Source organism: Macrotis lagotis, chromosome 1 (assembly GCF_037893015.1).
Source record: "Macrotis lagotis isolate mMagLag1 chromosome 1, bilby.v1.9.chrom.fasta, whole genome shotgun sequence".
Taxonomy (NCBI): Eukaryota; Metazoa; Chordata; class Mammalia; order Peramelemorphia; family Peramelidae; genus Macrotis; species Macrotis lagotis.
Genome location: NC_133658.1, coordinates 156785887 through 156930065, shown reverse-complemented (window position 1 = coordinate 156930065; position 144179 = coordinate 156785887). Strand labels below are relative to the sequence as shown.

The window sequence follows — 144179 nt, the reverse complement described above, 5'->3', positions numbered from 1 at the left end:
CTGAACCGATTCAAAGAGGTGTGTGTTGGGTAGGTGTCTAGGAGTCCCACTTTTGAAACAAAGTTTAGAATGCTTATGCAATACAATTAGGAATTTGATTATTATATTTACAGTTTTATTCATTGCTATGAAATTCAACAAGCATCTGATTTATTCAGAAGCCTTCCCTCATTGAAATCCAATTCACTTGCAAGTCATGGCATCACCTTCCTAATGGCATGGTTCTCTTTGAGATGGAAGGAGAAGTAAAACAATTTAATTCAACAAGCATTTTAAAATACATAAGGTGCTGTGGAATGTTTCCCTTGGAAAACTAATATTCTACTAGACCTGGGGGAGGATATAATATTTATACAGATAAGCAAATACTAGGTCATTTGAGGAAGAAGAAAGCACCAGGGAGGTGAAGAAAGGCTTCGTGTAGGAGCTGGTGCAAGGTTAGTTCACAAAGTAGAGGCAAATGCCAAATTTGGGCAACAGCTAGGAGAACAATTTGACTGTAACAGAGGTCTCATGAAGGGGAATAATTTGAAATCAGTGTAGAAAGGTTGGTTGGAGTCGGATAGTAAAAGGTTTAAATAAATGCCTGCACTGAAGAATTTCCATTTCATCCTAGAGGCACAAGGGAACCACTGAATGTTCTTGAGAAAGGGGAATGATATGGTGAAATCGTTCTTTAGAAAGATTATTTTTGGTAGCTATGTGAAAGACAGTTTGGAAAGGGAAGAAACAAGAAGCAGGGGAAAAGAATTTGGACATTATTGCAACTGTCTTTACTCACTGGATGACCATCTAGCCGAGGAATGGGGTTTCCTGTGTCTTTGGTATGCATGGCAGTGCCTGGATACATAGTGGGTCCTTGTTGATTCTTTTTTTTTTTAAGTCAAACCTCTTTATTTTATAGATTTACATACCGAGGCCTAGATCAATAAGATCTCATGGATGCCAAAGATGAACAACATGCCCAAGACCCAGGATTCCATTATGTGACGATGCTACAGAGTAGTAAGGCAAAATCAACTACAAAATGAACTCTTTCAACAATGACTAAGGCCAAAATCACTGATGAATCCACCAAGAAGAATCACCTAGCCAAGTGTGGAATGATAGAATTATGGCAAATGTTGGAAGGGTTCATGCTTCCATGCTCACAGAGGAAAGGGGGGGTAGGTGGAGGGTTTTTTTTTTAAATCTCTAGACTCAATCCTTACCTCTTCTTTAGGTTCTTTGAAGGAAGAATTTAAAGCACCACCTCTCCTAGAAATTGATGATTTGGTCTCTTCTTGCTGCCCAAAGAGCTCTTCAATAGTCTTTGTGTCAATCTGGTACTTTTGTGGTTGTCTTGCAGCAATTGTCCAGATATTGGTCTTACCACGAACTTGCTCTTCTGGAATAGTTTTCCAAAAAAAATTCCTCATTTTCTTTTTCTTACTATGGTGGCCATGTCCATTCACATAAGAAGGAGGAGGTAGTCCTGGAGGAGGTGGTGGTATAGGAGGACCCCCTGGTAAGGGTGGTGGTGGAGGAACAGGAGGACACCCATTGTCTGGACATGGCAATGGTGGAGGGGGTGGGGGTGGGGTGAGGGTGGTGGAGGTGGGGGTGTTTGCCCAATCATTAATCCAGCTGTAGCAGAAAGATCCCCATTTTCTTTTTCACTGGCCAAGGAGACACAATTCATAACATGCATCCTAATGTAGCCTTTGAGGGAGGTAATTTCTTGGCTCTTGAGGAGCAGCTTGAAACATCCAACAATGGAATTGCCACTCCCGTCATACTCTTCCAAACTCTAATCAACTATCCGTGATAAAAGCACAAGCATTGCCATCATCTTCCAAACCTCGCCGTGGCCCTTCCCGGCCGGAGCTCGGCCTCCTGCTGCCTCCGCGGGGCCCGCGCTGCCCGTGTCACTGCGGCTCCGAGGCCGCCGCGCCAAGGGGCGGGGGCCCTTGTTGATTCTTGATAGTAATTCCTAGATTCTACCTTTCTCTCTGTTCCCACAATCACTGACCTGAAACAAAAATGAACCACTGTCTAAATTGTAGCTTTCTATTTCTTAACATCCAATCCAATCTAAGGCCACCTCATCTTGAACTAGGTATAAGAATAGCCAAGAAGAGGGTAGGTGTTCAAACTACATCAGCGAGATTTATTTTGATTCCTTGCAGAAGTCTAGAGCATATTATTAAATTTACTTAGTTTCCAGCAAAACACTTGACAAAGTTTGTCCTGTTATTGTAGACAAGATAGAAAGATATAGGTGAGACAATAAGACAATTAAGTGTATTTAGAAAGGTTAATGGCAACTCAAAGATTAATGGCGCCAAGTTATTTGGAGGGAGATCACCAATCAAATGCTCTAAGGATTCAAGCCTATCCTTGTGCTGTTTGATATTTTTGGTAAAAAAAAAAATTAAAAAACTGGAATGATGTCATCAATAACATTCTTATCAAATTTGCAGATGATACAATATTGGGAAGGAAAACTAACATATTCCAGGAGAGCATCAGGACCTAAGAAGATCTCAGCAGGATAGAATGATAGGTCAATTTATTAAGATGGCATTTTATAGAGATTAAAAACAAAATAGAACTTCACAAATATAGACAGGGGTATAATGGACTTTTGAGTTAAATATGATCCAACAGCAATTAAGATATTAATCTCCATTAAGAAATACATGGTGTCTTGAACATGGGAAGATAATACTATTGGTTTTATAGTCCCTTTGAATTCTTTCACAATCAGACTATATCTGGAATATAATGTGAAATTCTGAGTACTACAGTTTAAGAAAGACATTGAAAAACCTGTCTATATCCAGAGAAGGACAATCAAGATGGTTCAAGACCTAAAGAACATGCCGTAGAAGGATCATGTGGAGTAACTGGTATATGCTTAACCTAGAAAAGAGAAGATTAAGGAGGCAATGACCACCTTTAATTACTTGAGAGGTTGTACATGGAAGGAGGATTAAGTTTTCTGTGTGGCTCCAGAGGAGAGAACTAGGATCAATAGGTATAAGTTGAAGAGACTATTTTAGACTTGCCAAAAGCATATAGGGCTGCCTCAGAAAGTAGTGAGTTTCTCTGACCACTTATCAAGTATGGATTAACAGGAATTTTTATTGAGGTATGAATTGGACCAAATGTCTTCTAGGATACTTTTAAACTCAAAGATTCTATAATTCCAACAGGTCACAGTTCCCATAGAAATAGTCAAAGTAACGCGTGAATATTAGATTCAGGAGTACTTTATTTAGTCCTTCAGAGAATATTAAAGGCACAAAGGATTCATAGGATCCCATAAACTGAAACTGAAAACATGTAAAACAGTCATATAGTTCTGTGAAGGATCTGGATTTGAGGTTGACAGTAGTGCCACAAAGACATTTATATGAATCCTTTACCATTTCACAAGACACCCCAAAGACATAATGTCACCATAAAGTTGGCCACCTCACTTTCTGGAAGGTGAAGACACTTTGGAACAAGCAACACCTTCCTATCAAAATTTCACTATTCAAATAAATCCCTGTCCAAGACTCTTTGTTCCTATCCTTAACATTTCTGGCAAATTTGTTCCCTTGACATCTCTGATGACAGGGGCCACATGAATAATCCTCTTTCTTTAGCCAAGAGATGTTCTACTTAGGAGTTCCTTTTTTAATCTCTAGATCTGGTCCCCAAGCTTTCAAACTTGGACCTTTAGTCTCAAGACAATTCCGAAGGCTGACAGTGTCCAGGCAACCTCTTTTCTTTATTAGACAATTGGATTCTAGGGTCATGCTGCCTATAAAATCAGTCTCCCAATTCCAAAAGATTCATGATGAAAAATGCTATTCACATCCAGAGAAAGAGCTGATGGAGTCAGAATACAGATCAAAGCTTACTATTTTCTCTCTATTTTTTTGTAGTTTTCCCCCTTTTGTTCTGTTACTTCTTATATAACATGACTAAAATGAAAATGTGTTGTATATGATCACACATATAAATCATATCAAATTGCTTACTATTTTAGGGAGGGGTGGGAAAAGGGGGAGAAAATTTGGAATTCAAAATTTTATTTAAAATCTTAAAAATTGTCTTTACATGTAATTGGAAAAAATAAAATACTATTTAAAAGAAAAGGAAAAAGTCCTCTTCACCTCTAAAAAGGAGGTTGGGTTCAGAAACATCATCCATCATATCTCCTCTGTGACCCCATGGACAAGAAATCAAATTCTTCTCTGCATCATTTTCCTGAGCAAGCATTCATCTGCTCTTATGTGCTTTGTCCAAGATATCCTTCCCACTTACTGTCCTGGTGGCTGCAATCATTTCAAGCTGAGAATATTCACTATCAAGAACAATACTCTTGGGGCAACTAGGTGGGACAGTGGATGGAGCACCGGCTCTGGAATCCAGAGTACCTGAGTTCAAATGTGGCCTCAGACACAATAATTACCTAGCTGTGTGGCCTTGGGCAAGTCACTTAACCCCACTGCCTAGCAAAAACTAAAAACAAAAAATAAAGAACAATACTCTTGGGGTACAAAAGAGTTTAGGGTTTAGAGCTCAAACCCCCTTGTTTTATAGATCAGGAAACAGGCACAGATAGGTTGTGACTTACCCAGGATCACACAGGGAGTGAATATCTGAGACAGGATTCAAACTCAAGTCTTTCTGACTCTAAGTCTAGCTCTCTATCAATTGTACCCCCTCTGTGCTCTAGCATACTCCCATGTGTATTTTTTCCTTTTTGTTAAATTTTGTTTGCTTCTTTTGCCCAAAGCAGCCATTACTGTGAGGAGGAAACCGCATGCACCGTGGTTTTCCACTTACCCCCATTCCTTTTTAAGAATACTTTTTTTTAGGTTTTTGCAAGGCAAATGGGGTTAAGTGGCTTGCCCAAGGCCACACAGCTAGGTAATTATTAAGTGTCTGAGATCGGATTTGAACCCAAGTACTCCTGACTCCAGGACCAGTGCTTTATCCACTGCGCCACCTAGCTGCCCCAAGAATACTTTTCATACTAATGTACTATATCCAACTTCTAAACAAAAAAAGACCAAAAAAGGTGATAGGAAACTTGACTTTGCTCTCTTTTGTAGGTTAATCAAAAAAAGTAGTTCCTCTGACATTAACCTGTCATGTTGGTCTTCTTTGATAATGAAGGACAAGAACCAATCAACCAAACCAACCAGTCTATCTTCCTAAATCCCAGTCAATCAATCAGCTCAGGGTAGCTCTAGTCATTAAAAATCATTTAAGAGATGTGTGTCCTCTCAGCAAGGTGTTAATAGGCATGCCCATATTCTCCTTTGAGAGACAATTTCAATCAACAGTAAAAGGACGGTCTTCTCTCACATTGGACCCTTCTACTAGTTTAAGATGAAATATATTCCTATAAGTCTTGGACCTTCACTCTGAGCAAAGATGCTCCAATAAGTAACTTTCTACATTGTTTCCCAATCTCTCTAGATGACAGCTCATTCACTCTCCTCTTACTCACCTCTTTCTATCTTCATTTCAGTTTTCCTTCACTACTCTATTCCTCCCACTCAACCATCTCAAATTCTACTTTACTTTCATCAGTTTTCCAGGGTGTCATTGTCCAAATATCATGGGCTTGCCCACCCTCTCCAGAAGGAAGTGTATATCAGGTACCTCAGTTTTTCATTGTTCTGTAATATCATTGGAATGATATGGAAACAAACTGATCATGGAATTCCTAATTAACCACTGTCACATCGGAGCTGGTTTGTCATGAGTGAGTGATATGGAAGGTAGACATTTGAGTAATTGGACCCTGGAGCCCTAGATGAAAGGCACATAGAACTTGAGGTGCCTGAGAGGGAAGTGTAGAGCACTAGAATAAAGGGGAAAGGAAGTTGGGAAAAAAATGAAAAAGATGAGAATGAATGAGCTATGTGACATCAAAGGAATGGGTGGGAAGCTACTGCTTAGATTATCTCTACCAAGAATAAAGGTCTGATACTGGTGGAAATAAATTTCAGCCTAAAATGGTAGAAGGGTCCAATGTGAGATTACAATCCTCTTCCTACTGAGGCTGGAAATTATCTTATTATTGTAGAATGTTTAAAATAGTTCTGATTTAAAGTAGTTCTTATTGTAGGAATAGGATTCTGGAAAAATTTCCCTGCCATTGGGTGAAAGAGGTAAAGTGATAACTGGGAGAATCAGAAAAAATTAGAAAGCAAATCAGAATATCTCAGAATAATTGCAAAAAGAAGTTTGACTTGATCATTTTCTGCCTCCCTGGTCATCTAAATGAATGTTTCAAGCTTAGAATGACAGTGTTCTGTAGCTAAGAAGGGGTATGTTAAATGATTTTTGTCACATAGAGATTGTATCCCCAAACTCAGACAAATTTTTTTTGCAAATACATTTCTGTGTGTGTGTGTGTGTGTGTGTGTGTGAGAGAGAGAGAGAGAGAGAGAGAGAGAGAGAGAGAGAGAGAGAGAGAGAGAGAGAAAGGATAGATGGATGGATGGATGGATGGTAAATTCATTCCCACTCCTAGAAAATTAGTTCAAGATACATTAGTCACTCAAGAATTCACACCAACCTTTTCACAGTCAATGTAAGCTATCAAGTAAATATGCATTTTTGGTATATTTTAAGTAATGTAATTAAGTGAATAAATTATAATTCAACATATTTAGTTTTCTGAATTTGCAACTAAATGCACAAATGATTTGTTTTCAATTTATATGCATTTGCAATACAGGGCAAAACAAAATATAAATAGATTGACAGTTATATGGAAAGATAAATGAATAAAAATTTTCAAAATAGATAGACAAGCAAACAGATAGAATACTTCATTTCCCTGGGCCTCAATTTTCTCATCTGGAAGGTTGGACTAGATGGTTTTGAAAGGGTCTCTGAGGTTCCTTCCAGTTCTAGATCTATGATTATATTAAATTTGAAGGGAAGAGGCAGTTTTTGCCCTGACTGTGTTTTCATTGATTTAAGGAACTTCAGATGAAGAAACAATCTCTACCAATGAAGATTAGCCACCTTCTCTACCATTATTTAACCTTAGAGAGTTACCTGTGCACTGATAAGTGACTTACTTTGGGAAACACAGTTTGTCAGGAAGGGGAGTTGAACCCAAGTCTGTCTGACTCTGAGATCTGTTTTCTATTCACTATATCAAGTTTCCTCTTATCCTATGAAATAAATTCTTAAGTAGAGCAAGACTGACTTACTCTCCCAACCCTTACAGGTACTAGCTCATCCACTCCTCATAGTGGAACTGACTATATCCCCTCCTCAGGGTTCTAGGAGTACTCCTCAGGGCCAGTGTGGGCTTTCTCTAATTTTATCAGTTCCAGGCCCAATTCTACTGTGTTTCTTATATATCAATTATCAAGGGGCAGCTAGGTGGCACAGTGGATAGAGCACTGGCCCTGGATTCAGGAGTACCTGAGTTTAAATCTAACCTCAGACACTTAATAATTGCCTAACTGTGTGACCTTGGGCATGTCACTTAACCTCATTGCCTTAAATAAATAAATTTTTTAAAATATCCATTATCTGATTATCATTAATACTAGTAATCAATATTAGTACTAGTATCACTTAGCCAGTTGCTACCTCCTCATTGTCATTGTTAAGAAATTAATATCCTTGAAAAAAAAGTTTATCTGGAAGATATGTCAAGAATAGATATACAAAACATTTTCCTAAACCAAAACACATTTTTCCTGCCACCTTGGGTAGAATAAATTTGGCTCAAACTTAAGGTGATAACTATATTCTTTCCATCACCAGGTATAGCACAGCTGACAGATCTCTCCATTGATGGCAGGTCATAGTGTTTGGCTTTTGCCGGATCACCACTTAGGGTTGACTCCTGTCTGGGTCCAGATACTGTACCTCCAGTAACTCTTTTAAGACCTGTGCTTGGTCAATTCTGTCTTGACACTAGTTCTCCTAAAAACTGGGAAAAACAGGGGGCGACTAGGTGGCACAGTGGATAAAGCACTGGTCCTGGAGTCAGGAGTACCTGGGTTCAAATCCAGTCTCAGACACTTAATAATTACCTAGCTGTGTGGCCTTGGGCAAGCCACTTAACCCCATTTGCCTTGCAAAAAAAACTAAAAAAAAAAGAACTGGAAAAACAGGCAGAAGTAAAGAAACAGGATTGGCACGTTCATGGCCATCTGTTGACCTAGGTAGGGAAAGGAGAGTCTTGGGACTATCTCTCCCCACCTGGAAGCTTACATTGTTTCTTCCCTTAAACATCAATAAGGGAAAGAATTCCTCTGTTGGATCCATTTGTGGACTGTAACTTCAGTTCCAGCTCTGAGACCATTTGAAAGTCATTTCTTCACTCCTCAGTAAGTGGACAGAAGTAGTCAGAGTATACCTACAGATACTCTGAATCAGGGTCAAGACCTTTCCATTGCAAATCATTACTTCTATACTTCCAGGTGTAGGCTTAGCAAATATCTCATAAGGTCAGCAACAGGAGAGGAATCTGACCATATTCTGAGGCCCCCATTTGTCTGCTTCCCCCCAACTCTGATTCTTGCATAAATGAATAAATAAATGAACAGTCTGGTAACATGGGGCAGAAAAGTCAGAAAAAGTCTTTAGGATCAGTGTCAGTCCTTTAGCTCTACACATAAGCATAGAACTAGAGGCAAGAAGCAGGGGAAGCACTCCCTCCCACCAAAAAATCCTATTCAAAACTCTGGAATAGGAAGAGATAATAAGAGATGCAGTGATGCAGTGATGCAGTGATGCAGTGATGCAGTGATGCAGTGATGCGGTGATGCAGTGATGCAGTGATGCAGTGATGCAGAGAGCAGCCTTGGAGGAGGTGAAGTGTTTGACTTCAAGTCAGAAATACCTGGGTTCAAGTCTTGTCTTTGACATTTACTTTGACACAGTGGCATAGTGGAAAGAGTGCCATGCCTGGAGTCAGGAAGACCCATCTTCCTGAAATCCAATTTGGCCTCAGACATTTACTAGCTGTGTGATTCTGAGAAGTCACTTAGCCTTGTTTGCCTCTGTTTTCTTATCTGTAATATGAGCTGGAGAAAAAAAATGACAAGCCACTTGAGTATCTTTGCTCAGAAAACCTCAATTAGGAGTCACAAAGATTAGAAAACAATTGTGGCCCTGGGCAATTAAATTTACCTTTCTGAGCTTCATTTTTCTTACCTTCTCTGACTTCTTTTAGGAAGCTACCTTCTGTGAAAAGTCTTTCCTGACTTGCTTAATGGTCTTTCTTCTGTTGATTTTCTTCAATTTAACCTGGATATATTTTGTATGTGCAAAGTTGTTTGCATGTTGTGGCCCGCCCTCTGCCAGGAGAAGGGATTGTATCAAAAATAGACAGGAATTATTTGCCTTTCTTTATATCTCCAATGCTTGGCACAATAGATGCTTGATAAATGTTTATTGACTTGAATCATACAAAAAATGGGGATAACAATAGTGCCTACCTCTCAGGGTTGCTTGTTGTTGAGGATCACATGGAAGAATCATTGTAAGCCACTTTCCAAATCCTATAGGGCTCTATAAATTAGATTTGAGATATTGAAAATAATGTTGTTGTTGCTGCAGATGGAGGCCCAATATGGCAGCCAGAGGAACTAGATCCAGAGAGTAGCTTAGAATACTAGGTGAAAGATCATAAAATTATAAAATTTTAGAGCTAGAAAAGATCTGAGATATAGCCTAGCTCTCACCTCATTTTGCATATTTGGAAATGAAGTCCCTGCAGGCCTGTATTTGGAGTCAGAGGATGAAATAAATGGAAGAGAATTTGTGGGCTGATATAAATGAAATCACATAGTATGAGAAGACCTAAGTAGTTTGCAATCTATAACCACTCCCTGCCTCAACAATATAGATTAGAAATGCAGCCAATTACCTATTATCTGTCACCAGGTCTACAAGCTAAAACCGAAGTCCAACCTTTCTATTCTGACCCTGGTCCCTGGTCCTAGGAGGATGGCTGACTTATGGATTTCTCCAGCTCTTTTCCCTCAGAAGTTCAGATTTGTTTTCTCAATATCTCACTCTTCATAGAAAGAAACTGAGTCCCAACAAGAAAAAAAGATTTTTCTAAGATCATACCAAGGTAAATGATCTCAGAATCAATGGACAATCTCAGGGAAGGGAAATTCAGTAAACCTCGATTTGTCCTCCAATCCCAGCTGTCTCAGTCAAAGGAGAAAGATTACCTGGAGATAAAAAATTATATTTATGGCTAAGATATAATTGATGAGCCCTGCCAATGAGCAGCAGGTAAAAGCTAACTCATCTGTAATCAGGATCCCAGGATCCCAAAATCTTCTGAGCTTTCCAGAGAATTAAGATTAAGAGTATTGAGGAACATTTTCACTCAACCTTAATTTATTCAATTCCCTGTGATATATATATAAACAAAAGAATACAAGATGTGGGTTCAAATTCTGAAGAGCTCTATCACTACCTGAATGACCTGGACAAGTCATTGACCTCTCCAGGCATCTAAAATGCCTCCAAGGTCTGTTCCAACTCAAAATCTGTAAACCACTCAAAGTCAAACAAATATAAGTATATTGAACCCAAGTCTCTTGATTCCAAGGCCAAGTATATTACAGCTGCTTCCCAGTTGAGCTTCACCTAAGGGGAAAACCAACTTGCTGATGAATAAACATACTCCAGGCAATTCTACCTAAACTGGTAGAAACAAGTCAGAACCAGGAATAAGCCTTCTTCAGATACAAAAACATTAAGATTTGGGGGAAAGAAAAAGGGCATGACTGCAATGTTAGGACCACCTGAAGTCCTTTCCCTGGACTTTGCAATTAGGGACCTGGGTGATCTTCTACTGCAAATCTTTGTTTACAGAGATGTGACTTTCTGAGCTTATACTGGTGGTGATAGTGCAATCAGGTTTTCAAATAGGTCCTTGGTGATTCAAGGCAATACTCTTTCCCCCATGGTTTACTAACTTACGTCCTTTTTGTGGAGTGGAACAGAAAAGTGTTCTCCTCTGACGGGGGGGGGGGGGGGTGTCAGAATAGGAAGTTAAATAGGAAAGAGGTGAGTAATCTTGTAGATACATAGATATAGAAAAATGGATGGATAGATGAATAGTTAAATAGAAAGATAAATGAATGAATGAATAAAGAAGTAAATAAATGGATAGAAGGAATGAATAAACAGATGAATAAATGGATAAACAAGTAGGTAAATAAATAAGACTTTAGTATCCTTAGGGTGAGAAATCTAAGCTTTTCAAACTTATTTCTGTGCTAATTCCTGTTTTGTTTTCTTTTGCACTTGATTTTCTAGTGAAGTCCCCTTTGAAAATGCCAACCTCAGATGAGCTAAGGCAGGAGGAGGAAGAGGTTGAACAGTCCCCCAGAAATGATAGAGTTGTGGCAAAGGGTGTCCCAACCCTTCAGGAGGAAGGGTCAGGTAGGATAGCCAAGTTCAGGATAGGGAAAGCCAACCCAACTGCCTTGCTTTAACAGGCCTTTATTGAGTGCCTACTATTCCAGTCACACTACTGCATACTTGTGAGTTTGCTGGTTTCAGAGGGTTGACTGTGGCTGTAGCTTTGGGGTGAGAGGGTTAAGCTGTAAAGTTGGAGGGAGGAGGGAGAGAGTGAGAGGAGAAGAGACAGAAGAGAAAGAGAGAAGAGACAGAGACAGACAGAGAGAGACAGAGACAGACAGAAAGAGACAGAGACAGAGAAAGAAAAAGAGAGAAAGGAGGTAGAGAGGGAGTTAAAGCTTCTGAGATGCCTTCTGACTTTTGCCAATGACAAGATGGGGAGATTGTGGATCTTATTTTGTTCTGCCTGGAGATGCCAAGAGAGATCTGCCTTCTTGGGACACTAGAGACTCGAGGAAAATTCTGTTTTGATTAGAGGTAGGCCCAGAAAGAAGAGAGAGAATTCTCCATTGTGTCATAGAAGGATCACTGAATCTGGAACTAGTGGACCTGAATTCTAATTCCCTCTGTTATGTGTGACATAGGTTAAAGTCACTTTTCCTCTCCCTGGGCCTCAGTTTTCCCATGTGACAAAATGAAGGGATTGGATCAAATTATTTCTAACGGTCTTTTTGAGCTCTAAATTTTGTGATTCGATTGATCTATCTAAGGCTTCCAAGTTCTCTTGGGGAACTGAATTGATTAACCAGATAAGCAGCATGATACACTTGGATAGAAGTCTGGCTTTAGAGTTCCCCACATCAATGAACTCACAGGTCCAGTTGGGGTGGGAGGGGCAGTAGATTTACCAAAATGTATGCAAGCACAAAGGACCAGGAAGGAGAGCTGGGTTAGGGAGGAGCTCCCCTCTGGGGACGATTTCCAGCATCTCAAACTGAGTGAGCTCTAAGAGAGAAGCTTCCAAAACTTGGCTCTGCAACGACTCTCTTTGTATATTTGCCTGTGTGATCAGGAAAGTGACACCAAAGGCAGCCAGTGTGAGAGCAAGAGTCTGCTGCTATTAGATGCCTTGCCCCTAAGGAGGGGGCCAGGAAAAGAAAAGGGGTTAGGAAAGGCTGTAGTTTCCACAAAGATGGAGATGGGAGGTGACAGCAGCACAGGGGTGAGGGGGATGACGGGCCTGGTGTTTTGTCAAAGGTTGGAAATCCCAGGTCTTGTTTAGCCCTAGGGCTCTGCAACCCACAAGCAGAATGTGGCTCACATCCCAGAGAAAAGAGGGAAGGAGGGAAGGAAATTTAGGGTTTTGGATCCCTCCCCTTGGCCTGGAAGAGGCTTTTGCTGACATGTTTCAGCTGTTAAAAATAAACCTTCATCTCCATCATCTTGACAGCTCTCACTCCTGGGACAGTGTGTTCTGAGCTTCCCCAAGTCCCTCTCCAGGGATTATTGGGATAGAGGAAAAATGCTCCCTTAGAACTAAGAAAGCACAGCTCAGAAACAAAGGCAGAGGAAAGCAAACCATTGGCTGGCTTTGATTCTGTCTCATTCTTGCAGCTACCTATCCCAGACAATTAGTCTCCTATCCCACCAACTGAGGATTGGCTTCATCCCTGGGGGTTGGACTCACGTGTCATTTTGCCTTCAGCGTTCTGGCTGTGATCTGATCACCAACTGGAGACTAACCTGGGACCCATTCTCCTCTAAAAGCCTGATGACCCCATGAACCTCTCCTGAGAGATGCAAGAATTATAGACCATAGGTTCTTTGTCTGATTCCATCCTTAGATGCTGAGCCCCCAGTGCCTTCCCGTTTCCTCTTCCTTCTCTTCTTGTTTACAGAAATCTATCTGACTGGGGCCCCAAGTGGGACTTTGACATCCTGTTCATTTTTGTTTATGATTTTCTTTTAAAAAGTACATGTCCATGATATGGCTCAGAGGAGGTTGAAGGAAGGCAGTGGAGCTCCAACTGAAAAGGGGACCATTCCAGCAAGGTGTAACTGGGGTGTTAAAGTGAAGCCCCAACAAGTCAGAGAATAAGAGGAGGCAGAACTGGAAAGAATTCGATACCGAACCTCAATCATGAATTGTAACAGCATCATCAATCCATGTCTAAATAACACACACCTTTCAACACAGAATGTCAGAAATCAACTAGCCCAAATCCCTTGATTTACAGATGAAGAAACAGACCCAGAGGTCTCAAGTGATCTGCCAAGGGCAGCACAACTAGTCAGTGGCAGGTTTCTGAGGGCAAGTTCAGGTCTTTTTCTACTATACCAGTAATTAGATCAGAATCTAACCTTATAAAGTCATAAATCTGAGTTTTAATGGGGAAATAACAGAGAATAGGTTTGGGAGAAGAAAAGTAGGGGGGGTGGGAATTGAAAGGGAGAGATGGAGACATATAAAGCTGCAGAAAATGAGGAAGCAGGAGGGATGAAAAGAGATTGAGAAGCTGGAGATAAGGCAGCTACAGAATATTAGGCAGCATTTTTCATTGATTGAATGATACTACCCTCCAGTAATAAAGCCATCAGAAGTCTTATGAAGGGTGTTGGGTCTGAGAAGCTCTGGAGAAGTCACCAATATAGAAGGAATTGGTGAGTTTCAACCTCAGTCTGAGAGCTACCAGTGCCTAACTTGGTTTCTCTCCATAAGCCAGGGGAGCAAAAAAGCCAACACTTCCATATCCTATTTCTAGAGCAAAGGAAGATAATAAAGACTTCTACAGGGAAGGAAGGGTGGGAGGGAGGGAATGAAGAAGTGAGGATGGGAGGAAGAAGTGATGAAGGAAGGGAGGAAGAAAAGGAGGGAGGGAGGGAGGAAGGAAGGAAGGAAGGAAGGAAGGAAGGAAGGAAGGAAGGAAGGAAGGAAAGAAGGAAGGAAAGGAGAGAAGGGGAGAAGGGGAGAGAAAGAAAAGAAAGGGAGGAAGGCAAGAAGGGAGGGAAGTAGGGAGGAAGGAAAGGGGAAGGGAGGAAGAGAGGGAGGGAGGGAGAAAGGGAGGAAGAAAGGAAAGGAAGGGAAGAATTAAAAAAGGCAGGAGGGAAGGGAAGGGAGGGAAGGAAGCAAGCATGAAGGAAAGGGGAAAGAGAGGAAGAAAGGGAAGGAAGAGGGAGGAAGGGAAAAAGGAAAGAAAAGAGGAAAGAAGGAAAGAAAGAGAGGAAGGGAGGGAGGGAAGAAGAAAAGGGAGGAACAGATGGAGGAAAGGAAGAAGGGGAGGGAAGAATTGAGGAAGGAAGGGAGGAAGAAGGGGAAGGAAGAAAGAAGTGAGGAAGGAAGGGAGGAAGGAAGTGAAGAAGGGAACAATGGAGGGAGGGAAGAAGGCAGGAAGAAGGAAGGAAGGAATTGATTCTTAATCCTATGATGTTCTGACATTCTGGAAGTGGGAATGACAGGAAGAAGCTGGAAATGAAATTTTTTTCTTATGTCAGGCCTTAAAGATAATGCTTCTAAACTCCCTCTCTCCAGTTTCTTGACCACCTAATTCATTAATTTGGTGAACATTTATTAAATTACAATTGTTTGTAGAATCCTGGTGCTAAACACTGACAAAGTTTAGATAAAGCATGGTCCCTGCCCAAATGACACTGCCTTCTTGCTTCCTTGACTTCCTCAGTATTTCTCTCCTTTCAACAGCCATGCAGACCACTATCCTGGGTCCACCACTATGTGGCTATGTGACTTTGGGGAAGTCTCTTAACTTCTCTGAGCCTCAGTTTCTTCTTGGGGATAATAATTCCTGTGATACCTATTTCTATATTGTTGAGAAACTCAAATGAGATAATGTTTATGAAGCATTTTGCAACTCTTAAAGTGCTATATGAATGTAATTTGCTTTAACTATTGACCATCTCTAACCATTCCAAGAAGATACGCTACCTCTGCAGATCCAACCCTATCTCCAGCTAGGAAGAGTCTTTCTCACAGTCAGAGATCAGAGATCAGAGATCAGTCTTATAAAATCATAAATCTGGGTTTTATCTAGTGAGGAAAGAGCAGAAAATAGGGATGGAGGAGGGAAGGTGGGGGATGAATAGAAAGAAAGAAAGAAAGAAATGGAGACAGAGACAAAGAGAAACTTGGAGTAACAAGGAAAGAAGGGAGCAATGTTGAGATGGGAAGAATGAAGGAGAGAAGAAATAAAAGGAAGAAAGAACTGAAAAGGAAGGAAAAAAGAGGAGCCTATGAAAGAGAGGCACAGGGAGGGGGAGGGGAAACAGAGGCAGAAGACCTAGGATCCTGGCTGAGACTGACTCCCCTGCAAATAGGGCTTTTACCTAAGGTTGGGTAATATGTTGTCATGACAACAGATGTAGCATTTAGGGTAATTACTGGTGAATAACAAAACACCCCTGTGAACAAAAGGAGACTGGGAGGGTAGCAGCCCCCTGTCTCAGAGCTAGAGCCTGCTGTGAAAAAGCTTCATGAACAGGTTCCCAAACTTGTCTAAGGAGCAAATGCTAAGGGTTGTTGGACTGTCCTTGACCTCACCTCGACCCAACCTTCTTTCAGATTGAGATGGGGGATATGGGAGGGGAGCTTAATACTAATGAAAGGAGACTTAGAAATTCCTCTAGTTGCACCCCTCTATTGAAAAATATAAATTTAAGTGATTTATGAAATGTCACATTTGTGCCATTCTCATCTCAAGTCAATATTTTAGACTATATAATCTACAATAAAGTAACTTCTTTTAAGAAATGGACTCAGATGCCACATTTGCGTATCTTGGTCCTATCAATTTACCACAAATACTAACATTTTTCCCCATTCTGTATCTTTAGAAGACTTCTTTCCCTTCAATATTTTCACTCTAGTTGCCTAGGGCTCAGTCTCTTCTCTACACCACTCTTATCCTAGGGCAGATAGGAAGCATCCCTTAAGAATATGATTCTGTCCCTAAGCACCCATGGTGTAGTGTTAAGTCCTAAACAACCTTTCCCTGCTACTCCTGGTCAGTGAAGCCACTTGGGGTCCCCTCTCTGTCTGGCAGTTCATGACTCATCTTTTCTGTACCTAAAGGATTAGCTTAGAACTATCCAGTTGCCTTTCAGTTCTGAAGTCTCATATTTCCAGGTGATTCCCATTCTGGGCAGTCATCCTGAACCTGGGAGAGAGATAGCATCTTTATAAATACCACATGATTCTCCTTTTCATTTCTTCTATTAAGGGAGCCTCAGATAAATTGAACTTGGTACCAGTCACAGGAGCTCCAGCCTCAAGATTCTAAATCTAATGGGCACACTGAAAGATATTTGGGGTACATGCTAATCACTCTCTCTGACTTTTATGGATACAAGTCACAGACCATCAAGTTTGTTATGATATATCAGATATCCTTAGAGTCCATTAGTGACTCATTTTGGAAACATCATTTAGGAAATTATTCAGAATGCTCTGGAAAACTGTTCATATTCTCCTCCTTGTCTTATTGAAAGTTCCCAGATCCTTGCAGGAGCTTTCTTTGGGTATCACCTCACAAACCTGGAAGAAAATTTAATACAACTCAGCCAACCCCAGAACCTCTCACACTGTGAAGTGAATGGAAAAGGTACATGGGGAAGGGGAGAAGAATTCAGAGTAATTCATTATACAGAGTAGGGAGAGCAGGGAGATTTGGGAAGGAGGAAAGAACTTGGTACATTCCTTCCTGGGTGGTAGGAGAAAGAGAAAATCAAGAAAAGGGGCAAAGGGAATCCAGAATATCTCCTTCTGTGGAATGGAGTAGGGGAGAAGAGTTAAGGGGGGAGGGGAGATAAAAGCTAAAAGCAGAGCCTCCAAAGGAGTGGAAGAAGAAATAAAGAGATATAGAAAACATTGAGAGTCCAGGATTCTAGTGACATGATTTATTTCACTAGGTATCTGATGCCCTCCATTTAGCTCCAATAACTCTTGGTCCTATATGTAAGGACTGAATAAGTGAGGGGGCTCACATGTGTGGAAAAACCTATACAGGATGACTTTCCATGTGTGATGTGAAGGAAGACAAAATAGATATCACTCATCTGTTCTCCTCCAACCCCTTCTCCAAGGAAGACTTATATTCTTGCTAGTGAAGGAAGCAGGAGGTGGAGCCTCTGCTTTCCTCAGAGGGAGAAGGGATGTCAAACTAGAATTATTTCTATATTAAATTTTAGTCAACTTTTCATTTGCTTTGTCATTTGGGAGGAAAGGGTGACCCCAAACTCTGTATCCAAGGCTTGACTCTTCTCCCACCTAACACCAGTTCCACAATGAACATACTTATCAAATAGCAAAAAAAGCCCACAGCAGAATAGAAATCCAAGAAGGAAATACATAGGAGAATATATATATGAGACAACATAGAATGAAGGAAACTCTTCTATAAAGAAGAGCAAGATAACTCAGTTAAGAAAGAAGGTGATGACTTTAAACAAAGGGTAAACTTCTCAAAGTCTAGAGTAGCAATCTGGAAATAAGAATATGATAAATACTATCAGCTCTTCTCATATCTTCTCAGTCTTTTTTTTCCTTCTCCAGTCTAAAGTAGGTTTGGCCTTCTCCAAAGGCAAAGTCTCCAAAGAGGAACTGCTAAGAACTGAAGTTCCTTCATCCCTCCTCTCCTCTTTTTCTTTTTCTTTTTCTTTTTCTTATTCCTCCTCTTCCCCCTCCTCCTCCTCCCCCTCCTCCTCCCCCCTCCTCCTCTCTCCCTCTCCCCCCTTTGTCTTTTTCTTTCCCCTTCCCCTTCTTGTCCCTATGGAGGGCAGGACCTTCATCTCCACCAATAAGGAGAGAGTCCCTTAACAAATTGGCTTTAGGACAACAGTTTCATACAATTACCGCAAGATCTATAAAGTATAATAAGATCATTCCTATAAGGAAAGGGAAGTCAGTGGAATGGGCATACATTAAGCCTGGGCCTGCTCAAGGTGAATGACCAAACTGGACTACTTGTTATTTCTTCATCAGCCACTCTTGTACCATTGTACAAGATGTCCTGGAACCAGAACTAGTCAGGGTCACCAGGGCAATGATACTAAATATCATGGGGGGGTGGTACATAATTCCCTCCAGGACATATAAACTATCTGACTTCTACACTGCTATTTATTCCAATACCAGCCTCCAGACCAAACCACTTTCTCTCTAGAGCCCAAGGTTACCATCCCATCTCATAATTTTTAAATCCAAAATACCTTCCCACCTGAGCAGAGTAGAATGTTGTCCTCCTCTATGCAGGTAAATCGACAATCTGACTGCCCTGAGGATTTATCCTGATGACTATTCTGGCTTGGGGACCTCACCCATGTCATCTTGGATACCCAGGATCATTGCAGAGTTTCTTCAGGGAAAATAGCTCCATAGAAACTGCCCCTCTAGCTCTTTCTTCTCTATAGTAAATTTAAGCTCATACTCTCCCAGTTATTATCCTGGGACCTTTCTTTGTGGTGATACAATGGAAAGGAACAGACTAAAGCACCTAAGTTCAAACCCAGCCTCTGTCACTTACTTTCTCTATGACCTTGGGCATTAACTCTGGATTTTAGGTTCTTTGTTTGTAAAATGGGAGGATCAGATTAGAGACCTCCAAGGTCTCTCTCAGCTTCAGTCTGTAGATCCTTGATTTCTCCCTCTCACATTTCTTCTGCCTTCTGTGGCTCAGTGAAACCAAACCTTCTCTTGAAGACATCATGTCTTTCAGAACCCTCTCCAGTCTCTCATGGCTCTGGCACACAGGGACACAAGGACATGTTGGCTCCCTCCTTGTTCTCACTTCCCCTTACAGACCCTTGTAGTATCACTTAACAACTTCCTCTCCACCTTTAAGGTTTACTGTATCTTGTCTTAATCTTTATTGTTGAAAGCTATGGAGCCAGACTCCACCCCTCCTGCCCAGTCATTTCAACATTTTGGTCCCAGTTTTCTCCTCTTCCAAGTCTTACCTTTTTGGTACACTCTGGTCTCCTGGTTTCTTAGCCACAGGTCAGTTTGGTCACTCCCTTTGTCACAATGAATGCCCCTTCCACTGCCTGCCCTGTCCTTCCAGGAGTGGGCTTATTATATCTTAGACATCCTGTGACAATTATCTATTATAATTATCTATACATTATTATTCTATAGTATGCTAAGTAGTATATTATACTGTAAACTATATATTCTAAACTAATAACTATATTCTTTTATAATTATATATCAAGACCCACTGGGTCCCATGTCCTCAAATTTAGTGTCTTAAACATAGAGAAGCTATCATATCTTAGGACTCAAGCCCTTCACTCCTCTGTCCCAAATCCAACTGAATAGGCCTAAGGAGTCAGAAGTTTTAATTATAATAATAGCCACATTTATGTAGCAATTTTAAAGTGCTTTAACTCAATTGGTTGACATAAAAGCAAGGTGGCTCAGTGAAACCAAAAAGCAAGGTGCTATTATTATAGTTATTTTACACATGGGGAAAATTGAAGTTAGAAGAGGTTAAGTGACTTTCCTGGGGTTACACTATAACCAAGTGTATGAGGGAAGATCTGAACTCAGGTCTTCTTGACTCCAAGTCCACCACTATTCGCTGAGTCCTTGATGCTTAGCTATAGCTCAAATAATCTATCTGGAAAGATAAATAGATGACAGACAGACAGACAGCAGAAGATAGATAATAGAAAGAAAAAGATAGATACATACATATACACATATATGCATAAATGATTGACAGGTAGATAGATAGATAGAAAGATAATCTGAGTCTCATAACATCCCTGTGAGACAATTGTTAAGGTCACACAACTGCTTAGTGTCTGAGACTGAATTTTAACTTAGGTTTTCCAGACTCTAGGTCCAACTATCTAAGCCCAATGATCTGTCTAGTCAAAACTCAGTTCTGGCTATATCTCAATTTTGGAATGCTCTCTCTCTCTCTCCTTTACCTCTGTCTCTTCTAAAGTCCACCCATTTAACTCTTAGCTGAAATATTACTTCCTCTCAGAGATTATTCCTGTTTTCATTTGTGCCTAACATATAGTAGTTCTTAATTTAAGAAAAAAATACTTGTGGTTGAAGGGAAAGGAAAACCCAGAAAATTTCATCTTTGGCATTTAGGAATCAGAAGAAGGGAGAGGAGGGGCTAAATTTCTATCCCATGGGATGGGAAAGAAGGAGCAATGTTTCTGAAGCTCCTTGTAGCTCCAAATATATGAACTTAATGATGAACTGAAAAAAGAGGGAGGGAGCAGAGAAAGTAAATGTGGTTTATCTCATCTCTGAGGGAGAGAAAGTTCATACCACAAAGGGCATCAGCAAACTCCCTAGACAGCATGGAGTCAAAACACCCCAGCAACCAGAGCTCTGAGAGTGGGACCTTCTCCTGCAAGCTTTGTCTTTGTGCACCAGAGCATGTTTGTTAGTAAATCTTTGTGCCCTTGGAAAGATTAACATGGCCTTTCACATGCCTTAGGCCTCCAGGGTCCTAGCCCCAGAACACTCACTGGCTTCAATTTGCTGCAGAGAGACAAAGGCTAGTTAGGGGAGAACTCGCTCCCCCTTTTTCCTCCTCCCCTTTCTGCTGCACAAAACATTTCTCAGGCAAGACTGCCAATGTCCATTCAGGCAGGAACATGAGGCTCAATCTCCTCTTTGACCCTGTTCCAAGAAAAAGAGGTAAGGTGGAGGTCAAGAGCAGCAGGGAGAAGAGGGGGTAGATAGACCCTTCCAACTCTGAGCTCCTCTGGAGATAGCGACTATGGAGAGGGGAGGGAGTGGGAATGGGGTTCTTCAAAGAAAAGAGAAAATTCTGTAAGTGGAGGTTGCCTTGCAACTTGAGGACCCTAACTTAAACCATGTAGAGTAGTCCTCGTCAGAAAAAGCTATGAATTAAAAAAAGGAGGAAGGAGGAGAACGAATAAAACAAGAAAAGTCAGAAGCAGGGTCACAAGCTGGATCTTCATAGGTAGCACCCTTATCCAATGGATTCATTTCATTTAGTCAACATTTACTCAGGGCATTCCAATCACATTTCTCTGCAAAGTCCTATTTTTTAATACCTCACTGTAATTTGAAGTTCTCTGCCAACAGAGCACAAGTTTTGGAAGAGTCTATCTTGCTGAAAAGGTTTTGAGAACTATTTTGGCAACAGATTAGTTTTATTTTCCAAAAACTAGACTAATTCATCGCCACTAGCCTAGGCCCTGAATTCTTTGGCTATGGAGATCCATGAAGCAAAGGAAAATATAAAATGGCCTACCTTCCTACATGTTTCTCTTCTACCTTTTTTTAGAGATGGTAGCAGAATGGAGAGAAAGAGAAAATTCCCACCATCACAAAGTTTTTGCCTTGTCTGGAAATACTAACTTAACTTATAATACTCAAAACATGAGATCCTTGTTCAGTGGATATCCTACTCTAAAAATGAAATTGTATCAGTCTTAACATTCTCACTATAAATGGAATCAGAAAATAGAGGAAAGTTACAACTTAATGAAGGATGACTCAGATTTTTTGGAAAAATCAAGTAAGAAGCTGGTGGAATTTATTTTATCATCCAAACAAAGGCAAAAGAAAACATCATTTCATGGGACTTTTGGTTACCATGTATCTAATGCTTACAACAAATATTTGCAAAAAAAAAGACTGCCTTGAAAATTATTACACATCAATGTACCAACATCTCTTGAAGAAGATAAAAAGATAGAGAGATATTCCTCAGTAATCATTTATTAAACCTTTTATATGTTTCAGGCACTATGCTAAGCTTTAGGGATCAAAAGAAGTAAAAACAGTTCCTGCCCTCAGGAAGAATACAGTCTAATTTGACAAACAGATCCATACAAGCTGTGTACAAAGTAGATACAAGGCAAGCTTAGCAGGGAAGGCATTAGCAACTTGAGGAAGGGTAGTGAGACTGGGGCAGAGAAGCAAAAAAGTATTATTTTAGCTAAGTTTTAAAAGAAACCAGAGATTCTAAGAAGAGACAAAGAGAGCATTCTGGTCTTGGGGTACAGCCAATGCAAAAATGTGGGAGATGAAAACGAGAATAAACAAAAATAATGTAAAATATTTGGAAAATCAGGAACAGGGAATTTAAGAGATCAAAGATAAACTCTACTGATACTTGACATCCACCTATCTCAAATACTTAATTCAAGAAAAGAATCAAGAGATTTTGGTCCAAGGAGGTTGCTTGAATAGAAACTCAGCCACCCATATCCCATACCAATGATCAATAAATACAAAGAGAAATAGTGGTAAGTAAATTTAATCCACTTAAAGTCATCTAGAAGCCCACAGGCCATGGAAAAAGGGGCCTGCCAAAATGCAAGCACAGGAAAACAAGATGTAACTGACAGACCAAGGATACCTGCTGCCTGCAAAGCTCTGCAGCCAGAGGCAGCAAGGTTCCCATAAGAGAGCTTCTAGATGTTTGGAAACACACAGTTTGAACCCTGGAAACAACCCAGAGTACAGTAGGGACCAGTTCAAGATGGTAGTGTTTACATGGGACACCCCATGTTCCAGGGTCCTTAGGCTATGGTAAACAGTCCTCAAAAAAGACCCTAAGAACCCAGGGATCCTAGAAGCCTACCAGCACTCTAAGAATTGGAGGCAGAAGTTAGTACAGAAACCCAGGTGACCAAGTAAGGTCAACCATACTATCCCAAAAAGCAGCAGGTGGCTTTAAAACAAAGCCCCTGATTCAGGGACCAAGACTATAGAACTGAATAAATAGAAGAATATACATACCTAGAAAAAAATGAAACAAGAGACAAAAATGAAGTGAAGCTCAGGAGTAGAGGTTCTTAACCTTAAGTCCAGGTACTTTTTTTTAAATAAGATTTTTATAATTATTTGGTCAATATAATTTACTTTTTCTGTAATACTAGATGTTGTATTTTATGCATTTAAAAATACACTGAGAAAGGATCTGTAGGTTTCACCTAATTTCTAAAGAAAAAAAGGTTGAGTCCCTGTTCTAGAAAAGATCCCCATGAACAAAAATCTTTCTAACAGCTCTTTTTGTAGTAGCAAAGAATTGGAAACTAAGGGGATTCCCCATTGATTGGGAATAGCTGTACAAGTTATGGTATATGAATGTGATAGAGTACTATTTCTATAAAAAATCATGAGCAGCTGGACTTTAGAAAAGCCTGGAAAGACTTGCATGAACTTATGCTGAGTGAAATGAGAAGAACCAGGAGAATACTGTACACCTTAATAGTAACGTTGTGAGATGATCAAGATGATGGACCCAGCTCTTCTCAGAAGGAGAATCCTGAGAGACCTATTATAGAAAATGACATCCACATCCAGAGGGAAAAAAACCTACAGAGTCGGAGTACAGAACAAAGCATACTATGTTCACTTTTTAAAACTTATTTTATGTTGTTTCTTTCTCTCTCATGTTTTTCCCCTTAGTTCTAATTCTTCTTTCACAATATGACTAATACGGAAATATGTTAAACACTCTCCTTCACTGTCATGGATGGGGGATGGCTAGGTGGTGCGGTGGATAGAGCACCAGCCCTGGAATCAGGTGTACCAGAGTTCAAATCCGGCCTCAGACACTTAATAATTACCTAGCTGTGTGGTCTTGGGCAAGCCATTTAACTCCATTGCCTTGCAAAAACCTAAAATAAATAAATAAATAGATAGATAAATAAATGAAGTTTGCAAAAGGATGAATGTAGAAAACAACTTTCACATGTGATTGGAAAAAATAAATATTTTTAAGAGAAAGAAAAACATGGAACTCAAGAGCTTGCAAAAGGATGAATATTGAAAACTATCTTTGCATGTAATTGGAAAAAAACAAATTAAAATCTTCCCTGTTGTAGAAGAAAAAAATGAAAGGAGAATAACTTGGGAAGAAAATGATAACTGTTGCCCATATAACTACCTGAAAATTAGAATGGACCAAACAATAATCAGTGACTCCATGAGGCTAACAAAAATATTAAACAAAATAAAAACATTGAAAAAAAAGAAGAAAATTTAAGCTATCTACTAAAAAAAATCTACTGTTCTGGAAAATAAGTAAAAGAGAGAATATTTAAGAATCATCAGACTCCCTAAAAACTATGATTGAAAAAAGAAAACCCTGAGCTCCATGCTTTAAGAAATCATAAATGAAAACTTCCACACCTATTCAAACTAGATGGCAAAGTAAAAATAAAAAGAATCCACCAATTACTTCCTAAAAAAATTCTCAGGATATTATATAACTATATAACTATGAATGTATGCATATCATATTCAATAATTTTTCAGTCAAATCCAACTCTTCATGATCTCATTTGGGATTTTCTTAACAAAGATATTGGAATCATTTGTCATTTCCTTTCCAGCTCATTTTACAGATGAGGAAATGGAAGTAAATAGGGTTCTGTGATTTGCCCAGAGTCACACAGTTGGTAAGTGTCTGAGAATGAATTTGAACTCATGAACGTGAGTCTTCCTGATTCCAAGCCCAGTTCTCTATCCACTATATTCCCTAGCTGTCAATACACACACACACACACACACACACACACACACACACACACGTGCGCGCGCGCGGACACATATGTGTGTGTGTGTGTGTGTTTATTGTAAATAATCAGAAATAAAGAATTCAAGTACCAAAAGACTTGATAGCTTCTGTTATAAATGAGAGAAGATCATGGAATACAAAACAAACAGTTTTAGTTTTATGTAAATTCACATTACTCAATTTCAACTCTCCAGCTGGCAGTGGCAGAATAACAGCTGTTCAGGTAGGGGAAAGAAAGGACTGTCATTAAAGTCACTCTACCCTCAGCAGAGCTAAGGAAGGAGTAAATCCATGCAGAACCCAAAGGAAGTGGAAAGAGGTCTGCAGTGCACTAAAATTAAGGAAGAACTGACTGTATGCTAAGAAGGCAAAAACCGTAGGCACTACAACAAAGAATAACTCACGTTGCCTACCAAGTAGAACCCTGAGGGGTGGGAATGGGGTGGGGGGAGGTAGGAATGACTTTTAAAAGACATGCAAGGATCCCTGATTTAAAAAAAAAAAGACCAGAGTTAGAAGGAACTTTGAAATGAAAACAGAAGTGTCAAAAGAAATTCACTAATTGAAGGTTCTTTATAGGATGATGAAGAGCAATCATTCTATCTAATGGCAAAGAAGAAACAAATATTCCTCCAGAACTTTAATGTTTTCGAAGTGTAACAAGGAAATTAAAAGACAAAGGACCTGGGGGTAAGGGAAAGAAAGAGAGGTGAAAGACATATAATAGTGTCAAAAGAATGGAATGAAACTCACTATTCTTACCACAATTGAAGTGCATATGAGAAGAGTATACAGACATGGAAAAAGAGATGGGGGGGGGATGTGGATGGGGAAGGAGCATCAAATAAATCTTGCTCTTATCTGAACCAGATGAAGTTAAACATCCATTCAAATGGTTTGATGTAGAAATAAATTAAATTCTCCAGGATAACAGACAAGGATATGCAGGATTAAATAATACTGAAAAGGATAGTTACAAGCAAAATACACTTCAATTGTGAAAGACAGATTCTGAACGTGGAATTAAAAGGGAAAAAAGGACTATAAACTGAAGGAGTGCCTGTTGACTGGGAAGTATACAAGCAGATTATAGGTATATGTGCTTTAAGAAATGATGAGAAAGATTTCACATAATCCTAGGAAAATTTATATGAACTGATGCAGTAAAATGAGGAGGGAAATGGTACAATTTATACAACAACAATGGCATTGTAAAGACAAACAACTTCGAAAGACTTAAGACCTCTGATCTGCATTGACCAACCGTGTTTCTTGAGGACCTCTGATGAAGCATGTTAGAGAGGTGGAGGGTTCAAGGTATAGAAAGAGACATGTATTTTCAAATGTGACATTTTGGTAATTTGTTTTGATTATGAAAAACAAAGGATTTTCCTCCTTGTTTCTAAGGTTGCCATAGTGATGATAACTAAGAAACATTTTTTTTAATACATGGATAAGAACAGAAAGAAATTCCAAAGGGTATGTAAGGAGGACAATTTTGAAAATATATTGATTTCAGTATATACTTTTTTATAAAAGCAAGTGGTATGGAATAGAGATCCACAATTATATGAATAATTATCTTTTATGTTCTACTTGTACATGGAAATGCTCATGGGATGGGGAGAGGGAGTGTTTAAATTCAGAATTCTCAAAAAAAGAAAAAAGAATTTAAAAAATAATCAAAAGGCACCAGACATCATATTCCTAGTGTCTCAAAAAGACAATGATTGTATTTTATTGGCTAGGAAGCTACCCATTACTGAAGCAAACCCTGAATCAACTTTCTGTGAAAAGTTAGACCACAGAATTGTTGAAGCAGATATCAAAATCAACAGAAAGCTAGAAGAATTGAAATTTTAAAACATAGTGTACACTTTATTTGTTTTTTTTTTTTTAGGTTTTTGCAAGGCAAACAGGGTTAAGTGGCTTGCCCAAGGCCACACAGCTAGATAATTATTAAGTGTCTGAGATCAGATCTGAACCCAAGTACTCCTGACTCCAGGGCCGGTGCTTTATCCACTGTGCCACCTAGCTACCCCCATAGTGTACACTTTAAAAGAAAATCTTACCTGGCCTTTTAAAAAGAATTTCTGAAACATAAAAATGGGAAATTGATGTAGAAAATTACATAGAACTATAATAACTTCAAACTGAAATTTGACTAATGTAAATTAATTAGCATAATTAGGAGGCCACAAGAATCTAAAAATTGCTTTGGTCAGCAAATACTCGACTTTAGCTATCAAGTGGAAAGATTATGGTGGTTAAGAATAACAGAAGTTTAGAATATGAATTTGCTTATTTAAAATCTCGCAGAGAAAGGTAATAGAAAATTATGAGCAGTATCATTTCAAAAGAGAATAAGTGAAAGGCAAAAAAATTTAAATGCAAATAGTATTTTTGAAAAACTGAAAAGAGGATAACCAACATAAATAGTGAGAAGATCTACAACTCTTTTCACTAGCAATGACAGTGTAACTGCCTCATCTGACTTCTGACATTACCATTACCAGATGTGTATATGAAGAAGGTGGCAGCATCCCTAAAGAAAATAATGATGGAAAAAGAGGCTGAACAGTATAAAATTTACACAAAGGAAATTCATCCTCTTGGCAGCACAATTTCGAGGCTATTAAGCAATCAATTCTTAAAGTTACTGAAGAAAAAAATAGATACCAAAGCTGTGGGAAAAGGTCTCAGGCATATATTACTTGCAAAAATAGGCAACTGAGGGGTGACTTGGTGGCACAGTGAATAGAGCACCGGCCCTAGAGTTGGGACTATCTGAGTTCAAATCTGGCCTCAGACACTTAATAATTACCTAGCTGTGTGGCCTTGGGCAAGCTACTTAACCCCATTTGCCTTGCAAAAACCTAAAAAAAAAAGGCAACTGAGAGAGCATCAATAGTTATCAGTCTATAAGTCTTCCATCCCATTAACATCAATTTTTGCATGTTCATTGAAGGGCATCCTTGATGACAGTATTAGAGGAGAATGGGCAAATTTTTGCAAGCAATAATCCACAATAGACCACATCTTTACAATGTCACAATCGATTAAAAGAGATTAAGAATACAAGATATTATATTTTGTTCATGAAAAACAAGCATTTGATTTCAGAAGACTAGCATAATGCTTTAAAGGATCTCCTCCAACAAGGTGTCTCCCACACATCTGTCAAAATTAGACAAGATTCCTTGAAAGATGTAAGTGAGATAACCTTGTTTGATGATCACTATATCAAGAAAGGAATGAAGCAGTGAGACATATGCTTACCAAAGGTGTTCACTACTTTAATGAAAGAGCTCCAGCAGAGAATCCAGAAGGAAGAGGGAATCCCTATAGATGGTGAGCTCCTTTAAATGTTCCTTTTATTTTTTTCTCTCCAAATGACATTGTACTAATTGCATTCAGGCCTGGAACATTTCAGGGCTTATTGGATAAGATCCACAACCACTCAAAAGAGTCTTATCTAACTATCATCCCTAGAAAAGCCAAGAGGATAAATGAGGTCTACTGCTTGGATAATAATATGGAATTGAATCAGTGTGTGTATGTATAAATGTACTACATATTATATGTAGTATATGTATATAGAAAGTAAAGTAAGTTTGTATAGAAACTTAGTATGTGTTTATGCATATATATATATATTGGATTTTGTATCAATATATATCTGTGGGAACATGTATAAACTACATATACATACATCCCTTAAATAGATGCTACAAATAGGCAGTGAATTAGGCTCAGAAATGAAATAATCTCAAACTACTCCCTTTTTTAAAAAAAGTGCATTTTTTATTGCAGTGCTCCTGATGTTGTATGGCTGCAAGACACAAAACATTCTGTGTTTCTGAAGAACTGAAAAGGGGAGGGGATCACCCAGAGGGCAATAGAAATGCATATGGTAGGTATACTTAGGCTGCCACATATTAACAGGGAATTATGAAGGAATAAAGTTAAGAATGTTATCCAAGACTAGGCTAATCTAATCACATAGCTCCATGAAGCATGACCAATGGACAACTTGTGAGTTCTACTGGTATCTCCTAACGGAGTTAGAAGGTTCCTCCCCACACTAGGATGAAGTCCCGTGGTGAAATTTTGGGAGAACTTGGACAAAAGTCAATCAGAAAGGGAATGCATGAATGGGTAGCAATCTGAATTGTTGGAGAGTATACTTATTCTTATTTGATCACAGATTTATTTGAATACTGAATATTCCACCATTTCATTTAGATTTAGAGAGAAATAAGACACCATCCCTACTCTCATTGAAACTTAGAATCTATGAGGAGAAATAATAGAAGTATATAAATAATCATAATATAAATTAGAATGGTATAGGAAAGCAGTGAGGATTTTTACTTGCCAAAATACAGAATCAAAGTCAGAGGATTCACTGTTGATTGATGTTCATGATAAAGGCAGGAATTGAGTCCAGGTATGTGGAGAAGAGAGAGGGAAGGAAATATGCATTTATATTGTCTGTATTCCAGACACTTTTGGCCTGGGCTTCTCCTGGTTTGACTTAGGTTTTGATATCAACCTCTTAATCTCATTCTTATACAATATAAATTTGGTGACTGGTCCCCAAAAGTGTGTTTTCACAAATATCCTCACTTGATCTGCATAACAAACCTTCCAGCTAGATGTGGCTATTATCCCCATTTTACAGTTGAGGAAAATGAGGCAAACAGAGATTAAGTGACTTTCCCAGGGTCACACAGCTAGTAAGTGTCTGAGAGGAGGGATTTAAACTCATGTCTTCCTGACTCCAGGTGCAATGCTCTATCCACTGTACCACCTAGCTACCTCAGTGACCTCACCACCTTCCCCTAGTTTCTATTTAGACTTCAGTTCATTTGCCTTCCAAGCCAGGTGGACTATAGAGAATCTTTAACCCTAAGTAAGATAGTTGTTAGGGATAAAGGACTGTCATTTTGCTTCAGATACAGTGAAATAAAAAAAATATTTACTCTTGGTTTAAAGGCACCCTACCCTGCCTGGCTTTGTTCCTACCTCTCCTTAACCGTGCATGATGATTCATAGTCTTTACCTATTACTAAAGAATGATTCATCTTCCCTTGTCTGAAAGTCTGACTTTATCTTACAGAGGCTTTTCTAGTCATTGCATCCTAACAGACAAGGAAATGAAATGTCTTTCTGGGTGGCCAAAAGAGAAGAAATTCAGAAGCTGATAACAAAGTGCAATGCCTAGTAGCTAGACATATCCAGTGGAAGGCAGGAAAACTTAAGGAAAAAAAGAGAGAAAGTCAAGGTGTAATAGAGATGATTCCAGGGGCAGCTAGGTGATGCAGTGAATAGAACACCGGCCCTGGAGTCAGGAGGTCCTGAGTTCAAATTCAGTCTCAGACAATTACTAATTACCTAGTTGTGTGACCTTGGGCAAGTTACTTAACCCCATTGCCTTACAAAAATCTAAAAAAAAAAAGTGAGGTGATTTCCAATGGGAGAGCAGAAAAGACATAATGTGATGACTTGCAGCATCAAAGATATGACCTATCCCTCCAAAAGTGTGTATTAGCTATGTGGGTTCCATATTTTCACATTCCTATGAGTGATTTCCAATGCTTATTCTCCCTACTGGTGATCTGTGTATTTGTGAGAGAGGATGTCCCAGGTCTAGGGAGGAAATGCTCTATTATTACTCTTCTATTTCAATAAGCATCTTTTTTTTAGGTTTTTGCAAGGCAATGGGGTTAAGTGACTTGCCCAAGGCCACATAGCTAGGTAATTATTAAGTGTCTGAGGTCAGATTTGAAGTCAGTTACTCTGGACTCCAGAGCTAGTGCTCTATCCACTGTGCCACCTAGTCACCCCCGAACATCTTTTTTTTACTCAATTAGGTCCCCTGACCAACTAATAAAAGTAAACCCAGTAATAGGAATTCATTATCTATGTTTTGATTTATGGAGACCCTTTAAATAGCTTGAACCTAGTGTAATATCTGTGGAAACTTTGAGAGAGAGAACAGTGCCCCAACTACATAGAAAGGATAACATGATTCAGAGATAGAAGAAACACTAAAGGTCATCTAATTCTACCCTCTCTTTTTATTGATGAAGATACTCAGGCCCACAAGAAAAATGGGAATTAAGTTACTTGACGATTCAAAGAAGAAGAGATCAATGGGGGAGTTAAGGAAGCTTTCACGAAGGTGATATTTGTGGTGAACTTTGAAAGAACAAAAGGATTTTTAGGAGAGGAGGGAAAGAAAATAAGTAAGCCTCAATACAATGCCTATTGTGTAATAGGCACTGTGCTAAACATTTTATAAAAATTACCACTTGATTTGATTTGAAGGGTATTTCAAGCTGAAGGAAAGATAAAAAGTTCTGAATGAAGCAAAAATCTCATCAGGGTGAGTTGTTGTTGGTTGTTCAGTCATGTCTGACTCTTTGAGACCTCATTTGGGGTTTTCTTGGCAAATATACTGGAGTGGTTTGCCATCTCCTTCTCTGGCTCATGATACAAATGAGGAAACTGGGCCTTAAGTGACTTGCCCAGGGTCATACAGCTAATTAGTGTCTGAGGGTAGATCTTTACTCAAAAAGATGAGTCTAACTGACCCCAGGCCTGGCAGTGCCCAGGGGAAATTAGTGGAATGATATGATTAATCCATTTTGGCTGAAGCTTAGGATATAGTGAAGGACAAAGTCCTAGGTCATGGGCTTTGCTAACTGTATTAACTTCCCAGGCTTTAGTTCCTCTTCATACTGATCCCAGAGACTTTTACCCTTGGGCTATGTACTTTCCTTCATAATCTAGTCTAAATTTCACTGACTTCTAAACCCCAATAAGGCACCCAGCTCACTATCCTTAAGTGGAGTCTTTAAGTTTGGTTCCCTGGACCAAATAGCTTCCTAATAGCTTCCCCCCATCTCTAGTCACCATATTTTGTAGCCTGGTTTTAGTATCTACTTCATGTTGCCATTTTTCTCCTTGTTCCTTATTCCAGATCACAATAAAATTATAGTTTATTAATAATAGTAATTAATATGTATGTGGTACTCTAAAGCTTACAAAATACTTTTTAACAATGTTGTGAGATGAGAAATGCAAGTGTTACCCAGAAAAAATTGAGCATACTCTTTTCAAAAGAAAAAAAGGATATTCATTGACTTAGGGAACTTTCAAACTTTCCTGATGAAAAGACCAGAGTTGAACAGAAAATTTGATCTTCAAATGCAAGACTCAAGTGAAGTATAAAAAGGTAAACAGGAAGGGAAAATTATAAGTACTTAATAATGTTGAACTGTTCAGATTCCTGCATGAGAAGATAATACTGATAACTCATATGAACTTTCTCATTTATTAGGGCAGTTTGAAGGAGCATTTATAGAGAAGGCACAAGAGGGGGCTGAATATGGAGTTAAGGGGGTGAGTGATGTACTGGGAGAGAGGGAAAGGGGAAGGTAGAATGAGGTAAGTTATTTCACATAAAAGAGGGAGGAAAAAAAGCTTCTGCAGTAGAGTGGAAGAGGGGGGAAATGAGGGAGAATGAATGAGCCTTCCTCTCATCAGAATTGACTCAGAAAAGAAATAATATACACTCTCAATTGGGTATGGAAATCTTTCCTACCCTACAAGAAAGTAGGAAGGGAGGGAAATGGAAGAAAGAAAAGGAATGATAGAAGGAAAGGCAGATTGTAGGAGGGAGTAGTCAGAAGCAAAACACTTTTGAGGAGGGACAGGTTGAAAGGAGAGAGAATAAAATTAATAGAGGGTGGAAGGAATAGGTTGGAGAGAAATACAGTTAGCAATAGTAACTGAGGGAGGAAAATACTGAAGCAAATTTCTCCGATAAAGGCTTCATTTCTTAAATGTAGAGAACTGAGTCAAATTTATAAAAAATAAGAGCTATTCCCCAATTGATAAATGATCAAAAAAATATGAACAGTTTTCAAATGAGGTGATCAATCTATCTATTATGCCCATATTTTAAAATAACTTCTGACTGGAGAAATGCAATTCTGAAGTACTACCTTATACCTACTGGACTAGCTAATAAGATAGAAAAGGCAAATGTCAAATATTGGAGGGAATGTAGGAAAAATGAGACATTACTGAACTGTTAGAGGAATTATTTTTTTTTAGGTTTTTGCAAGGCAAATGGGGTTAAGTGGCTTGCCCAAGGCCATACAGCTAGGTAATTATTAAGTGTCTGACTCCGGATTTGAACTCAGGTACTCCTGACTCCAAGGCCAGTGCTTTATCCACTACGCCACCTAGCCACCCTTGTTAGAGGAATTATGAAATGATTCAACCATTCTGTGGAGCAATTTGGAACTATGCCCAAAGGACTATAAAACCATGTCTACCTGTTGACCTAGCAAAGCTAACTAGATCTGTATTCCAGAAGAGATGAAAAGGATCTATATGTATAAGGTTATTTACAGTAGCTCTTTTCTGGTGATAAGGAATTGTCCAGATGCTCATCAACTGGGTAATGACTGAATAAATTGTAGTATATGATTATAATGGAATGTTATTCTGCTATAAGAAATGATGAATAGGATGCTCTCAGTAAAACCTGGAAAGATTTATATGAGCAGATGCAATGTGAAATGTACTGTATACATAGTAATAGCAATGTTGTAGGATGATGAGATGTGAATGACTTAGCTTTTCTCAACATTGCTGTGACCCAAGACAACTCTGAATGATTTATGATAAAGCATGTGATCCATCCCCAGAGAGACAGATTGAAACATACTTTTTGAATTTTATTTTTCTTAAAGGTTCTGTTTTCTTTCACAACATGACTATTATGGAAATGTTTTGTAGGACTATATCAAATTACTTGCTTTCTTGATGGAATTGAGGGGGGAGGAAGGGAAAGAATTTGAAACTCAAAGTTTTAAAAATGAATGTTAAAACAGGTTTTTACATGTAATTGGGGAAATAAAATAAATAGATTTTTTAAAAAAATGAATGGTGAAAACTATCTTTGCATGGAATTGGAAAAATAAAATAAAAACAAAAGAAGTTTTATCCCCATTTTAAATCCAAAGTAACTGAGGCTTAGAGTGACTATATATGACTTACTCAGGGTTGCATAGATAGTAAATATCTGAATAAATATTTGAATACCAAGTCTCCTGATGCCAAATTCAGTATTTTAATCCAGTCTCTCTGTGTCACTAGAAGAAATGTAGTATACAGAAACATTAAGGATAGGGTTGCCAATCTATTCAGATTCTGGTCAGCATAGACTGCTTGGTATCTAAACTTGCTTAACTAATCTTGAAGTTCCCCAAGCCTTGAGTCACTTAGCCTGGAGACCATCTGACCAGTTTTTGCTACTAATTGGGCTTACCCAAGAATGGCAACTTTCTCATCAGAACACCTCCATGGGATTCACTCACTGATGAACCCAATCACCCCTTCTTTAATCAAAGACTAGCTCTCAGTCCAACAGGAAGTCAGCTTAGTGGGAGCAGGATTTTTGTATTCCATCTACATTCCAGTTTAATTATTGGTTGATCATTTCCGTTCATCAAAAAAAGGGAAGGAAACAAAAAAATTATAAAAGATATTATAATTGTCCCTATCACCCAGAAAAAAAGAATGGTTCAGTTCACCACACAGCATTTATTAACTTCCTATTATAATTGGCATCATAATTTCATTAATTGGACAGCTAGGAAGGACTGAATTCACACCTGCTCTCAGAAACCAGCTGTATGAGCCTGTGCAAGTCACTTAACTTAAGTCTGCCTCAGTTTCCTCATCTATAAAATGGAGGTAATAATAGTAATAATTTGTGAAAATCAAATAAGAAAATTTTGTAAAGTACTTTGCAAATCTTAAAGGGCCATATAAATACTAGCTATTAATATTGTATAATTAGGTGGCACAGTAGATAGAGCATCAGACCTAGAGTCAAAAAGACCTGATTCAAATTTGACCCCAGATACTAATGAGCTGTTTGCACCCAGGCAAGTCACTCAACCCTGTTTGACTCAGTTTCCTCATTTGTAAAATGAGCTAGAAAAGGGAATGGCAAACCACTTTACTATCTTTGCCAAAAAAATTCCAAATAGAGTCACAAAGAGTCAGGCACAACTGAAACAACGGAACAACTATTGAGACTGAGACTTCATAGAATGTGATTTGGGAACAGGAAGTGTATATGTCCAATTCAAAAGGAAAAGATTATAGAGACCAGGAGAGTCACAATCACTTCTCCACAAAAATGCATAAATCTGAGAAATTAATTAAAGTGGAGAATAATGGAGTGAGCATCAAAGGAGAAGTAAGCAAAAGTTATATTATGGTAAAAACATATTCCAGAAACCCTAACCAATGGTAGAACTAGATGATAAATTACAGAAGCAGATCACAAAGCTGACTTAGAGGCAGCTTTAGTTATGATGGTGAATGTTACTTATCCAAACTTCTCCTGAGTGAGAAACATCTCTTTCCTAAAAACAAATCTGTTAATTCATTCCCAACTTGCTTTGCTGTTAAGTTCCTCCTTTAGATGATAAAAGTAATTAGGAAAACTGGTATTTATGGGCCTAGGTTTTGATCGATAAGATAGGACTGGTTTCATATGTGAAGTGATGGCAACCTGGAGAGCAAATAAATAACCATGCTAGATTAGGGTTTGTGATTGACAAGGAGGAGAAGGTCAGTCTGACAAATAATCTAGAGTTTTTAAAAACCTATTTTAGGGAGCTCAAGAAGAGGGTTCTCATAGCTGAAGAGTCCACAGAGTGGTTTAAAGGACAGGAAGCTCTCAAGATGCAGATACAAATGCAGACACTTATTACATGTCATCACAACTCACTAGAAACCTGCTTCCCAGTGGAGGATGCATCAGCCAAACCCACTGATACCTGCTCACCAGCCTCCTGTTAACAACTATATTCCAGACATGGAGGAACACCTGTGCAAAAGTATAGAGGCCAGAGATGAATAACATATCCAGTTTGTCTGGAATTGGGAGTCTAATATAAGAAATAATGAGAAAGATAGACTGAAGATAGATTGTGGAAGTCTAAATAACAAGCTGAGAATTTTATATTTTATCTTAGATGTAAGAGTGAGTTATTGAACATTTTAAATAAGGAAGTGGTCAGATCTATATAGTCAAAGTGTCATTTTGGCAGTCCATGGGGTACATATTAGAAAGGGGAGAGACTGGAAGTAATGAGATCTGTTAGAATTAAATTGCTACAGTACGGACAAGAGGTGGTGAGGACACGAACCAGGACAATGGCTGTGTGGGTGGAAAGAAAAGGGAAAACATGAGAGGTGATGGAGAAGTAGAACTGACAAGAATTTGTCTTGGGGAATATTGGATATGGGGAATAAGAGAGATGGAAGAAAAAATAATTATTGAAAGGTTATGAACCTGGAAGATTAGAAAGATGTTAGTGTCCTTATTAAAAAGGAAAGTTTAGAAGAGAGAGGAATTCAGGGATAAATATAATGGACAAATAGAAATATATTTACATAATATATTCATGTCACAAGAAACATAATATAAATATTTGTTTGGGACATATATAAACACAATGCATTCTATGTTGAATTTAGTTTGCTAGATAGAGGGCCTTAAATCCATGGCAGTTAAGGATCAATTGAAGGAAATGGACTTTGAGAAGGAAAGACTCAGAGAGAATTTGATTGCTGCCTTCAAGTATTTGAAAGGCTGTCATAAGGAGAAAGCATTAGACTTGTTCTATTTGGCCCTGGGGACAGAAATGGGAGCAAGGAGTGGAAACTGCAGAAAGGAAAATTTAGTCAAACTTCCTCTCAGAGGAATAGGACCAATAGTGAAAGACCCCGTCTTAAGAGATTATGATTTTCTCTTCCTGGAAGCCTACTAGCAGAGCTTTGTCATTCACATTATAGTATTATCCTTGTTATCTCTGCTATAGTTCTAGGTGGGGATCAGAGGTAGAAAACAAGCATTTATTGACCTCCTACTGTGTACAAGCACTATTGATTTTCACAACAACCCCTTGAGGTGGGTCCTCTTCTGATTTCCATTTATGGTTGAGGAAACTGAAGCAGACAGAGATTAAGTGATTTGCCCAGGGTCATATAGCTGATCAGTGTCTGAAGTAGGAGCTTAATTCAGGTCTTCCTAACTCCAGGTCCACCTCTCTATCCACTTACTCACTCACTGTGCTATCTAGTTGTGGATCCCTACCCTGTATAGACTCAACTAAGATAACCACTGAGGTTCCTTCCAATTCTTAAATTCTATGATCCTATGACTTGGGCAATGTCCAGTAGGTAGTTGATAATGTGAGACTGGAGTTCAAGAGAGAGATTAGAGATGGATATACAAATTCAAGAGTCATCCACAGAGAAGAGGTCATTGAACACTTGGGACCCAATGAGGTCACCAAGAGAGAAAGGATAGTAGGGGTGATGACAGTAGATTATAGAAATTTGCTTGTTCTCTTTACCAGAGTCTTTGGAATGAGTAAGAAAATGAAAATGATGACTAAATGAATGAAATATCCCCCAAAAGTGGATCAAAATAAACCATATTCTCGTCAATTATTTCACCAGGTCCCTGTCAACTATTGTCCAAATATAATGAAAGAACTGGCATATAGGATTCCTAAAATATTATTGACAGTCTTTGGACAATTGTTAAAAGGAAAGATCCCACCATACTGTAGATAGATAAGTATTGGTATCATCTTAAAAAGGAAAAGAAAGTTGATTCTTCAAACTATAGCCCAAGAAACTTGACTTTGATTCCTGACAGATTTCAAAAGAATGGTTTGCAAGTAGTTGGAAGAAGAATTGTTGACACTACACATACACACACACACACAAACACACACACACACACACACACACACACACAATCATCATTAAGCAAGAAGCATTATAAGACATACTGGGTAGAGAGCCTTCAGAGAGACCTAAATTCAAGATCTGCTTCTGAAATACACTGGTTGCATGACTTATGACCAGTCATTTAATCTCTCTGTGTCCCAGGCAAATCTTGACTAAAATCTGCAGAATTGATGCTTAACTTGCATTGGTGAAGGGAGTCTTCATTCTGAGAGATTCCTTTATTAATGAAACCATATGACTGGTCCATAAAAAATTAAATTATATTATATTAAAATTTATGCCAGGAAATCTCATTACTTTAAAAAATAGCATCAAAATTATAAAACTGGTAGATCAGTTAAATCCAATTTACCAGTTTCTAACTATACAGTATGCCTGGATTTCATGAAGGCATTTTACAAAATATCTCACACTATCCTTACTGGCAAGATGGATAGGTGTCAGCTGGAAGATAGTAGAGTTAAGCGAACTTAGAACAGGTTGACTGACTGGATCCAAAGAGTGCTGATTAATGGATTGATGTAAACCTGGAGAAAGGTCTGTAGCCATCTGCCTCCCTACAACTTCCCCCATGGAGGGCCACATGACTCTGCCCTTAGCCCTGTTTTGTTCAACAATTTTTTTTACCAACTACTCTGCATGCTCATCAAATTTGCAGATGACACTGAGCAGGATGACAAAACTTAGATCTAAAAAGATCTTGGCAGAAAGAAATAATAGATTGAGTTGAAAAGATGAAATATAATAGGGATCAATGTAAAGTCCTATATGTGGACTCCTAAAATGAAACTAAGAAGAAAAAGATAGGGGACAGATAAGTAGATCAAAATTTATATGGAAAGAATTTAATGTTTTAGAGAACTACAGACTCAATTTGAGTGAATAATTTCCAAAAAAAAGATAATAGGATTGTAGACTGCATTAAAAGAAGTAGAATATTTAGAACACTGGGAGTGATCGTTTCTCTGTCTTCTACTTTGATTAGAAAATGTTTGGAGTATTGAGTCAGTTCTTGGTACCCACATTTTAGGAAGGAGAGGGGTCAGAATGTTGAGAGACTTGAAACTATATTATAGGAAGATCAATTGAAGGATTCTGGGATATGTAACCTGGAAACTAAAGAACTGAATTGACCTGAGAGCAATCTTCAAATATATGAAGAGTTTTCATCTTGAAGAGGAATCAGACATTATTTGGGAAATAGGACCAGTGAAAATAGGTTGCAGAGACAAATATTTAGGCTAAAAATAAGGGAAATTTGTCTATTAGAGTTTAAATAAAGAGGAATCTGTGGCCTTGGAAAATATTGAGGTCCACATAGGTAGTGTCTTCAAGTAGTCTGGAAGAACCTATGTCAAAGACGTTGAAGAGGTAATTTCTGCTTCATCTATGAGTTAGACTAGATGGCCTCTAGAGGCAGAGCCAAGATGATAGAGTAAATGTAGATGAGATAACCCCTTCCCATCTCTAATTTTGTATGATTCTAGGTAGGAGAATAAGGGAGATAAGACTGCAAAGTTGCTAAGAAGTAAATTAGGATGGATCATAATTGTTTGGCAAAGGGTTTGAAATTTGTTTGGCAGTCAATAGAAAACCACTCAAGAATTTTGAGCAGGAAAGTAACATAATTGGAGTTCTCTAGGAATATCTGTGTGTTAATCACTAAATCATTTGTTAAGTGCCTATTATGTGTCACCTCTGTTTTTGGTTTGGGGATTAAAAAAAGAAGGAAAAGTCCATCCCTGTCCTCCAAGAGTTGATAATAATCTAATGGTAGTGACAAACAACAAATATATACATATTTACAAACAAGTTACCTGAGGGGAAAATAGAAAATAAAAGAAAGGGGAAAGATTTACTGTAAAAGATGTATATTCAGGAAAGAGACAGGTGGCAAGGAGACCAGATCTGATTAGTATTCAATTTGAAATAGCCCAGGCAAGTCCTAATAAAGGTTGTGGGAATGGAAACAAAATAATTTATGAAATATTTGAGGAAAAGTAGAACTTGGGAGGTGGAGCCAAGATGGCAGAATAAAGGCATGAATTCCTACAAACTTTCTCCCAGACCACTCCAAATACCTTTAAACAATGACTCTAACCAAATTCTAGAGTGGCAGAACCCACTAAGAGACTGAGTAAAACAATTTTCCAACCCAAGACTCTACTTGGAAGATCCACAATAAAGGTCTATTGGACCAGGGTTAGGAAAAGTCTACAGTGCAGACCAGTTGTGCCAAGAGAACTGGCTCCAGTCACCCAGGAGGAGCCCACTGGGTTCCTGGGGTCCCTTGGGGGTACTAGATGCTGGGGGTGCCTGGGTCCATGGGAGCAATACTAGTTTCTAGACTTCTCAGCCAAGAGATAGCCAAGGACAATTAAGAAGAGCAGCGGGAAAACTCTGTCATATTAGAGTGAGTGCAGAACCTAGTCCAGCACAGACCTCAGCACAGCCATGGTTGGGAACTGGAAATGGGTTTGGGGAGCCACCCAGCATGGAACCATCTGGCAGATGCTTTGAAAAATTTCAGCCCACCAAAGGTAAAGGAGTCAAGGGAGACTGCAGAGGTCTCTCTGCTAACCCTGGGACAGGACTCCATGACTTTGCTCATTCTCAGATTCAGGTTGCAGTCTGAGATCCCCCATCTCAGGAAAAGAAGCTTTACTGCCATATGTGGGGAGGGATTTTCCTCACAGTTCCAGGGCAGAGGGGAGTGCTTGTGGTCATTAACAGACCAGAGCATAAGCCAGGAGAGCAGTCAAAATCTCTCATAAGACCTTGGAGGAATTGAGGACCCTGAAGGAAAGGATGTCCCAGAAGACATCTGCAAAAACCCTCAAAAGCTTGGGACAGAGCATCCTCTACCCTGGAACAGAGACCCATCTTAACAAAGAGTTAAAATAAAGTCCCAGGCTGGGGAAATGACAAATACTTTGGTCTACTTTGAGGATCAAAATACACACTTAGAAGAAGGATGGCAAAGTCAAAGCTTCTGTATCCAAAGCCTCCAAGAAAAATATGAATTGGTCTCAGGCTTTGGAAGAACTCAAAAAAGATTTTGAAAATCAAGTAAAGGAGGTAGAGAAAAAATTGGGAAAAGAAATGAGAACAATGCAGGAAAATCATGAAAACCAAGTCAGCAGCTTGGTGAAGGAGATACAAAAAAAAATGTAGAAGAAAACAACATGTTAAAAACTAGTTTAGGTCAAATGGAAAAAGCAGGCTGAAAGGTCAATGAGGAAAAGAATGTCTTAAAAAAATAGAATTGGCCGGATGGAAAAGGAGATACAAAAGCTCTCTGAAGAAAATAACTCTTTTCAAATGTAGAATGTAGCTAAGGAAAGCTTATGACTTTGTAAGAAATCAAGAAACAAAACAAAACCAAAAGAATGAAAAACTAAAAGAAAATGTGAAATACCTCATTGGAAAAACAACTGACCTGGAAAATAAATCTAGAAGAGATAATTTCAAAATTATCAGACTACCTGAAAGTCATGACCTAAAAAAAGACCCTAGACTTCATTTTTCAAGAAATTCTCCAGGAAAACTGCCCTGTTATCCTAGTAGCCTAGGGTAAACTAGAGACTGAAAGAATCCACAGATCACCTTCTGAAAGATATCCCAAAATGAAAGCCACCTGGAATATTATAGCCAAATTTTAGAACTCCCAAATCAAGGAGAAAATTATTGCCATTAGTCAGAAACAATTTGAATATCATGGAGCTACAGTCAGGATAACACAATATTATCTGTGGTAAAAAAAAAAGTAATGAAGCAATTTCACTAATGGACTTATGATCAAGATTGCTATCCATCCCAAAGAAAGAATTGGTGATGTCTAAAAACAGACTGAAGCACATTTTCCTTCACTTTATTTTTCTTGAGGTTTCTTTCTTTGGACAGGGAGGATTATGTTTACTTTTACAATATGACTATTGTAGTAGTGTGTTTCATGACTACACATTTTTAATCTACACCAAGAAACTTGCTTTCTCAATGTGAGGAATGGGGTGGAAGGAAGAGAGAGAATTTGAAACTCAAGGTTTTGGAAGTAAATGTTGAAACTTCCTTTTACATGTAACTAGAGTAAAAATTTTAAATAAAATAAAATATAAAAAAGAAAAGCAGAACTTGACAATAATATTCATAAATCATCCGTCCAGTTTTATTTATTTTATTTTTCAGTTGGAGGTAGGGGATCTTAGTTGAGAGTTACAGAATTTAATGATGGGGTTACAAGAAAGAAATTTTAAGTGAGAAAAAAGGATCACTGAACCATATAAAACGCATAGAAGAGAATAGAAGTTCAGAAGGACAAGCAGGACAGTTTTGGAGAATACATGTTGAATATATTGTTTTCTTAAAGAGAAATGCAAGCTGTTTATAATACATATTTGAGACTTCATGTCCTCTTTTTCTGTTCTGATTCATGATCATCTTATTTGGTATTTGTTAAATTTGAAATTTAAAAAGAAAAAATAATAACACACAAGCCACTCTTTAACTGAACTGAGGACTATCTGCCAAAGTCATAGAGAGACGCAGGACCAAGAACAGGGCCCTAGCATCCTTAAAATTAGGGGATTACACTAAATTATTTCTAAGACCCCCTTTCAGCTTTCATAACAACATCAACAATATGATAATGACATATAATATCAATAACAAGGTGTTGAAGGTTTGCAAAATGCTTTTCATGTGTTCATTTACTTACTCCTCACAACAATCCTAGAAGGTAGGCATTATTATTATCCCAGTTTTATGGGTGAGAAATCCTATGAAATTCTGTTTGTCAGGGACTCCTCTTCCTCCAGGAAGAATGTGAATTCTAGCAACGTTAGATTCTCCCCATACTAAAGGGCTAGAACATCTCAGAGATGGAGGAACCTCATAAATCATCTCATTCCAACCTAGCTGTCCAAAAATCACCCTCCCCACCATGTGTTCTCATTTCTACTTGAAGAGTTTCAATAAAGGTTGTTCACCATCTTCCCCAGTCACCCATTCTACTGTAGAGCAGCTATTATTCTTAAGACTTTGTTTTTATCTTTTCCTTTTTTTTTCCTTTTTTCCCCTTGAGCCTAAATCTGTCTCATTACAACTTGTACTGGATGCTCCTAATTCTTCTTTCTGAGGCCAAGCAGAGCCAGCCTAATTCATCTTCCATGGGACAGCCTTTCAGACACTTGAAGGTAGTTATCATGTCTCTCCTAAATCTTCTCCACTTTAGGATAAGCACATCCAGTTCCTTCCACTGTGGTCTCAGGGCCCTCCATCATTCTCGTCTCCTTTCTCTGGACGCTCTCCAACTTATTGGCGTGCATGCTAAGATGTGACACCCTGGACAGAACACTCAACTCCAGATGTGGGTTGACCAGGGCAGAGTACAGCACCTATCACCTCTTGTGTAATGACTGCTTAGATCTGACCGGATCATGCAGAGCAATGGGGAAAAGAGGGGGCAGGGAATTGAGAAGCCTTTGAGTTACTGCAGGTCTGATAGAGACATTTCCCTTCCGAGAGAGAGAGAGAGAGAGAGAGAGAGAGAGAGAGAGAGAGAGAGCAGCCTCAGGGATTTCAGCGCCAGGGAGAAGAATAATAAACAAACATGTTTGTCCGAGTCCCTCTGCTTATGGCCTCCCCTCCTCCTATGTTGAGCTAGTCCCCTGATACCCATCGTTCATCTTGACTTCCTGGAGACAGGAGATCCTGACATCTCATCTTATTTTTATCTACACGCCTACGGAACTGGGGTGGAAGCTGGCCACTCCAGACCTCAGCCGCCCTGGGCCTCCTTCTCTGCCCTCAGGGGTGCACTCTAAGACCATCTCAGACGTGAAGGAGCCCACACTCAGGCCACAGCTTGGACACGTCCTTTTCTGCCACACCCAGTCCCCTCCTAAGCTCATTTCCTCTGGGGTCCCAATCAGAAGTCCTAGGTTTGAATTCTGGATGCTCCTTTTGATAAGCAAATCTCATCTCTGCCACAGCTCTTCATCTATAGAATGAGGACATTGGGTTAATTGGCTTCTGAGGTCTCTTCTAACTTTAAATCTTTTAATCTGTGAGTCTTCCTCCACTCCATTTATCTAAAACCTGCTCATCCTTTAAGACCTTGCTCAAATTCCACCTTCTGGAAGGCTTCCTTGATTCTTCCCAGGAGGAAATGATCTTTCCTTTGATTCCCTTGCTCCTACCTCTCTTATTACAGGCTCTTTTGTATGACCATTATATGTCCATCAGCCCCATCTGTCCTTCTAAACTATAAGTACCATGAAGACAGACTTTTTTTTATTATTCATCTTTGCCTTTCTCCCAGGGATTTGCACATAATGAGGTGCTCCCTAAATCTTTGTTAAATGTTGGTTGCTAAAGCAACAGAGAATCCTGGAGACTGGATTTTAATCTTAATCCTACCTGGAATAGTGAGGAGATGGAAGGAGTTGGGGATACCCTAAACATGAGAGACATGGGATCACAAGATCCTCTGAGAAGACCTCAGAGTCTATCTCATCCAACCCCTTCCTTTTACTGAGGTCTACAAATCTTAACCCAAAGAAAAGACTTTTTCTAAGAACTTTTTAACACGTCCTAGGGGGAATTACTACTGTATTTTTAGACCCTTAGAGTCTACAATACTACTAAGTGATTGGCCACCTGGTTTGTTATGTGATGCTTTGGGGTCATGCAAAGCCAGCTTATAGCAAAACTGGCAAGGCACCTTGAATATTTCCTTTTTCATTCACCCTCTTGTCCCCTGGCCCCTGGTCCCATGGAAAGAAGCAAGAAGAAGAGGGGGGAAAGAATGATGACCAGAATAAATGATGACAGACCTTTTCCCCAAAGCATAGGATGGGGGACCAGGGCAAGGGCGGGGACCAGAAACAGAGACAGAGGCAGAGACAGAGCTGAGAAATCTACTTGCCTTCTCTTATAAGCCTGGAAAACCTCTGGATCTATCTATATTGGGCAACAATAATTCTCAAAGTTGAAGACCCTCCCACTGTTAAGGGGAGGAAATACTCATATGAAAATGGAATATGGAGACAATTCCTAGACCTACTCAAACCAGAGGCCTAGCTGAACCCTACAGGTAGTGGTGGGATTCAGCCAGTTTGCAGCAGTTTGGCAGAACCTATACCTAATTTTATGTTGAGTTCAGAGAACTGGTTATTAAAACGGCACTTGTTTTAATCAGGGTTCTTGCTAAGGTGGGTTCCTGGGCAGCCACCCAATGTGGAAATCACAAATGTACATTCCTTACTCTTTTTTTAACATACATCTATAGAACAACATTTTCTTAACATCCACAGTAATGTTCATTCTGTTCATAGGTGAAAAAAATTGACAGAACTATGCTTCTAATATTTATTAATTTCTTAAATATGAAAATTGATGAAATATTACATTTTAACTCCCTCATTTTTGTTACTTCAATAAAAAAAACATATAAAGTAAAGAGAAAAAGTGCCAAACAACCAAGGAGTGACAAGCTGTCATTTGTTTCCGCTTTGGGTTATGCCCGGAATTTCCCCAAGATATTATGAGTACACTGGTATTCCCTGAATGGTGAAACCAATAGGAGACTGGAACACAATTGAACCAACAGATATACAAATTTCAAGGGTTATTTTATTGCCCATTTCAGAAGCCATGGAAGTAGAAGAAAAAAAGAGTTAGAATAGGTAGAATAGGTAGAATGAGTTTTGGTTCTGTGTATGTTCCAACTTTGGCTGTTGTGGTCCATAAGGATACATTTGCTTCCTGTAAATAATATAACAGAATCCAGTTTTGTGTATCAATTTTATTGTTCTTATTTGAGTATTAAATGAATGAAATATTAAACTATCTTTCATTATATCATTTTGTATGACTACAGTCATTAGGACAGGGAATCAGTTGTTAATTTATTTGAATCTCACCACTGATCTAGTCCTTTCACCAATAAATACAAGAAACTTACAAAAAAACATTGGAAAAAAATATGAATTGATACAGAACAAAGACAGTAGAACAAGGAGAATGGTATGCACTATAGTTAGGATAGAGAAACAGTTGCCAATTTATTTAAATCTAGAGTGGCAGAACCCACTAAGAGACTGAGTAAAACAATTTTCCAACCCAAGACTCTACTTGGAAGATCCACAATAAAGGTCTATTGGACCAGGGTTAGGAAAAGTCTACAGTGCAGACCAGTTGTGCCAAGAGAACTGGCTCCAGTCACCCAGGAGGAGCCCACTGGGTTCCTGGGGTCCCTTGGGGGTACTAGATGCTGGGGGTGCCTGGGTCCATGGGAGCAATACTAGTTTCTAGACTTCTCAGCCAAGAGATAGCCAAGGACAATTAAGAAGAGCAGCGGGAAAACTCTGTCATATTAGAGTGAGTGCAGAACCTAGTCCAGCACAGACCTCAGCACAGCCATGGTTGGGAACTGGAAATGGGTTTGGGGAGCCACCCAGCATGGAACCATCTGGCAGATGCTTTGAAAAATTTCAGCCCACCAAAGGTAAAGGAGTCAAGGGAGACTGCAGAGGTCTCTCTGCTAACCCTGGGACAGGACTCCATGACTTTGCTCATTCTCAGATTCAGGTTGCAGTCTGAGATCCCCCATCTCAGGAAAAGAAGCTTTACTGCCATATGTGGGGAGGGATTTTCCTCACAGTTCCAGGGCAGAGGGGAGTGCTTGTGGTCATTAACAGACCAGAGCATAAGCCAGGAGAGCAGTCAAAATCTCTCATAAGACCTTGGAGGAATTGAGGACCCTGAAGGAAAGGATGTCCCAGAAGACATCTGCAAAAACCCTCAAAAGCTTGGGACAGAGCATCCTCTACCCTGGAACAGAGACCCATCTTAACAAAGAGTTAAAATAAAGTCCCAGGCTGGGGAAATGACAAATACTTTGGTCTACTTTGAGGATCAAAATACACACTTAGAAGAAGGATGGCAAAGTCAAAGCTTCTGTATCCAAAGCCTCCAAGAAAAATATGAATTGGTCTCAGGCTTTGGAAGAACTCAAAAAAGATTTTGAAAATCAAGTAAAGGAGGTAGAGAAAAAATTGGGAAAAGAAATGAGAACAATGCAGGAAAATCATGAAAACCAAGTCAGCAGCTTGGTGAAGGAGATACAAAAAAAAATGTAGAAGAAAACAACATGTTAAAAACTAGTTTAGGTCAAATGGAAAAAGCAGGCTGAAAGGTCAATGAGGAAAAGAATGTCTTAAAAAAATAGAATTGGCCGGATGGAAAAGGAGATACAAAAGCTCTCTGAAGAAAATAACTCTTTTCAAATGTAGAATGTAGCTAAGGAAAGCTTATGACTTTGTAAGAAATCAAGAAACAAAACAAAACCAAAAGAATGAAAAACTAAAAGAAAATGTGAAATACCTCATTGGAAAAACAACTGACCTGGAAAATAAATCTAGAAGAGATAATTTCAAAATTATCAGACTACCTGAAAGTCATGACCTAAAAAAAGACCCTAGACTTCATTTTTCAAGAAATTCTCCAGGAAAACTGCCCTGTTATCCTAGTAGCCTAGGGTAAACTAGAGACTGAAAGAATCCACAGATCACCTTCTGAAAGATATCCCAAAATGAAAGCCACCTGGAATATTATAGCCAAATTTTAGAACTCCCAAATCAAGGAGAAAATTATTGCCATTAGTCAGAAACAATTTGAATATCATGGAGCTACAGTCAGGATAACACAATATTATCTGTGGTAAAAAAAAAAGTAATGAAGCAATTTCACTAATGGACTTATGATCAAGATTGCTATCCATCCCAAAGAAAGAATTGGTGATGTCTAAAAACAGACTGAAGCACATTTTCCTTCACTTTATTTTTCTTGAGGTTTCTTTCTTTGGACAGGGAGGATTATGTTTACTTTTACAATATGACTATTGTAGTAGTGTGTTTCATGACTACACATTTTTAATCTACACCAAGAAACTTGCTTTCTCAATGTGAGGAATGGGGTGGAAGGAAGAGAGAGAATTTGAAACTCAAGGTTTTGGAAGTAAATGTTGAAACTTCCTTTTACATGTAACTAGAGTAAAAATTTTAAATAAAATAAAATATAAAAAAGAAAAGCAGAACTTGACAATAATATTCATAAATCATCCGTCCAGTTTTATTTATTTTATTTTTCAGTTGGAGGTAGGGGATCTTAGTTGAGAGTTACAGAATTTAATGATGGGGTTACAAGAAAGAAATTTTAAGTGAGAAAAAAGGATCACTGAACCATATAAAACGCATAGAAGAGAATAGAAGTTCAGAAGGACAAGCAGGACAGTTTTGGAGAATACATGTTGAATATATTGTTTTCTTAAAGAGAAATGCAAGCTGTTTATAATACATATTTGAGACTTCATGTCCTCTTTTTCTGTTCTGATTCATGATCATCTTATTTGGTATTTGTTAAATTTGAAATTTAAAAAGAAAAAATAATAACACACAAGCCACTCTTTAACTGAACTGAGGACTATCTGCCAAAGTCATAGAGAGACGCAGGACCAAGAACAGGGCCCTAGCATCCTTAAAATTAGGGGATTACACTAAATTATTTCTAAGACCCCCTTTCAGCTTTCATAACAACATCAACAATATGATAATGACATATAATATCAATAACAAGGTGTTGAAGGTTTGCAAAATGCTTTTCATGTGTTCATTTACTTACTCCTCACAACAATCCTAGAAGGTAGGCATTATTATTATCCCAGTTTTATGGGTGAGAAATCCTATGAAATTCTGTTTGTCAGGGACTCCTCTTCCTCCAGGAAGAATGTGAATTCTAGCAACGTTAGATTCTCCCCATACTAAAGGGCTAGAACATCTCAGAGATGGAGGAACCTCATAAATCATCTCATTCCAACCTAGCTGTCCAAAAATCACCCTCCCCACCATGTGTTCTCATTTCTACTTGAAGAGTTTCAATAAAGGTTGTTCACCATCTTCCCCAGTCACCCATTCTACTGTAGAGCAGCTATTATTCTTAAGACTTTGTTTTTATCTTTTCCTTTTTTTTCCTTTTTTCCCCTTGAGCCTAAATCTGTCTCATTACAACTTGTACTGGATGCCTAATTCTTCTTTCTGAGGCCAAGCAGAGCCAGCCTATAGACAGCCTTTCAGACACTTGAAGGTAGTTATCATGTCTCTCCTAAATCTTCTCCACTTTAGGATAAGCACATCCAGTTCCTTCCACTGTGGTCTCAGGGCCCTCCATCATTCTCGTCTCCTTTCTCTGGACGCTCTCCAACTTATTGGCGTGCATGCTAAGATGTGCACACCCTGGACAGAACACTCAACTCCAGATGTGGGTTGACCAGGGCAGAGTACAGCACCTATCACCTCTTGTGTAATGACTGCTTAGATCTGACCGGATCATGCAGAGCAATGGGGAAAAGAGGGGGCAGGGAATTGAGAAGCCTTTGAGTTACTGCAGGTCTGATAGAGACATTTCCCTTCCGAGAGAGAGAGAGAGAGAGAGAGAGAGAGAGAGAGAGAGAGAGAGAGCAGCCTCAGGGATCCTGTATAGATTCAACTAAGATAACCACTGAGGTTCCTTCCAATTCTTAAATTCTATGATCCTATGACTTGGGCAATGTCCAGCAGGTAGTTGATAATGTGAGACTGGAGTTCAAGAGAGAGATTAGAGATGGATATACAAATTCAAGAGTCATCCACAGAGAAGAGGTCATTGAACACTTGGGACCCAATGAGGTCACCAAGAGAGAAAGGATAGTAGGGGTGATGACAGTAGATTATAGAAATTTGCTTGTTCTCTTTACCAGAGTCTTTGGAATGAGTAAGAAAATGAAAATGATGACTAAATGAATGAAATATCCCCCAAAAGTGGATCAAAATAAACCATACTCTCGTCAATTATTTCACCAGGTCCCTGTCAACTATTGTCCAAATATAATGAAAGAACTGGCATATAGGATTCCTAAAATATTATTGACAGTCTTTGGACAATTGTTAAAAGGAAAGATCCCACCATACTGTAGATAGATAAGTATTGGTATCATCTTAAAAAGGAAAAGAAAGTTGATTCTTCAAACTATAGCCCAAGAAACTTGACTTTGATTCCTGACAGATTTCAAAAGAATGGTTTGCAAGTAGTTGGAAGAAGAATTGTTGACACTACACATACACACACACACAAACACACACACACACACACACACACACACACACACACACACACACACACAATCATCATTAAGCAAGAAGCATTATAAGACATACTGGGTAGAGAGCCTTCAGAGAGACCTAAATTCAAGATCTGCTTCTGAAATACACTGGTTGCATGACTTATGGCCAGTCATTTAATCTCTCTGTGTCCCAGGCAAATCTTGACTAAAATCTGCAGAGTTGATGCTTAACTTGCATTGGTGAAGGGAGTCTTCATTCTGAGAGATTCCTTTATTAATGAAACCATATGACTGGTCCATAAAAAATTAAATTATATTATATTAAAATTTATGCCAGGAAATCTCATTACTTTAAAAAATAGCATCAAAATTATAAAACTGGTAGATCAGTTAAATCCAATTTACCAGTTTCTAACTATATAGTATGCCTGGATTTCATGAAGGCATTTTACAAAATATCTCACACTATCCTTACTGGCAAGATGGATAGGTGTCAGCTGGAAGATAGTAGAGTTAAGCGAACTTAGAACAGGTTGACTGACTGGATCCAAAGAGTGCTGATTAAGGGATTGATGTAAACCTGGAGAAAGGTCTGTAGCCATCTGCCTCCCTACAACTTCCCCCATGGAGGGCCACATGACTCTGCCCTTAGCCCTGTTTTGTTCAACAATTTTTTTTACCAACTACTCTGCATGCTCATCAAATTTGCAGATGACACTGAGCAGGATGACAAAACTTAGATCTGAAAAGATCTTGGCAGAAAGAAATAATAGATTGAGTTGAAAAGATGAAATATAATAGGGATCAATGTAAAGTCCTATATGTGGATTCCTAAAATGAAACTAAGAAGAAAAAGATAGGGGACAGATAAGTAGATCAAAATTTATATGGAAAGAATTTAATGTTTTAGAGAACTACAGACTCAATTTGAGTGAATAATTTCCAAAAAAAGATAATAGGATTGTAGACTGCATTAAAAGAAGTAGAATATTTAGAACACTGGGAGTGATCGTTTCTCTGTATTCTACTTTGATTAGAAAATGTTTGGAGTATTGAGTCAGTTCTTGGTACCACATTTTAGGAAGGAGAGGGGTCAGAATGTTGAGAGACTTGAAACTATATTATAGGAAGATCAATTGAAGGATTCTGGGATATGTAACCTGGAAACTAAAGAACTGAAGTGACCTGAGAGCAATCTTCAAATATATGAAGAGTTTTCATCTTGAAGAGGAATCAGACATTATTTGGGAAATAGGACCAGTGAAAATAGGTTGCAGAGACAAATATTTAGGCTAAAAATAAGGGAAATTTGTCTATTAGAGTTTAAATAAAGAGGAATCTGTGGCCTTGGAAAATATTGAGGTCCACATAGGTAGTGTCTTCAAGTAGTCTGGAAGAACCTATGTCAAAGACGTTGAAGAGGTAATTTCTGCTTCATCTATGAGTTAGACTAGATGGCCTCTAGAGGCAGAGCCAAGATGATAGAGTAAATGTAGATGAGATAACCCCTTCCCATCTCTAATTTTGTATGATTCTAGGTAGGAGAATAAGGGAGATAAGACTGCAAAGTTGCTAAGAAGTAAATTAGGATGGATCATAATTGTTTGGCAAAGGGTTTGAAATTTGTTTGGCAGTCAATAGAAAACCACTCAAGAATTTTGAGCAGGAAAGTAACATAATTGGAGTTCTCTAGGAATATCTGTGTGTTAATCACTAAATCATTTGTTAAGTGCCTATTATGTGTCACCTCTGTTTTTGGTTTGGGGATTAAAAAAAGAAGGAAAAGTTCATCCCTGTCCTCCAAGAGTTGATAATAATCTAATGGTAATGACAAACAACAAATATATACATATTTACAAACAAGTTACCTGAGGGGAAAATAGAAAATAAAAGAAAGGGGAAAGATTTACTGTAAAAGATGTATATTCAGGAAAGAGACAGGTGGCAAGGAGACCAGATCTGATTAGTATTCAATTTGAAATAGCCCAGGCAAGTCCTAATAAAGGTTGTGGGAATGGAAACAAAATAATTTATGAAATATTTGAGGAAAAGTAGAACTTGGGAGGTGGAGCCAAGATGGCAGAATAAAGGCATGAATTCCTACAAACTTTCCCCCAGACCACTCCAAATACCTTTAAACAATGACTCTAACCAAATTCTAGAGTGGCAGAACCCACTAAGAGACTGAGTAAAACAATTTTCCCACCCAAGACTCTACTTGGAAGATCCACAATAAAGGTCTATTGGACCAGGGTTAGGAAAAGTCTACAGTGCAGACCAGTTGTGCCAAGAGAACTGGCTCCAGTCACCCAGGAGGAGCCCACTGGGTTCCTGGGGTCCCTTGGGGGTACTAGATGCTGGGGGTGGCTGGGTCCATGGGAGCAATACTAGTTTCTAGACTTCTCAGCCAAGAGATAGCCAAGGACAATTAAGAAGAGCAGCGGGAAAACTCTGTCATATTAGAGTGAGTGCAGAACCTAGTCCAGCACAGACCTCAGCACAGCCATGGTTGGGAACTGGAAATGGGTTTGGGGAGCCACCCAGCATGGAACCATCTGGCAGATGCTTTGAAAAATTTCAGCCCACCAAAGGTAAAGGAGTCAAGGGAGACTGCAGAGGTCTCTCTGCTAACCCTGGGACAGGACTCCATGACTTTGCTCATTCTCAGATTCAGGTTGCAGTCTGAGATCCCCCATCTCAGGAAAAGAAGCTTTACTGCCATATGTGGGGAGGGATTTTCCTCACAGTTCCAGGGCAGAGGGGAGTGCTTGTGGTCATTAACAGACCAGAGCATAAGCCAGGAGAGCAGTCAAAATCTCTCATAAGACCTTGGAGGAATTGAGGACCCTGAGGGAAAGGATGTCCCAGAAAACATCTGCAAAAACCCTCAAAAGCTTGGGACAGAGCATCCTCTACCCTGGAACAGAGACCCATCTTAACAAAGAGTTAAAATAAAGTCCCAGGCTGGGGAAATGACAAATACTTTGGTCTACTTTGAGGATCAAAATACACACTTAGAAGAAGGATGGCAAAGTCAAAGCTTCTGTATCCAAAGCCTCCAAGAAAAATATGAATTGGTCTCAGGCTTTGGAAGAACTCAAAAAAGATTTTGAAAATCAAGTAAAGGAGGTAGAGAAAAAATTGGGAAAAGAAATGAGAACAATGCAGGAAAATCATGAAAACCAAGTCAGCAGCTTGGTGAAGGAGATACAAAAAAAATGTAGAAGAAAACAACATGTTAAAAACTAGTTTAGGTCAAATGGAAAAAGCAGGCTGAAAGGTCAATGAGGAAAAGAATGTCTTAAAAAAATAGAATTGGCCGGATGGAAAAGGAGATACAAAAGCTCTCTGAAGAAAATAACTCTTTTCAAATGTAGAATGTAGCTAAGGAAAGCTTATGACTTTGTAAGAAATCAAGAAACAAAACAAAACCAAAAGAATGAAAAACTAAAAGAAAATGTGAAATACCTCATTGGAAAAACAACTGACCTGGAAAATAAATCTAGAAGAGATAATTTCAAAATTATCAGACTACCTGAAAGTCATGACCTAAAAAAAGACCCTAGACTTCATTTTTCAAGAAATTCCCCAGGAAAACTGCCCTGTTATCCTAGTAGCCTAGGGTAAACTAGAGACTGAAAGAATCCACAGATCACCTTCTGAAAGATATCCCAAAATGAAAGCCACCTGGAATATTATAGCCAAATTTTAGAACTCCCAAATCAAGGAGAAAATTATTGCCATTAGTCAGAAACAATTTGAATATCATGGAGCTACAGTCAGGATAACACAATATTATCTGTGGTAAAAAAAAAAAAAGTAATGAAGCAATTTCACTAATGGACTTATGATCAAGATTGCTATCCATCCCAAAGAAAGAATTGGTGATGTCTAAAAACAGACTGAAGCACACTTTTTTTTTCCTTCACTTTATTTTTCTTGAGGTTTCTTTCTTTGGACAGGGAGGATTATGTTTACTTTTACAATATGACTATTGTAGTAGTGTGTTTCATGACTACACATTTTTAATCTACACCAAGAAACTTGCTTTCTCAATGTGAGGAATGGGGTGGAAGGAAGAGAGAGAATTTGAAACTCAAGGTTTTGGAAGTAAATGTTGAAACTTCCTTTTACATGTAACTAGAGTAAAAATTTTAAATAAAATAAAATATAAAAAAGAAAAGCAGAACTTGACAATAATATTCATAAATCATCCGTCCAGTTTTATTTATTTTATTTTTCAGTTGGAGGTAGTAGATCTTAGTTGAGAGTTACAGAATTTAATGATGGGGTTACAAGAAAGAAATTTTAAGTGAGAAAAAAGGATCACTGAACCATATAAAACGCATAGAAGAGAATAGAAGTTCAGAAGGACAAGCAGGACAGTTTTGGAGAATACATGTTGAATATATTGTTTTCTTAAAGAGAAATGCAAGCTGTTTATAATACATATTTGAGACTTCATGTCCTCTTTTTCTGTTCTGATTCATGATCATCTTATTTGGTATTTGTTAAATTTGAAATTTAAAAAGAAAAAATAATAACACACAAGCCACTCTTTAACTGAACTGAGGACTATCTGCCAAAGTCATAGAGAGACGCAGGACCAAGAACAGGACCCTATCATCCTTAAAATTAGGGGATTACACTAAATTATTTCTAAGACCCCCTTTCAGCTTTCATAACAACATCAACAATATGATAATGACATATAATATCAATAACAAGGTGTTGAAGGTTTGCAAAATGCTTTTCATGTGTTCATTTACTTACTCCTCACAACAATCCTAGAAGGTAGGCATTATTATTATCCCAGTTTTATGGGTGAGAAATCCTATGAAATTCTGTTTGTCAGGGACTCCTCTTCCTCCAGGAAGAATGTGAATTCTAGCAACTTTAGATTCTCCCCATACTAAAGGGCTAGAACATCTCAGAGATGGAGGAACCTCATAAATCATCTCATTCCAACCTGGCTGTCCAAAAATCACCCTCCCCACCATGTGTTCTCATTTCTGCTTGAAGAGTTTCAATAAAGGTTGTTCACCATCTTCCCCAGTCACCCATTCTACTGTAGAGCAGCTATTATTCTTAAGACTTTGTTTTTATCTTTTCCTTTTTTTTCCTTTTTTCCCCTTGAGCCTAAATCTGTCTCATTACAACTTGTACTGGATGCTCCTAATTCTTCTTTCTGAGGCCAAGCAGAGCCAGCCTAATTCATCTTCCATGGGACAGCCTTTCAGACACTTGAAGGTAGTTATCATGTCTCTCCTAAATCTTCTCCACTTTAGGGTAAGCACATCCAGTTCCTTCCACTGTGGTCTCAGGGCCCTCCATCATTCTCGTCTCCTTTCTCTGGACACTCTCCAACTTATTGGTGTCCATGCTAAGATGGGACACCCTGGACAGAACACTCAACTCCAGATGTGGGTTGACCAGGGCAGAGTACAGCACCTATCACCTCTTGTGTAATGACTGCTTAGATCTGACCGGATCATGCAGAGCAATGGGGAAAAGAGGGGGCAGGGAATTGAGAAGCCTTTGAGTTACTGCAGGTCTGATAGAGACATTTCCCTTCCGAGAGAGAGAGAGAGAGAGAGAGAGAGAGAGAGAGAGAGAGAGAGAGAGAGCAGCCTCAGGGATTTCAGCGCCAGGGAGAAGAATAATAAACAAACATGTTTGTCCGAGTCCCTCTGCTTATGGCCTCCCCTCCTCCTATGTTGAGCTAGTCCCCTGATACCCATCGTTCATCTTGACTTCCTGGAGACAGGAGATCCTGACATCTCATCTTATTTTTATCTACACGCCTACGGAACTGGGGTGGAAGCTGGCCACTCCAGACCTCAGCCGCCCTGGGCCTCCTTCTCTGCCCTCAGGGGTGCACTCTAAGACCATCTCAGACGTGAAGGAGCCCACACTCAGGCCACAGCTTGGACACGTCCTTTTCTGCCACACCCAGTCCCCTCCTAAGCTCATTTCCTCTGGGGTCCCAATCAGAAGTCCTAGGTTTGAATTCTGGATGCTCCTTTTGATAAGCAAATCTCATCTCTGCCACAGCTCTTCATCTATAGAATGAGGACATTGGGTTAATTGGCTTCTGAGGTCTCTTCTAACTTTAAATCTTTTAATCTGTGAGTCTTCCTCCACTCCATTTATCTAAAACCTGCTCATCCTTTAAGACCTTGCTCAAATTCCACCTTCTGGAAGGCTTCCTTGATTCTTCCCAGGAGGAAATGATCTTTCCTTTGATTCCCTTGCTCCTACCTCTCTTATTACAGGCTCTTTTGTATGACCATTATATGTCCATCAGCCCCATCTGTCCTTCTAAACTATAAGTACCATGAAGACAGACTTTTTTTTATTATTCATCTTTGCCTTTCTCCCAGGGATTTGCACATAATGAGGTGCTCCCTAAATCTTTGTTAAATGTTGGTTGCTAAAGCAACAGAGAATCCTGGAGACTGGATTTTAATCTTAATCCTACCTGGAATAGTGAGGAGATGGAAGGAGTTGGGGATACCCTAAACATGAGAGACATGGGATCACAAGATCCTCTGAGAAGACCTCAGAGTCTATCTCATCCAACCCCTTCCTTTTACTGAGGTCTACAAATCTTAACCCAAAGAAAAGACTTTTTCTAAGAACTTTTTAACACGTCCTAGGGGGAATTACTACTGTATTTTTAGACCCTTAGAGTCTACAATACTACTAAGTGATTGGCCACCTGGTTTGTTATGTGATGCTTTGGGGTCATGCAAAGCCAGCTTATAGCAAAACTGGCAAGGCACCTTGAATATTTCCTTTTTCATTCACCCTCTTGTCCCCTGGCCCCTGGTCCCATGGAAAGAAGCAAGAAGAAGAGGGGGGAAAGAATGATGACCAGAATAAATGATGACAGACCTTTTCCCCAAAGCATAGGATGGGGGACCAGGGCAAGGGCGGGGACCAGAAACAGAGACAGAGGCAGAGACAGAGCTGAGAAATCTACTTGCCTTCTCTTATAAGCCTGGAAAACCTCTGGATCTATCTATATTGGGCAACAATAATTCTGAAAGTTGAAGACCCTCCCACTGTTAAGGGGAGGAAATACTCATATGAAAATGGAATATGGAGACAATTCCTAGACTTACTCAAACCAGAGGCCTAGCTGAACCCTACAGGTAGTGGTGGGATTCAGCCAGTTTGCAGCAGTTTGGCAGAACCTATACCTAATTTTATGTTGAGTTCAGAGAACTGGTTATTAAAACGGCACTTGTTTTAATCAGGGTTCTTGCTAAGGTGGGTTCCTGGGCAGCCACCCAATGTGGAAATCACAAATGTACATTCCTTACTCTTTTTTTTAACATACATCTATAGAACAACATTTTCTTAACATCCACAGTAATGTTCATTCTGTTCATAGGTGAAAAAAATTGACAGAACTATGCTTCTAATATTTATTAATTTCTTAAATATGAAAATTGATGAAATATTACATTTTAACTCCCTCATTTTTGTTACTTCAATAAAAAAAACATATAAAGTAAAGAGAAAAAGTGCCAAACAACCAAGGAGTGACAAGCTGTCATTTGTTTCCGCTTTGGGTTATGCCCGGAATTTCCCCAAGATAATATGAGTACACTGGTATTCCCTGAATGGTGAAACCAATAGGAGACTGGAACACAATTGAACCAATAGATATACAAATTTCAAGGGTTATTTTATTGCCCATTTCAGAAGCCATGGAAGTAGAAGAAAAAAAGAGTTAGAATAGGTAGAATAGGTAGAATGAGTTTTGGTTCTGTGTATGTTCCAACTTTGGCTGTTGTGGTCCATAAGGATACATTTGCTTCCTGTAAATAATATAACAGAATCCAGTTTTGTGTATCAATTTTATTGTTCTTATTTGAGTATTAAATGAATGAAATATTAAACTACCTTTCATTATATCATTTTGTATGACTGCAGTCATTAGGACAGGGAATCAGTTGTTAATTTATTTGAATCTCACCACTGATCTAGTCCTTTCACCAATAAATACAAGAAACTTACAAAAACATTGGAAAATATGAATTGATACAGAACAAAGACAGTAGAACAAGGAGAATGGTATGCACTATAGTTAGGATAGAGAAACAGTTGCCAATTTATTTAAATCTCACCACTGGCTAAAGCCTTATGCAAAGTAGGTATTCAATCAATATTGGCTAAATGAATCAATTAGTCAATGAAAAGTCCCACCAGCAAACTACATACATATATGACTTACGATTCAAGGAAGTCTAACAACTTGCCTTCAGTTAACCAGTGTCCAAGGAGAAGTATTTATTAGAAGCATTACTGTGCTAAATTCAAACTCCCATCTGAGACCCAACTTTCCCTTCCAAACACATCCAACTATAAAGACCTGAAGTTGCTTTATCCAAGTAGGAGAAAAGTAAAGTTCCAGGGTAAACTCTACCACTCTGGGAAAATCCATGCATGTTCTTTTTCCCAGAAATTTCTAAGCCCTTGCATAAATTTCTTGAGGCAAGATTGTATGTGGTTAGTGTATAGAATCTGTGACTTAGGCAGACCTAAATTAAAATCTTGCATCTGATACTTACTGATTAGTGGATCACTTCAGCCTCTGTTTCCTTATCTGCAAAATGTGAATAATAGAATCTGAAGGAATTTTGTGAGAAGGCTTTGTGTGAAGGCTTTTTGTGAGACTCAAATAAGTTGATGGATGTTAAATGCCTTACTGGTTTTAAAGGATTATATAAATGACAGTTCTGCATGAACCAGAGCAAGTCTCTTAACCTCTCTGTGTACTAGGCAAATGCTCCTAAATTACAGAAAAGGTGTCAACATGCAGAAGTTTCCTATAACAAAGAAATTACCTCTACCTATGAATGTCAATTAAAATGATCTTTAATCTATTTTGTACGCATATTATGCAATTTGGTCATGGGTACACAAACATATATATATATATATATATGTATATTTAGGTATATTTTTGTATATTCTTATTTTTCCCAATAGAACTATTCTCCTTAAGAATAATTTCATTTTTGTTTTTGTACTCTTAGGGCCTAACATAGTTTCTGGCATGTCATAGGTGCTTAATAGACATTTGCTGATTGATGCAGGCATTATTATTATTAATTATTTTCTGACCATGAGTCTACTGATGATGAAGTTCCCTGGTCAAAAGGGGATGGTCTGGGGTGGCTAGGTGGCTCAGTGGATAGAGCACCGGCCTTGGAGTCAGGAGTACCTGGGTTCAAATCTGACCTCAGACACTTAATAATTACCTAGCCATGTGGCCTTGGGCAAGTCACTTAACCCCATTGCCTTGAAAAATCTAACAAAAAGGGGGGAGGGTCTGAGGGTGCAGAATGAAATATACTTTCAGATACAGCTAATGCAGGAATTTGTTTTAATTGCCCATGTATACTTGTGAAAAAAGCTTTGTCTTTTATTTTTTTTTCCAATGGAATGGGGAAAGAGAGAGAAGTAAAAAAAAAAAAGGCAAAGAGATTTTTGTTCATTTAAAAAAAATTTAAATGTTTCATCTAATACTCATTGTCAGTTTTCCTGTCTATAGAATGAGGGTAACAGTAACTATAGTAGCTTTCACTTCACGAGACTGGTATGAGGCTCCAATGAGATAATATATGTAAAGTGCTTTGAAAAACTGAACCATGTATAGAAATGCCATTTATCATAGGGGTATTGTGAAGCTCAGCTAGATGAGAGATGGCAAAAGAACTTTGAAGAGGATTGCTCCATTATCCTCAAGCATCTCCCATGTTGGTGCTCCTGGACAGGTTGCCTGGGTAGCTGCATCCTCATTCCAGTCCCACATTCGACGCCGTGGACTCTGGGCTGTTTGTGAGAAGTTGGAGTCTGAGAAGCCCTGGACTTGTCGTCCCTCATCCCCCACCCCCAGTGACTCCCTGGCTGCCCTCTTCCCTGTCACTCTCTCGGTTTCCCTCCAGCTGCCTTCCTCCAGATGCACATTTTCTCAGGATCCCTGGAACCCTGCCGGCCTCTGACCCCTGACCCTCTTAGAGAAGCTGTCACCATCGCCTCCCAAGAAGCAGTAGTGGAGGAATCCTGAAGCCCCGGGCTCAGCTTATCTGGTTCTCTCCCCTCACCTCCTCCCCAGCTCTTCTGGGGAGCTGTCAGGGCTTCAAGCAAGGCTGCAAACCCGGGTTAGTGGTTCAAAAATGTGACTTTGAGTTGAAGGAAGGGACAGGAGCCCTTCTGGGACACCAGCATGAGGCTCTGCTGAGACGGGGAAAGAGAAGCAGGGAGATATAGAAGACAAAGGGAGGAGCTCAATCCATCCCCTTCATTCCCCCTTCACTCCCAAGCTCAACTCTCTGGACTTTTTTTTTCAATCTCCTCACTAACCAACTCATCACATTAGATAAACATCTGCTGCCGCCCCCCCCCATTTCCTGATTAGTGCCTGCCCTTTCCATTTGCAACAACGATGGTCCCCTTCACTCCCAGCTCCACTTTCTGGGCATCTTCTTAGTCTAGTACCTTGCTCTTTCATCCCACCCTCCCTTTCCCGTTCTGTTTTATCTTGTTCTCTTCCCATTCCTTGAGAAGGATCTGCTTGCCTGCTAGAGTAGCTGCCTCAGTGAACATCTCTCCATCTGATCATCTGGTAGTTTCCAACTTTAATTTCCTGTTCCAACTAAGTGGAGATAACATAGTATAGCTAATGCTGTTTCCGAAGGACAACAAATATTGTCAGGACCCTTCCTTTAAATTTGGAATCCTCTAAGGGTTCCAAGTTTGGAAACCCTTGGAGCTTCTACATTCCTGAGATCATGTGAGTTCGAACCTAGAGCTGGGTCAGGACAGACTTAGGGCAAGGGAAGAAGAGAGACTGACAGGTCCAGAGCAGCTCCACAGGATGCCTCCTCTGGTAACATCAGGCTGAATTAAGGGCTGAGACTGGTTTTTCAAGCAGAGATGAGGGTTATCTGCTTCAGACTCTAATCTCTGACTTCTCACTAATGCTCCCCAAAAGTATGACTGAGGAAGGGACCAAGGTGTCCCCAGAACCTCCTCAGTCACATCAGCTTTGTCATACTAGAGATGAGCCAGAATTAGAACACAAGAAAAATGAGTGAAGAAGCATATGGGATAGGATTAGGAAGAAACCATCAAGTGACTCAAAGAGGGAAATGGTGTAGAGTACCGGCCCTGGAATCAGGAGTCCCTGAATTCAAATCCGGTCTCAGACACTTAATAATTATCTAGCTGTGTGGCCTTGGGCAAGCCACTTAACCCTATTGCCTTGCAAAAAAAAAAGAGGAAAATGGTGGAGAATGAGGGCTCTGGTTTAGTCAGGTCAGGGAAGAGTTGACTCAATGGTCAGCCAGTGCTAAAGTAGGTGGACTATGCATGTTCAAGTCCTTTAGCAGAAAAGAGAGCATATCTTCTCAAGGAGTCAAAAGCACACAACATCTAGTTTCATCACTACCTATTATGCTCATCATCTTGTTTTCTCTCTCTCCATATAAATGTATATATGTATAAAATAAAGGGAGATATATGTATGTTTACATGTATTCATGGGTGTATTTATATGTTGCATGCATTTATACATGTGATATTCATATAGGTGTGTTATCTGTGTATATTATATGTATGTGGTATGTGCATTGTGTAATTATGTATGTAATACACACATATAGCCCTGCCAACCCCCACATACAATCAGCAAGATGACAAAGCCCCTAACCTCCCTGATTTATACACATCCTTTGAGTTGCTTTTTTGTGACCCTCCCTTCCAAAACTGCCCCAAATCTTCATTTTAATTTAATGCTCCCCACGTAGGTTTCTGGGTAGAGCAGGGATGAAAATAACATGATTTGCCCGGTTTTTTGCTCTCCAATGATGGTTAATCCCTTTGAGACAAATTGTGTGTGAGAGTTTATATGTGTGTATGTGAGAGAGAGAGAGGATAAAGAAGAGGAGTAGATTATCTTGGGAGGCAGAAGAGTATAGAGAATAGGGAAGAATTCTGAAGAATGAAGATACAATAACAATGAAGAGCAAACAAAAGAATTTTCACCCAGAACCCACCCTATATCCAAAGTGCCATTATGAGATCCTAGAATCTAGAAAGGGATTTAGAAATTACCTAGTTCAATTCCCTCATTTTACAGCTAAGGAAACTGAAGTCAAGAAAAATGGAGTGATTTTCCACAAGGCCACACAAGCAACTAAAGAGTCAATATTTGAACTTGAAAGCCTTCTTTCTCCTAAAACATGCTGCCTCGTGTTATTTGGGTGTTTCTAATTCTATACAGAAAATTTCTATCCAAGAAAGAAGAAAACTGACTATTCTTCAAGTATATGTTTCCCTGTTAACCAAGACACTCACATATTCTCTCTATTTGTAGTCATACTGGTCAAGGTATCATACATGAAGAATCTGAGGTCCAGAAAGTTTAAGTGATTGTTAATGCCCATTGGCAGGAACTACATCCAAGACCAGGTCTCCTTCCACCCTAATTCTCTCACTAGGACATACAGACTCTTTTGTGGTGGTAGAGGAAAGAAGATTAATTTTCTCTTCCATCTTAATAGCAACAGACTCTCATATTCCTTTCCTCACATCTAAAGTTGGGTCTATTGGCTAAAAATGGGATATGTGGAGGTAAGAGCTCCAAATCTGGTTCCAACCACCTAAATCCTGGAATCAGGAAAACTTGAACTTAAATCTAACTTCAAAAAATTGCTAATTGTGTGATCCTGGCCACTTAACAACTATCTGCCTCAATTTCCTCATCTGAAAAATGGTGATAATAAGATTGTTGTGAGGATAAAATGAGATGATATTTGCAAAGTGCTTTGCAACCCTTTCTTTAAACACTATCCCAAGGTGGGGTGACTCATGGTGCAGTAAATAGAGCACTGGGCCCTGGAGTCAGGAGGACCTAAGTTCAAATCCAACCTCAGACACATAATAATTATCTAGCTGTGTGCCTTGGGCAAGTCACTTAACCCCATTGCCTTGTAAAAAAACTGGGAAAAAACCCATTATCCAGGAGCAAATAGGTGGCACAGGACAAAGAACTGGAGGCAAAAGGACCTGGCTTCAAAAACTTACTAGCTGTGTGACCCTGAGGAAGTCACTTAATACTGATGGCCTCTAAAAATAAAATAAACACTACTCAAATGCTTATTATTGCTGTTCCTGAGATTGTCTCCTTTACACATCAGGAAAAATTCTATCAAGAAGTTGGAATCATCATCCCAGCTGTTCTGAGCTTAGGGGGTGCTATCAATTCAAGGACATCTCATCAGCTCAGAAATAGTGCTATTACACTGGGAAAGAAATAGTCAAAGTTTCCTAAAAGCCTAGCACCCTATGGCTTCCCTGGGGACACTGAGACATGGTTTCTCTTCCCCTGTCAGAGAAAAGGCCCCAGAGAGGGATCCGTCAGCACCATAAATAGCTTCAACCTTCCAGTGATGAAGTATTTCCAGACTTTTTTAGTCTAAAGTTTGTTCTGTTGTCTTTTCTTTAGCAAACCCAAGAAAGGCCTGGTCATCCCTGGACCATCCTGGGAACCAGGCTGATCAGGAGACAAGGAGGAAAGAGCTGGAAAAAACCAACACCAATTATAAAGCACAATGAAGAAAAATGCTATCCACCTTCACAAAAGAACTTATGGACTCTGAATGTGGATTGAAGCAATAATATTTTTGCTTTTTTGTGCATTTTCTTCCTATAGTCTATTTCTTCTTTCACAACATGGCTAATATGGAAATATGTTTTTCATGATTGCACATATATAACATATGTCAAATTGTCTAACTGTTTTAGGAAAAAGAAAAGGGAGAGAAAAAATTTGGAACTCAAACTTTTGTAAAAATGAATGCTCATTATGAGTTGATCAACCTTAATGGATGCAGCTCCTCTTAGAAGTTCAGAGACCTAGGACAGCCCTAGGAGACTGGCTATGGATAATGCTATGGACTGGCTATGGATAATCCAGAGGAAGAAAAATAAAACAAAACAAAAACCTACAGAATCTGAATGAACTCATCTTTCACTTTTTAAAAGTTTCTATTATGTATTTCTTTCTTATCTCATGGTTTTTTCCTGCTCCCTTAATCCTAATTCCTCATATCAAAAATGACTAATCTAGAAATATGTTAAACACAAATGTGTATGCACAATATTCACCTGACTTCCTCCAAGAGGGGGTGGGAAGGGAGGGTGAAAGGAAATTATGTAACTTAAAAATATGCATATGTATGTGGAGGAATGTTGAAAAACTTTTGTAACATGTAATTAGAAAAATAAAATAAAATACCAATTAAAAATGAAAGTTAAAAATTATCTTTACATAGAATTGGAAAAATAAAATGCTATAAGAAAAGTAAGAAATACTCACAGAAAGCAACAAAGTAAGCAAAGAGAGGACAGAGAAAGGGGAAGAAGAGAAAGACAAGGATTGGGAGGGAGACTTGTAGAAGAAATGAAGAAGAGGTTTCATATGAAAAAAGGAAGGGGCCATTTATTAACAAAGGATAAGGAGACTTTCCCTTCCAGGTCCCAGGATTTAAAAATGCACCCCTGGGTGTAGTGTTAAAGGAACACAGTGCACAAGTTGGGAGGAAGAAACATAATTCTAATTCCTTTAAACTCTGGCCCACTGTCAATTATCCTTCCTAATGGGGGACACAGAAAGCATGAAGAATCCAAAAGTCTAATTTTAGCCAAGAGCTCCAACCTCCTCCCCACACAACCTTTTACCAGAACTGCTAACAAGAGGCAAAATTGAAGGATCTGAGTTCACCTTGTTTTTCCCTTTGATAAAGGACCTAACCAAACAGTGCTAGGGAGAGCTGGCCTGGGGACAAAATAACATGATTCTTTCAATAGATTCATTCACTAAATATTTATTGGATGTCAATTTTTTGCTAAGCACTGAGGTAGGCACAGTGGGGAGTCTTAATTTCCCTACTAGGCAATTTTGTTTACATACTCCATCATAGACTATTAGAGTTCCAAACATCTCAAGCTCCTCTTCCCCATTTTTACAGATTGGGAAACTGAGTCCCAGAGGAGTTAAGTCATTTGTTGTCATCAATAATAAACAAACTCCTGCTGAAGTTAGCCTTTACTATGTACAAAATACTATGGGGGACATTGAAAAGATCTAATATGTAAAGAGCCAGGACTCCTGCCCTCAGGGAGATTACTGGTTACTAGATTGTAAAGGTTAGACTGGATGGTTTCTGATTCTACTATTAAGTGAATGAGCTAGAGTTAGAACCAAAGTTCTGATTCTTAGGACAGGACTTTTTCACTACTGAATGAATAGTGTGGATCCTAGGTGGTACAGAGGAGAGAGAGTATTGAACACCTGCATTCAAATTCAGCCTCAGACACTTAATGAATCATTAATATTTGGATAAGTCACTAAAAGTTCCCCAGCCTGTTTCCTCATGGGTAAGATGAGGGGAAATAATAGCATCTAATAGCTAGAATTATTGTAAGGATAAAATGAGATGATATTTATAATGCAAATCTTAAGATTTCTATGTAAATACTAGCTATTACCAATAGATCAATAAATATTTATTTTGATTGATTATGTGCCCTGGAGATATAAAAAAGAAGCAAAAGATAATCCCTTCCCTCAAGGAGCTTACAACCTAAAACATACAAGCATTTTTCAGGGTTGTTCATCCACTTTTGATATCTATCTAGCAGGAAATTTTCACTTGTGGCTCCAGGAAGCTGTAACATACATAACAGTCCTATCTGGTAAGATAAACCTGTCTCAGGAGATGGGTGAAACCAGGTTGAGGGTAACCAACAGATTTCAAGCCATTGGTGAATTAGGGGGATGTCTACCCCAAGCATACAAAGACTTCCCCAAGTGGAATGGGAAGATGAGAACAACTCTTTCCAATGGCCATGAGGCAGACTCTAAGGAGTGCCTAGAGCTTGGTCAGACATCAAAGATGCAGCTCAGGTCATTACCAATTATATTATTGTCTTTTGTCTTACCCCTAGACATTGATGACTGGAGGAGAGTGTGAGGCTGATGACTTTGTGCAACTCTACCTCATTTAAATCAAATTCACACATAAGTCAAGACATCACTTATGATATCATTGTTCCTCTTCTAAAGGATGAACAACAGTACTACTGTACATCAGTCACCCCTACAGTGAAGAGACTGACATTCAAGAAGCATGTAACCTACCAGAAGAGCAGGTACAGTAAGGGATTCAGATAATCCATGGACTGTATCATCACTCCCTAAATACCAGAGACTTGAAATTAGCCTTGCTATTAAACTTCCTGGAGCCTCTGCAGAATGATGATGGAGGAATGATATTCCTTCTTAAGGATGATTTAAAAAAAACTATTCAATTTAGCTTTGTGACCCTGAACATCAGTCACATTTCCATTAAAAATAGGGATAGTTATATCATTGATCTCACAGGACTGTTGTGAGAATCAAATAAGAAAATATTAGTAAACCACTTTGCAAACCTTAAAGTGCTATACATCAATGTGGATGGAAATGAGGAAGAATTATGAGGGAGAATGGTGGAGTCAAGGTCCTCTTGGGGCATCTTCCTAAATTTCCAAAAATGCCTTACCTGAGAAACTATGTTTCTCAGCTGCCTCTATGAGAGCTTTCTTTAAAGGTCCTTCTCTCCACAGCTAGAGATGCCCTTCCTCCCTATCCTTCCTCCCTGTCTCATGAGAGCTTAAAGTCTTGACTGGAAGACCTTCAAGCAGGTTGCCACCATTATTCTCCATAACCCTTGATGCTGTGATTGAAACAGGGTCACAAAAATCTCAGCATTGGAATGGCCCTGCTTCCTGAGATAACCTAATTTCATCCTTTGAGAGTTATAATTATTAGGAAGTTTTTCTTGACATCAAAGTGAAAATTTGCTTTTCTATACCTCCCACTCATTATTCCTAGGTCTATCCTCTACAAACAAGCAATATAATTCTTCCATGTAGCAGCTCTTTAAAGTTTGTAAACATTTTCCCTCACAAAACCCAAATCTTCTCTTCTCTCAGTCAAACAGTCCAGTTCCTTTGATGGCGCTTCAAATGTCACAATCTTCATGCCCTTCTCCACTCTGGTTGCTATCCTCTGGACTTTGGAACCCTCTTCAGGATTTCACAATTAGTATATGGAACCACCTCTGTTAACCAAACTCCTCATCTTCCAAGATGAAGGGGGGAAAACTCCTTTTTCATGAAAACATCAAGAATCCCTGATTCAAAGTCAAAGTCATAAAATTTTCTTTCTCCTTTAGGAAGGAGATGCTTAGCCTAGTTCCTGGAACATTCAATAAGAGAAGGAGTTAAAGAAGGGACTAATTCTGGAAGAGAGGCCACAAATGAACATCTTTGGATGACAACCATGACAAAATGAAGAGCATCATCAGCAAATGAGATAATGGAAAGGGTAGGAGGGCGTTGTGGAAAGAAACTTCTTGTGAACAGTGAATGGAGAAGGGTATGTTTATATGCCTAAGTAAGAGGAAGAGATAACAGCTCTGTGTCTGTCCCATGATAGTCTTTGCCTTAAATAATCTTGTATCTACTTATCTGTGTTCAGGTTGTATTCTACCCCCACCCCTAGTTGAAGGCAAGCTCCTTAAGGACAGGGACTGTTTTATTTGTCTTTACATACTTGATACTTAGCTTACTGTCTTATATCTAGTAGGCACATAATACATATTTGTTGAACTGAGATGAAACTCCTGCAAAAGGTTCTTCCTCCTCAGCTCTGCTTCCTGGTTTCCTTCAAGTCTCATTTAAAATCTTACATTCTACTAGAAGCCTTTCCTTATCCTTCCATTGTTAATTTCCAGTTTATCCTGTGCAGTTCTTATTTGTACATAGTCATTTGCATGTTTTCTCCTTCATTAGATTGTAAGTTCCTCCAGAGAAGGAACTTTTTTTCTTTTCTTTGTCTATTGTCAACACCCAGCATTGTACTTAGAACTAGTTAAGTGCTTAATCAATGTACACTTAGTCAGGAGTGGAGTCACCAGGAGCAGCCTTGATATAAGCATAAGGAAGTCAGACTTGGAACAGGCTCTGGGAGAAGACGACAGTAGTGACTAGATGTGAAGGAAGAGTTTGAATGCAGAGCTTAGTTTAGAGATAACAGAACTCAATTGCTGATGATGGAGACTGGACAAGGCTGCCTCTCTGCAACCCCACCCCCCAGTCAGATTTGGTGGTTCCCTGAAAGACAGCCCTGTGATGTCTCCTAAGAAAAGAGACAGGTCTCCTGATTGGATAAGAGACTTCTAAGAGAAGAGGAGCAGACTCTGAATGGCAAATAGGAGGTCCTTGGGGTAATGGGGATTTGGGGAGGAGCCAATGCCCCAATATGGCCTTTGATTCCCAGCATCTACACCCCAGAGACCGACAAGAGTATAGTATCGGATGAGATTGTTTTGTCTCTGCTTAAATTGAAATTTGATCTTGCTTCCAGATTACAGGATTCCCTTTTTTCTTGTGTAATCTGTCACCTAAACAAGCCTGTACAGTTGCCTGAATTATTTTCTACTTTCTTTCTTTTGCTTATGATTGCTTTTTGTTTAAAAGCTGTATCATGAGGAGGAAAAACTGAATCACTAAGATTAAACCAACATTTACAGCATCTGTGGTAGAATTATTGTACCTGTTTCCCTCCCCTGAGCAACCAGGAAAAATTATTTTTACCTTCTTCCTCTCAAAAAGAATTATGCTCCTAGACTACAAAAATCTGATTGTAGATAGAATTCCAACCCCAATATCCACCTGAAAACAAACAATCAGGGTAGTGATCACCCAGGCCTAGTTATCTTTTTGCTCCTCATCAAGATGAAACACCCATCTCCTTGAGATTTGGAGTGGTGCATTCAGATCTATCTATCAGTCTCTGCTAGAGTTGGCCAGATTATTCCTGAAATATCTTCTTTTTTCCACTATTACCACCCTGCCCCTGGAGGCAAAACAAGCTATAGTGAAAAGAATTGAAACACAGGCTAGAATAAAGTCTATTGAAGTGGGTGAGTTATCGAAGCAATCGAAAAACATTAAATGTTAGAATTGCAAGGGAATTTAACAATTATCCAGTCCTTGGATTATGTACAGAGCAGAGCTAATCTCTGATGCTGCCTGCTGCCTGCTTGGCCTAGAGGTGCCTGGCCCAGAGCAATAACTCTGCTTAAATCCTCTACTCCACCACTGTAGGAACTGGGCATGGAATTGTCTTGAGAAACATGACCACCTGCTATTTAATGATCCAGATATCCAGCCCAGACTCCCCAAGTTCAGTGCTCCTATGTTTGGAGAGAAGTCCTGCTGTTGACAACAATGATGAAACACTTAACCCAGGACTAGCTCTATGCTCTCAGGAGGTGGATGGGGAATTGGAATTGGGTTCTGACAACTGCCATTTTCTGAGGTGGCACCTGCTCTTCCCCCATCACTGGGAACTGCCAGGCTGCTATTAATATTGGCAAAGTCAACACTTTCAGTCCTCTATCACCACTAAAGGACCAGTTACAAAGTGGGTGTCACTGACCTTGAGAAGAGAGGAAGTGGAGCTATTCCTGCCACCACTATCCCAGCCTTGACCCCAGTTTATCACTAGGATTGTGATAGAGGGAGGAAATGGGGTACAAAAGGCAGGACCAGAGAGTATCTTTACCACACCCCTCTCTGGGCTCTGACACTAGGTCACCTGAAGCACTGTGATAGAGAGACGGTGCTCTAAGTTCATAGGCAAACAACCCAACCTCTTTGTCCTTCAGCTTCGAATCTGTTAAATGGGAATAATATCAGTCTTGATCAATTTATTATGAGGATTAATATGCAGGCACTTTGAAAATTTAAAGAGGATGTCAAACAAGTATGTGTGACAATTCCAAAAGCATAAGGGTAAAGACTATTTTTATTTTTCCTTTGACCCATCCCAAGTACCTGCCCCAGGGCCTGCTCTATAGTAGGCAACTCATAAATGCTTACTGAGTTAAATTGATCCATTCAGTGAAATGCCCTTATCAATAGGTATGTCCTCTGTTCCTGAACTACCAAAATCTCTCCTCCTGCTCCCCTTATCCATGTGGTTAAAAGTCTCCATCTGCTGCTACTTCTACCAAATTCTCACCTCTGTCCAGTTTAGGCCTATTCAGTCCCCATCCTTCCTCTTCGTTTGTTGTGCCCTCTGGCACTTTAATTCTATCATTAACAAATTCCCCTTCATCTTAGATGTCTTCTTCTTATATTCTATTCAGCTTCCTGTACTCATAGAAAGCTGGCTTCCTTTAAGAGAAAATTCATCCCTATCCACCCTCTGTAATATGACTGCCAATTCTCATGAACCCTGAAATACCAGAAAGGGAGAAAAGCTAATTAGTCTCTTTCTCTTACCTCCTCAAACCCCAACAACAATCCATTCCTCCCTTTTAAACAGAGACCCTTACCTCTTACATGGGAGGGAGAAGGGAAGCCATGAGCATGAGCTTGATTTTATACATCCTACCAAACACCCCAAAACTCTATTACTCCATCAGGTTTCTAAGTAAATGATAGCCCTTCTCCTCACCAAAGCTAATTCCTCTACTTTGGCCCTGGATCCCATCCCCTCTCATCTCCTTGCCCCAGCTATCACTCCTTCTCTATAATCTTCAGTTTCTCTCTATCTATTGGCTCCTTTCCTAGTATCTATCACTATCAGTTGATATGGATATCATTAAGCACTATCATATATCTTCATCCTTAAAAAGCCTTCACTTCAACTCACCATCTTCTCAAGCTATTGCCCTTTATCTCACCCTCCGTTTCACTGACAAACTCCTGGAAAAAGCTGTCTACACTGGCTATCTCCACTTTCTCACCACCATCTTACTTTTTAATTTCCTACAATTGGGCTTCCAATCCACCATGTTACTGAAACTGCTTTCTCTGAGGCCACCAATTGTCTCTTAACTTCCTTCTCTTGACCTCTCCTCTTCTTGACCTTAATGTAGCAGTGGATATTGTCATCTACCCCATCCTCCTACATATCTACTCTTCCTGTGGCTTCTGCACATTCTTCTTGCTTGGTTTTCCTCTTACCTATCTGACATATCTTTCTTAGTTTCTTTGTAGGATCATTGTCCTTCTGTCCCTCCCCACCAAAAGCAGATCTCCCCTAAGACTCAGACCAGAGCTATCTTCTTTTCTTTCTTTCTTTCTTTCTTTCTTTCTTTCTTTTTCTTTCTTTCTTTCTTTCTTTCTTTCTTTCTTTCTTTCTTTCTTTCTTTCTTTCTTTCTTTCTTTCTTTCTTTCTTTCTTCCTTCCTTCCTTCCTTCCTTCCTTCCTTCTTTTCTTTCTTTCTTTCTCCCTTGCTGATTTCAACTGTTCTTATAGGTTTAATTAGGAAACTCACAAATTTATATTTCCAGTCCTAATTTCTCCTAAATTTCTGAATTAGGGGTGGCTAGGTGGCACAGTGGATAGAGCACCAGCCCTGGAGTCAGGAGTGCCTGAGTTCAAATCTGGCCTCAGACAATAATTACCTAGCTGTGTGGCCTTGGACAAGTCACTTAACCCCATTTGCCTTGCAAAAAACCCCCTAAATTTCTGACTTATAGCACCAACTGCCTATTGACATCTTTCTCAAATATAATAAGCATCTTAAACTCAAAATGTCAAGAAATGGAACTCATTCTTTCTCCTAAAGTCACCCCTCTTCCTAACTGCCTTATTTCTACTGAGGACACCTTCCTTGTCACTCCTATTTGTAACTCTGAAGTTTTCTTAGCCTCCCACTTCTCCCTTCCCTTCCCCTAAAATAATCAAAGATTTGAGGATGATTTTATCCCCATAATATCTCATGCCTGTCCCTTCTCTGAGCTGCTATCTTAATTCAAACCATCATTGTTATTATGCTTCTTCATATGTTTCTTCACCCTACTTCCACACAGCTGACCAAATTATCTTTCTAAAGCATAGATGTGAAAATGTCATTTCTTGAAAAAAACAAATGGAAAAAACCTTCCATGATTCCCTATTAACTAAATGGATAAAATGATCATTTCTAACTTTATATTTTAATATTATTACTATATTATTTATTAAATTGTAATAATATTACTTTTCATCCTGGTATTTAAAGTACTCCACAAGCTGATTCTAACCTACCTTTCTAGTGTTTCAAATTCCTCTTCTTTTTAAAGTCTATTTTCTAACCAAAGTTATCTACTAGCTTATTCCTGAAGTCAATGTTCCATCTCCTACACTTGCATATCTCCCATGGTCAAATGCATCTCCCATGGTCAAATTATTATCCTTCCTCATCTCAGATTTTTAGAATCTTTCTGTTGCTTCCAGGCTCAGATTGGGTGCCACCTTCAGAGAAAACTTACTTGATGCCTTCCAGTAATCTTCCTCCTGAAATTACTTTGCTTTAATTTATTTGTCTGCATATTGTAGCCCCTCCATGATTCATTCCCAATTCATTCTCCTCGAGGGTAGGAATTATTTTCTTTTGTTCTTTGTATCTCTGGTACCTAACACTACACAGTGGATGTTAATAAATGTCTATTAAATTAAACTGACTCAACTCTGGGGATAACTAACTTGTGCCCTAAAGAGGCAAAATGACTTGTCCAAAGAGTCTGAGACAAATCTGTTGCTGGAACTCATGATCAGGGAACACAGTATGCTACTTACTACAAAAGGAAAGATAATAAATTAAATTCAAAAGATTTTTCATAAACAAAATCAGTGCTGTCAAAATTAGAAGGTAAGCAGGAAACAGAAAAATTCTACAGCAAGTTTCTTTGATAAAAGTCTCATTTCTCAAATATATAGGGAACTAAATCAAATTTATAAAAATTAGAACCATTTCCCTATTGATAAATGGTCAAAGGATATGAACATGCAGCTTTCAAAAGATGAAATCAAAGCTATCAACAATCATATAAAAATATGCTCTATATCACTATTGATTAGAAAAATAAAAATGGGGTAGCTAAGGTAGCACAGTGGATAGAGCACTAGCCCTGGAGTCAGGAGGACCTGAGATCAAATCCAGCCTCAGACACTTAATAATTACCTAGCTGTGTGGCCTTGGGCAAGCCACTTAACCCCACTGCCTTGCAAAAAAAATAATTAAAATTAAAATTAAAACAACTATGAGGTATCATCTCATCAGATTAACTAATATGACAGAAAATGCAAATGACAAATGCTCAATGGGATGTGGAAAATAAGCACATAAAATGTACTGTTGGTAGAGTTATGGACAGATGAAACCATTCTAGAGAACAATCTGAAACTATGCCCAAAGGACTAAGAAACTATGCATACTCTCTGATCCAGCACTACTGCTTCTTAATCTGTATCCCAAAGAGATCAAGAAAAAAAGGCAAGAACACATGAGTACAAAAATATTTATAGAATCTCTTTTTGTAGTGGCAAAGAAATTGAGAGAATATCCATCATTTGGGGAAATGGATGAGTAAGTTATGGTATATGATTGTGATAGAATACTGTAATATGTTGTGCTTTAAGATATAATGAAGGAGATGATTTCAATATAACCTGGGAAAAATACGAGCTGATGCAAAGTAGAGTGAGCAGAACCAGGAGAACATTGGACACAGTAATAATAGTAATATTGTAACAATAATCGAATGTGAAAGTAACTCCTCTGATAAGTAAAATGATCCACATCATTTCCAAAGGACTCATAATGAAAATTATTGTCCACTTCCAGGGAGAGAGAACTGATGAACTCTGAGTGTGAATTGAAGCTTATTTTTTCACTTTTTCTTTTTTTTTTACAAGGCTAAAATGGAAATATGTCTGGCATTACTTCACAGAAAAAAAGGGCAGGTAATTTTAAAAAATGCTGACCAAGTTCAGACATTGGTCCATTTGTCCCTAGGAATATAGTCTGTCTCTGGTGCCACATAGCTTTCATCAATCACCAACCTTCCAGATACTTCTTTAAGTGAATTAATATCCCCACCCCACTCCAGCCTTCCACTTGGTACATGGTACAAACAATTAATACCTTCTTTCTGTCCCCCATGTTCCCTGTATATTCAAGAGAAATTGGTGAAGCAAGAGAGCCTATCTTTGTCTCTCTGTCTTTGCCTCTAGTACATAGCTAATCAGATGGCAATAGGAATGAGGGATAGACTATATTTTACCATCCTGTGATACTGGCTTCCTTGTTCTTCCTCACACATACCTATCCATCTCTTGCCTTCACTCACTTTTACTGGCCATTCTTCAATAGAGAAGTGCTTCCCATAGCTGAGAGAGGGAATTCTCTCTTTTTCTCCTTTCTGCCTCCTGACTTAGATCTCAGCTAAAATTCCACCTTCTGAAATAAGCTTTTTCTAATTGCTAACAGTCTACTTAGTTCCTTCTCCCCCCAACGGTATTTCCAATTTATCCTATTCTTTGTACATAATTATTTGCACAGTGTCTCCCCCATTAGACTGAAAGCTCTTTGAGAGCAGGGACTAGTTTTTGCCCTTTGTTTGTAGCTTCAACCCTAAAAATAATGACTTCATAGAGTAGGTGCTTAATAAATGCTTATTGACTTGATTTGCCTGAGAACTCCCAGATTAAAAAAACACCTTCCACCAAGGCAGGTAGAACCTTCTCTGCAATGCATTGTTTTAGAGGATTACTGATTCTAGAACAGTGAGAGGCTACGTGATCTGCCCTGGGTCTAAGTATCAGAGGCAGAATTTGAAGTCCATTCTTTATAACTCTATGGATGGTGTTCTATCTGGTTATGAGACAATGCCTCCCATAAATAATAATGCCTGTGCATTTATACAGGGTGTTTCAAAAGCCTTAGTGCAGTTTTAAGCTTTTAAAGCTTAAAATTACACTAAAACTTTGGGGACAATCTCTACAGTGTATGCAAAGCACTTGGTCTAAGTGCTTTTCTTGTTTAATGTCCCCATGAGGTAAGCACTACAGACAGATGGAACAAAAATGAGGTTTTGAGAATTTAAGTGATTTATCCACTGCCATAGAGCTAGTAAATGTTGGAGATGCAGAATTTGAAAACAGTTCTTCCTGAATCCTAGTCTAAGAGTCTATCCACTAAGCCACTATCAATAGATATTATTGGATTGTTGCTTTAATATCTCCAGGATGTAAAGTCCTCTGTTTGGCATTTAAAATTCTTTATAACCTGATCCTCCCTACCTTTCCATCCTTCTGACTCTCTACACTTCCACCCATTCTAATTTCCAGATACACTAGCTCACTTGCTGTTCTTCAAATAAGACATCCTCATCTCCTGACTCCACAGATTTGCACTAGTTATGTCCCAAGTCTGAAATGTTTTCCCTTCTCACTTCCACCTCTGAGCTTCCTTGACTTTCTTCAATTCTTAGCTAAAATATCAGCCTCTAAAGGAAGCCTTTCTCAGCATACCTCTCTCTCTTCCTCAGCTGCTAGTACCTTCCTTTTTGAGATTCACTTCCACTGACTCTGTATATATCTTATGAGGACTTAGTTATTTACATGTTGATGCCACCATCAGAATAAGGGAGTTTTTATGTCATGAATCCCTTTTGCAGTCTGGTGGACCTTTCTCGGAATAATGAACAATATAAAATACATAGAAAAACAAAGAAAAGCAATTATATTGAAAAGCAGTTAATCAAAAAAAATTTAATTTCATGGTCTCCAAGTTTAAAGAACTCTGAATTCATATATATAAACTCTTTGATAGCAAGAACTGGATTGGGTTTTTTTTTGGTTAATTTCTTTTACTCTCTTTTTGTATCCCCAGAGCTTAGCAGGATGCTTAGCATATGGTGATTAATGAATGTTTTCTGATTGATATTGACTGATTGTCCAAAGTGGCTTGTTCCTTGTAGCATTTTCTTGACTTCCCCGGCTCCCACTGAAAATTACCAACTCTGTGTCCCATCCCCTCAGGGATAGTCAGTCAGTCAGCTAGAATTGATTAAGGGCCTACTGTGTGGTAAATGCTAGAATAGACTAAACTGGGTTCTCTCTAAGGAGGAGCCAGATTATGTCACAAATGAATCGCAACCTACCCTATCCTTATTGCTAGAAATGTGATAAGAAGGCTAGCAAAGCAAAGCAAAGCAAGGTCTTGACAAATTTGGTTGAGGGAGGCATCTTGGGGGAGGGGATTGAAATATAGTGTGGAACTCTCAAATTACTTCATGCAGGCAATTATTATATAATAATAGCATTTATATAGTGCTTTTTAAGGTTTGCAAAGAGTTTTACAAATAGCTCATTTTATCCTCACAACAATGTGGGAGATAGATACTGTTATTATCCTTATCTAAAAGATTGAAGCAAACAGAGCTTGTGACTTGCCCCAAACAGGGTTACAGAGAAGATATCATAGGTTGGCTTTGAATTCAGGTCTTCCTGAACCTAGATCCAGGGCTCTATCTGCCCTGCCTCCTAACTGCTTTGTTTTCCTTTGTCTGAAGCCAACCCATTCCTCATACATACTGCCTCACTCTTTCACACCTGTACAGGGATGGAAGAGACCCAGAAGAACCCAATGGATATTTTCTCTTATAAGAGTTCGTCTTCAGTGAGTTTCATGGATGACTTGGGTGATGAGTTGAATTAGCCTGATTTTTGAGGTGATGAGAATACTTGCCTTTTCACCTTGCCATGATTCCTTGTTTGTCCCTCTGGTATTCAGAAAAAAAAATGAGTTAACTATGAGATTCAGTATGAGTGGAATACCCAAACCCAGCAATGCTATCCAGATAATTCCTGATTAGCTAAAAGTAAGCCTGAGACATTGAAATAGATCCATAGATTCTATCCAAAGAACCCAGGTTACCAACTCCAATCCCCAAAACAGTTTGGTTTGGAAGGCAAAGTCTTTTCTGAGTCACCTGAACAAGTACCTAAGAGAATCATGAACTATCTGTGCTGAAGCTAGGGATTTTATGGAGAGACTGAATAGCTTAGGAAGTTTAGAGACAAAATAATGTGCAACTAGGTAGATTTATTTGTTGGACATTTCTAATTACCTTACTCTATGAATTCTTCTTGAATTTGCATATTCTCTTTCCCCTGATGAATAAGCCAGAAAAAATTCTCTTGGGGTATGTGGAGGGAGCTGGAGAGGAACTGGGTAGAAGCAAGTGAAAGAAGCTGGTAACAGAGAAAGAACATTGGGGCAGGAAGGGAAGTGGAGGGGGAATGGTACTGCTGCAAGGGAAATAATCTCTGCAGTTTAAGCATAAAGACTCAGGCTCTCAGACTGCCTTGGGAACCAGGAGAATCAGGAAGCATAATACCTCAAGTAGTGAGTTCAATGATTAGGCAAATTTAGAAGGTAATGGAAGGTCAAAAACCTATGAGTATAGACAAAGTCCCCTAGGGAGCTGGTACCCAGGGACATTGTCAGGCTCAAGGCTGGATGTTGTATTCTCCCTTCCCCCCAAGTTTTTTTTTTTATTTTACAACTAATTTGGTGTTTGTCTTCTATGTTTGAGCACCCAATAAAGTCTATGTTTGCCCAGGTCAAGAGATTACAGTTCTTATTGTTTTGCTCCAGCTGCATCTACCTTACAACAGAAACTCAAACAGAATATAGCCTTTTAACTTACTTGTTCCTTTCCTGACAGTCAGGGCCTCACATTCTCAGCAAAATCTAGCCTGGAGATGTCCACAATAAATGAGTAAAAGAGAAGGGGAGATGACTATGCCAATTGGGGAAAGGAGAAAGCAACATGTTCCATCCCCCTCCTCCTTTTTAGCTTTATTCCTGCCCTAGAGGAGAAGTAAGAATCCCCCTCCATTTGCCTAAGAAGTCACATGGCAATGGGGGTAACATTGATGGACTCCGGCAAACCCCAAACATCTCTTTTGTCCTTTTCTAAAGCTGAAAGTAGTCGGGAGCCTTCTCAGAACAGAGTAGTAGCCACTCCCATTTTCCCTTCACCCTTGTGTTCTAGCAGAACTTTCCCCAACAGAAGAGCCCATCCTTAGCCCCCTCAGTCCACACATTTAACCCTGCCAATCCACATCATAGGGGAGAAGTTCTGCCTATCGCACCCTCCCTTCTCTTTGACCAAGGCCATGAGACAGGAAGTCCTAGAGATACCATTCTAGAGCCCCCACAAAAATTACAGATACACACAAACTCTTTGTCTTCCCAGTGTTCTTAAATTCCCTTTCCAATCTAGTTTTAAGCTTGGGAGTTTCCAGAGCTTCTCAGGGCCAAGGGTAAAAATACATTTCACCCAAGGCCCTGATCTCAGAGCTAGGGAGGAATGGAAATAATAGTCTCCTAGCAGTTTCCTGGGTATTGAGCACACAACTTCCTTATTAAAAAATATCCTTTATTGTTTAAAAAAAAAAAAAGCTCAGACTTCTTAGAAACACCTGCATGCGGCATTGCTGGGTCAGGACAAAATGGGCACAAATAACAAGACCAGAAAGCATAGATTGCCTGGTTATCCCCTCCCACAGTCTGTGGTTCCACATTCATGGTCATGTATATGCCCTGGGAATGTTCCTCGTCTTCCTGATGACTGCTACAGTCAAGGCCAGTCTACTCCTCCTCCTCCCAAAGAGGACACCTTGGTGATCTTAATGGTACCCATTTCTCTAGTCTCCCCTCATCCCCTGGTGGCCAAGCCCAGGAACCTCCTCATTTCCTCTCTTCTCTTCACCAAAACCAAAGCTCCCCTAGAGGCACAAGTTTGAGGTCAAGACCACAGAAGGCATCAGACCTATAGAACTGCCCACACCCATCTATGAACTGAGTAGCCAGGTGGGCTCCAGTTGGCCATTACTCCAGGAACTCTGTATCATAGGCTAGATAGCCAGGCACTCCCCTGTCTGTATCATTCATATATTCTTAGTTGTAACGGGAAGGAGCCAGAAGATATCTGCTCTCAGAATCCCCAGTCACTGAGGAGTGGAACCACAAAACTCAGACTCTTAACCAGGGCTGATCCCAATGTACACCCTGAGATCTAAATGGTGAGGTTCCAAATGCCAGGGCATCCTGCTCTCCAGGGCACTTTCCCTAGCACTTTCACAAGAAATGCTGAGCTCCCTTCACCTGCTCTGACAACAGCAGCCCAGGTCAGTTCATAGCCTCCATTCCCCTGAAATCTCTGACACCCATCTATCATCCATCCCTCTCAGCTTGTTCCCACAGACTGGGTATTTTTAGCCATCTTGGGGGGAATCATTTGCCTGACTGATGACAAAAGACTTATCCAGTCTGGGGGGCAGAAGGCAGCAGAAGAAATTCCTAGTGTTCAGGTGAAATGGCAAGAAAGTTGTCATGCAAAATAATAACTCAAACCTTTGGAGACAAAGAGAAACACATTTTCAGTGAAACCCTTTAAAATAAGGAGCGCTTCTCTTCTCTGTCTCTTGGCTTCCAGGTTTGGGGTAGCAATTCAATACAATACAGGCACAGAACTAAATTCCAAAGGAAGACAGGTGGTGGTAAACACAGAGAAAAAGGAGATTTTTATATCACCGGATAATCATATTTCCTCAGCCCTGCAGTCCCCCATCAAACTGGGTACCTTTCTCTAGTTCTCTATTTCTCTAGCGTTCCCCCACGGAGCTCAAAGCTTTTTGCAAACCTTTCATCTTCTTGCTGCGAGTAGGCGGCAAGCTATTGTTGCCCTGGTTTTTGCAGAGGGGGGAGACTGAGGCACGGATTAGGAAAGTGCCTGTGATCCAGGCTCACTGGGTGAAGCATGCTGCCTCCTACGGGGAAACGAGTCAAAGGAACAAAGGACAGACAGGCTCTCCTGAAAAGGAGCCCCAAATCAATGGAAGGGTGGAAAAAAGGGAAGCATATCCCCCAATAGGATACGAAACCGCCAACAATTCTCAGAGCCCTGAAAGGTAATGGAGATTGTTGGGGAGGGAGGATATGGCTCCACTAACACCTCAGATACTTGCCTTCCCTGGAAATGTTTAAGTCTGGCTTTCTTTGCTCTTTGGAAACATCCCCAAGTAAGCTCCCTCCCAGAAAATTCAGGCAAGGCTGATCCGAGAAGTCAAATTCCCTGAGAAGGGAAAGGTACCCAGTTGGATGAGGGTCTGCAGGGCTGAGGAAAGAAGCTGTCTCTCTTCCCATGGGAAGTCTTCTCCAGGATTTGCCCTCTGATCCAGATTTCATTCTGCCTCACCCTCTGCACAGGGCGGAAAGCAAATATTCCATCCTACCAAATACTGGAAAAATAAAATTATGCTCCAGGACACACACATCCATACACACTCACAAATACACACTCATCCACACATAATACTCTCCTTAGCAGCCCCCCCCCCCACAGCTGATCAAGAAGAGGGGGATTTAAAGAGCTTAGGGCTGCAATCAGACACCAGGGAGAGAGAAAAGGCCACTGGGAGCTACCCAGCCTTGATGGCTCCACTATATAAAACAGGGTAAGTTCAAGAACTCTAACTGGGACCCCCAATTCACCAAGTTGTCTGAGTCCATTGGCGGCAAAGGATCCTGCGGAAGGCCCTGCGGAAATCCTGGTTGAAAATGGTATAGATGACGGGGTTGAGGGAACTGTTGCAGTAACCAATCCAGAAGAAGAACTGAAAAAGTCCATGAGGAACCTTGCAATGCTGAGGGCAGATGGCTCCTAGGCTATAGCTGAAGAAGAAAGGGAACCAGCAGAGGACGAAGACTCCGATCACTACCGCCAGCACGAAGGTGAAGCGTTTTTCTCGGTTCATTTGGGTCCTCCGCCTCCATGGCTGCAGCCCCAGGGAGGCAGGTTGACGGGCCAAAAGCACCTGGCCCCTGAGTGTGGCCAACATCTGGGAGCCCTGGGGAGGCTGAAAGTTTGGAGTTCCTTGGGGAGAGGAGGAAGCTGGAAGGGCTGGAGGCCCACACTCTTCTTCTTCCTCATCTTCCTCTTCCTCCTCCTGCCTTTGACTGCCATCCTCTGGTCCCACAGAGCTCTGGTTGGGAGGTGTTGAAGGTGGCGTGGGGTCCCCAATCTGTTCCTCTCCCTCTCTGTCCCCAGGAGGCTTGGAATGCCCATTGGCTTCACTCAAAGCTGGGAGAACAGAGGCTGGCAGCTTAGATATGGCAGAAGCCCCAGCGGGGCCAGAGGGCCCAGTGTCCCCATCCCCAGGGGCCCTCTTGCCATGGGGCCCCTGGCGATTGCGGCGTTTTGCAATTAGGTAGATCCGCAAGTAGACCAGGATCATGATGAGGCAAGGTGCAAAGAAGGAACCGATGCTGGAGGAGAGGATGTACCAGGCCTCCTCGTTGAGCTTACACTGGGGCCGGCCTCCAGGTTTCTTGCCCTTGTCACCCTTGTAGATGAGTGGGGGCAGAGAGATGAAGGCCGCAATAAGCCAGACAGTGAGAATGATGCCCTTGATCCTTCTGGGGGTTCTTTTGGAATTGTACTCCAGGGCACGACTCACTGACCAGTAGCGGTCCAGACTGATGGCACACAGGTGCACGATGGAAGAGGTGCAGAAAAGGACATCCAAGGCTAGGTAGACCTCGCACCAGGTGTGTCGGAAGTACCAGTATCCCAGCAGTTCATTGGCCAGGGAGAAAGGTATGATGAGGGTGGCCACCAGGATGTCGGCTGCAGCCAGGGAGACCAGGAACAAGTTCTGCGGGGCTCGGAGGGAGCGGCTGGTCAACACCGCCAGGATGACTAGGGCATTGCCAAAGATGGTGAAAAGGATGAGGAAGGTGATGACCGCTGCTATGGCTGCCGTGGCCTGCACAGAGTAGGGCTCTGGGCTATCCATAGCAGACGACGGGAACAGTCCGCGGGGGGCTGCCAGGGAGAGACCGGGAGCGCCAGCCCCGCCGCCTTTCTGAGGGCCAGTCTGGAGTCAGCAGCAGGACATCCGGCGGCCGAGGCTGGGGAAGGGGGTAGCCCCGGGGTCGGCGCCCCAGGGGCTAAGCCAGAGACCTGGAGGACCAGCCCATCGCGTCCCGGGACCAAGTGCAGGGGCCAGCCCGCATCACCGGCCAGAAGGCGGAGGCGGCGGGAGGCAGCCGCGGCTCCACATCCTCCTCTGGACCCGGGCTGCCGGCTCCGCTCCGCTCTGCCCCAAGGAAGTTTGCGAAGTTCCTGGGGGCTTCGGCCCCTGCCCTCCTGGGGCGCCCCGGCGGTGCGCCCTAGTCCCGGGCAGGCGGGAGGCTGCCCCGGGTCCGGACCTGCAGGCTAGGGGCCGGAGGGCGGCCAGGGGGAGCTCCGAGCATCTCCCGCTCCTCCCCGCAGGCGCCGGGAGAGGGGCAGCCGCTCTCCTCCCCGACCCCGGGAGCTGGAAGCGTGATGTCAGGCGAGCAGGCTGGCAGCCCGGCCGGGGGGAGTGGAAGGGAGGAGACGGAGCAGGGAGGAGCGGCGGGGCGGGGCGGGAGAAGGGGAGCGCGGCCAGAGGGCGGGCAGCCGGCTCCGCTGCCCCCCGCGCTCTGCCCCTCACCCTTGTCCTTGGAGGGCCCCTGCCGGGGGGCCGGGGCCGGGGCCGGGGCCGGGGCCGGGGCTGGGGGCGGCGCGCTCGCCTTCTGCCGCGGGGCTCGAGGAAGGGGGAAGACCCCCGGGAAGGATGTCCAGAGCGCTGGGCGCCAGCATTGCATAAGAGGGGGTTCAGGACGTGAGGCTGCAGAGGTCAGTCCGGAGAGGTGGGGCGGGAGGATGGGGGGGGGTGGCCGCATTGGGGCGAGGGGCTGGGAGCGAGGAGCCGGGCTGGGCCATCTCTGCCAACTGGGCGGCCCCGGGCGAGGGGCGTGGGGAGGTGGGGGGCGAGGGGGGGCAGGCGCTTGAACCCTTCTAGCAGCCCCACGCCTGGGGGCCTGGGGGGGCGGGGAGGAAAGAGGCCACCAGGACCCTGCTGCGTTGCCCCATCTCTGGGGATCCAGAAGGAGATTTGGCGGAGACACAGCCCCACCGAGACCACTCGACTTTGGGCACCGAGACCACCACTGCCCGCCTGCCCTAGGCCAGGCACCTCCTCGTGGATCGCAGGCTGAGCCCAAGACCCCCCCTCTTGGATGGTCGGTTAGAGAGCGCCCCCTGCTGCCTTCGGAACGCCCAGGACCCCGCCGAGGCTAGGGCTCCCTCCAAATGCCCAGCCCCGGCAAGGGGACAAGACTCCAAATCTTCCAGGGCATCTAAATGCGCCCCCTGCCCAGAAAAGCAACAGGAGAGGTGCCCAGGCTTCCGGCTGCAGCCAAGTCGCAACCCTTCTGCCCTGTCCCCGAAGAGTCTAGGAAATACACTCTCTATTCCCAGCCTGACGGCAAATGAGATAAGATGTGTGCTGATCTGATCCCATAAAAACATTCCTAATAATTAATAGTAAGGATAGGTGAAAAGAAGGCTGACCCGTGGATAAAAGTGTCTGCAAATGGAAGGTGATGCCGAGAAAAATTAATGGGGTGGATTTGTTCTTTGTCTTGTCTCCTTCCTAGAGGCAGGGTCCACATCACCCTCATTCAGTAACTCCTCCCTTCTCCACACCACTATAGGTGAGGAAGAGAGATCCCTGGAGCTGAGGTCCCCTACAATCTGTAGTTTAAACAGCTCTGGGAGAGTCTTAGTATCATTGCCAGAGACTCATGGACTAGAAGGGAAGAAGTAAAAGAATATTTTAACTTGATACCTTAGAGCCCCAACACACACAGACACACCCCCCACCTTTTTCCCCATTCAGCCCACCCCTAGTTCACAGCCTGACATTGGCCGTCCTTTTCACTGCTCACTCTGAGCCCTACGGTCATTGATGATTACGGTTCCTGATACTCAAAGCTGTAACTTTGTCGTTGGGGAAAGGTGGCAGACTGGTCTTTATCCAAGAAGCATGCTCTAGCAACTAGAAACAATTCAGTTTGGCACCCGGTTAGTGGAATAATTTGTTAAAACTGGAAGACAGCAGATGGCTTTCTTCCTTTTGTCTCTATCCAACACCATCAAAAGGCTCCAGGTTTCCCAGTCTATCTACACACACCCAAGATTTCTCCCATTTCCAGCAATGTCTGTAATTTGTCTTAAGTTGATTTGAGGGACCTCTTCTGTGACATTTGCCCCAAGCCCCCAAATTGCTGGTTTCTAGTCAGCTCAAGATCCTGGAGATGGAGTTAATGCTGAGGCTTCTGAGGCACCACCCTCATAATCCTGAACACTGTGTTTGAGCCTGGACCAGCCTAGGCAGTGTGTTTCATGCCACAATGTCTACCTCAGACAAGAATACGTGTATGTAGAAAGAGGCATTAATCCACCAAGAAAAAAGAACACTTCACAGTAAGATCTGGCCAAGAACCAGATTTCCTTTAGATCCCCTTCTAAGGCTTGCAACACTATTGTCCAAACTGGAAATTCCTATGTTAAGAATAGTTCCTGATTTACATTTCTAGAGGCTTTCAAGTTTACAAATTGAGAAGCAAGATGGTAGAGGATATAAAGAGCTGACCTAGAAGGCAGAAAGACCTGGGTTCAAATCCCACTTCTGTCACATACTGGCTGTGTGCCCCAGGTGCATTTAGGTGGTACAGTGGATAAAGCACTTGGCCCGGAAGTCAGGAGGACCTGAGTTCAAAACCAGCCTCAGACACTTGGTACTTTTTAGCTATGTGACCTTGGGTAAATCACTTAACTCTGACTACCTCATATCCAGGACAGCCTTCAACTGTCCTGACCCTTCTCTGGAGGAGAAAGTGAGGCTGGGGATTTATCTCAGCACCCCCTCACTTAAATCTAATTCGCTGCTTGTCATGGCATCACCTTCCTGATGTCATGGTAGTCTTGGAGAATGAAGAACAAACAACAATGTGCCCCCAGGATGGACATTTACATTCTCACTGTTTTGTAGAGTCTGAGGTTGGGTTTGAACTCATGAAGATGAGTCTTCCTGATTCCAAACTGCAGACTCTCCAGTTGCCACCTACCTGCTTCTCACTGCTGTCAACAAGTATCAAAGTACAGAGAAGGTGCTAACCTGCATTGATGGAGGGATTTTTCTCACCAGGGAGTTTCCTTAAACAGTAAAATCACAGATTCTGTCCTAGTTTACAAAACACTTTGCCTATAAACACCTCTATGAGGTAGGTAGGCATGAATTGTTCCCCTTTAATAAAGGAGGAGAGGTTGCTGGACTTAGGACATCTATAAACTATTACATTATACACCGGTACCTTGAGGATGCTCCTACAATGGACATTGTTTCTACAATACCCTACACAAGACCTCTTCTTAAAATACAACAGTGAGTACTTTTCCTTGGAGGGCAAAGTTCAAGACTTTCCCTACAGTTGAAGCTTAAGGTAATACAAAATCTATTTGGTTAGTATAAGGTGCTAACAAGCATGTCCACTTAACTGTTAAAGTCATTAGTAGAGAGATTAGTAGAAAGATTAGATAATAGGCTACTTTGCTATCACCACTTATCCTGGAGGTAAGCAGTCTGGGGACCCACCAAACTTCTACTCCTGTGGAAGGTACTACTAGCCTCCCAATCACCTCAGGACCAAATTAGGTAGAGATTATACCTCTACAATTTCTTCTAATCTACCTCTCACTGTCCCCACCCTTATTCAGGTCCTCATCACCTCATCTCTAATTTTGCATCTCCCCATCCTAATCAATCCTAAACTCCACCTTACCCTTCTCAAATTATCTCGATTTTATTAAGCCCCCATAAAATGTAGGTTCCTTGAGGTGCAGAAGTTATCTTGCTTTTGTAATACCTAAAAGTATTTTATAATAATGCAACTGAAACTCAAACATAACAGCTCAGAACTTGTTTCTTATTCAAATTTTATTTAGAGCTTCCTTAAAGGAATGGCAAGGAAGCTTGGTTTTTCCCTTTGACCATTGGTGGCTAGAAACAGAAAGGTTATCGATGCTCAAATGAGCACCATCTTCTGGGCCTTGAACCCCTTTCACCATCACCTGTAGAAGGTACAGAGAAAGATCTTCAGGGTCATAAAAAATGATTAAGAAATCTCAGAATCAACTCTATTGGTCTACATTTTAAAACCCTTCTTCCTCCCCCCATCTCTTTAATCTTCTTTTCCTTTAGGATATCAAATATCCTTGAGATCACCACTTTGTGGTTAAAGGAATCTACATTCTCTCTAAGATTGGCTGTAAAATTGAACTAGACTGAAAAGAGTAGATAATAAAGAAGAGATAATAAATTTAAGAGTTCAAGGTGCATGAGCACACACATACACACACACACACACACACACACACACACACACACACACACACACACCCCTCTTGGTTCCCTGCCCTCCCCCCAGATATTCTTTAGACAACATGCATAATTATGTACTTCTTTCTGATTCAGTCTAATATACCCATTTCCAACCTCCAAAAGTCTGAAAACTTTAGATCCTGAAATCCCAGAGCCCATGTCCACAACTTCCCGCCCATAATAAAGAGTGAAATACTCACCTGTATCTTCCGGGATGGCCACAGTTTCATTTCCACCCAAGTCCAGGACGAACTCTGGTGCGCCACACTGGACCAGATTAGATGCCACTCAAATTGAGCCCGTGAATAGACATAGACACTAATGGTTCCTGTCAAAGAAACCCACCTCCTTGGAAGGAGATCAGAATCAGGGACTCAGAGATCCCAAACCTTAGGAGAAACCAAGTTTGGAATGGCTCCATTCATTGTATAAACTTGGACACTAATGTCTTCCCATATCCATTTCTGTCTATTCTACTTAATGGAATAAAAGAGAAGGAGGGGGCATATGTGCCTACATTACATAAGATAGCAAAAAACTATAGAATATATATATATATATATTGGTTATAGGATACATGTTTATGTATATAGTGTATGTAAATAGAGTATATATACATATATGTTTATAGATATGGTCATATATTTATAGACCATATATGCATTTTATGCATATGATATATTTTCTGAGAGTATAGTCTATATATATATTTGCATGTATACATAAATATATTTATAAACATTCAAAATTATTTCAAATGTCATGTCATATGAATTATATATAATTCCATAAAATATTCAAAGATATATAGTATATGGATTATATACATATATAAAATATCAATGTATACATTATATATATAAAATATCAATATATATCCATGTGTATATGCTCTATTCCTCTTGCTATCTTATTTCACATGGGCATACCACTCCTTGCCCCCTTTTTCCTGGGGACAGATGTACATATACACACATACATATAATAGACATATATATATAGTATTATGACAGCCATAAATGCATGAAATATATGTAATGTATAGTGTACTTTATACTATTACATTTTATATATTAATGATATTCTATATACTATTATTATTCAGAGATAGCATTTATTTCACACCTTAACGCACACTAAAAATGTTTCTAATAATAATAATTGTCTTTATGAGACACTTTCTGGTTTTCACAATACTTTATACATACTAAATCTCATTTCTGGATATCATCCACAGAGAGAATGGTACAGAATAGAGCACAATGAGCAGAGGTACCTAAAGTCTGGAGTCCCTCTGAAATGGAAGCAGTAAGGAAAGAACCAGATGAAATAGGAGTCCTGATACTCTATACCCATGAAGAAAGTAGGAAGAGTCTCAGCCTTTAATTGGCTGCTGCATTCCAAGGACTGAAGAGATGGTAATCTTCAGCACACCCAATAAGATTTGAACTAAATACTCCCCTATTCTAATGTACTTCAATCCAGTTATATGCAATCCAAAAATACCCATTAAGGGTTCAGTTATGTGGGCTCTCATATCCTTGCAACCAAGGCCTCCCGATTGTATTTGATACCTACCCATGCCTGGCTGCAGGGGACCATACCAAAATCGAATCCATCTGGCTCCATGCAAGATTGGGCTAATCAGAACAGCTTTGGGAACTGTTTGTGGAGAATCCTGGTTCTGCAGCGACAGATGGTTTCCTGGGGTATGGAAGGAGACAAGGGAAAAAAAACAGGGAAATCCAACTATAAAAGACCTAACATCTCCAGGTACTAAAAAAAAATTAGAAGTTTTACTATTAGGTAGGCACAAGAAAATACCAAAACGTCAATGTTAAAGATGATTTTGTAAAGCCTCTGTTCTTAATCTCATTTTACAAGCAAAGAAACAGACATAAACAAGTGAAATTTTAAAAATCACTGAATTGGGAGCTCAGATACCTGGGTTATGTGGCTAGCTATGTCAACTTGAACAAGGCACATTATCTTTTCTGAACCTCCATTTTCCTCAACTGTAAATTGGGTTACTTTTCCAGAGCCTAATTGCCTTCTACATGTAAGAAGGAAAGGAAAAAAGTCACCAAGGGTTTTGTAAGATTCAAATATCATTTTCTTGCTATCACTGCCAACACCAAACACAGGCCTTTGTACTTTGTGGATTTAACAAACGGTACTGAATGTCAGGAAGTTGGGGGTCTCATTTGAAGGGAATGTTCTAAAAGATTATAGAGACTCACAGCAGTTTTTTATTGACCTTGCCACCTCTTCCCCTCAATGGGGAAAGGAAAATTTAGAATTTATTAAGTGCTTTAAGGTTTACAAAGTACTTTTTATATCTATGTCAACTCATCGAGCTTAACAATCCTATAAGAAAGACTGAAAAAATATCCCTATTTTATAGATGAGTAAACTGTGTCCAGTGTCACACCTAGTTTCAGAATTAGAGATTGAACCAGGTTTTCTGAACTCAGTGCTCTTTCTACTAATAGATATCAATCTGCCTGCCCTCAGAATTTCACCCTTCCCACTAAACACAAGTTTCCACTTACAAGGCAGATGCTAAGAGGATGCATTGAGCTGGACAAATTGCCTTTAACACTCACTGCCTGGTTGCTTTCAGGCCCTGTTTTCTCATTCTCAAGCTCAGGTGATTTGATCACTCATAAAAGTAGGTAAATGCAAACAATAGCACTCCTCAGTCCTCTTACCTCCGGGGAAATGACAAGCGCTCTCCAGGGAGGGGCTGCCCCTCCAGGAAGGACTGTTCTGGTCTTGAGTGAGTACCCAGGCTGCCCCGGTCCCATTCTGCTGCCACCCACAGAGGTCTGCCTCAAAGTCACAGAACCAGTCAAAGGACCAAGGGTCTGTCCAGTTCCCAGGAAGAGCAGGTCTCAAGGAGAAATTGTCCACAAAATGGGGCCCTGATATTAGAGACTGAGTAGTCCAGTCTGAATGAAAGGATTCTCTTTGGGGTGACAGCTGCAGAGACCCAAGCGAAACCTCTGTTATCTGTACATCTTTGGAGGGGACAGTGCCTGCTGCCTCCATCTGGAGAGACTTTGACCTAGAGGAAAGGATTCTGGACAGTAGACTCTTGACATCAGTGGTCTTAAGGTCTTGGAAAGAGTCTAGAGCTTGCAAAATGACCTCCCAGCAACCTCCCTCAAGACAGAGCCAAGAATGCCCAGATGTGGCCTCCAGTTCAGAGATTTTCCTTTGTGTTCCAAGTTTCACCAAAAAAACGGGATTCAACCAGCCTGTGGGGGGCACGGAGCCCAGTCCTGGACCTTGAGTGTTGATGTTCTCTGATGACTCCTCTGAAGCCTGGCCTTCTTGATTCTGGGTCCAACCCCTGCCCTGCTCTGTCTGGTTTGGCTGAGGGGTCTGAGGAAGCCTTAATTCAGGATTACCAGTGGTAGTCTTTCCTGGACCCTGCGAAAAGCCACTTTTCTGAGGGGGAAGGGTCTGTTGGTGATCCTGTAGTTTCTCTTGGGTGGTTGTTTGCCTTATGATTGAAGCAGCTGTGGCCAATTTAGCACTCCTAGTGAAAGTGAGGTGCTCGGGAAGTTCATTTGAGGTTCCATATTTCTCCTCTAGAATCTGTGCCACTTTATCCCTCACCAAAGGGGCCATTGTTATCTTAACTCCAAGCTGACCCCTCCCTTTGTCCTCTTGTGATTTATCCAGTAAAGGGGTTTGAATCTTGGGGTCCTGTGAAGGCTGGACCATGGTCACAATAGCTGAAGAAGGATTCTCGCCAAAATCAGAGGCATATTCCTTTCCCATAGCCTCAGGTTCTGGAAAATAGGCAAGTTCTCTGACTCTACTTAGGCCCTGACACTCCCAAAGGGGCACCAGACTCAAGAGACCTGATGGGCTTTTTAAAAGTACAATTCCTGATGCGAAATACTTGGAATCAGGAGCCCTCTGTTGCCTTAGAATTTCTGGTTTGGTCTCAGCAAAAAGAAAAGTTTGGCTCTGAGGATCCTCTGGAGATTGGAGTGGAGGCATGGGATGCCCCAGTGTGACATTCTTAGAATTGGAGATCCAGGAAAGAAAGGAGGCTACATTTTTTCCCACTCCTAGATCCAGGAGATCCAAAGTTCCCTTGGATTGATATCCCCTTGCGATTCTCTCAGGCTCCACAGGAAGCAGGGGGATCATCGATCCCCCTACAAAAAGCTGGATCCCTCCAGAGGGGCATCTCCTGAGAGGGGCAAAGGAAGAAATCCAAGCCTTTCCAGTTACTCCCAGCTCACTCTGTATTATTCTTTCAGAAGGATGTGGCTTTTGGTTCCCAGAATCCTCCAGGGACAGGATTGGATTTACGGAGACAGCAGGGCTGGCCATTTCCCCTTCAGGAAATGCTGACCCTACAAGGGAAGGAGAGCCAGCTTGTCTCACTTCCTTTCCATCAAGCAGGGTGGTCCTGACCTTGGAGTGAGCTCCTTTAAACCTTTTAAAAAACTCATCTAGAATCTCTGTTCCCAGGTATTGGGTTTTTCTCGAAGGAACAGAGAAAATAAAGGGGTCACTTGTCACGTTTTCCATCAGATGACTCAGGTGAGAGGTAAAGGCAGCCAGCAGAGGCAACTTCATTTGAGCTAGAATCTTGTTAGTCTGAGACTTCAAGAAAAGGTCAGGTGCCATTTGGCTAGAAGAAGGAGATGGACTTTTGGTTATTGGCAGGATGTTTAGAAGCCCCAACTCACTTTGGGTGACAGAGATCTTTAGAGAATGAAGCTCCCTTTCTAGAGAGATGGATGGTGCCTTCTCTACTGGGAGACGATGATAAGTGGCACTTGCAAATTCTTCCCTATTACCACTGCTGGCAACTCCCAGGCTGAGGGAGGCTGGATTTCTTGAGACTGTCCAGGGGACAGTGAAATCCCCATTATTCCTCCTAAGAGCAGGAATTCTTCCTCTTGGAGATGGAGACATGCTTGATACCCAACCTAGGCCATGGCTGTTGGATGGAGACATCACCCCAGAGAGATGCATTTCCACAGGACTCCCAGAGGAATTGTCCCTCCTGGGCTGTCCTAGAATAGCCTTATCTGGGCTCAGCTGATACCTATGCCTGGATCCCCAGCTGGACCATATCCTGCCCTGGCCTGTGCTTGGAGAGGGCATATGCCTGGCTGGTACATCTGGGACACCAGTCGCATCTCCAAAGGTTAACCATGAATCTGCTTCTCTTCTTCCTTCCATGAGCTTCTGGGCTAGCTCTTCAGATGCCTCTGGGTTGTGTGTCCCATGGGCAGGAAACACCTTGCCCAAAGTCTTGGGTAAAGCACCATTTCCTTTCAGTTCTACAGCAAAGAGTTGATCTCTAGTCTCTGGACCCTGTGCTCTGACCCCTCTGATGTTTGGCAAGTTTCTAGATGCCATGGCCAAGGCCTTCAGAAGGTGCCAAAGAAACCCCCTCCCTTCTCTGGGCACACTTCCAACAGTAGGAGTCATTTCCTTTTGGCGACACAATTGGCATCTATGAAGTTGTCCTGGGATGCTGCCAAGCCTGGGGTGGGAGGTCTGAATCTCTGCTATGGTGCCCTCTGGTCTAGTTCTCCAATCTGGGCTGCGGTTCTGTAACTCCAGGGAGAAAGAACCATTCCCAGAAAGCCGGGTAACTGTGCCCTTAGGCGAGGAACCCCTGCCAGGAATCAGAGTGCTTGGCAATCCACCTCTCTCTCCCATTTCTACTAAAATCCTGTTGTGAGTCTCAGGCAGAAGCTTGAATTCTGGAAAACTGGTCATTTTCCCTCTAGAAAGCACTTTGAGGAAAGGAACAGAGCTGCTTGGTACTGATTCACTCAGCAAAGTGGTTTCTGTGTTGTTTAAGCTAATGGGTGTATTCTTCATAGACTCCCAAGGGACTGCTTCAGAGGGGAAGATTAACTCTGGTGGCTGGGTTGTTCCAGAAGATGCTGAGATAAGCCAGGTGGGCCAGGTAGTTTTTGCCATCTCTTTCTCCCAAGGATGATGACTATAGATAGAGTGAGGCCAACCAGGAGACCCCCTCTCTCCTGTCTTAGGTTGGCTCACAGTTTTCAGTGAGGAAAGAGACTCAAGAGGGGTCTTCGTAGGATGTAGCTTCTTTTCCTCTTGGTTACCTAAATCTGTGATTCTCAACTTTTGATGACTCCCTTTCTTCTCACTGTGGAGTCCTGAAACAGAACAAGGAGAAAGGCACACATAAAAGTCTGCAAAAAAAAAAAAAAGATAGCATGAGGATGGCCCCAAGCAGGACCCAGGCAACACCTCTAACTAGAATGAGAATTGGGGCTTTTCCCCAGGGAATCAAAATTTTCCACATTCACTCCTTTTTCAGTAGCAAGGAACCACCATGGCAACTATCCCCCCGCCCCAGCTCAACTGGATGTGTATAAACTATGTCTCAATTTTTTTTTCATAGAGGCAACATAAGCAAAGAATTGAGAACTGAGCTCAAAGTCATGAAGACCTAGATTCATATCTTAGCTTTTACCCATTATCTCAATATGATCTTGAACAAGTTACTTAGACCTCTTAATTACTCTTTCCAAGCCCTGCCCCCAACCCTGCTCCAGTTGAATACAAAGTTGTTTGCCCCAGGTATCAAAATTTGATGACCTAAGGTATTAAGGTACTCCAACATTTCCAGCAGACCTTTGGTTCTACTCTAGCCCCCCTTTTTTTCCTAGCCCCTTTTTCAAGGTTATTTTGCCTCCAAAGTGAAACTGGTCTTTTATATCAGCAGTGGCAAACTCAAATAGATTCCTGTGGATATTTACTTAGAAAATCACAAATTAACATTATCGATGTTGTGTTTTATTCTTATTTATTTTGTTTAAAATGTCCTAATTCTATTTTAAATTTGTGCTGGTAAAAGTCTTTGCAGCCATGTGCTGCCCACAAACCTGAGTCTGACACTTCTGCATTACCATGTTTCTCCTATGAGATTTTTCCATTGGAAATAAACTACATTCTGTTCATGTGCACCATACTCTCCATTGCCTTAGGATTCATAGAAATTCTATGATTTACAGCCCTATAGTATCATTAAAGAAAAAACAACAACATCAGTAGTGTTAAATAGATATATCACTGTTCTTTTAATATTCCTGAGCATCCCCTTAGAACAATGTAATTTCCCCCCAATGAAATAGTCTAAAATTCTTACTCAATTCCAGCAATAATTCATTGTCTAAGTGGGCAAGATAGATGAATAAATAGATGGACAGGCAGATAGGATAGATACCACAGTTCTCTAAGTTTCCCATTCAACTGTATTTTATATGATGAGAAGTGTTCCACATAATTTTTCCTTCCAAATTCTTGGGTGACTGGAGTTTATTTAGAAGATTCTGAAATTCTCTAGAGATTGATGCAATCAACAGAATGTCATCTGCAAACAGAAGTGTTTTAATAATGCTACCATAGAGCATCCCTTCTTCCAACTGGACCCTGACTACTATAACTTCCATTAGAGAGGCAAGCATATGCCTCCCTGTTTTATGACTCGTTTCAAAATTAATAGTCACAGTCATTGAACAAAGTTTCCTCTCTGCTTGTCCCTTTTCAAGGAATCTTATATGATTTTGACATGTGCATGTGAGTAAACCATTTTGCTCTGTCAAATCAAAGGATTTCTTATAATATCTATGTGAACCCCTGAAGATTTTTGAATAGAGGAATGTTATAATCCCTGAATCTCATACCATGATAGGACATGCACTGTACAACAGTGGACAATGGATCTCTAGCTCCCATTTCTCAGCTCTCAGATCATTCTTGCTGCAAATCTAGGCTGGAACAAAGAGAGTGAACAATATGCTCCATGCCAAACAAAAATTCGTACTTGGACCGAGTATGGGTTCAAATCTGCCCAACCATATGCCCCATCCTCCCACTTCATTGGTATCCTTGAGTACAAAAAGACTGGCATCCAAACATGGATTGGCCTAGACAAAGGAAGGGCACAAAACTTCACTGTCCTGTTCTCAAAATTCAGACTTCTGACAGAATGAGGGAGAACAAGGATAGCTTTGGGGTTCCTTCTAACACTTGACATTAATTTCCCTACCTGCTCTCAAGTGACTATTTACTGACGGGAGAAGGAAGTAGTATCAAGTAGAATTTTATTTGCTTAGGATACCAAAATGATAAACCGTTGACAAAGGAAGAAGGGTCACTCACAAAGATGGAGGGAACTGTAGTTGGCCGGAGATACATCAATCTGATCAAAAGCACTTTAACTGAAATTCAAGGGGAACAGAAGAAAAATGTTCAAAGAAAACTAAAATTGCAACCTCTGAAGGACACATATGAAAGAACTTTTTCTGAAAGAACTTTGATGGGTTGGGTATTTCCCTAATTCTTAGGAGAAAACAGAGAAGTAAATCAAGAATAATGATGTATGGCCTCAGATATCTACTATTTAATGTTTGTTGCATTTTTTTAATGTGAAACTCTACTTGGGATTTTAACACAAAGATGGAACTATGACCTAATAGGTATCATCCTAGCAGAAAGAAAGTCATGTTTTAAAACAAAGGAGGTAGTGTTAATGGGGAGAAGTGAAGTTGGATATGTTAAAATGTATGTTATACATGTAATTGTGAAAATTCATTTGACATCCAGTCTTAGATACTTTTTTTTTTAAATTTAAGGCAACAGGGGGCTGTTAGGTGGCAAAGTAGATAGAGCACTGGCCCTGGAGTCAGAAGAACCTAATTTCAAATCCATCCTCAGACACTTAATAATTACCTAGCTTTGTGGCCTTGGGCAAGCCACTTAACCCATTGCCTTGCAAAAAAAAAAAAACCTAAAAAAAATTTAAGGCAACAGGGTTAAATGACTTGTCCAAGGTTGCACAGCTAGGCAATCATTATGTGTGCGGTCACATTAGAACTCCAGACTCCAGAGCCAGTGCTCTATCCACTGTGCAACCTAACTTCCCCCAGTCTTAGACACTTAATAGTTATGTTACCCTGGACAAGTCACTTAACCCAATCGCTTCTTAACCAAAGGGGAAAAAAAAAGAAAATCTATTGAACATGAGAATAGATGTTGAAGAGAAGTAGAATTTGAAAGAACTTTTTAAATATTAACTACCTTAATGATAAATGATGTGTCTTCTCAGGAAGGCAGCACCTCATTACCATAAGTATTCAAGTAGAAACAACTTTCCAAGGTGCTAGAGCAGGAATCTCTTTTAATCTAAAATTTTTTGTCTAAAATGATTTCTGAAGGACACCCTTTTTCTTTCTAGTTCCATCATCCAAAGCATTTCTTTTGACTTTTCCTCTTTCCTACAGAGTAATAAATGACCTTGCTTCACTCAATCCCTTCCATGTAAGCTTAGGTGACAGCCACCTACTCATAATGCTTCTCTCCCTTTCGTTCCTCTGTCTTACCTGAATCCTTCACAGTTTGGTTGCATTCATAAAGCCTATTAACCCGAATGATGTCTGAAGTGCTTAGGTTCCACCGTTGACCAATGGGGATGTCTTGTCCAGCCAGTGGCATGATGGTGGTGTTACCATTCTTGCTAAAAGCATATCTGAGAGTCCCATGTGGGTAAATGAAGCCAGAGAGACAAAACGGGTTTGTTAAGATAAATGTCCAGAAAGGAAGAAAAGCAATTAGGCTAATTCTAGAGAGTTTCCTAACTCACAGTCCAATACCTCGTAGGGAGGAGAGTTGGATAGGGACAAAGAATCCTTACCTCCCATAGTGCATCACTGATGTGTAGTCATAGGGTACCAGCATGTTGCTGTTCTGGGATTTGATGAAGTTGATTTCAAAGCCTGAAAGCCAAAAAAAGAGAAGTATATAGACCAGATCCTCACTTCCTATACCCTTAGCACTGTCTAATGGGTTTAAGTCTCAAGTACCACTTCTTCCTGGAGACAGAGGCAATCGGGTGGAAGTATCTTAAGCAGTGGGAGGACCATGAAGAATAAAACAGACACAAAGGTAGGTTATAGATTCCCCTAGGTACCCTCCAATCCTAGTGCTTGGCATTCTCATCATTCAAATGAGAGGTCTATTGTTATCACTACTGAATAATAATAGTAATAAGTAAGCTACTCACTATTAGTGGGAACATTACTATACCAATAGGTAGTAGTTGCACTAGTAACTATAGTAGTAGCAGCAATAGGAATAATTAATAGCAGCAGCAGCAGTAGTAGTATCATAGCAGTGTAATGGTAGTGGTAGTAGTAGTAGCACTAGCAACAGCAGCAGTAATAATATTGGTAATAGTGGTGGTAGTAGTAGCAGTACTAAAACCAGCAGTTGCAGACTAGTAATAATAGCAGCAGCCATATACCTATTTCCAAGACAAGGGAGGTCATGGCTAAATCTCTAAGCCTGTGCCTTATGTGAATACTGCTGTGAGAGCTTGTCTTCATTATCCCAAGTTGAACATAAGCTTCTTGAGAGTCAGGATGATTTGATTTTTGTCTTTGAACCCTAATATCTAGTCCTATATATATAGTAGGCACTCAATAAATATTTATTGAATTGTTTATTTGAATTACTAGTGTTTCGTGTCCCCCAGAATGCTTAGAATGGCTCTCTGCATTAAGAAATATACACACTAACACACACACACACACACACACACAAATTAAACAGGATCCTGGCTTAGATGTTAGCCAGAGTGGCCCATAAGGATTTAGCCAGTAACAGTAATTAAACCTCCTTAGCTATGTGCTAGAAAAGATGCACAAGATCTTTCTACCTGAAGTAGAAACCCCACAAAAGCAAACCAGGTAAATGCCCTGATTCCAGGTCCCCAAGTGGAGTTTCTGGGGTATATACCACTGGTGCCCCCTTCCATCAGCTGGTCCTCCCCACACTGAAATTTAAGTTCTCCCTCCCCATCTAGCCAAGTATCCAGGTGCAGTGGCCCTTGGCCCATTAGTGGGACTCACCTGGCCGGATCTCTTTCCAGGAGATGTGGATGTAACGATCCCGATCAGCCCGGGAATGTTCATGCCAAAATCCCAGCACATGCATGAACTCATGAAGCACAATACCTTTGCCCTTTTGGAGGCAGAAGGGGGCCAGAGAGACCACCTGCATCCCGCCACTGTGGCCCACACTGGAGAAGCACCTAAAGTATCATGAGAAGAAGCAGAGTGGATACCCCTTCTAGCTGAGTAACAAAAAATCCCTTAATTCCAGACAGAGGAAGAGAAACTTGCCAAAAGTAAAGAAAGAAGAATATCTTCATTTGTTGTCCAAAAGAGTGGATGGGTTTGGATGGTCTGTGGGGAACATGAGGCAGGATCATTAAGATTCAGGGTTGGAAGAAAACTTAGCAATCATTTAAGGTGGAGATTCTAACCATCTTTTGTCACGAACCTCTTTTGATTTTGGTAAGGCCCACAGACCCTATCTCTGGATATTTTTCCCTGGGGTGGGGGAGGGGGAGGTAGGCAATTGGGATTAAGTGACTTAACCAGGGTCAAACAACTAGTATCTAAGGTCAGATATGAACTGAGGGCTGAGGCTCTATCACCTGTACTACCTAGCAGTAGGAGGATTTTAAATGCATAAAATACATGGGATGACAAAGGAAGCCAAACATATAGAATAGTGATGAAAGAATCTTGTAAAGCAAATTTATGATCACAGATTAAGAACTTCTGATCTAAAAGGAGAGTTTGGTTCAAAAGAAAAAGCCCTGGTTCCAAAATCACAAGACCCAGGTTCTGATGCCTCCTGATCTGTTTGAACTTGGATGGGTCATTTAATTTCTCTAAGCCTCAGTTTTCTCGTGTGTCAAATGAGGAGATTGAATGAACTGATATCTAAACTCTCTTCCAGCTCTAAGACCCAGCTGTCAAAACCATTGCTTCTGGAGCAAAGGGCCACTTAGAGCCAGAGTCTGAATCAACAATCCTTTTGCTAAAATCTATCCAATATCCTCAGGTAGAAACCATTTTCTAGGCAGTCTAAAAATAATCTAGAAGATAAAAAAAAATAAAAGCTTTTGACTAGGTTAAAAAGATGTCAATAAGGAAATTCCTAGAGGAGTGGAGGGGAGGGAGTGAGTACTCTCAGGAGTTCCCAGATCAGTCTCAAAAACCATTCTATTCCTTGGTCCAAAGGATCCACAACTGATTAATCCACTTGAGGGCAAAATTAACCCCAATTGCTCCAGGCTCTGCATCACAAATTCCTTATCTACAACAATGCTGGTTGGTGTTATGGGAGTTTAAGGGGTTAATTCATGCCATCTCATTTGTGGATAGATATAGTTCTACTCTCCCCAGCCACCAATATTAAGGGCAACTAGGGTCATAAAAGTCAGCAATAATAAAAAGGGCAAAAATGGTTCATGTAAACCTAATTCATCTAGTGGTCCCTGGCACAACTAGGCTTCAGGCTACTTCAGCCTGGCCTATCTGGCTAGGGCTCTCCTGGTGTCAACTCCAGCCCAATTGGCCCAAACTCTGCCCACCACTGTGCTAGGGGCTGTTTCTGAGTTCTTTCCCACAACTGTAATTCATATCTTCCTATTTCCTGGCCCCAACACCAAGTTTCAGAAAAGTTCAATAATTTACTCAAGGTCACACAGGTAGGGAGTGAACCTTCCACAACCTGGATTGACCATTTTCCAGAAATATCATGTAGGTAATTTATCTTTTAAGCAGGAAGTTGGACTGGGTCTCTTCAAGCTGGTTTCTGTGCTTCCAATTAATCTGAAGTTGAGGACTCCACTTCCTATTATTATAATTCTCCTATTTCTATAATTCTCAAGACCTTCTAAAACTTTATTGTTCAGTCGTTTCAGTCACATTCAATTCTTTGTGACACCAATTGAGGTTTTCTTGGCAAAAACAGAAGGGCAGCATTTCACAGATGAAGAAACTGAGACAAACAGGATTGAAAGTGATTTGTGTGGAGTCAGTCACACAGTGGTCAGATCTGAACTTTGGCCTTCTTGATTCTAAGACTGGTACTTTGTCCAAAGTGCCAGCTAGCTGACCTTCTGAAACTACCCCTACCACACAACCTGGAAATTCATGCTATCACTTAGATCTAGGAAACAACTTCAGGAATAATAGGAAAGACCTAGCATTAGATTATTACTCAGATACCATATACCTGTGATATTCCTTGGAAAGGTATCAGGGTAATGGGACTAGGAAGAAAAAAAAAACAGATGCTGTAAAAGGTTGTCTCCCATTCCTGCCAACCAATACAGGAATACTTACCCAGACATAGGAATGATGGAAACAAAATCCTTTTGGTTTGTCCGAGGAACAAACCTAACACAAGTGAAGTGCTCAAAGTCAGCAAAAGCCTCCAGAATGATTTCCCGACTGGGCTGATCTGGAGGAGAGACAGCACGCCTATGAGTTATCTTCAGCATCCCCACCAAATGTATAGAGGACAGAGCATCTGGCTGTCATCTTCACCTCAAATGCACAAGCCCTTGCCTGTGTCAGTTTTTCAGGTTAGGTAACGCTAATTTTCAGGGAGGGGGAAAAACCTCCCAAAATGAAATTTCAGGGAAGGACAGTTAAAGAATAGGAAAAAGAACACCAACCTAGGAATCAAGGGGTGGGGGTAATTAGCATTAGACATGGGCTCAGTTGGAATCCTCTAACCTTTAGTTTCATAAAATCCCAAAGTTAAGGTTGACCCCAAAGGTCATCTAGTTCAACTTCCTGTTATTTAAATCCCTTCTTCAATGGCTATGACAGATGGTCATTCAAGTTCTTCTAGAAAACATCTAGTAATATAGAACTTTTCCCATTTCCTGAGGCAACACATTCTAATTAACTCTTGTTGTTAAAATCTTCCCAATACTGAGTTGGAAACTACCTCAATATGATTTCTACTCATTAGTAACAGTCTTGTCATCTAGAACTAAACAGAACCCTCTTCCCTTTGAAAGCCCTTCATATGCTTAAGACAGGCATCATGACCCCCCTCCATCATCTCTTCTCCAAATTATTCAACTCTAGTTCCTTCAACTCCTCTCTGTGGTATGGCATCCATTCTAACTGTTGGTCTCTGAATATTTTATCCAATATATTCTTCTTAAGATCTAACACCCAGAATGAACATGCAGTTGGGTGACCTATGGAATCAGACCACTAAAGTGAAACTATTAACTTCCTTCTTCTAATACTATTATTCTAGTAATTATTATTCCAGTAATAAAGTCTAGGACTTTGGGGACTTCACTTAAATTATCTAGTCCAGTGATGGGATTTAGCCAATTCACACCAGTTCAGAAGAACCAATACCTAATTTTACATTGATTTCAGTGAATGGGTTGTTAAATGTAATCAGGGTTCTCACCCAGGGTGCCTGGGCAGCCACCCAATATGGAAATCACAAATATATATTACTTCTTTTTTACATTTATCTGTGCAACAATATTTTCTAAGTGCCTGTAATAATAATGTTCATTCCATCCATAGATGATATTTATTTATTCCTCAAAACCCATTATACCTTTGATGAAATATAATATTTTATTTCATTTTTGTTATTTCAGTAAACAAACATATAACTGTAAAGAGAAAAAGTATCAAACAATCAGGGGGTGACAAGCTGTCATTTGTTTGTGTTATACCCAAAATTCCCATAAGATTATGAGTGTGCTGGTGTTCCTTGAATGGTGAAACTAATAGGAAGCTGGAACACAAATGAATCAATAGAAATATAGATTCCAAGGGTTATCTTATCACCCATTTAGGAAGCCATGCAGTAGTAAGGATATGTTTGCTTACTGTGAGTAATAACATAATTTAGGTTTTTTTAACCTCTTTTATTGTTCTTATTTAAATATTAAATGCATGAAATATTAAACCACCTTTCAGTATATCTTTTTTGTATTCTTAAAACAGTTATTAGAACAGAGAACCAGTTATTAATTTATTTGAATATCACCACTGATCTAGTCCTTTGACCAATAAATATAAGAAATTCAGAAAAACATGGAAAAACATGAATTGATATATAAAACAAAGTAAATAGAACAAAGAGAATGGTATACACTATAATTACAATAAGCCTCACTATTGGCATATATTGAACTTGATATCAGCTAATATCTACAAGTCTATCTTATGAACTGCCATTAATCTATACTAAGCCATCCTCCGTGATATGGTAAATGTTTAACAATCAGTCCTCCAAAAAAAAAAAAGTACATGTAAACTTTTAAGTTTAATATGCATTATTAACATTTCCCCTTCATTTTCTTAAGTCTTAACAATCAAGAAAGTAATAAATTGACTCCTTATTTGGAGCATTTGCCAATTTCCAAGATATAAATGCTCCCATTGAAACTTTAACAAAAAAAAAGGCTCTTGAGAGTCAATTCAAGTTGACTCTAGCACATCCTTATATATAAAATATACTTGTAATATTGATTTATTTTTTAACAAATGAAAATTTTGCATTTATCCCTTGCTAATTTTCACCTTGTGGGATTCTAGCTATTGAGAAATTTTTGGAACCTGATTCTATCATTTCAACATATTAGCTGTAAAATGAAGAAACCAGATAGCTGTTATCCATCCAATTCTTGTTTTCTAAGAAGACTCATCTTCACAAGTTCAAATCTGGCTTCAGACACTTAATAGCTGTGTGACCCTGGATAAGTCACTTAACTCACTTTGCCTCACATTTCTCATCTGTAAAGTGAGCTAAAGAAGGAAATGGCAAACCACTTTAGTATTTTCCCCAAGAAAATCCAAATGGAGTCACAAAGAGTCAAACTTAACTGAAACAACTGATTAACAACAATAATTTTTTTCAAAGATCCTCAAGGCCCAGAGAGACTCCTAGAAAAACCATCACTAGGGATGCTTGAAGGGGAGTCCTTAATGAAATTGTGAAGGATGAGTTCCAGGCAAACACGGTTGGAAAAAGAAAAAAAAAACACCAGGCATAGGGGAATGAAATAAGAGAGACCCACAAATGACCCAAACAGGAAAAGTAAAATAGCTACAAATTGTTTATTTCCTCAGCTTGCTACCCACTCCATTCTGCCAAACTCCCAATCTCTAGAAAGCAACCCATTAACCTTCTCCCGTGACCTCTGCTCACCATATTTGCTGGAGAAAAGATATGGGATCTCTACAATTTCGTCCTTCTTGGGCCATTTGAAACTGGCAGTAGAAAACATTTGGAAGGGACTCTGAGGACAGAAGAGAAAATAATAAAGGTCTATGGAGCTTTAAAATATTGTCTCCAACCAGCTACCACCCTTCAGTATCAGAAGATAGCCAAATCATTTACCTACTACCCTAGTCTATCAATAGTGAATCAGTTTGCCCTTCACACCACAGAAAATCTAGAAAAGTAGTTAGTCATAGACAGAAACAAAGTCATCAAAGAAAATCCAGATATTCACTGAACTACTTTTAAGGATGTATGATGAAGAGAAGAGTTGAATGTTATTACTTCTATTAGACTCTTTTCTTCTTCTAAGTTATTTTTTTTATTTGGTCATTTTTCAGTCGTGCTCAACACTTTGTGATCTCATTTGGGGTTTTCTTGACAAAGATATTGGAATGGTTTGCATTTTCCTCCTCAAATTCATTTTATAGATGAGGAAACTGAGGCAAACATGGTTAAATGACTTGCATTTGATCACACTACTAGCAAGGGTCTGAGACCAGATTTGAACTCAGAAAGATGAGTCTTCCCAACTCCTCATTGGGTACTCTATCAATTGTGCCACAAAGTTGCCTATTAACCCGAGTTTCCTTGTATGTAAAATGAGCTGAAGAAGGAAATGGCAAAGCAGTCCAGTGTCTGTCAAGAAAGCCACAAATGAGATTACAAAGAGTCATACATGATTGGAATGACTGAACAACAAATTATCTCCAATGTCACCATCCTTACTTCCTTCCTCTATATTTCCAGCCAATCAATCATTCAACAAACATTTATTAAGCATCTATTATAGGTCAGGCATTTGGGATTCAAAGACAAAAAGAAAACATCTCTACTCTTGGAGGACTTGCATTCTATCCAGGGAGACAAAACACACACACACACACACACACACACACACACACACACACACACACACCTGTAAGTGTATACAGAGTAAATACAAGGTACTTTAGAGAGGGCAATAAAATGGAACTATAGATAGAGTGCCAAAACTGGAGTCAAAAAGACTCATCTTCCTGAACCCAAATCTGGCCTCAGACACTTACAGGCTGTGAGATCCTAGGCAAGTCAATTAACCTTGTTTACCTCAGTTTCCTTATCTGTTAAATGACATGGAGAAGGAAATGACAAACCACTCTGGTATCTCTTCCAAGAAAACCCTGGAGTCACATAATTAGGCATGACTGAGATAACTAAACAACAAAGTTTAGAGAAGGAGGGCACTGAATGAGAATGGAAAGTCCTCCCTTCCCCTGGGAGAAGAGAAATAAAATTATACTTAGAAGATGGTGCTTGTAAAAGTCTTGAAGGAAGCAAGAGATTTTTTTTCTAAGATGGAAATAAAAAGGGAATGTACTGCACATATGAGAGTTAACTGGTAGAGACAGGAGAAATGGGAGTTGAGGTATCTGTCATGAGGAACAAAAAGAAAGAAAAGAGTATAAGGTACAATGAGACTGGAAATACAGATTAGGACCAGTTTATAAAGGACTTTATCAGATGAGTTTATATTTTCTCAAAAAAAGCAATAAGGAACCAATGGAGTTTAGAAAGTATAAGAGAAGATCCACTCCTAGAAAGTCATTTAGTAGTTACAAGAAGGTTGGCAAAAAAGAAACAGAGGTTTGAGGAAAGGAATCCATTTAGGAGAATATTTTAATAATCCAAAAGAGAGGTGATATGAGCCCTTACAACATAAGGCAGTTGTGAGGGAAAGCCCTTTGATCACTGTGAGACATAATATAAATGGGAACTTTCATCAGCATCTCATTCCCCGATTATGATAGTACCCAAAATTGGCACTCCTTTTGCAGTCATACTCCATTTGATGAAAGTTCAGTCTTAGAAAACAGATTAGAATATGATCATCAACACTTTTAAAAGGTTTACTTTTAATTATTGAGTACCCCAACCAATGACTATAAGGAATCTGGAGAAATATAGGAAGACTTATATGAAATGAAAAAGAAAATAGAACCAAAATGGTATACTCTAACTAAAAGAATGTAAATAAAAAAATGATCAGCTAGACCAAATTCATTGTTACGACCTAGGTAGGTCCCAGGGAACAGATGATAAAGCACTCTTCCCAATACTTGTTAAGGAGGTCAAGACTGTGATGCTGAATGTTGCATTTGCTTCCTGAAATGGTGACTTGATTAGTTTGATTTAATCATTTTTCTTTATTAGAAGGGACAATTCAATAGGAGGGGAAAGGAGGAAGAATATCAGGAAATGACTGACACATAAAACAAAAAGCATCAATAAAATTTCCTTGAACACTCAATACATTAAATATTAGGATATCTATGCAATTTCTTAAAAAGTTCATTGTATGAATAAGATGATTCTTTTTTGGGTCTGTGTTCATGATCTGATTGTATTGCTTTGCTTTCATTAATCAAATTATAAACTCCCATAGTATCTAAAACTGGTCAGGTATATAATAGATACTCAACAAATATTACCTATCCTATGAGTTTACAGCCTTTCTCCCCTACCTCCACTGCACAATCTCCTCTCGCTGTTCCTGAACAAAGCAGAATTAGCTTTACTAGAAGACCTAGCAAAGGGTTGCCAATGTCAGGGGCTTGGTAGGGGTATGGGATGGAAAATCTAGAAATTGAATACCTGAGTAACTTAGTCATTTGTAAGATGATTAGAAAAAAAGATTCAGTCCCTGACCTCTAGGAACTAATGAATTGGTTGGGGAAATAAATAAAATGACTAAATCAAATGTTTCAAACTTTCTGATTACAAAGACTCTTTAAAAAAGTTATATATATATATATATCAACTTATCTGCTGATAGAGGAAAAATGATGGTAGAAAGGCAGTATAGCATAGTTGACATGGAGCTGATCTAAGAGGCAAGAAGACTTGTGTTCAAATTTGGTACTGACAGATTTTGACCATATGATCCTGGGCAAGTCATTTCCTCTCTCAATGTACCAAGTAACTGAGACATTGTAATAGCTCCATGGTTCTTCTGTAGCTTGAATGTTCATTGTCTAGATGTTGGTAAATTTTGGACTAGAGGATAAAAGTTAGTTCATGATAAAACAGTAAAAACTAAATTCAATCATATCTTGTTTTATATAATTGATAAATTTCAGGGAAAATTGCATGTTGAACCCTCTCTCACCTGCTGCCTGAGGCTTAAAATTTGTTTAAAGTAGAGGAAGACAATTAGTTTTTCCCATCCCATTCCCACTGACCAAAATATAATAAGAAGACTAGAGGGTTTCCTGCTGACATCCATAAAGATTGGAATTCAGGTGAAGTGGGTAGCTAACAATAATCTTGCCACCTTTCTTTGCCTCTTGTACTAATTCATATTCATTTGCATGTTAAGCCAAGAGGCTTTTGAGAATTTCTAAGTCAGAGAGTTCTCATTGATAAAGGCCCACTCCAATATATAAGGTGAAGAAGAAATTATTAATTATCATTTCTAGGGACATTCTGCATCTAGCTTGAAGTCATTTGGCTTTGACTAAAGAGCTATCAACCTGCCCTTGTCAAGGAGAGACTTCTCAGTTCTAGTCTGCTAGTGGATGGTAACTAGATGGCAGGCAAGAAGCCCTGAAAAGATGAAACCTTGAAGCTGATAGAAGGGAAAATTACCCAGAGAAGACTATGAGAAAATCAGAGTGACACATCTAGCATAAACAAAGAAATCCAGAAGAGATCAAAAAGCAAAGACTTTCCCTGAAGAATATCAGACCCATAAACATATCCTTGAACTGATGTCAAAAGGTTCACAGATACAACACCAAACGGGGAAAGGGAGATCATCATGAAGCAAGTTCAGAGAAAGAAATTTGATGACGTCACCAGAAGATTTTGGTGATCCTATACTGTCAGAGATATATTAACCTCATGTTCCCTATAAGCATTTCTAATTTGTTCCCACTCTTTCATTGATAGTAAGGTTTGTGGGAAAGTGTGCCCTAGAAATGTAAGAAAAGTGTTCTATTGATACTTTTCAGACAATGCAATTTCATTAAATGATTTTGCTTTGAATTTATTTGAATCTCTTACTAGTAAAAATAAGCATATTGGTAGGAGCTCATTAACTATAGTTTTTGAAAGACTGAGGATCTACAAAGTAACTTGGAGCTAAAGGAAGCTTTACATATGAGGAAGTGGTTCAGATAATATATGTGTGTATGTATACATGAACATACATTTATACACATGTATATATATATATATATATGTGTGTGTGTCTGTCTACATACATTTATTCATTGCAATCTACAATTAGAAATAGTTTAAAATTCAATGGATCATGAGAGGTTAAGTTCTCAACCTACATTTTTAAATATTTTAAACAACATATATGAAATCTTTTGGAGAAGGAGGAATGTGAAGGGAGGGGATAGAAAAAGGAAAATAAAGATCAACAAAGAAAACCTACCTCAAACTTCACAAAGACTTTCAATTAGGAACCACTAGCAGACCAGGGACCCTTCCAAATCATCATTTATTCTCTCAGGATCAAGATCTACACCTTGTACATATAGACATTCAATAGAACAGAGCTTTCCACAAAGCCCCCCAGAATCCCCCAATCTGTTCTTTTTCTTCTTTACACCATACCAATCCTTTTTTCTAGGTTGTTTTTTTTCCCAAGGCAAATGGGGTTAAGTGGCTTGCCCAAGGCCACACAGCTAGGTAATTATTAAGTGTCTGAGACTGGATTTGAACCCAGGCAGTCCTGACTCCAGGGCCGGTGCTTTATCCACTGCACCACCTAGCTGCCCTCATACCAATCCTTTTATCCCCAAAAAAACTTCTTATTGAAGAACGGCTTCCCATCCCCCAGGTAAATGCCAGGGACTTGAGTGTCTAGCTACCAGAGGCAATGTATGATGGGGATCCATTATCCTTAACCAAGTGGGACCAGATCTGATCATTATAACTTCCCAGAATCACAGAATTAGAAGGTAGCCCAGAGCTTAATTAGTCCATCATTAACTTGAAAGAACCTTTCTACAATATAGCCCTTTTGCAAGATATTTTGAGGACCTCTGGTCCTCCATTGAAGCAGAATGTGCTACCCCCTGAGTCAATCCATTCCCTTTGGAAGAGCTACAATGTTTAAATTGTTTTCTTTCTATCAAGCCAAAATTTGCCTAACAAGGAGTTTGTTGAACCAGAAGTGATAGGAATTTTAAAGAAAAGCAACCTTTAATATTTTAAATTTAATACAATACTTTAAAATGTGTGACAGAGAAAGAGAAGAAAGCTGTGTATAATCTAATCTAACAATCCAACAATCCTAGATTTGGGAAGAATGTGTATCTAGAGGGTCAGAGAAAGAATCTGTACATGGGCCTTAGATTCTTCAGGGAAGGTCAGACCAAACTACAAATGTGGAAAAAGCATACACTGTCACTATGTCAATTAACTTTACTTAAATGTAGTTCTCCATTACCAGGAAGGTATCAGTGCTGGGGAAGAGAGGGTACACAAGAGATTAAGATAAAGTGATTGACAAGAAAACAAAATAAGCAAAAAAAGCCTTGGGGGGGGGGGGGGGGGAGAAAGGGGGAGAGGGGGAGAGGGGGAGAGGGAGAGAGAGAGAGAGAGAGAGAGAGAGAGAGAGAGAGAGAGAGAGAGAGAGAGAGAGAGAGAGAGAGAGAAATGGGCAAGAATAAAAGCACATGCAAGAACAAAGAGAAGTCAGTCTCAAAAAATGAAATTCTGGAGAGACAAACAATTCCAATGAAAGAGAAAAGGAAATCAATTTGGCTAAGAGCCAGTCTCAGCCACCTTAGATTTATTTTTTTAAAGATGGGCATAGAAGATGGAAGCAAGGGCAGGTATTAGAGGATGAATACAAAAGAACAAAATGGCCCTAGAGGACTCCTGTCAGGAATTCTGAAGCTCAGAATGAGCTAATAATACTGGCAAAGAATGTTAAAGAGAAGGGAGAGGAAAAAAAAAAGTCTTTTTTAAACCAATATTAAAGATAAGAAGGACAAAAAAAAGAGACAGGACCCTTCCTCTGGGTGAATGGAAAGACAGCAAATGACAGGATACAGAACTACCAGACTCATTTTGCTTCTGGCTTCTCTGACAAGGAAAATGATTTTTGGATGGGAAGATAAAAGACAATAATTAACAGGAAGTTAAAAATCCCAAGCTAAATACCAATTAAATTGCCATGGGGAAATTTTATGGAGCTAGACAAAATAATAACAAAAATTCATTTGGAGGAATAAAAGCTCTAGATATCAAGGGGGGAAATTTAAATGAAAGGAATAAAGGGGAAATAGCACTTTCAAATCTCAAATTATATTATAAAACATGAATGATCAAAACTATTTGGTTTTAGGTTTAAAAAATAGAAAAGTAAGCTAATAGATCAGAAAAAGAAAAATCATACTGGACTATTCACTGCTAAGGGTGGGAAGGGAGCGTGGAAGGGAATTATGTAATATATAAATATCCATTTTGAAAAACTTTTATAACATGTAATTGGAAAATGAAATGAAATGAAATATCTATTAGGGAAAAAAAGAAAAAAAGAAAAAATCAGAACTAGTTGAACTAAATAATTTAGTGCTAAACAAATCCAAGAACATAAATAACTGCTGGCAAAAATAAAAGACAGTTTGACAGATATTAAGTTTACACCAATACCTTATACCATCTACCTTAATAATGGTATAATGTACGGATGAATGAGCTAAAAATTAAAACACAATTAAAAAATTAGAAAAGAATCAGATCAGGTGTCTTTAACCTTTATGGTAGGGGTAGTTTAAAACCAAATAATAGGGGCGGCAATGTGGTGCAGTAGATAAAGCACCGGCCCTGGAGTCAGGAGGACCTGGGTTCAAATCTGGTCTCAGACACTTGATAATTTTCTAGCTGTGTGGCCTTGGGCAAGCCACTTAACTCTATTTGCCTTGCAAAAAAAAAAAAAACTTAAAAACCTAAAAAAACAAACAAATAATAGCAACAAAAGCTAAAATGGATAATTTTAGTCACAAGAAATTGAAAAGCTATCAGCTGGTACACTTAACTTCTACTCCTAGCAAAATTCTAAGACAAACAATGGATAGCTTTATGAGCATTTAGAAAAGGAAGTTCTGACCACTAAGAGGCAGTATGGCTTTATTAAATATAAGACATGTCAAACTAGTCTCATTTCCTTCAACAAGATTATTAGACTAATAAAGCAGAAGAATGTCATAGATAAGAATTTTCCTAGATTTTAGAAAAACATTTGACTAAATTACTCATTCTTCCTTTAGACAAAGCAAAAATGTGATAAGATAGATTATTATAAAGTTTTAGAGATTCAAAACTGTTTGAAAGACCCAGACTTGAAAAGTAGTAATCAACAGTCCAATGTCAATCTGGAGGGAAATCTCTCCAAGAATATGCCTTTGGTCTCATTGCTGCTTAACACTTATCAGTGACAAAGAAGACCTTTTTTTTTTTGTCAAGGTCACACAGCTAAGTATTAAGTGTCTGAGTTCAAATTTGAACTCAGGTCCTCCTGACTACAGAACAAGTGTTCTTTCTACTGTGCCCCCAAGGAAGACTTTCTTATCAGATTTTTAGATGAAGCTAAAGACTTCGAAAGACAGAATCAGGATCCAAATAGAACAGCAACTTGGATTGCTGTGCCAAATCTAATAAGGTGAAATTGGGATAAATGTAAAATTATACATACATACATAGGGTAGCACCTAGATTGTGGCCTTGGTGTCAGGAGGACCCGAGTTCAAATTCAACTACAGATACTTGATACCAACTGTGTGACCTTGGGTAAGTCACTTAACCCCATTGCCTCACCAAAAAAAAAATTAAACATACACATGTATGTATGCTAACATGGTAATGTATTTATGTTTGTATATATTCTATGTTAACATGTGTTAGTAAATGTTATAGCATATATATTGTATATATGCTATAACATTTATACTGCATGTACTATGGGGCAGGCTGTATAATTATCTGATTTGATCTTCCCAATAATCCTGAGAGATAGGTGACATTTTTTTCAAGGCAAACGGGTTAAGTGGCTTGCCCAAGGCCACACAGCTAGGTCATTATTAAGTGTCTGAGGTCGGATTTGAACTCGGGTACTCCTGACTCCAGGGCTGGTGCTCTATCCACTGCGCCACCTAGCTGCCCCAATAGGTGACATTTTTATCTCCATTTTACAGATGAGAAAATTAAAGCCAACAAAGGTTAAGAGACATTCCTGGGGCCATACAACTAGTAAGTATCTGAAAATGGATTTGAACTCAGGTCTTCCTGACTCCAGACCCAGCATTTTATCCATTGTGCCACCATAATGGGGGGAAGTATGACTCAGCAGGAGTTAGTATGGGGGGGGGAAATCTGTGGATTTTAGTGGAGTAGAAGCTCAAATTGAGTGAATATATAACCAAAAAAGTGACATTAAGAGAGGTAAAATATCCAAGTGAGGGAGATGATTGTCTGATACTCTGAACAGACATGACCTGTTGTGTTCAGTCCTGAGCACCATATTTTAGAAGAGATAATGATAATTTAGAGTATCCAAAGAAGGGCAATAAGACTGCTGAAATGATCATGTTATGAGCCAACTAATGTAATTGGGGATGTGAACCTGGAGAAGAGGACGTTTAGGAGGATCCTGAGGGACCTTGTGAATAAGGTCCACAAAGCCCAGAAGGCAAAACTAGAAGAAATAGGTAGAAGTTGTAAAGAGGAAAATTTAACTCAATATCAGTAGAAAACTTATCAGAAGTACACAAAAAGGGAATGGACTTTATCAGTAGGTGGTGGATTCATCTCCACAGGAGGTTTAAATAAAGATCTATAACAAACTACTTTACCTATATCATAGAGAAGTTGAAGAATGGATTAAACAACATGGTCTCTGATATCTTTTCCAACTGAGATTCTATGAGGGCAAATAAATATCCAAAGAAATATTGAGATTTTAGAAATTTTGAATTATTGTCCAGATGATTTTCATGAGTGTGAGAGTACCACATACTACAATCCCTTCACACAATAACTAGGTTTATGAGTTTCTGTGATTTGTCTCATTCTTCTCCAAAAAAATTATCTGATGAGGATCTAGCATTTGAAATTATCCAGAGAGAGAGAGAGAGAGAGAGAGAGAGAGAGAGAGAGAGAAGGCATGTGTAGTATTTCTTAAATTCCTACTTTTAAGTAGAAAAGAAGTTTTAAGAGCACATAAGATCAGAAAATGTGTTCATTTTCAAAATTCTTCTATCCAAGAGAAGAAAGGTAGGAAGAAGATTTTTTCATTTGCAGGCCCCTAGTCATTCTTTGATTCTTTCACAGCACCCCCCCTTTCTGTTCTGGTCCTCAATATAGTTGTCACAATCTGTAACATATATACATATATATATATATATGTTTATTATATATCTATACCTATATATGTATATATAATATATGTATATATATGTATATATAGCAAATCACAACCTCTGAGACTCAGTTTTCTCATCTGTAAAATGGGAATACTATTTCTTGCTTGAACTATCTCCTCACACTTTAATGGGAAAAGTACTTGGTAAATTTCAAAGGACTATAATAATGGGAATCCCAGTTATTTTCCCCCTACTTACTGTCTTGATGATGTCCCCTTCAACAAGGAAGCTGCTCTCTGGGGATTCTTCAGGGATGAGACCTACAAATGAAGAGATTTGGGATAAGGATTGCCTAACAAGAGAACCCCTGCTTCTGCCTTGAATAAGAATAGGAACAAAAGAGTTCCAGGTCTTAGTTTTGTGTACCTGAAGAATTTAAAGTAAACATCTACCCTCTCCCCAAACACTGAGTCTGAAGGGCACAATTTCAATCCACAATCACCTTCCTCCTAATTTATGTTCTATACCTGTCACACAAAAAGCGGAAAAAGCTTGGGACAGACTATCTCCTCTAGACCTCCTAGAACAGATAAGTGGAAACTGATGGAGGTCAGACACCAGGGAAGACAGAGAGCTACCAGCTCAGTGAAGCCTGTTGGAGAATAAGGAGACCCTCGGAGAGGGGGTTAAAAGTCTTAGTGGTCAATGCCAATGACTCATTCAATCCTTCAACATCTAACAAAGTCTTCTAATTCAGGACTCAACTGTTGGCTTTGGATCTAAGAAGCCAACCCAGAAAAGTCAGTCAGCTGCCTTCCCACATCTGAAAACAAAATAAAAACATTCCTAAGGGGGGGGGGCGGTGAGCAGCAGGAGGGATGGAAAAATGGGGCCACCTTTTGTCTTAGAGTTTTAGGCTCCTAAAAACAGGTCTAGATTGGTTTCAGAGAGAGATCTAAGCAAATCTACACAGATATGATCTTCTGGTGGCCATCAATCCTTGCCTTCATTACCTCTACTTGAAGCTCCCAAGACTAAACTTGTTAGTATGCAGAGAAACTCTTCTGTTTTAATGTCTCTACCACTCATTTGGCCCTAATCACATAGTCCCTATGTTATTCATTATCTTATCATGTATCTGTATCTTATTTCCCTAACTAATAGGACTTTCTTCCTTGAGATACAGGTCCCCATCTTATAAACTAAATAATATGATGCCTTAAACTCAAGTTGAAACTCTGATAGTTCCTGTGTGACCTTGGGAAAGCTTATTCTACCTCTCTGGGCCTCAGTTTCCTTATCTATAAAATGGGGGAAATAATGCTACCTACTTATGCTAGCTTCTTCTCAGTTATTGAAGATTAATCAGATGAGATCATTTCTGTATATTTCTTTAACAAAGTGATATATATAATAGCTATATAAAAATAGTTATATATATAACATATAGAATATATAGTGGTTATACATAATATATAATAGTTATATAAAAATAATTATATATGACATATATAAAATATGCAATAGCTATTCAGAATATATAATAGCTATACAGAGAATATACTTTATATGTAATAAATATGATAGTTATATAGACAACATACAATAGCTATACAAAGAATATATAACTATAGTGAGAATATATGTAATATATGATAATGTATTATATATATAAAACAGCAGCCTATGTGCATATATGTATGTTTGTGTATGTTTAGGTTGCTATTGTTACCATTGCCTCCCCTTTCTCTCCCTTCCCCCCATTCCCACATAGATCATGGTAGGTATTCCATCAGTTGCTAATTAATCCATTTGAAGCACTTTCTGCAGGTCAAGTATGAAAAAGTAAAGTGCTCTCACCTTGGTTAATAGCAGGGATATCCCCATCCCAAGTGGACTGGGTTCCTTCAGGGGTAAAATGGCTTATGAAACTAGTAGCATTTTCTTCTGCCAGACCTAGGTGAGAGAGATGTAACAACAACAATTAACATTTTGATACCCCTTTAAGCTTTATAAACTAGGGGTGGCTAGGTGGCGCAGAGGACAAAGCACCGGCCCTGGAGTCAGGAGTACCTGGGTTCAAATCTGGTCTCAGACACTTAATAATTACCTAGCTGTGTGGCCTTGGGCAAGCCACTTAACCCCATTTGCCCTGCAAAAACCTAAAAAAAAAAAAAGATTTATAAACTGCTTTCCTCACCCACATCCTGGGAAACAAGTTAATATAAATATTATCCCTAATTTATAAGTGAGTTCTCTGAGACTCAAAGCAGTTTCTTGACTTGCCCTAGTTCACACAGCTAGTAAATAGAGGAGCTGGATCTCAGATCTTCAGACAGCATTTATTTCCTTGATTCCACATGAGCATATTCTCCCTCGATCATGCAGGTTCCTCCCTCAGTATGACAGATCAGGGAAGATATCAAATTCTATCATGTCTGACCTTTTTTCCTTTTTTTCCATAATCACACTTCACAAAATGACTTTTCCTAGGAGAAATTCTTTTTCAGACACTGTCTCACACTTCAGTTGCAAAGTTTCCAGCAAGGTTGTTCAGTCTTTCGGGTCAAATGGCCCCACATGACTAAAACTGACCATTACTCTCAGCCTTATTTCTGATCCAAAAGAGCTTTCCCTTAAATCTAGATGGAAAGGAAAGACAAGAACCCAGTCAGAAGTGCCCATGGATGCCAAGATACCCCAGAACGTTGGCAATACCTTAGTCCATTTCACTTTGCAGCTTGGTCCACCAAGTTCTATAAACATTGCCTTCCCCCCACACAGGAAATAAGGTAAACCTATCAAACATAGGGCCTTTATCCAACACAATCCCAATATGTTGTGCTTTAAATCAAGACATCATCAAGATAGCTTGATGTGATGGAAAGAAGGCATTTGCAGTCAGAGGATATAGATTTGACTTCTGACTGCTTCTTATTTCTACTATATAATTTGGTCAAATCACTTTGCTTCTTAGGACAAATTCCTTCAACTCTCTGAATCTCAGTTTCCTTATTTGTAAAATGAGATGATTGGGATGGTCAAGATGATCTCTAAGATTCCTTTTTGCCCTAAATCCCAAGGCACAATAGAGGATCATGGGGTGACATTTTGAAGTTGAGAGGGATGAGGAAAAAAGACTTCTAAGAGCAGGAACTATTTTGGTTTGGGAGGAGAGATATTTGTTTTGCCTCATAATCCAGCTTTACCCTTAGTAAGCACTGAATGAATGTTTGCTGATTGGCACCTAGCTGCTCAGAGAGCTTACCTGTTCAAGGTCATATTAGCACTATGAAATAAAATTTGAACTGAATCCTCTGACTCAAAGGCCAGAGCTGATTAAGTTAGACTGTATTTCCTCTGATAAGATGGCAGAGGTTCCATGCTAGAGACAGAAACTGGAAAAAGTCAAAGATTTCACTTCACAAAACTAAACCAATACTTGCCAAGAGGCAAACAGAGCTTATTAGACCCCACTGTTCCTCTCAAAACCAGTATCAAGATTCTTTCTTAGACTTTTTCTCCATTCTTTTCAAGTCTACAGGAGTCCAGTGGAGGAAGAAGGTATCTGAAAAGCTTAATTATTATGAATAGGAAAGGCAGAACCTCTCCTCAGACTGGGCTAGTTTGGTAGGAAGAAGGAAGGAAGCTTTCAGGAGGAAGGTTATGACTCTATATGCCTCTGTAGAGAAAGGTTAGTCAGCAATATAATGCTGAACTGGAGCTGGAGTGAGAAAGACTCATCTTCCTGAGTTCAAATCTAACTTCAGACACTTACTAGCTGTAGTATCCTAGGTAAGTCATTTAACCCTGTTTGTCTCAGTTTCCGCATCTATACAGTGAGCTGGAGAAGAAAATGGCAAAACACTCCAGTACCTTTGTCCAGAAAACCCCAAATAGGGTCATGAAGAGTTGGACACAAATGAAAAGCAACTAAATATTGAGGGAAAAGATTACTGCATTTGGAGTCATAGATTGAACAATAGCAAGCCTCTAATCAAACCCTTTACCATGTTACAAATGGAGAAACTGAGACCCAATGAAATTGTGACTTGCCTAAAGTCAGTTTATCTGACTAGGTGTCAAAGGCAGGTTTTGAACTCCAGTTCTCTGACTCTAAATACAGTATCCTCTCCACTATGCTACATCAAAAGATTTGAATTCAAATTCAGACTCTTCCACTAACTACCTTTGTGACCTTGGACAAGTATCCTAACCTCTCTGGACCTCAGTTTCTTTACTGTAAAATAGAGGTGGGATGGTGGTAGAAATGGATGTCTCTGAGGTCCCTCTAGTTCTCTATATCCTATGACCCCCATGAATTTTCTCCACCCCCCTACTGTCTCCCACTTTCCTCTTGGGGCATAATTTGCTAAACTCAGATTTCCTGGAATGGCCCCCAGCTGGGGAAGAATTTACTACAGATACCACTAACATAAATTATGAACCATCCCAGTCCCCCTTCCCAACACCCTCACTTCCAGTTCTCTGAACCAGAAAATGAAGCCTGAAGCCTGTAAGGAATCAGTCAGGTTCCCATTTGCTCAACCCCTTTACCTCCTACAAGTGTGAGCAGACCCAGCATCAAGGGCCAGGGGTCCAAGGCTTGCTTCATGACCAGGTCCCTGGGGCCACCAGCACTATGGGGGGGGGGGCTCCCTCCTGTAGTAGCCCACTGGCCCAGGACCAGAAAGATCCACTCAGTTAAAAAAAAAAACAAAAAACAACCCACCTAATCCACCTTAAATCCCAGAATGCTTGGGCTCCTCACCTGAATCCCTTCTCTCCAATTTACCTGGTTAACCCCTTGGAAACCTCTCTGGCCATTAAGATTTTAGTTTGGAGCTCTGGGACTTGTTTTCTCTAACCCTAAGGGGGCATGATGAGAGTACACAAAACCCTGCACAGAAAAGTACTAGAATTCAAGTCTCTAGTCAGAAGATTTGTGCTTCAATCTAGACTCTACTTTAAAAAAAAAAAAACCCTCTTGTAAACTTCCCTGCAAAGGTAGATAGAATGCAGGACTTGAAGTCAGGAAGACCTAAGTTCAAATCCAGGCTCAGATATTTGTGAACTGTGACCCTGGACTTAACCCTGTTTGTCTAGTTTCCTCATATGTAAGATGACCTGGAGAAGGAAATACGCAAACTACTCCAGTCTCTTTTCCAAGAAAACCCTAAATGATATGACAAGAGTCAGACACAAATGAAATAATTAAACAATAAAAGAAGTTTCCCCTCTCTGGTAGTTGGTTGGCCTAGAGCAAGTGGGGAGAGTGGAAATCACATCCTTAATTTCACTAACCTATAACGGAAATTCAGCATTTTATTCCATATGAATATAGGCAACAAAGTTCAGTGGTATTAGCAGTCCATGTGACTTTATCACTAAAGGAATCACAGATATTTTTATATCCCATGACAGTTGTAGCAGAAAGAGAAATATCATTTATGCTCATACCTACTTTGCCAGGTAAAGCCCCATATTGTATATATGTTTTTAAAAGATTTTGATAACTATATGATTCCCTTTTAAATTCTGTTTTTATGCAATTAAAAACATCTTGTTAAAGGACATAATCTTCACCATACTTACTGTTCAAAGTGTACGTGTCACGAAAGGGGTTGAGAACCCCAGACTGAAGAAACCCTAACATTCTTTGCCCCTCTAAATTCTAAAATCCAGTCCCAATGGGTTATTTCCCTAACTCCACTACACTAGGCTCTTATTGATGCTCTTAGCACAGGGCACCCCAGACGCTATTTCCCTTACTTTTCCAGGCAACCCAGAGGACACCGGCCCTTACACATGTCTCAGTTTCTTTCTGTGAATATGAGAGTGAGAGAAGAGCAATAAAAACATAACAAAATAGTCTCTCTTCCTGGGTACTCCAAAGGTGGGGAAGAGATCCTGTCAGGCCACCAGGGGGCAGAGAAACATCACAAGAAAGGTGCTCTCATCTTATGACTAAGTGGGTGGAAAGATGCCCAAAAGCCACAGAAAAAGGGACCTCTTCTATTCTAATGAATGACAATTTTAAAGCTAGAAGGGATCTCTTAAGTCTTTTAGTCCAACCCCTTCACTGAAGAAACTGGCACAGAGATCAGTTGAACTTGTCCAAGATAATATAATGAGTATCAACTGATACTCTTTGATACCATTGTACCAAATTGGTTTTTCTTAGTTCAGCCCTGAGAACAGTGGCCTTCAATAAGTACTTAGAATGGGACCGATAGGTGGCATAGTGGATAGAACACCAGCCCTGGAGTCAGGAGTACCTGAGTTCAAATCCAGCCTCTGACACTTAATAATTACCTAGTTGTGTGGCCTTGGGCAAGTCACTTAGCCCCATTTGCCTTGCATTAATCTAAAAAAAAAATAAGTACTTAGAACAATAGACCTTTAGGACTGAAAGGACCTTAGGAGATATCTTATCCATCTGCTTCATTTTATAGATGAGAAAACTGAGTAGGAAGTGAAGTAACTAAACCTAGCTAGCTCTTTTGATTAATGGGTAGATGCAGACCAAGTTTGAAAGAAAAGACCTAACCTCAAAAAGAAAGCTCAGCAACCACTAACCCCTAAGGCCTGGTAGGTGGTTGGGTTGAGGGGGACAACATGTCTCAGTGAGTCATTTCTGAATTTCAAGAGAACCCTATAGAGACAGACTGGCTGCCAAAGCCTCTACCCAGACCAAGAACTTTTGGAGGGACCTATGATCATATAATCTTAGAAAATAAACATTTAGAGCTGGATGAAGCCTTGGAGGTCATCTCATCAAACCTGGGGGAAGATAGCTCTGAGTATCACAACTTCTCCTAGTTGCTGGTGCCTTAGAGGTCACTTAATTCAACCCATTCGAATAAGAATGCTCTCAACAGCTAGTCAAAAAAGTGGTCATCCTGTCTTTGCCTGAAAACCTCTAGTGAGGAAGGACTGGACATTCCACTGGAGAAAAGACTAGTGGCTCCAAAGTATTTTTCCTTAAATAAAGGCTAAATCTGCCTCCCTATAAGCTTCTACATTTTGTTTTTCATTCTGCTTTCCTTGACCAGGCAGGACAAGTCTGATGTCTCTTCCATGAGACAGCCCCTCAATTACTTTAAAATAGCTTTCATTCACTAACTTAAAACTTATCTTTTCCATTTCCTTCATATAATCCTCATTTGACATGATCACAAGGCCTTTCATCATGGTGATTTCTTCCCTTTGGATGATCTCCAACTTACAGTATCCTTGTGGGGTTTTTTGATTATCTTTTTTTTTTTTTGGAAGCAATCAGGGTTGAGTTCACTTTTGAACTCAAGTCCTAACTCCTGGGTGGAGCTCATTCCACTTTTCCACCTAGCTGTTCCCATCAGTAATGTCTACAATTGTACCTGACATTCTAGAGAGCAATGGGAAGATCATCTCCCATATCTTGGATGCTATTCTTTTCAATGCAGTAAAAAAAAGTGCATCTAGTAATAGTAAACTCTCCAATCATAAAATTTGCTGTCTGGATACGTCTCCCCTATTTTGTGCTTAGGAAGTGATATTTTGAAACCAAGTGTAAGATTGAACCTATATTCCTATTAAATTTCATGTTTTTGGTTTCAAATCAATGCCTTTGCTTGTCAGGAGTAATTTGAATCCTATCATCCAGATCAATTGTGCCTCCTACCTTTGTGTCACATCCAGATTTGAAAAGCAAGCTATCACCAATAAACATTTCAGATTGATCACTTGACCAGTTTTCTCATCTACCAAATTAATTTAACCTTGATCTAGCCACAGTCTCCACCTTGTGCACAAGAATGGCAAGAGAGACTTTGTCAAGGACTAACTACATCATCCCTCTGACCTTTTTGCTATTATGGTTCAGCTGTTTCAATAGTGTCTGACTCTTTGTGCTTTCTTGGCAAAAATACTGAAGTGGTTTGCTATTTCCTTCTCCAGCTCATTTTACACATGAGGAAATTGAGGCAAACAGGGTTAAGAGACTTACCTAGAATCACAGTTGGTATCTGAAGTCAGATTTGGATTCAGATCTTCCTGAAGCCAGGAAGACCCTATCCACTGAATCACCTACCTGTCTCTGACCTACCAATCAAGTAATTCTGTCAAAGAAATAAATGCAAATCTGAGCTATTATTATAGGCATCTAGTCTTGTGATACTTCTCTTCTCAGTGGTCTTTCAGTGATCACTGACCACCATAACTGCCAGTTTTCTTCAATACTTTGGACCATCTGGCTCAGAGGACTTGGAACTGTGAAGGATAGCTAGGTCCTTTCTTATTTTCCCCCTACTTAATCTTGGATTTCTATTATCATTTTTATCCTGTTTTTTTTTATGTGCAGAATAGTTCTACATTCTCTCCATCATAAGTTCTATCATTTCCTTATCCTTGCCCCATTTGTCCTTAGTCATAGTTAGCAGAAGGCCATTGGGGCATTGATGAAAGAAAACCAGCATGGGGAAAGGAAAAACTGATAAAGAGATCAACTAAATTTGCCCAAGATAATCTAATGAGTAACAATCAGCACCAAAGTGGGAAGAAAGTATGCTTCCTCCCTAAAGCAGTTAAATCAGGCTTCTAGGGACTATAAGTGGAGATGACCATAAGAGGACCACAACAGAGAGGAAGGATGCTACTCCTACATGAGCTTCCAGTGTCTTCTGTCCCCCACCTCATACTAGTACATATATATCCAACTAAAGCAGATTGCCCAAGGGGATCTGGCTTGGGAACTTGGGTCATGAAGGACAACTAGGAATGTGTCGATGCATTCAAGAACTCTGATCAATACAACCAACCAACCATAATTCCCAAGGACAGATAATGAAAAAAAATGCCGCCTCTCTCCTGACAGAAAGATGATAGATTTGGTGTACAAGACATATAATTTTTTAGACATGACCAGTACAAAGAAGAGAAAGGGAAATGAGAATTTAAGTTCTTATTATGTGCCAGTACTGTGCTAAGCTCTTTACAAATATTATCAGGAGTTTGTTTTGCTTGACTACATGTCTGTTGCAAGGGTTTTTTCAATGTGAGGGAGAAAAGGCAGAGGGGAAGAAAATAGATTTTGTTCTTTAAAAAATAAAATCTAATTTCAAAAATTATTAAAAGAAATTATATCCCATAAAAAGATGTCTTGAATTAGCAGTTATGGCAGCATTCGTCATCCTCAAAGTATCCTTTGTCTTGTTTCCTCTTCCCTGCCTCCTCCCCAGGTGCTAGAATTTCCATTTATGGCTCTGCTCTTTGAGAATGCCTCCAGTCCTTTCTGTGATCTGCCTCTGTTTGTTAGTATCACTTTTGGGAGGAAGCCCACAAAACTTGTTTCTTTTCTTCCTTTCTTTTCTTTTTTTTTTTTCTTTTAGCTTTCCAAACTGAAATTCCTCAGCCTATCCTGAGGCTTAAGATTCTTGACACAGTTCTTACAGAATGTTGCCACCTTTTCCTCTTCATCTTCTATTCCCTCTCCTTGGTTCTATCTTCTGGATTATGTACCTTTAAAAAAAAATATTGGTAAGTAATTTTCTGGTTTATTCATATCTGTCTCTTTGGAATTTTTTGTTTAAGGTCATGCAATTAGTGAGTGAGAGAGTCAAGGCTGGAAGTAAGATCAGCCACAGAAGAGAAGACAGAGGGATTATACATATCAAGGGCATCAGAGGAAGGAGGAACACAGACAAGAGGGGGCGTCCAGAGAGTCTGAGGGTGTCAGCTGAAGCGCCTTGGTTTGGGTCTGGTGATTCCCCGGAGGCAGGCAGTCTGGGAGGGAGTGTGGGAGTGGAGATATTTGGGGCTAAAGGGTGAGGAAGTGGATTTGAGGCTTCCTGGGTTGGGGTAAGGGGGTGGCATCTGTACCTAGTGTGAAAGGTCACAGCTGAGTGGGAAGCAAGTGATGACGAAATGTGGTAGACATCTGTTCACTTTATCTGAAATATCTGAAAGAGTGAATATCCTTGTCCAGGAGCACAGGAGGAATTGGAAGGTTTGCAAGATTCCACTCACCTACAATGCCAGAGATGTAAGGAAGGCATCAGACTTCAAGGAAGGGGATTAAGAAAAGATCACAATATCATAATGCTTGCCTTTTCAATGGGTGGGAGAGGGAAGATAGGAGAGAGAGAATGGAATTCATGATTAAAAAAAAGAATGTTTAAAAAATTTTTACAAGGGCAGTTAGGTGGCACAGTGGATAAAGCACAGACCCTGGAGTCAGGAGGACCTGAGTTCAAATTCTACTTCAGACATTTAAGAATTACCTAACTGTGTGGCCTTGGGCAAGTCACTTAACCTCATTGCCTTGCAAAAACAAAAAAAATTTATACATGTAATTGGGAAATATTTAATGAAATTATTTTCTAAATTTTTTTTAAAAGAAAAGATCATAGGATCATAAGATAACAATTTAGAACTAAAAGGTTTTGTAGAAGTCATTCAGCCCAAATTTCTCATTTGACAGCTAAGGAACCAGAAAGGGTAAGCAATTTCCTTCACATGGGTAGCTATAATTGGAATTGGAAATCTCAGACAACCCAATCAAAAGGATCTAATATATTAAAATATGCATAGAAGCCTAGAATTTAAGGTACCTGAGAGACCACCTAACCCTAAACCTGATTTCTTTGTGTTTTCTGGTTTCATTTATAAAATATTAATATAATTAAGTTGTTTAAGTTGCCATTTTACAAGGATCTCACATTTGGAGTACCAAGTTCAGAGCTAGTCTTGATTTTTATGATTTTTTTTAAACAGCTACTGAACTCTCCACCCTGCCATAGTTATTGAAGAGGGATTCACAAGAACTGGGGCCATTTTGCAATTTTCTTCATTACAAAGGTTATTAAAGAATTCACTACCTCAGACTTCTGTATTAAGTCTCTCTGGTCTTCAGGCTGAAGAAACAGTCTCTTACTGGTACCTTATTTGAAGTCTTCTTGCAAGAGCCTGACACAATCTTCAAGAAAAAATCCAGTTATATCTGAACCGTGAAGCCTCAGGATCATGCTTTTGTGGACAGAGAATTGAGATCTAAGTATAAAATAAAACCGGGGGGGAAAGCATTTTGTTTAAATTACACATTAAATTTTAAATAAAAATGAGATTTTTTTTTTGTTTCATCAAGGACAATTTTTAAAAATTAGAAAAATATCTTTGGGGTCTCTAGTTAGATTGTCCCCTTTTGTTGTTATAATGGTGGATGGGCCAATGGGAGTCCCAGGGGGTGGGGGTGGGGTGGGGGTGGAATTCTACCTACTACCAGCCTACATGGGAGGCTCCGTGAATCTCCTTTCAGAATATTGGATGGATAATATAGGGCTCTGCCCCTCCTTCAGAGCACATACAATTATATTCTGTGATTGTTTCCTATCTGCTTACTGTGTGATGAAGAAAAGTATTTTCACTGTCTGCTGATCCAAATCAGAGAGTGGATGAAAAAGTTTCTTCTCTCTTCCACAAAGAAACTTGAGCTTTTTTCCCCCATTGTAAACATGTGAAGAAATGCTGTAAGTTTCTGGCTGAGGAGAGAAGCCTTGAACTAATTGGTTCCTGAGCAGAACTGAGAGTACATATAAAAGGCTCATCTTTCTCTGCCCAACACTGTTTACACACTTAATAGGTTACTCATCATTAATCAATCAATCAACAAGTATCTATTAATATCCACCAGGAACTGGATTGGCTTTGGGGATACAAATTGAAAGAAAGAAATAATATCTATCCAAAAGATGCTGACATTTTAATGAGGAAGAAAACAAGGACATATTAAAATAAATGTAGAATAAAAAATAAAGTGAAAAAATACAAATATATGACAAGTAGTTAAAAACACTGTAGGTTAGGAGGGAAAATACCAGCAGGTGGGGGCTGGGTGGGGGTGGAGTTTCAGAAAAGGTTTCATAGAGAAATGATATTTGAGCTGGATCTTAAAGGAAGAAGAGGAGGGATATAACAAAGATAAATAAGATCATAGGATTTAAAGCCAGAAAGCATTGATTTCAGTTCCCTTACTTTGTACCTAAGGAAAATGTGATTCCCAAAAGATAATAAAGTTTGACCAAAGTCATACAGGTAAAGTAGTAAGGAGCCAACGGGTATTAAAACTCCCTAGAGAGAGCAGCCATACTAAATAGAGTGCCAGACCTGGAGTCAGGAAGACTCCTTCTCTTAAGTTCAAGTCTGATTTCAGACACTTATTAGCTATATGACCCTGGTCAAGTCACATAACCCTCTTTATCTCAATTTCTTCATCTATAAAAATGAACTGAAGAATGAAATGGCAAATATCTTCAGTATCTTTGCCAAGAAAACCCCAAATAGAATCACAAAGAATTGGTCATGATTGAAAACAACTGGACAACAAAAACAAATTAAACCCAACCTCTCTGACTCTAGAACCCAGTGGTTCTTTTCCTTTACCATACCATCTCTTCCTTAAGTCACTGAGGCACCTTAAAAATATTTGTTGATTGTTAAATGAATGTCTGAGTCCTATTGAATGAACCTAGCTGTTTCCTCTGGCCCAGGAAGGAAATGTGTAAGTGTGTGATGGTGGGTTGGGATGGCATGGAAGGAGAGAGACCCTCATCTAGGAAAGATAGAAGCTGATGATAGGGAACATGAAGAAGTTAAAAAACAGGAAGAAATGAAAGAAAATTAACACCATGAATTTTCTCTCATTGACCCACCATTCTTGAGGCTCCCCACCTTCTCTGAATCCCTATACTCTTTGCAGCACAATTTAACTCTTAATTAATATATTAGTGTTCTATGTTGTTTCATGGATAATAATACTGGAAGCAGTGATACCAGTAAAATCCTAGTAATATTGCTCTGCTACAGCTGAGTTTGCTGGGGGAGGAGCTTCTGAAGAACAACAATTCATATTTATATAATATATATTATAATATATAATAATAATATAATATCTTTATAATATGAAGCATAATGCTTCCTTCACCTCCAGCCCCAAAGTCAATGACCCTACCTGTGAAGAGAGAATTATTATCCCCATTTTACAGATGAGAAAATGAGGCTCAGGAAGATTAAGTAATTTGCCCATGGTCACATAATTACTAATTCTAAGCCCCCTTCTAGCTTTATGATTCCAATTTATTCCACTCTATTGTACTCTTTTCAGCTATTCACTACCAGACCAATAGGTATAGACCCAATCTTATTCACCTATATATATCTCATCCAGCACCAAACACAGAATCTTGTTTATAGGTTGTTGTTCAGTCTTATCCAACTCTTCACGACCCCATTTGAGGTTTTTCTTGGAAGAGATACTGAAGTGGTGTGCCACTTTCTTCTCCAGTTCATGTTAAGATGAGGAAACTGAGGCAAATAAAATTAAGTGACTTGCCCAGGGTTGTACAACTAGTATTGAGGCCTGGATTTGAACTCGAGAAGATGAGTCTTCTTGATTCCAGAACTCTGCAACATAGCTGTCCAGCATGTATATAATACTGTATGCTAAGAGGAATGGCTAGATGATGCAGTAGATAGAACACTGACTCTGGAGTCAGGAGGATCTGAATTCAAATCCAGCCTACTGTGGTATCTTAGGTAAGTCAATTCACCCTGCCTCAGTTTCCTCATCTAAACATGAACTGGAGAAGGGAATGACAAAGTACTCTGGTATCATTACTCAGAAAATGCAAAATGGGTCATGAAGATTCAGATATAACTAAAAAACGACTAAGCAACAAACAAGCTAAGCGTTTTATAAATATTATTTCATTAGATCTTCACAACAACTCTAGGAAGTAGTTGTTATTGTCTAAGGGACCAACAACTCCACTAACCCCAGTAACCCAAGGACCTCCATCCTGTCTTCTCTTTCTCCTAATCCAGGTTGATTACAGAGATTAGAGGCTTCTGGGGCTCTCATATCCTACCTCTTGGAGAAAGGAAGAGGGGAAGAGGACAAGTTTTTATTGTGTCTACTATATGATATGACTATATGGCAAATATTTTACAGAGGGGGAAACTGAAGCAAACAGTTGTTAAGTGATTGTTCAAGGCCTTAGGTTGGATTTGAACTCAGATCTTCTTGAATCCAGATCCAGAATTCCAATTTCTACATCCCCTAACTGCTTTTATGAATGAAAAAAGGGAGAAAATGAAGCTCCAGAATGAGGACATATGCCTTCATCCCGTCTTTCTTTTTTCAAGGTAGAAATTGATGGGATTTTTAGCATGATTTTGAAGAAGAAAAAAATAAAGGTCCTAGTCTCGGAATTCAGAGACCTGAATTCTAGTCCTAGCTCTCCCACTTAGCAACTGTGTGACCTGGCAAGTCACTTAACCTATTTGAATTTTGGATCCCTCATTTGTACAACAGGGACAACACATCAAAGGGCTGCTGTGGGCAATGAGCTTTGTTTTGTATATATTGTTATTCCCCAGACACTACTTCTCCAAGAGGCTCAGCAGTTATTCAGTTCTAATTCTCTTCCTCTTACCCATAGAAACTTTGGAGAACAGGACTGAAGTAGGGAATTGGCCTTGATTAGGCCTCAAAGTGAAAGGAGTCCAAATTAACATGGCCACTATAGTTTAAAAGTATGGGGAAAGAATGAGGATTCTCAATCTTGGAGGTGGGAGGGTGGGGAAGTGAGACTAGGAATTTTTACAAGAGGAAACTATGACTGTACCCAGGTCTAAAAGCTGATCCTATCTGGCCCTGGGCAGCAGCTAGTATCATGAACTGATATTTCTGTATCCAGGTGGATCAACACCCATAGCAATCCCACCAGAGTTGAAGTGACTCAAGGCAGAAAAAGGAAAAGTGGACCCTAGTGGGAACCAAGAACTCCACTGCCCCCAATAGCTCAGGAATCCCTATATTGTCCCTCTCCCTCCTAGCCTCAGATTTAGGATGGGAATTGGAGGCTTCTAAGGCTCTCAAGATAACCCACCTTTGGAGAAAGGAAATGGGGAAGAGAACAATCATTTATTTATCTACCATATGCCATTTGATAATTGCAATTGGAGAGAAAGAAGTTGCTAGTATGCTTCTATAGCTGATAAAATAATCCATTCTCTTTATTTAAAAAAAATTCTAGCCATTCAGGAGAGGACCAGAGTCTGGGAGTCTGTCTCCTGACTTTCCCAGAGCCATAGATCTCTTCATCCCACACCAGGCCTCCCTCCTTCCTTCCAGGACTGGTTGAAAAGAAGAGGAAGAGTGAGGTCTGATTTAGAAACAGCTTATGAGCCCCTTCATACCCTTACATGGAGACAGGAAGCATAGGATTTTTTTGTGTTTGTTTTTTTCTTTTTAAAAAACCAAAACAATGTTTTATTAAAACATCCACAATGTTCTGTATAAATATAAAGTGCTAATTTTCCAAGCCCACCCACAGGACTTGTGGGCTTGGGGGGAAGTGGGGGAGGTGGCAGAGGGGGGAGTGGTAAATGTCAGTTGAACATAAATAGTTTTCCAGTACAACACACACACTCATACACATGCTATATTGCTTTCCTACGCAAGGAAGATGCTGGTGATAGAGCATATCTGTCCACTGAGTCATTCAGCACTCCCAGGATCCTCTAAAGTCAACATGAGCTGGGCTCATTCTCAAGGTCCTCTGATCCTGAGAAGGCCCTTCCCCCTACCTCAGCCCCTTTTTGGAGGGCAGCAGGGGTTTTCACAGCACAGGTTTCAGAGTTGGGTGCCCCAGGGGCTTGGGGAAAGATCCAGATTGGAGAACAGTAGTGAGTCTCATAAGGGGGAGGTTGATGAAGGGGTGAGAGGGGGGAATAAAGAGATTGAGAATTTTGGCAATTGACCCCAAAACCAGGGTCAGGGACCAGGAAGGTAGGAAGAAATGGATGTGTGTGGGGGGGCCTAATTAATTTCTGCCTGTGGAGGTTGGGGAAAGGGGGAAAGGAGAAGATCTAGTGTTCATCTCCATTCCCTCACTGGGGAGGTTTTGACCTCTCATCCAGAGCAGAAGAGCACCAAATCAGGACACCCAACATTTCTTCATGTTCTTTCCCCTTCCAGTGGTACCATTCACAGCTCAGGAAGGCAACTTTCCAGAGAAAGGGTACCCAGAGCAGAGGAGAGGGTAACTCCCCCCCACCAAAGAAAGAGAGAATCAGTTTTCTTAGTTTGCCCTGCTCGCCACCACTCAAGTGAGGCTTTTCCCAAGTCTTTTACTGGCAGGGGCCAGAGCACAGTCCCTTCACAGAGAACAACATGACTGATTCCACATTTAAGTTGGCAGTCTAGAGGGTTACAGGGGCTACAGGAGGCACGAGTGGCACCTCCCCTTCTAGTGGCAGAGCACTTGGGTTTCAAACTGTAGAAGCTGTCCCATGAAACCAAAATTGGGGGAGATAACCCCTCGACGCTGTTTGACAAAGTCAAAGGCTTCCTCCAATTTCACTCTTCGGCTCTGCATCAGATACGCTAGGCATATGGTGGCTGAGCGTGAGATGCCTGCCTGGCAATGTACCAGGACTCTTCCTCCAGAATTCTTCACTGAGTCTGCAGAGGAGAAAGGGTTGGTCAGAGAAGCTGGGAAAGAGGGGAAGTTAAACTTCTGCTCTTAGGTACTTTCCTTGTTCCAGGGGTCTATTTCCCACCCCACAGTGGCATCAGGTCTGCTCCTCCTACCACCTTCCTCATAGCCTATATCATGACCATTCTGAGCACTGCCCTAGAGAAGGTCCCCTCTAACACACACACACACACACACACACACACACACACACACACACACACACACACACACAAACCACCTTAACCTATATGTTAACTCCCTAAACCCCACTCCTTAATTTGACTCTTAGTAGGATTCTCAATAAAGGATCTCCAAAGATGGAAAGCTTCTTACCAATGAAGCCAATAGCTTCCTGGAACCATACACTGATTTCAACCATCTGGTTGTCTTCTACAGGGATACTTTTGTATCGGAAAAGACCTTCAAAGTGGTTTGGGCAGCTAGCAGAAACATTGAGCACAGCTGTGATGCCCAGCGTCTGAAGTCCCTCCAGGTCTGAAGAATGGTTGCAACTGCCCAAGTAGAGGAAGGGCAAGATTTCCACGGGGCCACCCTGAGGAAAAAAGAAAGAACTGGTGAGATCTCTTGCTCAGTCCCAGTCATACAGACACTTCCAGTAGCCCATATGAATCAACCACTAGAAAACAATTCCCTGACTTAATCTGTTGTCCTAAAGGTCTCAGAGAATTTAGAATAGACAGAAACACATCCCTGAGGGGAAAACTGTCTGAAAAGGAGTGTGCGTCAGGTCTTACATAATAATGTCAGCCTTCACATAATGATATGAGTGTTGCTTATGACAAAGTCTGAATGATCTCATCTAGACCTTTAATAAGCACATACACACACATTCTCACACACACAGGACAGTATCCTAGGGATCATTTAACCTAACCTCCTCACTTAACTAATGAAGAAATGGAAGCCCAGAGAAGTAAGGAGGCTTGCCAGAAGTAGAAAGGGGATTAGAACTTATGTTGTCCTCTCACTCCAAATTCAGTGTTCTGTCTGCTAACTACCCTGTGTTGTGTTGCATAGACACATGAGCCACATATATATAATACATCCAGTTGAATTTGATCCAAAATAATCCAAAAAACTAGAAACAAAGAATAGTGAAGCCTGTTTTCAAATACAGAAAGGGAGATAAAGATGTAGGCAAGTATGCAAATATAAAATAATTCAAAGTTTTTTTCAAAACACACTAATTGGGAAGTTAAAGGAGAAGATGAGAAAAGACTTCTGGTAAGAGGTAGCACCAGAGCTATGTTTTAAATCCATTTATATATGCACAAATATATAAGCATCTACATATAAGCACCCTCACACACAAAAAAACCATACATTCTCATTCAATCTTAATCTCTTTGCTTTGCTTTATAGCCCTCCCCCAAAATACTTCACATTTGGAAAAGATGCAAATATCTCTTTAGGACTTTATTTCTGTAAGGAACACAGACCAATACAAAGCTTCCATCCAAAGTCACTCACCTGGTCATACAAAGGGGCCCCAGTGCTTGGTCGACTGTTCTCTGGCTCAGTAACAGGTGAAGGTAAAGCTGGTGCAGGAGGTTCTGAGCATAGATCTGGGTAATTGGCCTGAAAGCCTTCGAAGCCTCCTGTAAAGAGAACAGTGGAGGGGAACCATGAACAGGGGATACAGAAACTATGGAGCTTTTCAGGACAGGGCAGGGGCAACAACATATGATGCTTGTGTGAGAGAAACTGTGGAGCCCCAGCATGAGGTTATGTGTTATTGAATCACAGGACTTGGAACTGGAAGAGACTTTAGAAATCATCTAAACTTCGCATTTTTCAGATGAGGAAACTGAGGTTCTGCAAAAGTGAAATTACTCGCTCAAGTTCACACAGGAAATAAATATCAGAGCAAACATTCTGGACCCAGATCTCCTGTTCCAAACCCACTATTCTTTCCCCTAGGCTCTTCTTCTAGGTCAGTGGTTAAGTAGTCAAATACAAGCAGGGACTTCGGAGGACAGGAAAGTGAGTGTGCTTGCTTACCTTGGAGGAAGCAGACAACAGTGGGTCCACTTCGAGTCTCCTGTAGCAAGGCAGTGAGCAGCATCCGAGGTAGACTGTCGGCCCGGAGCTCGGCCACAGAACCACTAGCTTCATCCAGCACCACCACTCGGGACAGCTCCCCCTGACTCAGCCGGCCCAGCAAGGTCCGGTCGGGGATCAGCCAGTCCAGATGAACGCCCGCAGCCCCCCGGGACCTCCTGCGCAGCAAGGCGTTCCAGTGCACAGGCCGGGCTTCCAAGACGTGACTCTGACAGAAGGCCAAAAAGGGTCGGCAGTCCAGCAGCAGAGTCCTGTCCACCTCACGAGGGTCCCCCAGCAACCCCCGCAGCTCCCTGCTTTCCATGGGCAACACTTCTTCCATCACCATGTTTAGCTCCTGAAAAGGGCAGAGGAAGGAGACCCTGCCTGGCTGGGGGAGTCGCACCAAACACGCCAAGATAGGCAAGAAAGCAACTCCTATCTCCGGTCTCCTCAAGAATTCTCGGACCCCCACTCCCTCGTTGGCTCCTACCACTAGGGCTGCTGCTGCCGAGCATCTGATCCCGGAGCTCTCCTGAGCACTTTAAATACCAGTCAGGCCCGCCCCCGAGCTGCCTTACAAGGGCAGTCTCCAGAAAAGAGGAACTCTCTTTTAGGACGGCTCCCTCAAGTGTGGCCTCAGCCAAGGCCCGCCCCACCCCCAGAGGGCTAGGGGAAAGGCCAGGGAGGCACAGCCTGTGATGTGACCTAGGGGAAGAGGCGGGCGAACAAGAAGGGAGAAGGAGATTCATCATCTTCTGGGAAGGGAGTCAGCATCAGTTGTCTAGAAGAGCCCCCGACCCAATCCCCAAGTGAAATCAGGGAATCACAGAAGTCAAAACTGGAAGGAACCTTAAGGAAATCAGCTATTCTGACCCCCTTGTTTTACAGAGACCTGGAGAAGGGGGGAAAGGGTGGCCCAAGGTCACCCACAGCAAAGTAGTGGCAGTCGGGAATCCAGCCCACATCTTTGGACAAGTCCCTTTACTGAAGCACAAATTATATATTCTAGGGTCCTAAAAAGTCCCCTAACAAATATGTTCCCGAGGCCTTCTCTTAAATTAAAATTGAATCCAAAAAGCATTTATTAAGCTCCTACTATTTGCAAGGTACTGTTTCAAATACTGGGAATACAAATGCCAAAAATAAAAATAGTCCCTATCCTTGAAGAAGTTATAAAATTGAAAGGAACCTCAGAGATTGTTTAATCATTTTTGAGAAGCAAAATTATTTTAAAAGTTGTCTCAAAAACTGATACCTTATTGTCTGATCTTGCTATCTCTTATACTTTATGTTTCTTCCTTAAGGATATGATTTCTCTCTCATCACATTCAATTTGGATCAATGTATACCATGGACACAATGTAAAGACTGGCAGAATGCCTTTTGTGAGGGGAGGGAAGTAAGATTAGGGGAAAAATTGTAAAACTCAAATAAAATCTTTAATTAAAATAAAAAGTCTCCAGTTAACTTAGTTGTCCCAAAGTCTAAGAGCTCCTGAAAGTTTGGTTTCTCAAAGTCAAATGTGATCTACTCAGGTGTTTGCCATTTTCTGAAATACTTCAGCTTTCCTTCCCTCTTCCCCCAGAGGCTACCCCCTGCTAAAGTCTCATTCCCCTATTCCTGCAAGACCTCTTTCCTCCAGACTCTACTTATAGTTTGTGCCTTCTTCCTCTCTTCTTCCAATCTACCCTGGAATTTCTTTTTTCTGAGAAATTATAACTGTTTAAAAAAATAGAAAGTCTTACATTTATACCTCTTTTTTTAGCATATCATACTTTCAAATAATACTTTATAAACTTTTGAAAACTCTTTCTTATCCCTAATCTCATTTAAACCTTATGCTGAACCTTCCACCCTTCTCTATTTCTTAATGAAAAAACTGAGGTGGTATTTTGCCTAAGATCACACAGCAAGTTAAGGGAAGAATTGGAACTAAAACCTGGACCTTTAATTGTATAGAGTAGAACCCAAAGAACGCAAAGACCTGAAATCAAATTTCAAGTCTTTCACTTATTATGTCTTTTTTGTCTCTTTGGGTCTCAGTTTCCTTACCAGTACAATGGGAAAGCTGGACATGAGGATTCTTAAGTCTTTTTTGTGTCATGGAGACCCTTCACAATCTGGTGAAAATAATGGATCCCTTTCTCAGAATTATCTTTTTAAGTGCAAAAAAAATAAAATACATAAGATTACAAAGTCAGCCCATTAGAATTTATTAAAGTTTTACTATGTGTCAGACACTGTAGTAAATGATGAAGATATGAAGAAAGGTAAAAGCATACCTGTCCTCAAGGAGCTCATAGTCTAATAGAGGAAACAATATACTGATAAATATTGGAACTAATCTCAGAGGAAAGACACTAACATTAAGAACAATTGGAAGAGGTTTCTTGTGGAAACTTTAAGACTTTAAAAAAGCCAGCGAAATAAAAAGAAACCAATTATATTGAAATATAATCATTGGGTTTTTTTTAAATTCATGGATCTCAGATTAAGAAACTCAAGAACTACATGATTTCCTGTCTCTTCTTTCTGTGATTCTCTTAACTCTATAATATGGCAAAAGGACTCTCACAACATGGAGGGAACAACACTACCAAGGGGGATTTCTTTGCCTCCTCCCAAAATATTTAGGGACAGGGGGATCCTATGACGTGTTTCTAGTTGTAATACAATTTTATTCACCCTAGGAACAGACCTGGGGAATCCCACTCCTGTATGATTTACACTTCCTCACAAAGCAGGCCCTAAATGGGGAACTCTATTCACTCTGCCTAGGCTTGCTGGTCCTTTCATAGAAGACCAAGGTTTCAGAGTCTATGCTAAGGGATAGGTAGACAGGAAGAGAAGCAAACAAGCTTCCCCAACCAAAGGAAACAGACATATCCCAGAGTTCAAGCACCCCACTCTACTGGATAGCAAGGACACACTCTGACCTGATGAAGGGAAGAAGTGGTTCCTTCCCTTTCAACTTAGCCCCTTTCCCCCTTGATCCTTTGCTTTAGTCATTGCCTTTCAACCATGGAACCCCTTAGGCTAAGAACACAGGCTAGTCATGACATAGGGTAGCTGAAAAAGTGGTCAGATCCTACCCCCAAGTCAGTTATCCTGCCAGAAAGCTAAGGGCCAGCTATGAAGTGGAGCTGTCACTCTAAGCTGTCCCCGCTTCTCAAAATGATAAAGCGAGGGTTCCAACTATCAGGATGAAACTATAGACACTGAAGGCTTCTGAGGTCGTGGGGACAGGGGGAGAGAGAGAAGACAGTCAAGACAGAGAGGATGCACTTGAACCAAGCAAGGTTCTAATTGGCGCTATGTCAAGTGATGGAACATGAGGAAGGAGAACTAGGCAACATTTGTTAGCCCCCCACCCTACTGCTTCTAAGCTAGGTACAAAATGTGAAGTCTGATACACAAAGGGTCATTGGGACCTGTGCCAGGAGGTAGGGAGGGAATGATGGTGCTACAACAGAAAAAAAAATCCCACAGAGAAGGAATGGTTGCTCTGTAGAACTCTGTAGGAAAAGTTGAGGGAGGTCACTTCTAGGGCTCATCTGGGAGGTCTGCTAACTAGAGTTAAGTCTCTTCCCAAGGACCCTGTCCCCACTCCTTGGAGCAAGCTATAGGGTTCCCACAGCCTTGAGGCTTGCCAAATCCTCCTAACCCTTTCCCAAAGGGTGACATCCTTTGTAATTAAACTGGGACTTTTCTATAGGGATCAGTAATTCCCAGACTTCTATATCAAAAGAGATTGAGAAAGACAACTGTCCTTTGTCTTCTGCATCTACTTGGACCCCATCTAAGGAAAGAAGCAGATGGATCAAAGGATCCTCCTTAAAAGTGATTGACTTTGGGCAGCCTTAGGAGTAGCCCTTGGAAGGCCCTGGAGGGAGCTGAATAAGGATATAACACAAGATCAAGAAGAAAGGAACCAAAGAAGGCCGATCTTCCCAATAAAGCCAAGGGGCCAGGAGCAACAAGGGGGCCATGAGGCTGCCCTTAGTGTGACACAGAAGCTGCTCACACTCCCCCAGAGCCATCAGCTGAGCCAGTGGAACAACAGAGACGAGGAGTCTGGGTTCCAGATCCCACCAGCCGATACTGGGCTCTTTATCTCAGGAATCACCCTTGCAAACGACTTAATCGCTAAGTCCACAGTAAATTACAGTGCATCCAAGGGGGTGGTTAGGTCCTTGTCTTCATGAGAGGTGAGGCAATGGGAGCAGTGAGCCTGTCACCTGCCAGGCTGTGGGGCACAGCACTCAGGGACTTCTAGAAGTTCAGAATTCTCAGCTGCCAATCAGAAAATCCCAAGAGAAACCATAGGATCAAAGATCTAGAGCAGAAAGGGACGTCAGAGAATTTCTAATGCAAACTCTGCATTTTATGATGAGGAAATTTTGATCCACAGAGGTTAAATGACTTACACAAGGTGACACAAGGACTAAGTGCCAATGATAGGATTTGAACCCAGGGCTTTGAACCCTGATTCCAGGGCTGGTATTCTTTCCATTTTGCCACATTGTGATACATGAGAGGGAAAAAAGCTTTGAATTTGCCATGAGAGAATTTAGGTTCAAATATCTACTTGACACATTACCTGTAGGACTTTGGATAAATCATTTAACCCATCTGGATTAAAGCATTTGGACTTTAATTCTTTAAACTTCCAATCTCAATAGCCTAAGGACTAAAAGTCCTTTAACCATCCACAAATTTGGTTTCCTTCTCTTCTGTGATGAATATGGGACCCTTATCTCTAGTACAGTCATCCCTGAAGCCATCATATGTCACCTTTATTCACCTACACTCAGACCTTGGGGTCTTCCCCTCCTAGGCTTGGGTCATTAGCTTATCCAGGTCTGACATCCCCTTGGGGAGGGGAAGCCCCCATTTGCTTTCTTTTATCCTCCAAAGCTGGGAAAATCCCCACCCCCAACCCTTAATGTTTGGCAGGAAACGAGTAGAGAGCCTAAATTTTTATGCTGTACAGCTAGGGCACAGGAAAGGAACACACATGATCCAATTGTGCTCCAAGAGAGAATTCCCAAGTCCAGTGTCCATGATGCTCACTCATGGAGTTATCTGTCTCCCTCCTCTATCCACCTCAAGGAACTCTGCCACAAAGTGAAGATGTCTGAGTACATACAAGCCCCTAAGCCCAGCAAATACTCAAAACAAGTAGGCTAATAGGATGTTGAGAATTAAGTCATGGTGAACATAGGATCCAAAAGATAGGAAAAGGTTTTGAAAGGAAAATCCTCAAATCAATTAATAAGGCTCAGGCTGGGTGTAAGGCAAGGATGGCCCTCTAATCAGACAAAGCTAAGAGAAAAATTCTCCCCAGCTGAGGCTCTAGTCAGAAGCTAAAAGGTTTTGGGGGAAGGGAAGAAGGCAATAGAAAGAGACAAAAGGCTTCCTTCTCAACTGGGAAACACCACTCAATGAGCTTTCAGGCTGGTATATTGAGTTTGGGGTTTTTTCGTTTTTAGAAAAGTCAAAGAAAAGACCAACTGGAAAAAATGATTCAATGTGCTTTTGTTCTTTAACCAGAATGTGGTTGTTCAAATAAAACTCAGTCAACTGCCTTTGGGGGTTCCCACTCAGCCTCTCCCCACCCCTAGAAACATATATCCCCACCTACCCTCATTCAAAAAAGTTTTCTTCCCCCCATACTCAAAATGCTTTCTCAATGTCAGTCCTTTTGTCTTCCCCCAGGATATGATACAGAAAATCATTAAAATCAGAAAGGGAAAAGAAAGAAAAAGTCCTAATTTTACTGTTGTCTAAGACAGTGGCTAAAGAGACAAAGGAGTCAAAAGGAGTACCCAAAGTGTTGATCCAGATGGAGATATTGTGTTGAAATTGCAAAAATTCATGATGAAAAATGCTCTACACCTTCAGAGAAAGAACTGATGACATCTGAATACAGAATAAAGCATACTATTTTTTCTTTTTCATTCTTTTTTCTTTCCTCTCCTTCCTTCTTTCCTTCTTCCTTTCTTTTTCTTTTGTTTCCACAAAATGGAAATGTTTTACATGTGCACACATTAATAACCTATATCAGATTGCCTACCATCTCAAGGGAGAGGAATGGAAAGGATAGAATTTGAAACTCAAAACCTTAAATGCTTTTGCATGTAATTGGTGGGGGAAATAATTAGATAGATAGATAGATAGATAGATAGATAGATAGATAGATACATAAAGATAAAGAGGTGAGAACTTGACCATCTCCTAGACTCTAAAACATAAAGCTAGCTCCCCAGCTTCATTCCTAGCTCCTTCCAGCCTCAGGGACATGATATAACTAGGCTATCCATTCCCACTTCCAAAAGAAGAGCACCAGAGTTGGTGTCCAAACACCTGGGTTCAAATCTTGACTCTGTTTTTTTTACTAATCAGTGTGGCCTTAAGAAATAGAAATAGAAAATTCACCATTACTGTTATGGACCTCAATGTCCTCATCTGTAAAATGATGAAGATAAACCACAGAATCTCCAAGGATCTTTCCAGGAGTAAATTTTATGAATGAAGATGGTGTCATGTTTTTATATTTTAAAGAACATTCTATAGCCCATAGAACTTCTAGGCTGGCAGAATAGTACTATCTCAATAGGGAACTCTAAATACAAGATTAGGAGCCTCTGACTCTATAGTCCCTCTGGCCTTCCATCCTGAGACATCTCCATGCTTTCCTGACCTCTTCCTTCTTCACTTCCACTTCTTACACTCCTTCACCTCCTTCCTCACTTTACTCCCAAATCAGTTCCACCTCCTTTCTGATAAGGTCAATTGTGCAAATTTTCTTCCCCATCCCCTACTCCCAAATACCTTTCATCAACCTTTTTTTACATTAATATCTATGTGTATATGTTGTTCCTATCCATAGAATGAAAGCTTCTTAAAGATATGTGCTTTCTTTTCTGCCTTTGTATTAAAGAACCCAGTGAATAGCCTGGCACATAACCACCACATTTAATTTAGTTGAATTGCTTCACTCTTACAAAAGAAGATTCAATGTGTGTGTTGAGTGGAGGGAACTGAAGGAGGCAGTTATAATGGGAACTGACTATAAAAGTGTAAAAAAAAAGACATCAAGAAAACTTTCATTTTTACAATAAATTCTGCTGACTTTTTGTAGTAGCAAAGAACTGGAAACTAAGTAGGCATCTATGGGGAAATGAACAAACAAATTGTGACACATAAATGTGATAGAATATTTACAATCCTGTAAGAAATGATGAATGGAAAAGAACAGAGATTCATATGAAATAAGACCAGGAGATGTAAATTGGACCAGGAAAGTAATGTTCAGTGACTGTAACAATGTAAAAAGGAAAGAACAACAATAACTCCCCATCCCCCACTCCACACAAGGGGGGAAAAAAAAAAAAAGGAAACTGAATGTTATAGTTTAAATGACCAAGTTTAGTCCCAAAGGAGAGAAATGTGAATGCATTTCCTTTCCTTCTTTGCTGAAATGGGGAACCACAGATGGGGGAATTCTGCTATTAATGTCAGACTTGGTTGATGTGTTGATTTGTTTTACTGATTTTTTTCTTTTTTAAAAAACCCTTTGTTACAAGTAATGTTTCTCTGGTGGTTCATAGAGTGTTGGCCCTGGATGTGGGAAGATCTGAGTTTAAACACAGCCTCAGACATATCCTAGCAGAATGATCCTGGGCAAATCACTAAACCATTGTCTGTCTCAGTTTCCTCAACAAAATGGGTATTACAATATCTCTCACAGTGTGAAGTTGTGGGATAAAACGTGATAATATTTGTAAAGCATAGCACAGTGCCTTGACACTTAATAAATATTTATTCCTTCCCTTCTCTCCCCACTCCTTTTCTAGGAGGGGTAAAGGAGAGGGATATATTAGGAAATGTAGGTGATAGAAAAATAAAATATATATCAATAAATATTTTTAAAAGAAGAAATAATACTGTACTTGGAGTCAGGAGGCAAGCTCTGACCTTATGCTCTCTTTGGGCATCAGTTTACTTATTTGTAAAATGAAGGAGTTAAACTAGTTGACCTTTAAGGCCTTTCCCTATGACTCTTAGAACCCAAAAAACTGAGGAATCAGTGGAGAAAACAGTAAACTCATTCCCAGAAGTCATCTATAAGGGGATTCCTCCCATGTGACATCATGAGCTCTTTCTGACTTTTCCTTTCCATGTTCACCCTCCCAGCACATGTCTAACCCTGTATCTGGCAGCAGTAGCCAGTGGTGGACCATGGACTTTTTCCCTCTAACCTACCCCACCCCTAGGTCCAACACCCATGTACCCATGGCCCAGGACTGGAGGAACGACGTTGCTAAGGAAATGAACCGTCATCAGCTGCGGTAATCGTTGAGCAACAAGCGTGTGATTCTCAGAATAGCACAGAGGCTGTGGTTATGGGGGTATACTACCCAGGTAATGTTCACACTTTCCACACACCCATTACAGTGGAGACCGGCGCAGTCAACAGGATGCCACGTGGGACAAATATGCTGGGACTGTGTGACTTTCCCAGGGTTTGGGGTTGGGACACAAGCAATAGAAATCTAGAATCTGTTTTAGGGAGTGGAGAATGAAAGAAGGGGTTCAGGAATGAGGAGACACCTGGTATCCAAGAGAAGTCATTAAGATCTCTTTTCCTTTCCCTGTTAATAACCTCCCCACAATCCAACAGAATCTAGGCATTCATTTTATTTAAATTTATTGATTTCCCCTTCCCATTGCCTAGAGATTAAGCCAAGCCCTGCCTCCAGGAAGGCTTTACATGAGACTTCACTGGGGGACAAAAATAATACACTTGCCCCTCATCTGAGCCTGTTTCATTTGAATTGGATGAGACCCAGACATTACCCTTGGTGTCCCACACCAGGTTACTGCTACTCTGGTACATCCCAGAAGCACAGTCCTTGGGAAGAGGGGAAAAAAAGGAGTAAAGAACCCACTTCCTTCTGGAGGAGAGAATGAAATTCCATCCTTTCCCCTTAGCCATTCTCTTCCCCCCTTGAGCACAATAAGCAAGACCAGAGACTTTACTGTGTAGACCTTCTACCTGCTCTCTGAATGGACCCTGCTCTCCATTCATTTAATTCTGACCATCCTTTAAGGACCAGCTCACCCATGGTTCATTTCTTTCCTGAAAGACCTTACCTTAGCCTTAGTTTTCTCCTCAGTAAAAGGAAGGGATTGGTTATCTGATCTCTGAGGTTCTTTCTAGCTCTGGGGAGACTTTATGATCCCTTGATCACCCACAGCTATGACCCCCCTACTTCCCAGAACTCCCACAGCACTTCTGGTTACTGATCTTTTCTCATGTAATCATCTGTCTATTGATCTCTGATTATGTGACTAAGAGTGTGTTCTGGGCAGGAACTCTCATGTCTCCCATAGTGTACAGGAAAGACATTCAATAAATAACATATCTTGGGTAATGAAATATATTTCCTTCCTCTCAGTACAAAAGTGGGGACAACTGTATTCAATGTCAAATGACTTATTAGAAGATTTTGCTTCACTGTTTTTCTCAGATACAAAAATGGGTTCAGATCTAGAAATATATGCAGTATTTTTAAAAAGGCAATAAAATAAACCTTTAAAGTCGAAATTGAACTGAAAACAATTATCAAAGAAACACTTGACCCTAACAAAAAAGAAAGGACTGGAATAGTCATGATTGGAAAAGCATTGGATTTGGAGTAGGATGGTTGGCTGATTCACTCAAAAAGGACCAATGACATCATTAGGGTATTTGTCTTAGCTTATAAATGAATTGGATTAGAGTGTGGCTGAGTTATGTAAAGTCATCTAAATTGGAACTCTGGTTCTGAATTGGAACTTGAGTCTTCACTTTCAGTCACTTGAAGTTACTTCACTCCTCTCAATCTCAGTTTCCTCCTCTTGTATCTTAGTTCTTAGTACAGTCCTGGCACATAATGTGTAACTAATAAATGTATGTGGATTGATTGATCAGACGATCTCTGAGGCCCCCTTTCATCTCTGAATCAGGATAACTTTTATTAAACATTTTAACAGTCAACAATGAACCCCTTACTTCTAGGTCCTAATCACTCCTACTCTAAAAGTTTTCCCAGAATTTCCAGAATCAAAAAAGGAACAAAAAACCCAGAGAACAAATGTTTTAGTTTCCAGGATTACTTTGAAGTGCTGCTGTTCCCTTTCTCTTATTTTCCTTTTAAATTCAGGATAAGTTACAACAGGAGTTGGGAACTCAGGTGTCCACACAGTAAACCCCCTGGTTTTGCTTAGCTTGCTCAACTCTAGGGAAGAGAATGGTTAAGGAAGAAGTTGGCAGAGAAAAGCTGGCATTTTGCTATCTCATTGGTGCTATTTGTAGCATGGTAAACTTTTCTCTTGGACCTCAGAAATTCCAATGACCAAAGCTCAGGTTACTGTCCTTGAATTATTCCTGATTCAGGGTTCCCATTTGGAGAATGGAACATTCAGTCTGACTTCCTAGTTGTTTAGGGAGAGGATGATCAGTTTTTAGAGAGATTGGAGAAGAACACTGTTCCTACCTCAGACAGTTGAAGAAGTGTTGCCCTCACCTCTTTGAGGAGGCATGCCACATTGAGGGGAAGGGGTTAAGGATTGGGGGAAGGGCGAGGGAAGGAGATTTAGGGGAGTCAATCAGATGCTAGGGTTTGAGTTTAGTAGTACAGATGGCTCAAGGGTGGGTACTGGAGAGGAAGTGACAGATAGAGGATTATAGATAAATGTACTCAGCCCAGCTCACAAATCGGATTAGACATTTCCTCTTAGATTAACGTTCCTTTCCTGTTGAGCCCATAACCACCACAAAATAACCTCTTGGCACAGATATGTAGACATAGATGACCCATATTCATACATGCAAACATGTATGTTAGCAAGACAGCCATGTACATATGGTCATCCTTAATGCCATCAATTCTCTGGCTTACCCACTAGTGTACAGCCCATCTTTGTGTGTTTTACATGTGATTTTACACACCTAAACATATAACCTCTGCAATTGGACCCCTTAAAGATGGGAAGCTACACTTATCATGACTAATCTAGCAACCTACAGATTTGTATGTATAATGAATTCCGTGATAAAATACAAACTTTCTGTTTTGTTTTTTCTCACGTTACTTAAATAGTGTCCTGCATATTTGGGATAGGGGTTCAAAGAGAGGAGAAATTAGCTGTAATTTAATAAGCATCGAGGATTTCCTGACCACTCATGGGTAACTAATTGTCTTAGAGCAGGGGTGGGGACCTTTTTTCTGTCAAGAATCATTTGGATATTTATAACATCATTCATAGGCCATAAAAAATTATCACCTTAAAAATCCTAACCCTAAAAAGCTCCTAGATTTATTGAATTTCAAGTATCTGCCTGTGAGGGTCTTATATGGCTGATCAGATGTTTCCCACCTTTTTCTTGGAGGGTCAACTAGGGCAAAAAGAAGTTAAATTATCATAGAGTGAATATATAGAAAAAGCAGATTCTAAGGCTAGCCTACTCTCTTCAATGCCACACTACCTCTCACTTTATATATGGTAGATACTTGAACCTATATATATATGGATATTTATATAGGACTTTAAGGTTTGCAAAGCACTTAACTTATAATATCTCATTTGGCCCTCTCAACAACCCTATAAGTTTATTACTATAGGTGTTATTAGCCCCATTATATAGATGAAGAAACTGAGATTCAGAGAGGTTTTGCTTGACTTACTCATGGTCACGGTAACTACTAATTACAAAAAGCAGATTTTGAACCCAAGTCTCTCGTGACTCTATGTGTCCTTTCCACCATACCACACAGACCCCCAAAATCACAATACATGGATGGTCAAGCACAGTGCAAACAGAACTCCCTTGTGCACTTGCAATCATCATTTCACACACATTCAACTGCCAGCATCATATCATCATCATCCAATGCCCACATCAATTTACAATGCCCACAAATCACACTGGGACATTACCTATCCTGCTCCCCACCTACTCCTGTTAAATATATCCAATGCTTTCTCATCCAATCTGTACCATCTTACTCATACAAATATCAAACCAGACTCATGCTAAAGTCCCATATCTGGCACCAATGTGGGGAGGGCGGAAATCAGGGCATCACTAACTCAGTTCTAAGACCTCTCTAGAGGTTTCTGTACCAGGCTGGAACCAAACCACTGGTCCTGCTGAAAATCTACCTCACTTCCATCCTAGCCACTGGGACTTTTCCAATTCCTTGGCACCCTCCAAATTCTTCTTGAACCAAATCTAAACCTATCAAGCCTTGCCTGGAGTTAGAAGACAGTTGTAAGAAGCTTTCAATGTGATGTTAAATACAGTAACTGATTAAAAACATAGGCCATGGTCACCCATTAATAGCCCCTGTTCTTAACCCAAAAGCAAGAGAGCTATCAGCATCAAAAACCAGAGCATTTGAATATCCAAGTACAAGGTCTAGGAATCCATAGGGCAACTAGGTGGCACAGTAGATAGAGTACCAAGTCTGTAGTCAGTAAGACAATTCAAATGTGACCTCAGACACTTACTAGCTATGTGACCCTGGGTAAGTCACTTAATCCTGTTTGCTTCAGTTTATTCATTTATAAAATAAGTTGGAGAAGGAAATGCTCCAAATGCAAAAAATGCTAGCCATGAGGGGGTAGCTAGGTGGCACAGTCACTGGCCCTGGAGTCAGGAGGACCTGAGTTCAAATATGAGCTCAGACACTTAGTAATTACCTAGTTGTGTGATCTTGGGCAAGTCACTTTAACTAACCCCATTGCCTTACAAAAAATAAAAATAAAAATAAATGCTAGCCATGACCTCCTCTCCCCTCTCCCCTCCCTCCCCAACCCCTTCCACCTTTCTCCTCAAGTCTCTCCCTTTCCCTCCATCCTCTTTTCTTCAGTTCCCTCTTTCTTTATTCCCTCCTCTGTTCCCTTACTCCTCATTTCTTCACTCCAGCTACTAGCTAATTGTGCAATCTTTTGTAAGTCTTTTTGAGGTTTCTAGACCTCTCTTATAGAATGAAGGGTATCTAGCTCTCCCAGATATGATACTTTTGAATATTCTCAGGGTTCTGATCCTGAAGCTCCAGTACATTAGGGGTGCTGGAGCTCATGTTGTTTTAGTTTATTGTATACGAGAATAGATTCCAAGACTGGAAGCCCTAGACAATGACACTTCACACACACACACACACACACACACACACACACACACACACACAACCAGCAGCAAGCTTATACCACCAGACACTGTGCTAAATCCTGGTGTTCCTGCCCTCCAGAGCTCACAGTCTACTAGGGGGAGACAACATGAAAACAACTATGTACAAACAAGATATCTACAGGATAAATTGAAGGTGATCATCAAAGAGAAGGCACTAGTCTAAAGGAAGAGCAAAAAAAGACTTCTTATAGAAGACGTTAGTTGGGACTTGAAGGAAACCAGGAAATCAGGAGGCAGAGGTGAGGAGGGAGAGAATTCCAGGTATGACACTGCCAGAGAAAATGCCCATAGGTAGGTGATGGAGGGCCTTGTTGGAGAAACAAGGAGGCTAGTTTGGCTGAATCCTAGAATTTCTAATCTAAGGGCAGCTAAGTGACAGTGCAAAGAGCACTGGACCTGGAGCCAGGAATCGATCCTCAGATACTTACTGGCTAAATGACCCTGGACAAGTCACTTTATCCTGTTTGCTTCGGTTTCCTCATCTGTAAAAATTAATTTGAGAAGGAAATGGCAGATCATCCCAGTATCTTTGTCAAGGAAAATCCCAAATGAGGTCATGAAGAGTCGGACACAAGTACATCAGAGTCTTGGAAAGGACTCATGTAGAAGACTGGTAAAGGTAGAAAGGAATTTAAAAGTAAAACAAAGAATTTTATAATTCCCCTCCCCCCAAAAAAACACAAACATGGCACAAAATAGCAC

General features: G+C 40.1%; 4 protein-coding genes across 4 annotated transcripts; all 4 read right to left on the bottom strand.

Annotated features, from left to right (window-relative positions):
• Positions 1-76612: 76612 nt before the first annotated feature.
• Positions 76613-82040, bottom strand: ADRA2B (adrenoceptor alpha 2B). The gene has a single exon (XM_074209233.1). It carries the CDS (start codon positions 81685-81687, stop codon positions 80380-80382), a length of 1308 nt encoding a protein of 435 aa, XP_074065334.1. The 5' UTR covers positions 81688-82040; the 3' UTR covers positions 76613-80379.
• Positions 82041-82880: 840 nt separating this feature from the next.
• Positions 82881-90527, bottom strand: LOC141517806 (uncharacterized). Its single transcript, XM_074229209.1, has 4 exons — positions 88854-90527; positions 87649-87846; positions 86343-86470; positions 82881-83069 (listed from the first exon to the last, which is right to left on the bottom strand). The coding sequence occupies exons 1-4, from the start codon at positions 90493-90495 to the stop codon at positions 82881-82883; spliced, it is 2157 nt and encodes a 718-aa protein (XP_074085310.1). The 5' UTR covers positions 90496-90527.
• Positions 90528-91208: 681 nt separating this feature from the next.
• On the bottom strand, positions 91209-116265 carry ASTL (astacin like metalloendopeptidase). The gene is made up of 9 exons (XM_074229102.1): positions 116208-116265; positions 111909-111970; positions 102217-102307; positions 99363-99480; positions 97071-97252; positions 95855-95936; positions 95544-95689; positions 92191-92312; positions 91209-91295 (listed from the first exon to the last, which is right to left on the bottom strand). The coding sequence occupies exons 1-9, from the start codon at positions 116263-116265 to the stop codon at positions 91209-91211; spliced, it is 948 nt and encodes a 315-aa protein (XP_074085203.1).
• Positions 116266-125449: 9184 nt separating this feature from the next.
• DUSP2 (dual specificity phosphatase 2) lies at positions 125450-130837 on the bottom strand. The gene is made up of 4 exons (XM_074209232.1): positions 130190-130837; positions 129659-129786; positions 128501-128720; positions 125450-128151 (listed from the first exon to the last, which is right to left on the bottom strand). The coding sequence occupies exons 1-4, from the start codon at positions 130575-130577 to the stop codon at positions 127937-127939; spliced, it is 951 nt and encodes a 316-aa protein (XP_074065333.1). The 5' UTR covers positions 130578-130837; the 3' UTR covers positions 125450-127936.
• Positions 130838-144179: the final 13342 nt, after the last annotated feature.

What these genes read in the sequence shown, in the direction of transcription:
- ASTL (XM_074229102.1), bottom strand. Translation starts at nt 116,265, where the DNA reads ATGAAGCAAGCCTTGGACCCCTGGCCCTTGATGCTGGGTCTGCTCACA. An exon ending in TCTGCTCACACTTGTAGGAG is followed by an intron (nt 111,971 to 116,207) that starts GTAAAGGGGTTG and finishes CTTCATTTGTAG; the next exon opens with GTCTCATCCCTGAAGAATCC. An exon ending in TCTTTTCTCCAGCAAATATG is followed by an intron (nt 99,481 to 102,216) that starts GTGAGCAGAGGT and finishes TCTCTCCTCCAG; the next exon opens with ATCAGCCCAGTCGGGAAATC.
- DUSP2 (XM_074209232.1), bottom strand. Translation starts at nt 130,577, where the DNA reads ATGGTGATGGAAGAAGTGTTGCCCATGGAAAGCAGGGAGCTGCGGGGG. An exon ending in TGTTGTCTGCTTCCTCCAAG is followed by an intron (nt 129,787 to 130,189) that starts GTAAGCAAGCAC and finishes TTCTCTTTACAG; the next exon opens with GAGGCTTCGAAGGCTTTCAG. An exon ending in GGAAGCTATTGGCTTCATTG is followed by an intron (nt 128,152 to 128,500) that starts GTAAGAAGCTTT and finishes TCTCCTCTGCAG; the next exon opens with ACTCAGTGAAGAATTCTGGA.
- LOC141517806 (XM_074229209.1), bottom strand. Translation starts at nt 90,495, where the DNA reads ATGGCCAGCCCTGCTGTCTCCGTAAATCCAATCCTGTCCCTGGAGGAT. An exon ending in CGCTTGTCATTTCCCCGGAG is followed by an intron (nt 87,847 to 88,853) that starts GTAAGAGGACTG and finishes TCCATACCCCAG; the next exon opens with GAAACCATCTGTCGCTGCAG. An exon ending in CATAACTGAACCCTTAATGG is followed by an intron (nt 86,471 to 87,648) that starts GTATTTTTGGAT and finishes TTTCTTTGACAG; the next exon opens with GAACCATTAGTGTCTATGTC.
- ADRA2B (XM_074209233.1), bottom strand. Translation starts at nt 81,687, where the DNA reads ATGGATAGCCCAGAGCCCTACTCTGTGCAGGCCACGGCAGCCATAGCA.